This window comes from Nyctibius grandis, chromosome 9, assembly GCF_013368605.1.
Source record: "Nyctibius grandis isolate bNycGra1 chromosome 9, bNycGra1.pri, whole genome shotgun sequence".
NCBI lineage: Eukaryota > Metazoa > Chordata > Aves > Nyctibiiformes > Nyctibiidae > Nyctibius > Nyctibius grandis.
This window is the reverse complement of record NC_090666.1, coordinates 41461006-41605184: the sequence shown is the minus strand read 5'-3', so window position 1 is coordinate 41605184 and position 144179 is coordinate 41461006. Positions and strand designations below refer to the sequence as shown.

General features: G+C 43.3%; 2 protein-coding genes across 2 annotated transcripts in view; both read right to left on the bottom strand.

Annotated features, from left to right (window-relative positions):
* Positions 1-2039, bottom strand: part of LYPD6B (LY6/PLAUR domain containing 6B) — a 5257-nt gene extending 3218 nt beyond the window's left edge. The window contains exons 1-2 of the mRNA XM_068408180.1: positions 2002-2039; positions 694-866 (exon numbers count right to left, since the gene is read on the bottom strand). Coding sequence (XP_068264281.1) covers positions 694-808 — 115 coding nt within the window. The 5' untranslated portion in view covers positions 809-866; positions 2002-2039. The remainder of the gene's footprint in view (positions 1-693; positions 867-2001) is intronic.
* Positions 2040-55906: 53867 nt separating this feature from the next.
* KIF5C (kinesin family member 5C) lies at positions 55907-139051 on the bottom strand. Its single transcript, XM_068407696.1, has 26 exons — positions 138926-139051; positions 111280-111370; positions 104544-104617; positions 99489-99593; positions 96909-96957; positions 96002-96057; positions 95004-95091; positions 93111-93235; positions 91686-91790; positions 91195-91343; positions 86290-86438; positions 83799-83974; positions 81823-81891; positions 77952-78158; positions 76823-76969; positions 74355-74543; positions 71779-71896; positions 70738-70814; positions 69487-69596; positions 68442-68543; positions 67774-67834; positions 65808-65879; positions 64914-65018; positions 62423-62639; positions 61593-61706; positions 55907-55983 (listed from the first exon to the last, which is right to left on the bottom strand). The coding sequence occupies exons 1-25, from the start codon at positions 139049-139051 to the stop codon at positions 61600-61602; spliced, it is 2874 nt and encodes a 957-aa protein (XP_068263797.1). The 3' UTR covers positions 55907-55983; positions 61593-61599.
* Positions 139052-144179: the final 5128 nt, after the last annotated feature.

Genomic DNA, 144179 nt, shown 5'->3' with positions numbered 1-144179 from the left:
AACGCTTTGACAAAGGGATCAAGAGGGCAATTTTAAAATTTTATTTACATTATAGAAATACATAAATTATTTAAGACGCACAGTTCCCTAGATGCACATATATTCCTATTATATCTAGCTGTCTCGACGGTTTTAATGATACATATCATGAAAATCTTCTCCCCTTAAATGAAGGGATAGAGCACTTCTGATGGTAGATAGGCAAAAAAAATGATGCTATTAGTGACAACTGGCTTCACAGGTCTCACAAGGTTTTTAATTACCTTCAGTTTGAATTAATTGCATACAGCACACCTATTCTTTTCCCTTACAAAAACCCCAACAAGATAAAAGACAAAAACATCTGCTCGGTGTTATTTATGAGAAATCCACTGCATAATCTGCTCTGTAGGAAGACCTTTCAGAGACAGAGAAATATAATAAAAGCACTTCAAATGCGAAAACTATTGCCCTCATGCACTCTTTTATTTAGCAATGCGTGCAATTGTTTGCTTTCATTCAGACAACTCATAAAATCTCAGAAAGAAACTCAACTGCTGTAGGTTGAAAAGCAAAACTTTTATTTTAAGCTTTTTATCCTTTACATTTGAAGAAGACAAACACCTAAAAAACAAAGGATTGAAAGAATATGGCAATTACCTAAAATGTTAAGCTACAATTGCATACACAAAAAAAGCATAACTGTCTACTTACGGTCTAGTGGAGGTCTCACATTGTAGAAGTTGATGTTCTCAGCTGAAACCCAATTTCCTGAAAGGATGAGGAACAGAAGAAAGGCTCCGGCCAGCGTGTGATAGAACAACAACATGCTGAGTGTTATTGTACATGAAAAGCAAAACTCCCAGGCCTAGGAAAGAAAGGGAACACATTATTTAGGGGGAATCATAAAGAACTGAGCATGTAGAACACTACATTTCCTATGACCTACTCCTGAAACCTTGCAAATTCAGTCCGTAGATCTATACTGTGAAGATGGCTAATGCAGGCAAGCATGCAGTGATGAGCAATGCAAAGCTGGGCAGTTACTGCCTTCTGCTGGCCAGGATCCTGTACGGAGCACTTACATTTCCACAAACTTAAAACCATTATTTCTTTAATCTATTTGTCCTTCTAAGCAATGTCAACCTTACAGATTCCTCGTAAGCATTCCTAAAAACCAACACCAAAACTGAGCTCCTTTATATCCTCCTTGAAACAGACAGGATTACAATACCACTAAAGAAAGCAAAATGCAGACAAATGTCATTTTTAACACCAACAGCCTAGAACCCAAGACCAATTCCTTATCTGATATAGATCAACGTATGTCTAGTGACTTCAGATAAGCTACATCATCTGAATTGTAAGTGCATTTATGAATCACAGAATCACAGAATCAACCAGGTTGGAAGAGACCTCTGGGATCATCGAGTCCAACCATTGCCCTGACACCACCATGTCAACTAGACCATGGCACTAAGTGCCATGTCCAGTCTTTTCTTAAACCCCTCCAGAGATGGTGACTCCACCACCTCCCTGGGCAGCCCCTTCCAATGGCTAATAACCCTTTCTGGAAAGAAATTCTTCCTAATGTCCAACCTGAACCTCCCCTGGCGAAGCTTGAGGCTGTGTCCTCTTGTCCTATCACTAGTTGCCCGGGAGAAGAGGCCGACTCCCACTGCGCTACAACCTCCCTTCAGGTAGTTGTAGACTGCACTAAGGTCACCTCTGAGCCTCCTCTTCTCCAGGCTAAACACCCCCAGCTCCCTCAGCCGTTCCTCGTAGGTCAGACCCTCCAGACCCTTCACCAGCTTGGTCGCCCTCCTCTGGACTCTCTCCAACACCTCAACATCTTTCTTGATGGCACAGCACTAAAGATCATGAGTGTAAATTAGATTTATTTCTTTTTAAAGTGCATACCAAGGAAACGCTAAGGAAGATGCCTGGTGATGGCACACAAGTTTTGGAGAATTGCAAAGCAGAACGTTCAAAGAGATGAGATACACATTTGGGGAGTGATTTGCACATTTATTTGGGGCCCCCTAGGTACTTTGGTAAGGCTTTATAGAGAAGAACAACAGTCAATGAACATCTTGGTCAATTTGATATGTAGATGCACACACATACATACAGACACACAGGTATGTATGGCAAATTGCAGTGATACTGGAGACCTAGTTCAGCTATTAAAAAGCAGAATCAGCTGAAATGGCACTCTGCCCATGCAAACTCCAGGCAGGAGAAACAAGCTTGAGTGGAGGCTCCCGCCTAACCAGAGACGTTGCTTTGAGCTGCCAAGTGCATTCATTCGGAAATCTCTCTGCACACCCCTATGTCCATGTACACTGTGTCTGCGCAGGAAGCTCTGAATGAACCCAAGCACTGAACTGAAAATGATACTCAAGACCATGGCAGAGACGTCAAAGGACTTCCTTCTATTTCCTGTTGGGTTTTCGTTTTGTTTTTCCAATTGACACAGGAATTATTTGAAAGACTGTTTTGCCAACAAACCAATCAACAGAAAGTTCAACTTTATGCATTGGGAGTTCAGCCATCCTCCTTAAGATTTGTTTTTTAAATCATGGCTTTGTATTTCAGTAGATACCCAGAGAGCCACAGCATACCTCTACTTCAAGTGCACCTTCAAGACTATTTTCTGTGGATGGTCCAGATTTCTTCTGAGTATAGCCCAGGATCTAAAAAAGGATTAAGAAGAATCATCTGTGGAAAACAAACAGCAACTGATCATCATAATTCTGTCCTGAAGGAACTAATTAGCTGAAACACTGGGTGTCCTTGTTTGTATTGAAAATTAAGACAGAAACTAGAAGTGTGGTGGTTTTTATAACAAAATACCCAAAGAAGCACCTGAAGCACATGGCATGGCTCTGCCTTATTGAGTGCTATCCTATTGTAGAAATACAGATTCCCCCAACGTCATAAAAGACAAATGAAAGACAAAAAGTGAAGTGATGACACTACTCAGTCCTTCCAGGAGGATGAGTTTACTTCTCTTGCAAGGGAAAAACATTCAGGCAATTACCTGGGCGGGACCAGACTATACCAGATGAATATATACGTCACACTCTAGAGATATCCAAACTTTCAGCACATACTATGACCAAAATAGAAGCACTAGTCAGCAGCAAGGTAACCTAAAAGAGCGAAGACAATCATCAGCCTCCAGATTAGAGGTTATTAGCAAACTATGAAGTAAACCAGTCCCCCACAGTTCATTCCTTACTGAAACAGCAACACAAAAATGTTGGTCTAACACCTAACATCACTGCGAAATCCAAATTAAATCTAAAACATAGTTACAGCTCTCTCCAATTATGCACATGATATTTGCATAGTGATACTCTGCAGAATTAAAGATGGGCTGTTTATAACGCACTTGACTTGTCTCACTAACACATACTCGAGGTGCCCATTTCAAATGTACACTTAGTTTTAGTGGGGTTTTCTAATTTGTTGAGAGACAAACCTGTGCATCACGACTGGATGCTTTTCTGCTGACAAGCCAACCCACATCATGTTCTGTCACTGAGCTGTTGCCTCCAAAGTCTGTTTCATGACCCTTTAATATTTTTCAAGACAGATCAGCAGGACGTGGCATTATCCAGGATAGGAAAGGGAAAAGAGGAAGCAGTGCTGCTACTAGAGTTCACCAATACTGTCATACAACATGCTATCCAACTTAATTTCTCCTTCCTCAAGCATTCTTAGCTCTACCAGTTTATGGTGGAGACAACAACTCTCCCTCAAGTTCATTTTGTTTTACACAGTTTGTTTTAAGTTAGGGCTTAAAAACTCCGTCCTTTGCCATCTGTATCTAAGAGTCTTCAAATCAATTCTTGCTCACAAAACAACCTTTTATCCCAGTGTCAAGAGGTGACAGAATTTCTATTCCAGCTGACAAATTTCTTCTTTTCTTCATAGACAATAATTCCCCATATTATCCCATCCCACTTGTCTGCTTTAAGGTATTTTGGATCAGGTTTCCATGATCTAACCAAGAGAAGGAAGCACCACAGTGCACCAAACTCCTTCATGAATACCATGACCATTATTCTGAATGAGTTGAAGAGTTAAAGTCAATGTAATAACAAAATATTATAGGTACCAGAAGGAAAATACATTAGCATAATTTCTATAAAATTATAATTTTTTCTCAGATTGGCTATTTTAATGGAAAGTAACAGCTAAAGATGCACGAAGGCCAACTAGAGAGATCTTCTCTGGATGTGTTTAAGAAAAGCCTGGACATGGCACTTAGTGCCATGGTCTAGTTGCCTTGGTGGTGTCAGGGCAATGGTTGGACTCGATGAGCTCAGAGGGCTCTTCCAGCCTGATTGATTCTGTGATTCTGTGATCTTTGTTTCCCACACAGAGGAGAATTTATCTCCTTAACATATATTTTCTGCAGTTTCTACTAGGTTGAGGAAAATTTGCCTTTACGGGGACACTGACCTGTAACTTGATCTGATGCACCTGGATAGCAAATAAAAGCCACAATTACACTTGTGCTTTCTACAAATCCAAGTTCTCTCCTGCTCCCCTCCCTCAAGTTCCTATTGCTTTCCCCAGAGAAGCTCATGCCAAATGGAAAATTTCAGAGAATATAAATACAAAAAAGCTAGGCTTCACTTCGTGTAAAGCACAGTAAATTGACCTCACAATTTGCTGTAGTCAAAGGTGTCCTTGTTTGCTAACCAGGCCAATAAATAATGGATGTTGTTTGACACAGTCTTAGTTACACAGCTGCACCGTCATCCCAAAATAAAATAGGAAAATATTGGCAAAAAAATGGCTTTCATATCTCATCCAAAATCTTTAAAACTCTTATTTTCTTCATAGTCTCTTATCTCTGTTGTGCTTTTCATGTAATATTATCTAGTAGCATGAGTAAATATTTCATTATGCCCAATTAGGAGCTCTCATTAATGAAGGAAAAAACTGTCAGGATAGAGAAGATTAATTTATATAAACAAGAGCAAACATGGAGACGTGGCTTTCCTGGGGTGAGGCAAGAAGACTCAAGAGGGAAGGGCTGTTGATACAGGCTCTGTAAAGAACTTGTAATGAAGGCACATTTCAAGAAAACAATGAGGAATATAATGGCTGAAACAACTAATATGTACCAGAAGGTTTTAAACTTTATCTTGCTGCATGTAATAGAAGAGTAGGAAGCAGTGTGCTTGATTTCTGATTTTAATAAAATTCAAGTCTGTCTACATTGTTTTTCCTGGCAGACTCTGTGGAGGATTAGCAGATTTAACATCAGATACGGAATGCAAATGAAACTTCCTCCTGTCATTTAGTAAGCAATTTTCAGGTGCTATTAGATAATTGCAAATGCTTATGTTAAGCTTGTTAAACACCACTTCAGGACATAAGAGTTAGAAATACACAGACAGAAAGGTATGTATGTGAAGGGCTGAAAAGTTAAACCCAACACCTGACATCATCAGGTGTTCCCTACAACTAATCAGAAAGGCCAAAACTGACACTTCAACTTATCTAAAAGGACAAAAATAGCTCCTTGGCTTCCCCATTTCTTAGACAAATACTGCCATTCTCATGCTTTCCTCCGAAGACCTTTTAATTTGAGCTCTAAGCCACCACTTACCCCACTTCAAAACTCAGGGAGTGAATAAATGGATGGAATGAATAACAGAAAACCTTCATTTTCCTTGGGAAATAGGTGGAGCACATTTAAAAGAAAAAGGGGGAAAAACCAAAATATTTTGAAGGATTAAATAAAAGAAACAAGAAAATACTATTACAGATCTGCAAATCAGAACTATTTGTTACACAAGTTCTACCTTTTCTCACCGACTAAGCTGAAGTTTCTATTTTCTGATTTTTTGCCTTACAGCATGTTATCATTAGCACAGAATAACACAGAGAAACAGATTTTACGTTACACTGACAGACATCCGCAACTAGTAACACTGGCAGAATAAAATTTAAGTTATCAACATTATTTTTAAACACAACACATTTCTTTATCTTCACCCACAGTACACTTAACCATGCCTGGAATTAAATTTGGTCTTAATTACAAGAAATTATAGAGTTCTTTATCTAAGATCTTATAAAACACATACAGATCTGGTAATGGCAACATCATTTAGCTTGGGGTACAATGCTGGCATGGGAAGTTGTGATGCAAATCGACTGCGAGACATGGAGGTGTCTGACTACACAATGCATACAACTGCAATGAGTTTGAAAAAAATTAATGTATGATTAATGTGATAAATCTGAGAAGTACCATGGAAGTGAAGTATTTGCATGTATTTGTTTTTATAAGGTCATACAAAAAAAAAAAGATCCATGGAATGAAAATTGCATTACATGATGCTACACCTCATTCCTTTTATAGCCAAAACTGCTCAGCAAAAACTAGTCTTGAGCACTGACACTTATTTGAAAATTCAGAATCCCTGATCATCTTTGGAAAGGAATTTATTCTATCTAAAAATCCATTAATGAGCGCTAAATTCTCCTATTCCCTCCTGCAAGTATATAATTTCCTCAAGGAACTGCCCTTCGTCAAACCTATGGATGACCAAAAGTTTTACACTTCAGCTTGCAACAGCTTCTACATATCACACATGCAACTAGTTTAAATTTCTCTCTCACACCTGTGCAAGACTGGAAATAGGAACTTAATATTACTCTAGAGAAAAGAGATTATAGGAATAAGCAGTGTTTTTTCTTTCCTTGAGCTCATCAGAGCACTTCTGCAAAAATCAGTTTAACGATATTGATTTTACAGAATATTTTGTTAAATACCTCAGTGTATCAGACCACGATTAACTAGTTAGGCCTCACTACAAACGGTAGGATAGAAGTTAAGCAGACCCACCTCTCTGTACACAAGTTATTGGGACCCCAGTTTACGTTAGTCAGAGGCCCCAGTGAAGACCCAACTAGCTGAAAGTCGAAGACAAAATTCTGATTTTCAGTATCTCTCTGCAAGTTTAGCTCCAGATCACAGTCAATATTTAAAAGACTTCTTTATTCCTGCCAAGCTAAAGTTGGGTCTGAACTACGAGGAATGGCTGAGGGAGCTGGGGGTGTTTAGCCTGGAGAAGAGGAGGCTCAGAGGTGACCTTAGTGCAGTCTACAACTACCTGAAGGGAGGGTGTAGTGGAGTGGGAGTCGGCCTCTTCTCCGAGGCAACTAGCGATAGGACAAGAGGACACAGCCTCACGCTTTGCCAGGGGAGGTTCAGGTTGGCCATTAGGAAGCATTTCTTCTCAGCAAGGGTCATTAGCCATTGGAAGGGGCTGCCCAGGGAGGTGGTGGAGTCACCATCTCTGGAGGGGTTTAAGAAAAGCCTGGACATGGCACTTCGTGCCCTGGTCTAGTTGCCATGGTGGTGTCAGGGCAACGGTTGGACTCGATGATCCCAGAGGGCTCTTCCAACCTGGCTGATTCTGTGATTCTGTGAAAGTTACTCATATTCAGCAAGACTACAAGGTAATCCTACTGCATGTTGCACAAGAATTAAGTTCTTCAAGACCTATTTTAGAACATGAGAAAGGTGGGACAATGGCATTGCTCCAATGAAATCAAGAGATATCTTTATAGGTCCATATACCATCCACTAGTTATTATTAAATGGAAAATGCAGGTCTTCAGCCAGTTCAATTCAGCCTCAGAAATATGCCTTAGTTTTAATGCCCGTTTTTTCCGAGTGAAATCCTATTTCTAACACAAACCATACCCAACATACACAGTTACATATGCCATAAAGTTACATATACCATCCTAGACAATAAAACATAAGATATTCCAGACAACAGAAATGAGAACCTATGTGATTTCCACTTGTGAAATAAATATTTCATTCCCTTTCAAATTACAGTGTCAAATCAAGATTTGCAGAGAAAATATTTGCTAGGAAAGTGTTTGCATGCAGTCCTACTTCAAATCTTAAATTCACCAAAATCTGTTTGAACCGTGGGATCAGACAAATCAGAAGGTACGACTGTTTCTGCATCACAAAGAACATTTTTCACCAGCTTCACATTCAGTTGTATTTTAAAACTCAGATTTAAGCTACGCACCAGTTGAGTTCATAAACTTGAAAAGCGTGTTCTTTTACCCAACGCTGACATCCGGAGTGAATTCACTGACATCAGCCTTCACTTCTTTACTCTTGGTCGTTATCTCAGTACCTTGGGTGCTTTGGGGTTTTGTTTCCTAGCTGCTTGGAAAGAATAAAGGGTCCAAAAAAATCAGTTCCCCTGCCCTTTCCTCCAACCTTAGTTGCAACCTTTTCCCAAGTCACAAAGGGCTCAAGTATCGCATATGTGCTGGTACAAACTCAAATTTTGAACTGAAAGAATACGAAGAAAAGGTAAAGTAACTTTGCCTAGTTTCTACTGTACCAACGGTCAGGGTCCAAGCTCTCATGGCAAATTGCCGGCCTCTTCTCCCGGGCAACTAGCGATAGGACAAGAGGACACAGCCTCAAGCTTCGCCAGGAGAGGGTCAGGTTGGACATTAGGAAGCATTTCTTCTCAGTAAGGGTCATTAGCCATTGGAAGGGGCTGCCCAGGGAGGTGGTGGAGTCACCATCTCTGGAGGGGTTTAAGAAAAGCCTGGACATGGCACTTAGTGCCCTGGTCTAGTTGCCATGGTGGTGTCAGGGCAATGGTTGGACTCGATGATCCCAGAGGGCTCTTCCAGCCTGATTGATTCTGTGTGTGATTCTGTCCTTGCTTCACTTAAACCACAGATACTATGCTTTCTACAGTAACACAGCACCAGAGGGACTATTTTGCCTTCACTTTCCCAGTAATAAGAAAATGGTCAGCAATGCCCTTCTGCCACCAGTTTATACCAGTTTAAGATAGTAGCAGAAACTAATCTCCACTGCAATTGAAAAAAACCACACACAGAGTCAACCACTGGTTTATACTGGCAGCGTTTAATGTGTGAAATTTATAGCGCTGGTACTTGTCTGATACTATCTTTGCCTCATGTTTGTATCAGCTTTTTGCCACTACGCAATCCTCGAAATCATAAACAATATAATCTCCTTGAATGCACCAGGAATGACTGCAAAAGCTTCTGGATAGATACCAGCAGTTCCCAGTTCTGCTATACTATGTTCAGGCAACCACAAGAACAAACTCCTGCTATTGAATAGATTGAGTTTAAAAATCAGTTGTGAAGAACTGTCTTCATGTTGAACTCATTGAGAAGAAGCTGTTGTTCAGAAGCACCTGAACTCATTTCAAGAGCTAGTAAGTCCATTTCTAAGAAACACACGTATCTGAATTAAAAGTCCTATTGAAAATGTAACTTTAAAAGCAGAAATCTTTTGCAGGTTATGTTTCCATGGCCTACATGATGTTTGTGTTTATTAAAATGACCGATTTACATTGCAGATGTGCTGGAGGCAGGGAAAGAGTGAAATTCTGATTACTGTCAAGTCAATACAGAATCTACTACAGGAGTAACTATTCAATTGACATAAAAACTACCTTCCTAGAAATCCTAGACACTGCAGCTCTGTGTCATACATCACATATAACATTATTAGCAGTGTAACATAACGAGTTTTGAGCAGAAAATCAATCATAGTGTCACTGATTACACTTCTCAAAAATGTTTTGTGCACAAAATCCGCCCTCTTCCATGTTACTCTTCTACATTTCTAAGGCACATACTTTCAGTCACGGAAAACTGAGCAAGTATTTGAGTAATTTCATTATTCTGCCTTGCCCTACACAAGCTGACATAACATGTCAAGCAAATAGTCTTGCTGATGTAGTTCTCAATAGATGAACTCAAATTGAGCGTTGCCCCCCAGTTTTCTCTATGAAATCTCAGACTACTCCACTCTGAAGCAATGGATACTTCACATACGGCTTCCTAAATTGTAGATGAAGATTCTTCTACTTGAGATACAACCACTAATAGAGAAGAGATGATGAAAATCCCATTTCCAAGCCAAGGTTCTCTGTTTGCAGTACTCTGGTTTCTACAGCCCCTTCCAGCTGAACTTCCCCCTCCTATTATTTGCCACCACAGAATCACAGAATCAACCAGGTTGGAAGAGCCCTCTGGGATCATCGAGTCCAACCATTGCCCTGACACCACCATGTCAACTAGACCATGGCACTAAGTGCCATGTCCAGTGTTTTCTTAAACACCTCCAGAGGTGACCAAAGGGTGAGCTGAGAAGCTAGCACTGATGAGAGTGCTTTTGATGATGTCTTTTAGGAAAATCTTAATATACATGACAGAATATATCTCCATGCATATTTACAGCATTGTCTTCTTAAAGGAAAGGTTTACTTGGAAGGTATGTCCAGAGGTATGTGAACTCTGCAAAAGCAAGAGATGAAAGCGGGTAAGGAGAAAGAGGCTTTATTTTCCTAAGAGTACTAACAAAGTCTGTTTCAATTCCTTACACAGTTACAAACACAAAAAGGCTTGAGAGTCATTTGTTTTGAAATGCTTTAAATGAACTAGGCTTAATAAATTGCTGACCCATCCAATCTGACCTAGTGTAAGATGGCATTGACTTCCCATCAACACACTAATCCAGGCAGCTGAAACCAGCAAAAAGCAAATTTCAGTTTTTAGTAGCTGAGAACTATTACCCACAAGCAGTATTTGGCACAATTTGCTATTTGAACAGCCTCAGTCAGCTTTCTGTTGCCTTGTGAGAGAAAAGTGATTTGCCCTCATTTCAAGGGGAGGGACAATACAAACATAAAAAGCTCCCTTTCACAGCTTCACAAAAGCTGTGTTGACATATATGCCATATCTTCAACTACAAACCCCAAACACTGCACTGTTTTCTTCCTCTAAGGCTCAAATTTCTGCAGCAGAATTACAAAGCTTCCATGTCTATAGACACCACCTGGTATTAAGCATTAATAATTAAATATAATAATATATAATAAACATCATTTGAAAATAATGAATTTTGTACAGCTTCTCTCATTCCCCTTCACCAGAAACATCCATGCTCTACAACTGGAATCACATCACTATGTATTGCAGCTGAAAGAAAATCACACTTCCATCATCTTGCAGTTACTTGTTTCATTTTGAGGCTGAGCCTTGAATATTATAGTAGTGAAAAAAACATTCACAGGATACAGAAAAAAAACAACATCCATCATTTCTGGTCTTCTCATCATTGTCCAGGACAGATGTGTGGCATTTAATAGGATTTTTTCATAATATTTTTCACTAAAGTGTCATTATCTTTTTTTTTAAAAAAATAAAGATTGAATTGAAACAGTGCAGACGACAGGGAGCAAATCATTTCCAGTGCCAGCCATTTGTGTGGGGACAGCATCCAGCTCATCCCTTCACTTCTTGCAGCTTTACCTCCCTGGCAGTTGCTGGAGTAATTCAATAACAGCACTGGTTATCTTACAAATCTTAACTATTTGGACTGGTCCCATCCTCAACTTAGAAGTATATTGAATATTGGAAGGAAACAGGTAAAAGTCTCTCACATGAAAAAAATCCAATCCCGACACCTGTGTTATTACCACCGAAGGGACAAGGTGCCTCTTCTCCTCATCTCTTCACACTGCAAAAGATACTGTGACCAGGGGTGGGATTCGTGGTCTTTGTTCTAAAGAAAGCAACCAAGCGTCTTGGTTTTGTCTGGAACAAATGTTCCCTTCCCCTGAGACACGCTTCCCATTTCTCAGCTGTTTCTTTCTTTTTCTTATCTCTTTAGTGTGATGCTATCAAGGCAGGGAAATTTTCCCACTTGCTAGAGGAGGTTACGGAAGAGTTTTATAATTAAAGTGACAGAACTTCTACTCAGTACCAACCTAGTTCTTTGCAGTATTTTCCAAGCACAGTAAGGCTATTTACCCTTCAAATAGTCTTTCCCACCTTCACATCTCTGAAGTCCTCTCTGAGGATAAATCATCTTCAGCTTCTGGATATTCCTGCTGAGCAGGGACTGGCTTGCATTTCTCAAAGTCTAATGCTCGATAAAGCCTCATGCCTCACTCCTTTGAGTCAAGTCAATGGAATAATAAAACAAAACATGGGAAGTCATTTATAATCCAAACTAAAAGATAGTTTTCATCCAATTAGAGGAGCAATAGAAAGAGACAAAATGCATGCTCTACCTCTGCACTTGTCTGCCCAAGAAACAATGACATATTCTTAAATAAACTGGCATGCGGTGACAAGTAACGATAAGAATGCCTCTGGGTGGGGAGATTTATTTACTCTACATATCGCCTGCAACGGGCAGGATTTAATTTGACAAATTAAAGTTGGCAAATTTTCTGTTTCCTTCATTTCCTGCTCACAAATCAAGAGTAATGCTAAACAGAAAAGCACTACAAATAGAAACAATAAAATGAAACCGACTTTACTAAAAACAATAAATCCCTGGCAGGTAAGGCAACCTGGAGTGAAAACATAAAAGTGTTGTATTTTAGAAGTGAATGCCAATTTCTGCATCTGAAATATCATCAGCTGTTTTGCAGCAGAATTTCTTCAAAGATTTATGAACTGGCACGAGTGGACTAAGGGCAAACTCAAGAGCCAAATGCTCTATCATCTGCCTTATTTATTTCCCAGCATTAAATAAAATGCATTTCCACACAGCCTGATAACTCTGCCTTTCAGAGAGGAGCAGATACCCAACGCTGCATCCATTTGCAGCAAACTAACTTTGACTATTGATGAAGTTTACCAGCCAGAACACATAAAATACTACGTGCAAACCATGCAGTATTTGCACACTCCATTTCAAAACAGGTGCACAACTCCACATCAAGGGTGAATAAATAGTTTATTGTAGCTGTTTCTCTTTATTGTGCTTTTCATACACCACAGGCCACTTCCAAGAACTATCTGATGCCATTTGAGCAAGCTATCCATATAAATGAACACAGATGAAAACTTGCCTTACTACTATTCCCCTCTAAACAGAAAGCAATTCACTGGGGGAAAGAAGAAATCTTATTCCTTTTGTGTACGGGAGCTCACATTCTAACTGTTCACAATCAAAGGCACCATGTGCTTTTTCCTAAGGTTACTCAGAGCCTTGCAGAAAGCCTTTGTATAACCTTGGGTGTATTTTAGGCAGATAGGTCATTATCAAATTAGTGCCAGGATTAATTGGAAAGAAAGACACGAGAAAAAAAAAAACAAACAGTAATAAAAAGAAAAAAAAAAACATCATTAATAAAAAAAAACCAAAACACTACTAATGGAAAAAAACCTCAAACACCATTAAGAAAAAAAAACCCAAACACTAGTAATGGAAAAAAAACAACCACTAGCAAACACTAGGAAGAAAATAAACACTAGTAAGAAAAACACTGCAGTCTCTCATAACAAAAACTATTGCATACCTTTATTTATTATTATGGTTAGTCTCTTTAGGGCTACATTCTTTCACCAGGCTGTACAGATTTCCCTCAGTGCTTGCAAACATTACATGACAAGGGCAAAAAGAAGAAGTGTAAGGACACACAGCTGTTAGGTCATTTCATTTTGGAGGATTTGTAGGATTTGAGTTGATTTAATTATTGTCTCTCTGGACTGATAATACATAAGTATTTCAATATGTCTTTCAATACTCTCCCTTACTGGATGAGAGCAGATTTTTCACTTGATTTTCTCCCATTAGATAATACATTTTTTAAAGTTTTTTCTATCAAGCTTCCTCCCTGTAATGAAGGAAACGTTGGTTTGGGAGATGGCTCAGCCCTGCGTTATGAAGCAGGAGTTACGAAGCTCTCTTCTCCAAAACTGCCCAGCAACGAGTCGTTTCAAGGAAGAATACACGAATATCTCAGCTTACAGGCATAATTCCTCCTGTATATATTCACTCGCCTTCCTGACAATCTGCAATTCAAGGACTTCCTGGGGCAGAGACAGTGTACATATCTTGGTGTTTAATTGCCTGCCCAAGGCTTGGTTAATTGAACCGTCCATGGGTTATTACTGTCAGTTTTTCAATCCATCTAGAGTTCTGGTAATCACAGCATCCGATGGCAATAAATTGCAAAGTACAAACACGTTCCTTTTGAACAAGTATTTCCTTCTCTTTGTTTTAAACCAGCTGCCTGTTTCATTTTACGGCATCTAGTCCTCGCACTGTGACAAACCATGAATGACCGTTGGCGACTGCCTTTCCCCACACTTGCCGTGACTTAATTGTTGTCTGCCACATCCCTGATTCAGTTATTTCTTTTTCTGAGCTGAAAAATTTAAGCCTTTTTCATAGAAGTTGAAGATCTTTGTTTATCTTTATTGTCCTCTGCACTTTTTTTTTGGTTTATAGTATATATTCTGAAATCAAGGGAAAAGCAGCCACTAAACAAAGCATGGGAACATACTACAAGGGGAGGGGAGAGATACACACACACACATATACATACATAAGCCCTATACTCCAATCTAATAAGACTTCATACCTACAGGAAAATTTCCTTCATACCTACAGGAAAAACTCAATTTTCATTACTGCTAATACTATACTAAATTTCCTTTTGTTAACTATATTAATTTTCATGCAATACACCAATTACCCACAGGTTAGAAATGTACCTTTTTAGAGGTTAAATGACTTTCAGAAACTGTCAGTGGAGAATAAGTCCTACTTGCACATCAAGCAATTCCTCAAAACATATTCTGTGAACATCAACAGATGGATAAAGAGTTTCAGAGGGTAACTTGTAGATTATTACTTTCATTCATCTAACTTGATGCATGGATTATGCAGAAGTTGACACAAACAGAAAATTAATTATCTGCTTCAAGGATTTACAACTGTGTATAAACAAAGTAAGAACATAAATGAAACATTTTCAAACTCAGATCTTCAATTCTAAGTGTCAGCCTGGAGCAAAATTTTATGTCTAAGCTGCAGTATTAAATCCCCCAAACACAGAAAGGTTCAAAAAGAACATCCTTTCAGACTCTATTACTGCACTGAAAACTAGAGGTTAGCACAAAGTCTTCCCTGTGTGGTGACAGGAGGAGGGAAAACAGAGAAAAGAAATGCAGGATGGGCTGCATCAATAAACCTTGCAACACAATTAAATAAAAATATGGACAGAAGTGCCAGGAGAAGTTAATTGGCAGAGACTCTAGGAAGGGAGCTGAATTAGCAAATTTCAGAGCTTTAAGTGTAAGCTGGAGAATTCTACAGAACTAAATTACCCAGCAAGTGGAAGGCTCTCCCTTCCATAATACCAGGCAAATATAGAGGAAGCAATAAACTTTATTGCAGGAAAAGAGAAGTTCAAGAGTCTTTTGAAATAAGAGAACTTTCTTGCGGCAATTCTGTGCTCTCACTTATCTCCCGTGAACGGGCTTCAGCCATTGAAAACCAGCAGCAAGGAGAAGAAAAAAAAGCAACAACATTCCTGAACTGTTCTCAGCTGGTGCTTTAATCATTTGTATTACCAGTATAATGCGATGCTGCACCAGCAAAACCTCCTCAGTGCTTTCAAGAAGTATCTTTACACACTACCAGAAAAACATTGCTCTACCTGTGAAGAAGTGGATGCAGCAGCAGAAGGGAACACAGCTTAGAACACAAGAGAAATGTCTCTAAATCATCACTGCCTGAGGAACAGAAATAATCATAGCGTGCATCTGGTCACTACTTCTGTCTCCGATGGAATAGAATTTCATCTTTTAAAACAATTATATTGATACATGCAGCCATATGCACTACATAAGTATCAAAAGGCAATTGAATATACACACACTACATGGTATTTGCCTGTACTACAGGTATAAATCTGTAACTTAGCTATGTGATCTTAATAAAAATTAAACAGACCGTTTGACCATAGCAACGGAGTCTATAAAAGGTACTTGCATTTGTTTAACAAAATAAATCAGTAGCTAAGGTAAACCATTGAGTGGAAAGGTGCTGAGAGAGGTAAAGAAAACATTCTAGAAAAGACCTAGGTTAGCAGAAGAGAGAAAGACTAAAAGCCAAAGTTCTTTGAATGTAGACCAAGACAGAGCACACCGCAAAAAGAGATACTACTTTCCTCCTGCCCTGTCTCCCTCCCTTCATCCTCTCCCAAAATCCTTGGTCACACTGTTTGTCTCATTAAAGAAACACGCAGGGCACTCATCTGGATAATTATTATGCTCTCTACTTATGATATTGCCCACACATACTCCTTCAGCCAATAAATATTTACCATAAGTGTGCTTAAGTCTAGACTTTTTTTGTTAAAGTTCTGAGGGTTTGATTCCCCAAGAGATTTAAGGGGTCGGAGCAGCACCAACACACAGTTAGTAACGCGCTCAGCCTGCCGGCACAGGCAGTCACCCACCAGAGTTCAAGCGCTTCCCTCATCTGCAGCAGAACAATAAGGAACAGAAAAGGAGAGACCTTTTTCCTCTGTGGTTGCATTCCTGCAAGCCAGAAAGAACAATAAGTTGCATTAAGCTTTGGTGATAATTGCTGCCAGATTTCCCCAGCGCCGTGGGCTTTTTCCCCAAAAACTCCTGCCACCAACATATCAAGAAGATACGGGTTTTTAAAGCAAAACAAAATTAAAGGTTAAATATAAAACAAAACAAAAAAAATCTTTCAGAAAATGTTTAAATGATGATTGACCCTCCAGTCCTCCCAGTTGCAGGGAGGACTGCTGATCCGGTCGGATCTGCTGATGTACACCATGGTGCAAGAAGAGGCTTCAACTGCCAAAGAGCACTACGCTCATTTGCAATTATTATCTAGATGCCACCTCCTGCACTTGCCACACCAGTGTGAATTACCTCTTTGATGTTTCATAGCTTTAAGTCTAGCAGTGCATCACCCCACTCGCTTCATCCTGTAATTCCACCACGAGGAAAGTGCGTGTGTCTGCGCCCGACCTTTAATTTGAACTATTTATTATGGCCTCGAAGAGTGGATTGCAGGTCTGAAATACAGCCGGATGATTTCAAGGATATAGTTAGGAAAACACTTGCAACAGACCTAACCATGTGCACGCATGCAGATGTCAACCCACGGGCCTGGCGACAGAGCTAAGAGAGTTTCCTCCACTAGGTAGGTCTCTAACTTCTCCTGGAAAGGACGTCTGGTTGCTGCTGTTCTCATCACAGGCACAAGGAATTGGCAATACAGTCACACTGCCCGTTGACACACGCTTCTACCATTTCCTACGCAGAAGAAAAATAGCAATTCACAAAATTCCAACACAAAAACACAGCAATGATTACCCCATAGCAAGTAAAGCACGAGCTCCACATCCATCCTTCAGTTCTCCCTACCTACAGTGGAGATAAAATCTAGAGGATCAAGCCCATTTGGGGTCTTTTGCTCATCTATCAGATGCAGAACACAGTCCTTAAAAGAAAAATCCAGTTTAAATACTCATTAGCCGACTCCAAAGAACTCAAAACACAGCAAGCCAACTGCCTCACAACAACAAATAACTACCATAAAAGCACGGTGGAAGTGTTTTTAAGTAAAAAAGAAACTCATTAGCCAAGAAGAGAATATAAAAGATTCCAGTTTTCCACACAGGATAAAGTGTGAATATGGGAGAAAACAATGTAATGCATACTTTGCAGCAATCTAAGTATTTTTTTATTCCTACAAAACAATTTCACATTGAACGCAGTGAAGTGATGCTATAATAGGGGGTCGAATTCCTCCAGCTCTTATCTGACACTCTGTAAACACTATAAAGTGCTGTGGAAAGATAAAGTTCTCCATCTGCTGATGGTTGCTACTGTTAGCCAAAATGGGGTCAGAAGTTAACTCACCCGGGTTATGCATGAGGTTTTATAGCTTAAACCTTCAAGAATGAAGCCACGTTACCGCCCATTTTGAGTAAAAAAAAAGTGACTTTGTACGTAAGAGACTCAGCCAGTCAAAGACAAGAGATAAGGCATGTAAAGGAGCGGGTAAGCTGAACCAAGAACAGCTTACTCAAAGCAATCTGAGTAATCAATAACTAGGGACAAGAAAATTAATTAACTGTTGTACAAGCCTCTCCAGAACGGATTCCAAAGACAAAAGGTCACGAGTAATTATCATTAGTTTTAAAAGTTATTCATAATAAGATTTAAGTACCCTCAAAAAAATCAATTGAGCTTTTAGTAGCATATCAAGTAAGGAATAATGACTTTATTATTACTAGCCTAAGACTTGGAAGATGTGGGCCCAATTTCCCATTCCACTACAAATATCTATCACCTAAGGGAAGTCACTAGCCTTTTCATTTTTCCATCATAAAAAGAGTAACTGCATACCTTAAATATATTTAACACTAACCCATGACATACTGGGAGGTATATGTTGACTGAAGTCTTATAGATATGAATTTTATACTTAATAATCTTGAAGGAAGCAAGTTTGTTGAAACCCCCAGTCAAACCTTAAACAAACATCAGACCATTTCAAAATCTAATATACAATTTAGTGTAATTACTTCTATTCCTTAAAGAACAGAAATAGCCAGGATTTAATCAACCAGCACTGACATACGCTGCATAAAAGGAAAAAGGATTCTTTTGTCCACAGTTTAACTACAGAAAAGTTAAGTACCAAGGGGGCTTCCTACAGAATAGAAATAAAAGCACCCAACTGAGGATCACGGGGACTTCAGTCCAGTTAGGGCTGGGATTTACAGCTACTCAGAGATTAGCACTGGTACTGAACTGGGCCAAAGCCACTATCAGTCTCCTCCTCCATTCTCACAGTTGCTGTGAATAAATAACTTTAAAAAATAAGTGGGTTCTCTCCTAGCTTGCCTCAGCTGTAACACATGGAGGGCATTCGACAGCCTTAATAGAGCACCAAAAGAAAGCTGAAATGCTTACTGTACACTTTCATGCACAAACATTCAAACAATACATCCAGTTCACACATACACATCTCAGGAAGACAGCTCATCCTAGCAATATTTTGGTTCCATCTTCCAGTTTGGAAACTATGGGAGTTTGTCTCTCTGCTGGTGTGATCATCTCATGGTGGCTATTCGATAAAATTCTATAACCTGCCAGAAATCTCTGACACTGGAAGCACTCCAGAAATTGGAGAACTATGACACACACGGCAGATGGCTAGCCTTCCTTCAAAGGCTTGAAAGGGTAGGGAGGGGAAAACAGGGGTGGAGTGAAAAAAAATAATCCTAACTTAATTATAAATACAGCTTAAGAATCCCATCCACGTGAAAGTTCTTCTGCTTTGTATCATGAATACCTCCAGGGCTCAGAAAGCTGCCTTGAACAGAAAACACTTGGAATGATTCTCTTGTGAGTGGCTCTTAAGTGGTAATACACGTGAAGAGGACAAGGGAATACTCCTCAGTAAGCACTCCTTCAACAAACTGGTAGAACCCTTTGTTATTTTGCTCCAGGTTGGAGGGCTGCAGTCCGTACCGACACACGGCCTCCACCGCTGGCAATCTTGGTGAAGGAGAAGGAGTGAGTGACCCATAAAGCATTTTGCAGCTGTGCTCTCCCAGTGTCCAAAAGCTTTCTTCCCTTTTTTCCCTGTCTCTGACACCAAGCTGCCTGTGCTTTTTGGTGTCATTTATCCCTCCCCTATATTCTTCTTGCTCTCCCTCACAGTCAGGTGTTACTATTTGCGGGTTCAACTGTTTTAACCACTCCTGTAATGAACAAGTGAGAAGAAGGAGCAGCAGTCAGGGATGGAAGAGAAAGAAGACACGAGATGACACTCCAGAGACTATAAATCATGGCAGCCTGAGACACATCTTCCAACTGTAACAGTGCTACGAATACTCAGAGCTCACTCCACTTGCTAAACAGAAAGCTCTCGGACTTCTAGGCAACTACAGAAGCCTTTTTGTAACCTATTTCCTTTGTCTATCTTTGTGTAAGCTGCAAAGAAATCTAATTTTATAATTCCCTATTGTCAGCTACTTCAAAATGCATCCCTCAGGTTCAAATCACAGAATCAACCAGGTTGGAAGAGCCCTCTGGGATCATCGAGTCCAACCATTGCCCTGACACCACCATGGCAACTAGACCAGGGCACTAAGTGCCATGTCCAGGCTTTTCTTAAACCCCTCCAGAGATGGGGACTCCACCACCTCCCTGGGCAGCCCCTTCCAATAGCTAATGACCCTTTCTGAGAAGAAATTCTTCCTAATGTCCAACCTGAACCTCCCCTGGTTCCACTGACACCTCAGCTGAAAAAGGAAATGCTAATAAATCTAACATTTAACAAATAACAAGCAAAGATCACCATAGCACTCTGTATCAGACAAGGAAAGAGCCAAGGGTGCTGTACAAAGCTGTATTTACTGAAAACCATATGGAACTAGTCCTTGAAATGTCAACCGCTGCTTCAACATCGAGAATTGTTATAAATTACACTAATATACTACAGAGCCTACCACTAACTGGGATAGAACTGTAAATGAACCCAAAGGAAAGCTTCATTTGATTCTTTTTTTATTGAATTGAGAGCAACTGCTACTTGAGTGAAGACACGGTAACCTTCTAGGAAGTATTTGGACACTTCTGAATCACAAAGTGTAACAATTGGAGTTCTCCATAAATCACAAACGGGATAAGAAAAAGATCACAAGCCTTGGAAACTATTTACTCTACTTCTTCATCTTCCTTTCAACACTTGTCACTATAGAGGCATGCTACCAACATCAACCAACACATCTACTCAGGTGATAAGGGATAGCAAAAGGTCTGAAATAACTCCTTGCCACCTACAAAGGCTGTAGAAGTTCTCAAGGTTTCTAAATAGTTTATTATTTGCAGAGCATCAACATGCGCAAACAGAAAAATGGCATTAATATTCATGTAATCTTTTTAGTGTTACCTTAATAACTTCTGTAGAGACAGCAAATACATCATGCAACCCCACTAAAAGCTGAAAAACAGACCAGGTTTGAATTTTTCATAGTCCTGGTACCATTAGGCCCCGTTGCTCCCCTCCCTACTTGAGGGCACGAAAGCCAAGGAGGGGGCACCACTGGGGCTGGGGCTGGCAGGGCAGAACGGCTGTACCAACGCGTGGTCCTGGCACAGTCAGCACAGCAGGGCTCCCCCAAAGTGCTACACAGCTCATCACTACCACGGCAGCCTGTGCTCAGTCTACAAAGCCACAGCAGGTCACCGTGCACAGCAATAATTGCTTGGTGCTAGACAAGAAATGACCACATTGTACGGTGGAAACACCTTGCCAGAAAGGCCAGCAGATACCCTGGCCTTGCCTGTGCTGAACTTGTGTTCTGGGTTGACAGAATACATCCCAGGCAACTAGCACTAGGACAAGAGGACACAGCCTCAAGCTTCACCAGGGGAGGGTCAGGTTGGACATTAGGAAGCATTTCTTCTCAGAAAGGGTCATTAGACACTGGAAGGGGCTGCCCAGAGAGGTGGTGGAGTCACCATCTCTGGAGGGGTTTAAGAAAAGACTGGACATGGCACTTAGTGCCCTGGTCTAGTTGCCATGGTGGTGTCAGGGCAATGGTTGGACTCGATGATCCCAGAGGGCTCTTCCAACCTGACTGATTCTGTGATTCTGTGATACATGACATATTTTAAGGTCAAAATCTTTTCCTTTTTTTAAATTCATTATACTATCAAAATATTGTACAAGACATAGAAATAGTATTTTCACTTTATTGGGACAATATGGATCTAATTCCTCCAACAACTCACCCGTTTCAACAGCTAGAAATTTCTGCTTAGCAGCTGCTGCCGAACACCAGATGTTGTGAAGGTTTCTTAGAAATGTCTTTTTAGAAACATATCCTACATAACTTCCATTCTAAAAGTCACCCTGAACTTAATCTTGGATATAAAGCATAAAAACTGCCATACCTCATCTGTCTCTGCTTGACAGACAATATAAAAATCAGCATCCAAATGCTTATGTTTCATAATCCCTTTACTGACGAAAGTATGGCTGTTGGCAGAGTTCTCTGCTTTAAGTGTGGTGTTTTGCTTGTAAAAATGCTGAACAGAAGTTTCAGGGCTTTAGCTATCACGGTAACTGTCACAGCTGCTAAGAAACTAACTCTGTGCTGTGTATCTTGTACAACTGCGACATTTTCTCCCATTATGGTGCTGACTGGTTTTTTTTTTCCTGTCTCCAGTATAAAAATCTCTTAGATGTCCTCTACTTCTAAATAACCAGCCTATAAATGTGTTCACACTTTTCTGTTTCGCTTTTTTTTTAATCTGTGTATCTTAATAAATAGCAAATGGTCTAGTTTTGCATAATGTAACAAAACATAAACTCAGGAGAAAATAGAAAGAAAAAAAGATTTCAGAAGTTTATTCTCTGTTCTTACACCCCGTTCTTCGCAGCTGTATGAACACCTATGCAAACAGAGCACAGGAATGAGCAGGAGCAGGCAACGCCGTTACTGGTTTATGCTCTCAGAAAGCTACCTGTGAACTTCACCCCCAAGCAGCCTGCCTTAAAACAAACTCTGCTCTTTCCCTGCCGCTCTGAGCTGGTTCCTGGGCAGCAGGTTTGCATTCCTCACGTGCTTTGGTAATAGATCAATACACAGTCAGCAGGTATGCCCCTATTTAGACACCCAGGTGATAATAAATACTAGACACAGATGAATGCAAATTGCACCGTACAAAAGCCTACGGGGTGACGGCTGCAGATTTATGGCAGGCTGTGTGACTAGGCCCAAAGAGACACTTCTGTGAGGCACAGGCTTGTGATTTTGACCTAATTATACTGTAGACGTTGTTGTTGAGTGTGGTTATTGTCCTTAGTCCATATGCAAGAAGGTCCACAGGCTATTTAGCCAAGACAAAAAGGCAGAAACAAGGAAAGGGCACTGTGGAGGAATGAGACTGCCAGTTTAATAACAATTCAGTAGCTCGAAGATTTGGGAAAGCAACCCATGTGAAAGGACACAAAACCCGGAGAGAAGACACGACGACTCAGAAGAAGGTAATTTAGGAAGAACACGGACCAGGGGGCCTTCAGGAAAGATGGGGAGAGACTCTTTATCAGGGAGTTTAGTGATAGGATGAGGAGTAATGGTTTTAGACTGAAAGAGGGGAGATGTAGATTAGATATTAGGAAGAAATTCTTTCCTGTGAGGGTGGTGAGACACTGGCCCAGGTTGCCCAGAGAAGCTGTGGCTGCCCCCTCCCTGGCAGTGTTCAAGGCCAGCTTGGATGGGGCTTGGAGCAACCTGGTCTGGTGGAAGGTGTCCCTGCCCCTGGCAGGGGGGTTGGAACTGGATGGGCTTTAAGGTCTCTTCCAACCCAAACCAGTCTGTGATTCTATGAAGGACTAAGCGATTAATAAGGCAGGCTGACGTTCACAACCGGCCTACCAAATAGCATCAGCTCGCTGAACCACGCACAGCGAGCACTGTAATGTTTAACCTCGTACCACGCTGCTTTAATCTATTTCTTGTGGGATTAGTCAGGAGACTAAGGAGCAGTTGGATGCTCAGAAGGTGTATGTGTGATCGTGCATTCTAGTCTTCATGCACAATTAAATACACCCAAATAAAAGTGATCCAAAGATTGCTGGCTGCACAGCTAAACCCAGAACCACAGAATCACAGAATCAAGCAGGTTGAAAGAGCCCTCTGGGATCATCGAGTCCAACCATTGCCCTGACACCACCATGGCAACTAGACCATGGCACTAAGTGCCATGTCCAGGCTTTTCTTAAACCCCTCCAGAGATGGTGACTCCACCACCTCCCTGGGCAGCCCCTTCCAATGGCTAATGACCCTTTCTGAAAAGAAATTCTTCCTATGTGAGTGCTGGGCTATCAGCTCCCTTCCTTAGCCGTCATCTTCAGGGGAAGGGATTGCATAGAGAAGCCCTAGTGTAATAAATAAATGAATAAATAATCAATCATGAGTTAAGTAGCTGACTGAACAACATACAGGAACCAAAGGAACCTCATGCCCTCCGTGGCACTGGCTCTGTACCCATCTTACCCCACATTCAGTGCCAAGAGTGAACTTTCTAGCAGATGAGCTTTCTGCCCCATGAAGCATGCTGGAATTGCTTGGCCCAGGTCCAGCAGGCTGCAGACCTAAGACAAAAAGATGGGAAGGCAAGGCATAAAATGGAGGAAAGAAGACTGCACCGCAGAAGTCAATAGTTAAACCAGGCTTAGGCTGCCAGGGAACTGCAGCAAGACTTACTGACTGAGCCCCAGCTGCTGGATGGGCCATCAATTTGTAATAAATCTGCAGTAAAGAAGTAAAATATATTTCCTGGTCTAAATTACTAACTTGAAGACTAGATTATAATCTCCAATGGTGTTTGTTCTGCTGTATTAGCATCTGCCAACATCTACAGTCTGCTCTGTTCCTTTCTGTTTTGTTTAGTCAGCTACTGCACCCAAGGAACAGTCTTCTCACTCTTTTTATAGAGAGAGGATATCTAGAGTGACCTTTTTTTTTAAATGGGACTTGCCTGTGAAGGCCATTAAAAAAGAAATCAAGTACTCAGAGAAAAGTGTAATGACTGTTCAAAGCAATTAATGAAATTTGACTTGGCTCTCTGGGGTGTGTGCATTAAAGATAACACGGACAGAGTAAGCAGGCACGTGCTCCAAGTCTGCTGCTCTCTCTCTCTCTGTAAGGGGAAACATCACTCAAAATGTTTCCTCTTGCACCACAAACTATTTTGAAGTGGTCTTAATCTGACTGAAGAGGCACTTGCTAACTCGTGCTCCAATGCCTGTTACTAACCACGTCACCCTGAGTACTCTTGATTACTCCTGCACCATTTGGGGGGAAAAAAAAACAACAACAGGACAATTTACACATAAATTACCAAAAAGGTAATAATTAAATCACCTTACTGAGGCTGAAGATTATGTCTCCTAATTAGAATAGCCAAGTTGCTGTACTTTGCCCTCTTTGTGCTCCTATTTGGAGCCCATTTCATTTGGGTTTTTTTAAAAAAAAAAATCCTTTAATGACATATTGTTTTCTTTCAATTTTAGAACTAAAATGAAAGCTGAGAAGAAAATTATAAGAACTAAACCCCAGAAAATCACAGAAGAGAGAAGCTGGTGAAAAATATTTTTAAAAAATCTTATTTTTGCTCTACAATAAGAACAACAAAAATATGCAGAGAGTTACAGGGGTTTAAAATAATTTAATTCCTGATCATGGAAAGTAAAAGCAAAATTTCCAATCAACCTCTACAGGACCACAATTTAACTTCAGAAAAAGAAATTTTATAGAATGGAATATGTCTACCTAGATGCCTATACAGACAGTAAGATTAAGTCATTCTGATCACCCCTTTTCTTATTATTACATTAAAAATAATATTTTAAGCTTCATTTTTCTACGTCACTCAATGAAGAGCGTGGGAGACGTATTCCTACAATAGAGGAGAGAAGGCTGTAAGTTACCATCAAAAGGTGATTTAAAGTAGAAAGTTAACTTTAAGCACAGATAAAATTATCAACAGGATTTTCACAATTAGCTTAAAAAATTTCAAATATCCAAGAATGTAACAAGCCTAGTACATTGCAAAAAAAATTTGAAGTGGGAAACAAGCAAGCAAACAGCAAAACTGAAACTGTTTCCCATGGACCAGATTAGCATCTGGGCACAGAAAGAGAGTTGAGATTCCTTTTTGATGATGTCAGCACGTTTCCATAAATTTGGAGTCCAAAGAAAGTGGAAGAAACAATAGAAATGGTCTTAGGCATAATTTTAAACTAAATGAAGATGAATCTCCCTTAATATAAGGGAGATGATATAATTCATCAACAACTTGTAAGACTAAGAGGGAAACAAATGGTGAGGAACCCAAAGCAGCGAGGGCCTGTGAAAGCACAGCTGGAGAGAACAAGTCGGAGCAAGAGACAAGGCAGTATGTTGTGAAAAACGATGCGTTTACATACGGCTGAGCCACACCAGAATCTCGTACATTTGATCATCCAAACGCAGAAATTACTCTTTTCACTTCTGGCCCTCTCACCACAGCAGCTGCTCTTCAGCTCTCCTGCAGGCACGCAGCCGTTAGGACTGAACAGAATCCCAGAATCAACCAGGTTGGAAGAGAACTCTGGGATCATCGAGTCCAACCATTGCCCTGACACCACCATGGCAACTAGACCAGGGCACTAAGTGCCATGTCCAGGCTTTTCTTAAACACCTCCAGAGATGGTGACTCCACCACCTCCCTGGGCAGCCCCTTCCAATGGCTAATGACCCTTGCTGAGAAGAAATGCTTCCTAACGTCCAACCTGAACCTCCCCTGGCCAAGCTTGAGGCTGTGTCCTCTTGTCCTAGCGCTAGCTGCCCGGGAGAAGAGGCCGACTCCCACTTCACTACAACCTCCCTTCAGGTAGCTGTAGACTGCGATAAGGTCACAGAATGCACATCTCATGTCATTTTGGTCGTGTTTGGGGATTTTTTCTTGGATTTGTTTTACTAAATCAGTTCCCTTACCACGTTCATGCCTACATAGCTGGCACAGTGATGTAGAGAAAGCCCACCAGCATTTCCAGAGGCAACATGTCCCTGAACCACACCGCACCTGCGAAACGCAATGCTAATGGTGACAAATCAATACCTGCCACACACAAATGCCTAAAATGCTCAGGACTGAAAAATCGCGTTTAACAAGTGTCCTCCAATATACCAGATGAAACCATTAAAAAAGAGTTAACCTAGGATAAGCTTTTCTCATTTAAAATGACTACTACGAGATGAAAGTCAATAATTGCTAGCAGTTTCTTTACAGCACTGAAGCATCTCTAAAAGAAGGGGGCTCACGACACAGCATCTGATAAAATTCTCGGCAGAGTTTAATGATAAACAATGGGACTCTGTGTGGAAGTCTGCTAGGAATCAATGTCCTGTGAAACTCCTAACTGCCAAGGAGACACAAACCAACGCATTTGCAATTTTCCCAGCAAGCTAAAGAAAGCAGAGTGGCTAATTTGATGGACTAAAGCCAAGTAGAATTGCTGTATATTCAACACCTGTAGGTCGTGTGCTTTGCACTTAAAACACATCAAGCATAAGGACATAAGCAGCTAGCGACAGGACAAGAGGACACAGCCTCAAGCTTCACCAGGGGAGGGTCAGGCTGGACATTAGGAAGAATTTCTTTTCAGAAAGGGTCATTAGCCATTGGAAGGGGCTGCCCAGGGAGGTGGTGGAGTCACCATCTCTGGAGGGGTTTAAGAAAAGCCTGGACATGGCACTTAGTGCCCTGGTCTAGTTGCCATGGTGGTGTCAGGGCAGCGGTTGGACTCGATGATCCCAGAGGGCTCTTCCAACCTGGTTGGTTCTGTGATTCTGTGACCCTCTTTTCCCAGTTACACAAATCCCATTTCATTTGAAGCACACTTTTTAATTGGTTATTATTTTTAACAAGTGCTTCTTTTTCTTTTTTTATTTAGAAACAAGTAGAAAACAATGAGAGTTCAAGAACAATTGTTTCCTTTTGTGCAACGAAGGAGGCTGTGTACTTGTTTCATGCAAAGAAAGACAGGATAGCGAATGCTCACTTAAGGCAAACAACTGCTGAGGCTTGGAGAAAAACCCTACACATTAAAATAAACAACTTATCCATTTCTTTATGACTAGTGAAATGAATACAAAGACAGTAAACCATGTGCTTGTTTATATCAATTCCTGACACTTCGAGAGAGCAGAATCTACAGATTAAAGAATCTGAAAAGTCTTTGCAGGACAACTAATCCCTGGGGAAAGACTGCTTTGTCTTTGTAATCTGGAACCACGTTTTGAAGCAGACAACTGAAGGAAGAAAAGAGAAAAAAGAGCAAAAGAAAAGGCCTTCTTCCCCAAGCAGCACTGCACTCAGTTACCTAGCAAAAGGAATAAATGTTAGCTTGGGTTTTTAAGTGATGAAAGAACAAACTATGTAAAATATGTTGAGATTAACAGAAACCTAAAAGAAAACCTCACCAGATGCAGTAGGATTGTACTGGGTTTGGCTGGGACGGTTCATTTTTTTCTCATAGTAGCTCATACGGTGCTATGCTTTGGATTTGTGACCAAAACAGTGTTGAGAACATACTGATGCTTTCGCTGCTGCTGAGCAGTGCTTACACAGCGTCAAGGTCTTTTCTGTTTCTCACCTTGAGGAGGAAAAGGAGGAAGGGGGGACATTCGGAGTTAAGGTGTTCATCTTCCCAAGTAACCATTACTGGTGATGAAGCTTTGCTTTTCTGGAGATGGCTAAACATCTGCCTGCCGATGGGAAGGAGTGAATGAATTCCTTATTTTGCTTTGTTTGCATTAATAATTCATTAAGTAAAATATGCACTTCATAAATTGAAAAAGATTATTTGCAACACAGGAGTGTGATTATGGATGCGGAGTGCTCTGCAGCACTGATGAATCAGGAAAAGTGCACGTTACATGTAATTTCTCAGAAGCGAGAAGAATCTACTTATGTCCCATGCACGTATATTTTAAGAAACTATAGGGTGCATCAGCAGCTCAACTCTGCAGGCAGATCCCTAGCAAAAGGATTCTCCCCTGCCCTACTTTCTGATCACACCTCGGACTTGGACAACATGCGGCACAGCCTGCCAGACCCAGCTAGCAGCACCTCCTCTTCCCTCCTTCTGTCGGCCACTTGTATGCATTTCCCAGATCACCAAGTTTTTCCACAGTGCTCCACTCTATGTAAGCATCAGTAATTTGGTGCTTCCAGCTGGGGGATGAGATGGTGTTGGAGCGAGTCCAGAGGAGGGCGACCAAGCTGGTGAAGGGTCTGGAGGGTCTGACCTACAAGGAACGGCTGAGGAAGCTGGGGGTGTTTAGCCTGGAGAAGAGGAGGCTCAGAGGTGACCTTAGTGCAGTCTACAACTACCTGAAGGGAGGTTGTAGCAGAGTGGGAGTCGGCCTCTTCTCCCAGGCAACTAGCGATAGGACAAGAGGACACAGCCTCAAGCTGCGCCAGGGGAGGTTCAGGTTGGACATCAGGAAGCATTTCTTCTCAGCAAGGGTCATTAGCCATTGGAAGGGGCTGCCCAGGGAGGTGGTGGAGTCACCATCTCTGGAGGGGTTTAAGAAAAGCCTGGACATGGCACTTAGTGCCATGGTCTAGTTGCCATGGTGGTGTCAGGGCAATGGTTGGACTCCATGATCCCTGAGGTTTCTTCCAACCTGATTGATTCTGTGTTTCGGTGTGATTCTGCATTCCTTGCTGCAAGGCCACACTGCTGACTTGCACTCCACATGCCATCCCCCTTTTGCTATCTATCTCACAGCATAGGAAACACGCAATATTTGCAAAACCCCCCTGTAGTACCTCATCACATTAGTTACATCATCATATTTACAGGTGCTTCTAACTCCCTCCATTACGTAATACCAACACTATAAATGTTTTCACTATTTTAGATCACAGTGAAAGAAAATGCAGGGCAAACACGCTGAAAGGCCGAGTGTGGATTTAAACAATTCAGACCAATGTTCCCTGCTTCATCATGGCTTTAGCAAGCCCCTTGATACACTTCAGAAGAAGCTAAACAAGAACTGTGTACCAGAGACATGAGTTTGGTTTGGTTTTGATTTCTAGTACAGGGCAGTATGTGCAGTTACCCTTCGCTTCTGCTGGGAAAGGCCACAAAATTCTACTTCAACCACGTTCTGAAGTCCTGCCCTCAGTGTAAGCTAATTTAGAAAGAGGGCTTCAGCAAATACTCTCGGATGTCTCTTCTAATTTCACAGTCTCCATCCAGACGCTTGCTGAGGCCCATTCACCCTTGGCAAGCTCCAGTGAAACCTCCTAGTCCCTAGTTCGCACAAAATGAGATTCACTACAAACATGTTGCCTGGTTCCAGACACTGTATTACAACAAAATAAAAATCTAACAGAATTTAATTTGTGGGAAAGATTTGCCATCTTTCAAAACAAAAAGGTTGTTGCTTTGGTTGTTTGGGGTTTTTTTCCACAAAAAAATAAGCAGGCACATATTTAAAAATACTTTAATTGCCCCAATTCACTTCCATGACCATAATACAAATTAAGGCATGGAATACTGAGAGGATTCACAAGCAGCATTCCAACAAGCATGCAAAATACTTTCAACATTACCCCATGAGAGGCCTGGGAAGGTCACAGGGAATGTGGTAACAACTGCAGCAGTTCAGCAGCAGGCAGAATACTATCAAACACTCAGCTATAGAAAACAAGACACGAAGGGCTATAGAAAAAGGCACTTTGGTTTCTTCCAGGATGGGTATAAATATGCAGCAGAAAATCATATTAAAAAAATAAATCAGACATGTAAGAGCCAGGTATTCTAAATATTTCTGAGCAAGTTCAAATAAAGAAAAAAAAACCTCAAATCCCTCCCACTATGCAGTTTATACCTATGCAAAACATTTTTGCCACCACAGGCACCATACAAACGAACAGCTATAGCCTTTTAACAGGCCAAGTGGCTCAGGGGCAACAACCTCTGCCAAATACTGCTCAGAAACTTCCAAAAGCCACCACGGAGAAGGCGCTGGTCTGTGCTGGTGTCCCAGCCTACCTCAACTGCTCTGTTCTACTGGAGGCATGAGGCCTTGCACCGTGTCTGAACCTCTAGGAGGTGAAAATAAATGAAGATTCCCCTTTTTCATATTAAATTTCATCAAATTTCTCAGCTTTGTATTATAAACAGCATTTGAATTGCAGTTACTTGAACTATACAGTTGCTCCCTTATACTTTTTAAAATGAGAAGATATACAAAGTACATGATTTACATCTCCTATACTGTTTCTTCTACCACCTCTTCTCTGTCCCTGCTGTACCAAGGTCTATCATCTTTGTCACTCAACATGAAAACTTAGGTTTACATCAACGACTTTGTTTCTCAAGCACAAACTTCTGTTCCATTTTTCCATACGTTCCTGTCCTGGGCACTTTTTAACAATATGCACTGAGCCACAAAAATATTGTTGGTGTAGGCTAGAAGAACTTAAACTAATTTTCAAAAATTAAGATGAAACCTTGCAAGTAGTCTATTTTATAAATCTTCTGAAGGTATATGGGGTGTTGTACCTCAAAGCAAAGACAAGCACAGAAGAAAAGCATTACTTTCAAATTTTCTTGCTGTTAAAAAACCAAACAGGTTCAGTATATATTACATTACTAGACCTGATGACACACCTAAAAGCTACATCTAATGTCACAGTTCTCAGCCTTTTCAAGTCTGTTTCCATGTCAGGAGCTTAATGAGCAGAAAAACAAACAAGAACTCCAAAGAAGATCAATGTCATTCAACAAAACGCTCTCCTTTTGCCTTTTTTTTTTTTTAAAAAAAAAACATTGCATGCATTCTTGAGAAGACAATGATGACAGACTGAATGTCAAAACCTTTTAGAAAAATTTCTAACCTTTTAATTTCTTTTTAACTTATAAAAATAAGCATTGCTACTTTCAGCTTATGCAATGTGAAAGCCAAAGCCAAAAGGTGCACTTTGTCTTCATCTGAAGCTAATTTAGAGACTATTACTTCTTCCCCAGGTCTAATCATATTTTATCATAGGATATACCTTTCTTGATTATGTTAAGATAAACATTCAGGTGTTTTATTGTGGTAATTTCTTTAAGATAGTGAATATGGTGCTGACATGACTCAAGTCAAGCGTGGGAAGCCAGAACTCTGGAATTCCCTCCCCAGCATCACTCCTGGCTGCTAGTTACTTTTGGAACATCAGAGCCCTAGTCTGAGTCTTGGGCTTCACTCATCTACAAGATATCTCCTTACCTTCAGGGCTGGTGCTGATGTATGTCATACAAACACTGATTAACAAAAACATAATTTCGTCTAAAGAATAAATTTCCAGGTATGTTCTTTAGTCACCCTCACTCAGATCCCAGACCAGCAAAGCTCTCTGCCACAGGCTTTCCCGTTGACTTTAACAGATTTACGCACATAATTAGATGCTTGGCTTAATCAGAGCAATGCAAAGACAAGCTAGATTTAGTTCACAGTGCTATTCCAGATCTAGCAGGGCTATAGCAGAGAGATCCCTGCAGAGATTTGATTGTCACGTATTTTATGTTCCAAAAATCTTTTGAATGAGTTCAAGGGAAAGTTACATGGACTGAAAGTGTGCTGCTACCCTGCACCCCAACCCCGAGCTTCCCAGGTTGCTGCTGTATTGCCTCCAGGACCTCCACTAGTGCATGTCTCTGTCAGCTCACTAATACTACTGCATGGTGTGATCACAGAATCAACCAGGTTGGAAGAGACCTCTGGGATCATCGAGTCCAACCGTTGCCCTGACACCACCATGTCAAGTAGATCATGGCACTAAGTGCCATGTCCAGTCTTTTCTTAAACCCCTCCAGAGATGGTGACTCCACCACCTCCCTGGGCAGCCCCTTCCAATGTCTAATAACCCTTTCTGAGAAGAAAATGTGTGATGTCGAAATTCTCCATGAATTACACTGATTTTACAGAAAAGAGTCATTTCTTCTTATGCAATAATACTCACTGTATTACCGAAGAAAGGAAGAAAACTCCAGGGACAACATCTGCCTCCTACCACCATGGAGAAACACCAGAGAACCCGAACAGAACCCATATTCAAAATATGAATAACTTTGACATTAAAATTACTTCAATAGGGAGACTCTGACGTTCATTGTATTAGTAACACCCTTATCATGAGACACACAGATGTGGGGACCAGCAGGCTTTTGGGGTTGCCTAACTACAACGTGTATCTCTGCCACCTAATACCTGTCCACCTGTCCTTAAAAATTAACCTCCTGAGCAAACACGGATGAATGTCTGTATGCCATTGAAAATGTAACATAATCAAAACAACAATTCCCTGATTTTAAACAGACCCGATTTCTCAAGACTCAAGTCACAGTGGGAAACAGGATCTTAAGTTTTGAGTCATTACAAGTCTGAGCAGTTAAATCTCATAGAAAAACACATTAAGACATGGACTACAAGTTTCTGAGGTGAGGAAAGATTAATAACCCTGGTATTTAACATACTATTATAGCTATAGGCACAAGGAACTTCCCCTGTGTCTGGTACACTATTGAGTATTGCATTGCACGAGGCATATGCACAGCCTCAGGCTTTCCTATTAAAATTCCAGCTTTCTGAACCACCGGCCACTGCACTGAGAGGTCAATCCATCCAGCAGAGAGATGTTTGGGTGATTTATCCATACTCAAAATGTGAAAATGCATCCAAGCACAACCTGCTAATCCTTCAATTTTAAGTCTTTCTTCACCAACGTAGAGACTGGAAAAAACCTAAACCAAACTCTAGTCAAACCATTGCTGTGGTAGAACCGATATTAGCCATGAACTGTATGGCATTCATATACATGAATCCACCATCAGAAATTATTTCTGTGATTGCATTTCAGAGAGTTGAGCTGGTTTTGATGACATGGAATGAGGTGGTACTCTTCTTGCAGAGCTCAAACAACAACTTTTTCAAGCACCCAGGTTTAATCCACAAAAGGAATTCATGTTTCAAAAAAAAAATTTTAGAAATCACAGTATATATTCTCTCAGCTGCTAACCAGGATTCCCCAAGCACCTCCAAGTTTTCCATTCTCTAATCACACGAAATTTTCCTTTCAGGCACACCCAATTTTGGCAGGCCTGAGCAGCTTACCACCCTATCTTGCAGCTTAGTCTCACACTTGTATTCACAAGCCCTTCTTGAGGGCTTCTTCCAAGGGGTTTGATCCAGACGGCGCTCAGATTAGATTCCTTCACTTGTGGGGAGGGAGGCTAATTTTTTTTCTTCTCAGAAAGGGTCATTAGACATTGTAATGGGCTACCCAGGGAGGTGGTGGAGTCACCATCTCTGGAGGTGTTTAAGAGAAGACTGGACGTGGCACTTAGTGCCCTGGTCTAGTTGACAGGGTGGTGTCAGGGCAATGGTTGGACTCAATGATCCCAGAGGGCTCTTCCAACCTCATTGATTCTGTGATTTTGTAAGGGTGGGGAAGTAATTGGAGGTAGGGCTGCTTTGCCCCACTCAGTAGCTCCGTTCAACAGGAGTTAGGTGGCACACTTGCCTCAGATGTGGGAGATCTGCGTTCATTCTTGCTAGGATTCAGACCACCGTTTCTCCAAGAAAGTGTCCTGATCAACAGCCGATCTGTTCATTTCCAGCGGGAAGCTCTTGATCTCTCTTGGTGAAACTGATACACCTTGCAGGGAACATCAAAGGTCCAACCTGCAGACAGAAAGACTACACACACACACACACGGAGCAGAGGATCACCTGGGAGGAGGAGGATCTGCATTCCAGTCTTTGTCTCAGTTATCAACTCTTTTATCCAATGACTTTGGCACATAAAACATCTGAATTTTTAGTGAAGATAAACGCCTCTGGTAAACCAGAATAAACCTCCATATTTCCAAGAGAGGCATGGTTTAAAAACCTGTATTTCCCTCTTCTGCATACCTTCAGGCATCTTCCCACAGGTAGAACCTAGGCCCTTGACAGCTGCCGTGAATTCCCCTGTATTACTAAGGCATACAGAACACTGATGTTACGGGTCTGTGCAGCGTTTCCTTGATTTCAACACCACTTTAAGGACTATTTTTGAAACACACCAGAGTTTTCGTGGATTTAGCCACACGTCAAAGCTGTATAATCGATGTCTGTTATAGCAGACTGTTGAAAACATGCAGCACTTGCTGCTGCAGGGAAAAGGCATTTCACCAGATTAGTTCAGATGCTTCTGAGTATTGTTGATAGTGATTAACAATTAACCCTCTTCCAAGCAGACTCAGAAGTTGATTCACTACTGCATCCTTTATACAGAAAGGAAACAATTCAGTTAAAAAAAAAACCTGAATAAACACAGTTTAAGATTCTCCCAGAAGAAAATCACCCGTTTATAGGAGCACAGTTCTTAGAAGAGTTCTGAAGGGATTTCCCCTTATCTCCTTCTTCAAAGAACAGGTACTATACTCACAATACAAACCAATGTGTTTTACGGGTATCCACATTACAAGCATTTTCCTGCAGTAGTAAAATGAGTAAACCTGAAACTTTCAAAGTCATTTTACTGCTCATTTTATAGCTTTCCCCAGCCCTTTGATGAGCTGCCATTCCAGAAGGCAATCTTCGCTTCATACCCGCGTTGCTGCTGCTCACGTCAACCACACCCATTTCCAGTTGTCGGTGGGAACAGCGTGCGCTGGGAATTAGCCAGGCATCTCCCATCAGGGATCCGCACAGCGCAATGCCAAATCCCACACCGCGTCACAAAGGCTTTCTTCAGCACGTGTTTTAGCACAAAGTCCGTTACGGAGAGAAACAAAATAAAACATGAATAAGACACAGAGACAGAAGCCACCAAGGAAACGGTATTCTAGAAAATTCAGACTCACCAACAGCCATTTTTTAAGTAATCTGAAATAAAGATTGCATTGCTTTATCTCATAATAATAAATAAATAAAGCTTAAGTTAGGCTGTATCTAAGTGCCAGAAGAGCTAAACATCCTCCTTCTAGCAAGGCAGTAGGGAGGTTGTAGTGAAGTGGGAGTCGGCCTCTTCTCCCAGGCAACTAGTGATAGGACAAGAGGACACAGCCTCAAGCTTCACCAGGGGAGGTTCAGGTTGGACATTAGGAAGCATTTCTTCTCAGCAAGGGTCATTAGCCATCGGAAGGGGCTGCCCAGGGAGGTGGTGGAGTCACCATCTCTGGAGGGGTTTAAGAAAAGCCTGGCCATGGCGCTTAGTGCCCTGGTTTAGTTGCCATGGTGGTGTCAGGGCAATGGTTGGACTCGATGATCCCAGAGGGCTCTTTCAACCTGGTTGATTCTGTGATTCTGTGTGATTCTGTGATAAGTGTGTAAATTCTCTGCAGGTGTAAGCCTCTAAGTTCCAGTAGGTCAGATTCCACTGGACATCTTTAAAAATAAAGACAATCATACTCTTATACCCATCACACGGTACTTTATTTCTAGACAGAGTAGAAACAGCTGGACTGGGAGCTGTTCCAAAATCACTGTATACAAAATATTCCCTCCCATGCAGAAGGCTCGTCTTTCACTGACGGCCACATCCTACTCCAACAGAATCACAGACTCAATGAGGTTGGAAGAGCCCTCTGGGATCATCGAGTCCAACCATTGCCCTGACACCACCATGGCAACTAGACCAGGGCACTAAGTGCCATGTCCAGGCGTTTCTTAAACCCCTCCAGAGATGGTGACTCCACTACCTCCCTGGGCAGCCCCTTCCAATGGCTAATGACCCTTGCTGAGAAGAAATGCTTCCTAATGTCCAACCTGAACCTCCCCTGGCGAATGTCCTCTTGTCCCCCTATGTCCTCTTGTCCTATCGCTAGTGTTGACATTAAAATTACTAATCAATAACTACAGAGCCACGAGGCACTCCATGGAACATAGACTGTTCACTGCAGGCAAAGGAGCAGCAGTGCTGAGGCTGACCAACGAAAGGTAAATCTTACACACAGTCCTAATCAAAGCATCTGGCATGGCAAAGTCAAGAAGAGATCAAAAAAAGCTATAACCAAGCAGACAGATGAAAATGAGAGATACTTGCCACAATCCACACAATTCCTGTTCCTACCGTTGTTTTGGGGAATAATCAAATGCTCAAGGTGTTTGTAACAAAATCCTCTATTTAAACGCCCAGTTTCAAGTGGAAATACATAAGAACTGTTCTCCACAAAAGATTACCTAGAAACTTAGCTGCAAAGATTATTATTTTTCAGATTTGTTCTGCAGAACCATTCTCCAGCGGGCTACAGCCTGGTGGAGGACAACCCACTCACCTGCCTACTAATTTGACTGAATGCTATTAATGCATTTCTTAATAGATTTTATACTGTATTTCTATATAAATTTTATACAGATTTATATAGACACATACACACATACATATACACACTGTGATTTCTCTGGTACAATAAGTAGTACTAAAACATGATGACCCTGGTGGCATACCCCAAATACTCCAGCTCAAATATCACTTTTACCTGATAAACTTTAGTAAAAATTGAAGACAACTTATGCTAATAGCTGGTACAAGGCCCCAATTAAGGTAGTACTTGAAATAAATTCTCTTTCCTTTTCCATGATAACTAAGAAACAGGAACAACAGTTAAAGAGATGCACTGAGGCTGCTTTTAGCTATGTTGACTTAAAAGTGTATATACTGCCAAGTTTCAAGTTTCATATCTTGCATGTGCCCAGACATGTGATTTAGCACATATTCAGAGCAGTCTTAACCGCTGAAGCCTCTTCTATAGAAGCACTGCAGGAAAACAGTGTCGTGTAGTATTACGGAAGGCACATTGTTACCTCTCCAGCTACAATGGATTATCCTGAGAAACAGTCACTTAATAAAACTTCTTCCTCCCAGCACAGAAAGCTCCTCTCAAAGCCAAAGACAATAGAAAAAATAAAGCACAAAGCAAAGTAATTTAAATGTGAATTGTATCGTCAATCCCTTACACATTAGCACTCACAATAAGACAGTCCATGATCTTATCTAGTGGTGGTTAACCACAGGCGAGGTTGTAAACATGGATTTAACTAGTTAAGAGTGCATTCTGACAATTCAGAGCAGAGCTCAGTTCCCTTTATTTTGGCAACTAAATACACAAGCGAAGATTTCTTTTGCAATTACACGTTCTTCTTAAAAGAGTTTACCACATAATTACTTCACTACGGTGGTCAAACTACGCTGGCAACTCAGAAAGCCACATACAGAAGTATATCTTTAATAAACATATACCTTCCACCTGTCTGGGTATTACAGGATTAAAAAGTGTTTTATGTGCACACAGAATAAACGAAACTCTCTGTGAGAAGAGTGATACAAATTGGACTTTCTCATCGTCACAGAAGCAACGCTGCATTCTTGGCAATATTAAAGAAGATGGGAATATGGTTTTAAAACCCCCAAACCCTAGCAATAGCTAGAGGATTAACTAATCTATGCTTTAAAAGATCAAAAGTCTTCAAGTGTACACAGAATTCCACAATTCAACATACCCAGGCAGAATAACAACACAATTAATGAAATTAGAATAAAGCAATTTGGAAATACTATGCCAGTAGAACGAGTCTATCAGCGTTATTTATTTTGTTGAGCACACATGCAGAGAAAGCCTGCAATATCCTGGATTCTTACTCTGAACAAGTCTTTGTAGTCTCCTCTGGCCACCAGCCAGAGGAACCACCATGTTCTCATGGCTGTCCGTCACTTTGAGCTACAGGCACTAACTGCCCAGTTTTATGGTTTTTAACAGCCATGTCACTATTTCCCTGATGAGCAACTGAAATGGACCCAGAGTGCATCCTTCGCGAGACCTCCAGCCCTTAAAACCATTCCATGATTCTCCAATTCCGAGGTGGGTCACACCAATGGCAAGCCAAGTCAAAAGGGGGTAAGATCGGAAAAGCTCTGTAGAATGGTGCAAGGCTCCTGCAGGACGTTTTGCCAGCCTTACACGACTAATAACATAGGTGGCCAACTCATTAGGTACCTACAATACCATGAAGTTTAGGTTCCATAGTCTCTCTCGCTGTTCTGTCCTCTTCCTCCTTTAACCTTGTGGTTGATTGACCCAGACAGCAATTAATTAAACACTCACCATGCCAGGCTTGTTCTCTCCCCACCTCAATGGGGTGGGGGTGAGGATTAGAAGAGAAAAAGTGAGAAAAACATTGGGGGTTGAGATAAAGGCAGTTTAATGAGTGCTGCAGAGGCAATCACTCACCCCTCCCACCGGCAGCCCAATGCCCAGCCACTCCTGAGCAACAGCTACCTTGAATACCCTCCAGTTTTTATTGGTGAACATGACATTATAGGGGATGGCAAATCCCTTTGGTCAGTTGGGGTCAGCTGTCCCAGCTGTGTGCCCTCCCAGCCTCTTGCCCAGTCCCAACCAACTTGCTGGTGGGGCAGAGTGAGAAACGGAGAAGGCCTTGATGCTGTACAAGCACTGTTCAGCAGGAGCCAAAACATGGGGGTGTTCTCAACAATGTTTTTGTCCCAAATTAAAAACAGAGCACTATATGGGCTGCTATGAAGTAAATTAACTCAATCCCAGCCAGACTGAGTACAACCCCCCCACCAGCAAGCTCCTATAGGTTGTCAGCATGTAAAGAATTCCTTCCAACAACTACTCAAAACCAACAACCTGACCACAGCATGGTTGAGGTTGGCACAGTCCTCTGGAGGTCATCTTGTCCAATGCCCATGCTCAAGCGTGATCCCAGAGGTCTTTTCCAACCTGATTGATTCTGTGAAGCAGGGCCACCTACAGCTGGTTGTCCAGGACCGTGTCTAGATGGTTTTTGAATATCTTTAAGGAGACACTATCAAAAATTGACAACTAATAACTATCCTTTTTTAAAGCTTGCCCTACTAAGCTGGTGGGCTAAGTTCTAACAGGGAAAAATAACTCCTGTGGCAATGAAGAATGTCAGAAAAGGCCTTTTCTTCCTCTCCTGTTAATTCTTAGAGAAATATTTTCCTATACCTCTGAAATCTGGCTTTGAACTACAGCAAACAATTCTTTCCCATGAGACAGCGATCTATTTGTCAAATCACTAGGGCGTTGCTAAAGTCAATGTTGGTCAGGAAAGGGAGTAAAGTCTACTTCAGCATTCTCCCAGGACATTCACAATAGCTGAGGAATTGCTCTAAGTGAACTGAGGTTCTGAATCCTGGCAAGTAGGTGTAATGTATAAATCTTACGTATCAAGAGTGTTTATACAAAACAGTCAATCCTACAGTCACAACCAGGCATGATTACAGGTGGCAGGTATCACTGAGGAAGGACACATCACGATGAAACACAGGCAGACAGACTCACAATAAAAACAAATCAACAACCAGCACAACAACGACGATCATCTATCTTCAGTATTCACACTGTTCCACACCCTAGCCAAGATGTGCAAGTCTAATTAAAATTATTACCTGGAGAAGCACAAAATCTCACAATCTAACGCAACAATAAATTCAAACTGCATCAGCCTAGAATACGGACCAAGGTGTAATTCTTCCTTCTTGATAGATGCCCAGAGAAGCTGTGGCTGCCCCCTCCCTGGCAGTGTTCAAGGCCAGGTTGGATGGGGCTTGGAGCAACCTGGTCTGGTGGAAGGTGTCCCTGCCCATGGCAGGGGGTTGGAATTAGATGATCTTTAAGGTCCCTTCCAACCCAAACCATTCTATGATTCCATATCCAGAGATTATGGTAGCATAGCAGTCTCGGGAAGTGTTATTAGCTGAAAGTCCTAATACACAATACTTTCAAAAAGCTCATTATTCGCAGTATCGAGGGAGGAAAAATAGAGAACTGTTGTGAGCCTAAACACCAGATGCTCTGAATTCCAATTGGAAATAGCACAGAATTTGTGGTATCTGGAGGCACTCGAGGTAGGCAACGACAGCCCTTAACCTATGCCTCTAAAAGAAAAAAAAGCCATGCAGATTTTAGTTAAATTAGCAGGCTGGTTCAAGCAAAAACTTACTGCTCTAAGTATCTTACAGTACCTGTATTCCAGTGTGCAGTTCACAGAATCAATCAGGTTGGAAGAGCCCTCTGGGATCATCGAGTCCAACCATTGCCCTGACACCACCATGGCAACTAGACCATGGCACTAAGTGCCATGGCCAGGCTTTTCTTAAACCCCTCCAGAGATGGTGACTCCACCACCTCCCTGGGCAGCCCCTTCCAATGGCTAATGACCCTTGCTGAGAAGAAATGCTTCCTAATGTCCAACCTGACCCTCTCCTGGCAAAGCTTGAGGCTGTGTCCTCTTGTCCTATTGCTGGTTGCCTGGGAGAAGAGGCCGACTCCCACTGCACTACAACCTCCCTTCAAGTAGTTGTAGACTGCAATAAGGTCAAACAACACTCTCAGCCCTACACACAGTTCTGTCAGAAAAGGTATGAATCTCCTGCACACCAACTCTCATTTCCTAGAGCTAGTGAAGCAGAAATCCTGCCTCACCTGACACATCTTTCTTCTTGTCTAATTATGCTGTAATTATTAACTTCATTTTGTTGCTTCACAGAAAAGGAGGTATTTTCAAGTCTGTGCAGATTAGCTGTAAATCTGTAGTTCTTCTACACCTCATTAATATTTTAAACACCTATTTTAAGTTCACAGAATCACAGAATCAATGAGGTTGGAAGAGCCCTCTGGGATCATCGAGTCCAACCGTTGCCCTGACACCACCATGGCAACTAGACCAGGGCACTAAGTGCCATGTCCAGGCTTTTCTTAAACCCCTCCAGAGATGGTGACTCCACCACCTCCCTAGTTTTACGTCTAGTTTTTCCACACTAGACATAATTTGTGGCACTGTAACTTCTTTTTAGCCATACTCTCATAAATCTGGTAATCTCTCCAAACGTGAGATTCAATACAGGGAGGGAAAGGACAGGTGGGAATTTTGTTTCTGAATAGGATTATTTTGAACTTGGATCATTTCAACAAACAGCTTGTGAGAGAAGTGTACTGAATCAACAGAGCAGAGGCAGGTGGGAACCACAAAACAGCCTTAGGTATGTGTGCACACCCTCTCTGCCCCAAATCTCACTGGCAAAGGGATGGTCAGACTACTCAGAGTACCACAAGGTAGAGGTAAGCACGTCCTCCTGCACCTAACAGTGATGCTCTTCTAAAGCCAAACACTTCATAATCCTTTTCAGTTTTAATCTTATGAATGAGTGAGAATTTTCAAATCCTGTTCTACTATTTAACAACAACTCCTGTAAAACTGCAGCACATATCTCAATGCATAACATTATACATCATTTGATTTGTGTTTTGGGAATAAGACACACTGGCCCAGGTTGCCCAGAGAAGCTGTGGCTGCCCCCTCCCTGGCAGTGTTCAAGGCCACGTTGGATGGGGCTTGGAGCAACCTGGTCTAGTGGAAGGTGTCCCTGCCCGTGGCAGGGGGTTGGAACTGGATGGTCTTTAAGGTCCCTTCCAACCCAAACCACTCTGTTTCTATGATATTAAAGCAATAAATCCCTCAGATTTATTTTTTTAAACTGAAATAAGTTGATGAGAAATGTAATTATTAAAGCACAGAGCATTTATTTTGTGGCATCTGATCCGGGAAAATTCTTTATTAAAAAGCAAAAAAAATAATAAAAAAAACCTCGGACCAGATTAAATCCAACAGTCATTCATTAAACAAAGGATATTCTCAGAATGTAGCTGCCCAGTGACAAGTAGTCATTACTGTAGTGAGTTTTCAATAAGATGAGAGCCAGACATGGGAGATGGTGGTGTGGAGCAGGGGACAGTGTCAAGCATCCTTGGTAGATGTTCCCAAGGGAGAAAGGACTGTCCAAAAAACCAAACCACCACCACCAAAAATCTCAGGAAGGCTCTTTCCTGAAACTGCCAACTGCAATAATCTTTCCCTTCTGTGCTGTGAATTGTGGATTTTATCAGGCTCGGTTGGCATCAGGCAGTGTCATAATAATCTAATTTTTTTTTACATGTTTGACTCGTAGGCTTAGTTTTAGAGGATGGATACAGGACCTGCCCCTTGAGCAGACTCAAATTATGGAGCAGCCCCATGACCCTGGATAGCTGAGACGAAGGATCTGGTAATGCTCTCTGTCCTGCCACTCTTGGATGAAACGCCGATTAGAGGATTATCCTACACAGTAAAGAGCTGGAAACTACAGAAACAACTGTAATGGTGAGTCTAAGGAAGATGGTACATTACATGAGCCAGGCACAACAGATGGAGCCAGTGGACTTCAAGGCAAAATGATGACCCCAGCCAGAGAACAGTGCCTGGACCTGAACGCTCCAGTGACGCTCTGCAACCACAAAGATATGAGCTAAGGAAAACCTGGCCATAAGAAACTATGGCCAAAATGGATTTTCTTAGTTGGAAGAAGCAACAGCAACACTTAAGCTCACATCTAACGACTACTCCTTACGTAGACACCAAAACTCTTCATATCTGACTTGTTGGAGACCAGCGTAGGGGAAAGGGACCTGGGGGTCCTAGTGGACAGCAGGATGACCATGAGCCAGCAGTGTGCCCTTGTGGCCAAGAAGGCCAGTGGCATCCTGGGGTGTATTAGAAGGGGTGTGGTCAGCAGGTCAAGAGAGGTTCTCCTCCCCCTCTACTCTGCCCTGGTGAGGCCGCATCTGGAATATTGTGTCCAGTTCTGGGCCCCTCAGTTCAAGAAGGACAGGGAACTGCTAGAGAGTGTCCAGCACAGAGCCACGAAGATGATTAAGGGAGTGGAACATCTCCCTTATGAGGAGAGGCTGAGGGAGCTGGGTCTCTTTAGCTTAGAGAAGAGGAGACTGAGGGGTGACCTCATTAATGTTTATAAATATGTAAAGGGCAAGTGTCATGAGGATGGAGCCAGGCTCTTCTCAGTGATATCCCTTGACAGGACAAGGGGCAACGGGTGCAAGCTGGAACACAGGAGGTTCCACAGAAATATGAGGAAAAACTTCTTTACGGTAAGGGTGACTGAACACTGGCACAGGCTGCCCAGAGAGGTTGTGGAGTCTCCTTCTCTGGAGACATTCAAAACCCGCCTGGACGCGTTCCTGTGTGATATGGTCTAGGCAATCCTGCTCCGGCAGGGGGATTGGACTAGATGATCTTTCGAGGTCCCCTCCAATCCCTAACATTCTGTGATTCTGTGATTCTGTGATGTGGCCTTAGATGTAGTTTTAAGTCTAAGGCAAACCCCATACTTTCCAACAAGGTTTTAAGCGCTGAGAGGGTACACAGAATGCCTGCCACGCTCAGTGATACAACACACGTATGCCTGTATTTCCCTCTGTTTCATAAGCTTTTAGCTCCATTTCTCCGTATTAAGTTCAGCTCTGAATTAGTGTAATTTGCCGCAACAGGTTTATTCACATCGAGACAAACCGGGGCAGCATTTTTCAAGGAAAGGATTAGATGACTGCAACTGCTACCATCTGCACTTATGCGTGTTTAGACTCTGAGAAGGGTAATCACCACACTTCAGGGCATGATCTGCAGGGGTCAGAAAGATAATCTTACGCCCATCTTGCTGTTTTTGACATTGCCCAACTGGGTAAGTGCATAATAGAGGATATAAGTCTCCCCTGAAGCGTTAGTTATTCATCACTGCCAGAGGCAGCTTCACAGATCTAAGATTATGAGCCAGTCTAGTATGGCAACCTGTTCTTTCAGACTCTGAAATGCACCCCGCAGTCCAGAGCGTGAACACTACGTTGTATTTCAGATACAAGTAGGAGATAATCTACGAGTACACCACAAGATTCCACGGAGGAATTTTGGAAGGGATTATTACTATTATTATACCAAGGTCCTACACACCACTGAAGATAGTGAGTATCGTACGGAGCTTTTGTTTGTTTGTTAAATTTCCATGTAAATAACAGACTGAAATTATATCTTGCATTTAAACCAAGGGCAAATATATAGATACAAATAAAGTATCGCTCCTACAGCTGGTGTTAGTTTTCAATCTATATTGAGATAGGCCTAAGGATTTCAAGCTTAGCTTCTCTATCCTGTGGAAATACCAGTGTGATCTTAGGCTACAGGGAAGGTAGACACATTTCTTTATAGAGTCACAACAAGGCCACTTTGGCTGACACAGGAAAGAACACGGTTCTCACAGTCACACTAATTTATGAGCAAAACAAATCAAGAGTGTGAAAACAACTATATCTCAAAATGGTTGAAGGAGCAGTGAGTTCAATCTATTTACATGTCTGATTTTTCACCTTCTTATTGCAAGCATCTCCTCCCATTTTGCTTATCAGCATGAACTCCTACTTTTAAAAATGATTGATAAAGACTTGTTTCCATGAAGCTAGCCAGCAGATACCTTCTGCAGGATGGAGTGGACCTTCCTCTGGCTTGAGAGCTGCCAGTGGAAACACCCCCCAGCCCCGGCCAGCCCTCCCAGCAGGAGTAGCAACCTCCTCCTTTCCCCACCTCAGATGGTCCCCTCGGAGATGATGATCTCATCGATCCGTAAGTCCTTATGGTTCAAACGAGTTGGGTTAGCTTAAACACTTAAAGAACAGGTCTTGGCCAACCCAGCACATTTAGATTGCAAGGGTGTAGAGAACTCTTACAAATCAGCCCTGATCTAAGAGTCCACAATTCTCCAGCAAGAGCACTGAGGGCAGGATGGAGTTCAACCAGCAGTGAACGTGTCACGTGTGTAAACTTCGAAGTAACTTTTTGTGACTGCTAGTAAGGTCCCAGTGCACAGTAGAGTGACTTTATGTAACTCACTGATCAATAAACAGCAGTGCTACAGTACAATGGTTTCTTTATATAAGCAGACAATTTTTTCTCACCACACTTGAGGGATGGGATTTGTTATCGAACCATTTTATGGACTGGGAGAAAAAAACAGAAAAGGAAATAGAGTTCAGCTTTTTTTTTTAATGGTCTGGTAACTTAGTTTGAAGCTGGACTACCCAATTCCACCTCTCATGTGTACTGTAGTACATGGTTAGACTGAAACATGGGGAAGCTCAATGATGTGCTTGAATTTCTTGGGGTGAACTGGCACCCTTACTAATGCTATCCCCACAGTGCTGTTTGCACTGAGAATTCTTTACAAACTGATCAATTTTCACAGCAATTCATGGAAGTAGAAGAGTCATCATTATTCCCACTAATGAGACAAGAAATAGGTAGAAAGAAGGTAAATGGCTTGTCTAGAACCATTCAGAAAGTCAGAATATAGCTAAAGCCTAGTTCTTTTAACAAAAAGACCCATGTTTAACCCTTTACTGCTCCATCTCCAGGTCTATAAAGTGATATTAACAACGTCAGTTTATTTCAAACAGGTTTCACACAACAGTTTACATTTGTTTAAATATCAAAGCAAAACCTAAACAAAACCCACCAAATGAACCCGTTTTACCCTAATTTGGTTCCTCGCCAAAGCCCCATCATCAGAAAGCCCCAAGCTTCAGGCAAGAAATCCCGCTCCAGTTCTGTTGGCACAGCTAGAGCAGTGTCATTTCCATGGGAAACAGATCAGAGCTCGTGCCTCGTGCTCTGGCTCCTCGCGGGCACTAGGTTCTGAGCGAGAAAACAAATGCCAACAGTTATAGTGAGCCTTCAGCTCAGCACCTGGCACTCAGAACACCCCGCCCGGTACTCAGACGGCTGCTGAAAGCACATGCAAACTCTAGAAGATGAAGCTTCTCACTTAGACTAAAAGATTCTCACAGCAATTAATGCAAAAATAGCTGCCGACAACAGGGGGGTTGGAACTAGATGACCTTTAAGGTCCCTTCCAACCCAAACCATTCTGTGATTGTATGATAATACAACTCGATTCTTAAGGAAAGCTGCAATCTGAAATTCCTTCTGAAGTTTACTGGTGTGGTACTATCGTACGTACCTTTTCACCACTTCTGAACTGTTAGACGTGCACCTCATCCACCTTTGAGTCACGCACGTGAATAACCGAAGCATTCCTTTCCTTTGTCTCTACAAAATCCAGCTACTGGATATGAGGAGAGCAAAGAAAATATTGAGGAATTTATTTAAAAAAAAAAGAAGGGGAATTTTCTAAAGTATCAGAATTTATGCAGCAAAATTTGTTTTAAGATGGAGGAATTTTGTTCTAAGAACCCTCAATCTAGTAAGGTAGAGGGGAGGGGAGGGGTTTTCTGGTGTAGCTTAGGGCACATTTGGACTGAGAAATGACAGACAGCGCTGGAAAATTCTTCACCCTTCAACTACCTTGCTCTCCTTGAGAGACATTAAGCACCCTTAATAAGCAAGGTGCTGTCATTCCCTTCTTCTCACCTCTGCTGCCGAATTCCTGACCTGCTGCCTGCACTGGAAGTGTCTGGCAGGGAAGGGTGAGATTCGTTGTACTACAGCACACACAACAGTCTGGGTGACTTCTGCTTTGGAACCTGAGTTTGCAACCCCGATTTCAGACAGGGCTCTCCCACATGATTGACACGACGTGTATAAACAGTATAAAAGGAACCATTCCCAATCTCTCCCACAACTGAAGCTTGGGTGAATGGAAAACAAGGCAGGGAGAGATGATAAGGGTGACTGAACACTGGAACAGGCTGCCCAGAGAGGCTGTGGAGTCTCCTTCTCTGGAGACATTCAAAACCCGCCTGGACGCGTTCCTGTGTGATATGGTCTAGGCAATCCTGCCCCGGCAGGGGGATTGGACTAGATGATCTTTCGAGGTCCCTTCCAATCCCTAACATTCTGTGATTCTGTGATTCTGTGATTCTGTGAGAGATGGTGATAAGTTGACTGGGCGGCGTGAATCAGCCTATGAGTTAGCAAGGTACAGGTGTCTTCTACAGAGCTCCCAGGGGCGCAGGAAAAGGCGCCCGTTCTTGTAAGGCAGCTTCTCTCCCCTGCAGCACCTTGCACTTGCCAAGCGCGTGCCTCCCCGACAACGAGACCACATCTGCCCTCACCTTGGCTCTGCTCTCCCTCTTTTCTTTCCGCCAGATAAAGCATCCAGCACCCGGTGCCAGCCAGAGGATGGAATTCATCAGAAGAGTTTCAAGGATCAGCACACGGGATCCATCGTCTATAAGCTGCTTACAGGATTTACCGGACTCCTGACAGTTCACATCACACAGCCAGAATGCCAGATGTCAAGCGCTGGAGATACGGCTCTGATAAAACCAGGCTATGGCAAAAGGCCCCGAGATTATCCCCTCTGCAAGGGATGTCACTGAGAGGATGCGACTGGCTGTGAACAGTGCTGCAGTTACCATGCTGGGAAATGCTGATTGACTGAGAGCAAAGAATGCATGAGGAGGGAAAGACTCTCATCAGCAACACTGGTAGCTAATTGTGGATTGACTAGAAGAGCGACGGTATTACCGTGCAGATTGATGAATCACCACGCCGTGCCCGCTGTAACGAACAGGACAACTCCCTTCACCCATGCTATAAAACATCCATCTGCAATTACCTCTGGAATTCACCTGCAGGACTGTCCTGCTGGTACACGGCCCGGCCACGCTCGGCCAGGTACCCACTGGCACGGGCAACGCGAGACAGACGCACCAAGATGAGGACGCGCTCTCTCAGCTTTGAATTCTCTTTCTCCAAGTTGGTGTATGAGTTCTCAAACACATGGGAGGACTTCATTCTTTGTCATCGTAAACCTTTAATTTTTTTGTCCTTTTCTTAAAAACTCATCTGAGGAGAGGCATAATGCAGTGCCACAATCAGGAGGTTCACAGTTACAGAGGAAACTTGAGAACTTTAAACGTAGAGGTTCAAAACCAACCTGAGAAACAGCAATCTCAGCATTTCATATTTTATTATTTTAAACAAAAACATGTTTATTGAGGGAGGGAAACTTGACTCATTATCTGAGCATCTGGGATTACCAGTACTGTATTTATGAAAGCGGTTGCAGTACATGGCTCTCTGCAATTGCTCTGATCTCTCCATCTGCGGTTCCAGGCTCTTACCCGCATTACCCCCTGACAGACGGGAAATCATATGCACCTATTTTCCTGAGATTGCCCTTAGGAATCAACCAGCTGAGTCTTGCAAACCAGTTCTATCTGTGTGAACCACGTACACTCATCAACCCTGGGACTGTTTTTATTAACCATATTACCAGAGCACCCATAGGCCTCGCACATAACCAAGCCCTTGGTGCCCTTGATACCACACAAACACTGCTGGGTGTTGTTCCAAGGACTTTGCAGCCTAATTCCACACAAAAATATGCATTCGTGTGTAGGAAATACCTACAAGAAGTTCGCATCCATTCTCAGGAGAAAGGCCACGCGAAGGGCAGCACCTCTACAACCTGCCAGCGTGAGCCCAGCACCCGCTTATATACTTTCACGGTGGGTGGCTTGTGTTTTTTACTTACTTGTAGTACTTACTTACTTGAATTTCTTCATTATATATTTTAAATGTTTTGTGAACATGTAAATGGTGGTTTGTTTTTTTTTTTTTACAGGAAAGCTGGAGAGGGACTTTTTACACGGGTGTGGAGTGACAGGACAAGGGGGAACGGTTTTAAACTGAAAGAGGGGAGCTTGAGATGAGATATTGGGAAGAAATTCTTCCCTGTGAGGGTGGTGAGACCCTGGCCCAGGTTGCCCAGAGAAGCTGTGGCTGCCCCCTCCCTGGCAGTGTTCAAGGGCAGGTTGGATGGGGCTGGGAGCAACCTGGTCTGGTGGAAGGTGTCCCTGCCCGTGGCAGGGGGTTGGAACTGGATGGTCTTTAAGGTCCCTTCCCACCCAAACCAGTCTGTGATTTTTGCGAAGTCTAACGCACTTACTTTTAAAAAGAGTGAAAACTTTGCTGACATACCTGTGAGAAATGAAGGGCATTTTTTTTTACACCCATATAATCACCAAGAGCAGCGCTGTAATAACCGCAATTTTACAACATACCCATAAAACACGGTCTGTAGTTTGGATCTGAGGCACTTGACGCTGAACACCCAGCGCTTCCCACAGCCTCACGCTTCCCCGCCCGCGTCACCGCAGCCCGGGCTGACCCTCCCGCTCCCGGCTAACGGCAGGGCCCGGCGGACCGAGGCGGACCGAGGCGGGCCGAGTCGAGCGGCACCCGCAGCGCCCACCGCCCGCCCTTCCCGCCTCTCACCCCCGCGACACGACGCCCTGAGGGGAGACGATGGCGGCGCCGCGCCCCGGCAGCCGCGCTCCGCGGGCCGCTTCCCCTCCGCGCCCCCCGTGGGCACTCACCCTCTGTGCCGGCGGTCCCCGGGCTCGGCGTGAGGCGGCGGCCGGTCCGGGACGGCGGTAGCGGCGCCCCTGGCTCCGCGGGGAGGCGGGCGGTGCCGGCTGCCCGGCGGAGGTGGAGCCGGGGCGGGGAGGGAGCGGTTCGGACACCCCCACGCCCGCCCCCCGGGCGGTGCCGCGGAGCCTCGCCGAGGCGGGTGGGCTTCCCCCGCGGGGCCCGGGCAGCGGCCGCCCCCGGGAGCTGAGGGGAGGGCGGCGGTCCCGCCTTCCCGACAGCGGCAGGAGGGCCCGGCGCGGGGCAGGGGCGGGGGCTGCGGGGCCGCGGCAGGGCCAACCCGGGCGTTAGCGGCCCCCCGCCCTCGGAGGCACACGGCGAAGCGGGTGGGGAGGGTGGCGTGTGCCAGGGGGGAGCGCTCAGCTCAGGCCGGGGAGCGCGGCCAGGCGTTGGGCATCTGCGCTGAGGGGACTGTAAATTACCAAGCGCCGTCTGCAAGCGGTCGCAGGTGAAGGAAGTCTGACACTCCGGGGGCCTGCGGGAGTCAGATGTGCTGCCAACGTTATCCCGAGGAACACCTCTGACCTTGAGCAGCTCCTGAAGCCACCCGCACCTCTGGGGCCCTGCAGGTGCTCCTTGGCATCGCCATCGCCACTGAAACGCTTCTGCCGCGGGGCTGGCGCATGGGGCCAGCCATCACTCAGGAGCGTATAAAGTATGAGCTGATAATGCACGACCATCGGGTATCTTAAGCCCAAACTATGGAATATTCTCACTTTAGGATAAATACAGTCTCCACTAAGTTCAGCTCTGCTGGAAGAGAAATTTAAAGTATTCAAGTTTTAGCTAAGAAGTATTTTCATCAATAGTGACAGATTTGCAGTATTTTTCTAGGGATGCAAACCCTTATCCTTTGTTTTTCACTGTACTCTTGTGTAAGATGAATCTTGGAAATGGATACAAATAATTTGTGATGTTTTGATAGAGTTAATTAACTGATGTAATCCCACATTCTGAAAATGAAATTGTAGGGATACGCTTGGAAACAGTCTGCTCTATAATTGAGTTCATCCTCCAGGCACAAGCTTTATCTAAGAGATCTTAAAGGGTGCATCTTTTTGACTCATGGAAAAAGCTCCACGGTGTGGCACCGTACAGCGTGTGCCTTCGTCTGCAGGACTAGTGGGGAATGCTTGGGGCTCCCCGGATGTTCTCCCTGATATAAACCATTTATGTTGGAAAGCCTCTTAATCTCTGATGGAGCCAAAGCTCTTCATCCCACATAGAATCACAGAATCAATCAGGTTGGAAGAGACCTCTGGGATCATCGAGTCCAACCATTGCCCTGACACCACCATGGCAACTAGACCAGGGCACTAAGTGCCATGGCCAGGCTTTTCTTAAACACCTCCAGAGATGGTGACTCCACCACCTCCCTGGGCAGCCCCTTCCAATGGCTAATGACCCTTCCTGAGAAGAAATGCTTCCTCATGTCCAACCTGAACAAAGCTGGCAAAGCTTTAGGCTGTGTCCTCTTGTCCTATCGCTGGTTGCCTGGGAGAAGAGGCCGACTCCCACTTCACTACAACCTCCCTTCAGGTAGTTGTAGACTGCACTAAGGTCACCTTGGAGCCTCCTCTTCTCCAGGCTAAACACCCCCAGCTCCCTCAGCTGTTCCTCGTAGGTCAGACCCTCCAGACCCTTCACCAGCTTGGTCACCCTCCTCTGGACTCACTCCAGAGCTAGTAGTAGACATGCAGTAGCTTCTCAGACAGCGTGAGGAAGAAGTGCCTCCTATGTACCAAAAGTAGGATGATCAAAGCTCATTCTGATTTAGAAATAATTGACTCCAAATTTTAACGGACTGATTTCTAAGTCTGCTAGAAATGCTAGGAACCCACTGCTTCTGGGTTCCTAGCAGGCCCCACACGAAAGCGGTGTGAGCATACGGAAGTGATGATGGAAAACCACATAATCCTCATTAGAAATCTACTCAGCAGCAAAAACACAGCAATCTATTTCTACAGAAATTCTGGAGCGCCATCACTTTGCACTGCTGAGCAGAAAAGTAACGATATAGTTGAGAAATGCTCAGAGTAATAATTACTGAAAATAAGCTGTTTATAAAGCTCCTGAGCATGACTTCAGGGAGGTGGCAAGGATGCAGAAACTTTTACCCCATTACACTGTATATAAAGTGTTACGTTCCCATGAAAATGGAAATGCACGCAGAGGGTAAGTGGAGGAGTCTCCCTGTCGTCCTCCAGGCTACTGAAAAAGTGTAGGAAGAAGGAAGATTTCCATGGAGAGGTAGTAGAGAAGATGCAATTATTTACCAAAGGAAAAAACCCCAAAACCTGTGTTCCTTTCCCAGCGAGTCTTCCAAGCCTTCTAATTACTTTCCACGCATTTAGAGGCAAAGCTAAAATCCAGTGTCCTCAGATGTGGACTCCAGCACCCTCTCAAACCGGAGGGTCACTGAACAGGTCCCTCCTACACGGGATGGGCACAACGTAACAGAGATGCTGTACGTACGTGTCACACAACATGCACACCGCAAAGTTTAGTTCAATTTTATTTTCCACTGTAACAGTTTTCGAATGATACATCATGCAGTCTGCCAGTGTATCCATCCATCTCTGATAGAATTTTAGAACGAAGATAAAAGACTTATCTCCAGGGGATGGGGGAAGGAGGGTTCAGATCTGCTATCGAGAGTTTAATACATTTCAGCATCGTTTGATGCAATGGCAAAAAATTTCCCCTTGTTACCAGCAAAAACGTGTCCACAATTTATTTTTTCCTAAATTGAACACTACTGTAAAGATACACAGAGCCCAGAGAATACACATCTGCAGTACACGTTACACACTTTACAAACTAGACAGGTATAATTCTACAGAATGCCTCAAGCCCCGTGGTTCTCCCACAACAAAAAGTGTTTCAATGGACAAGGTTGTGAGAGCGAGAGAGGAGCTGGTGGAGCCGTGTTCCATCCTGCACAGCGGATGCTCTCCAGCACGCTTCGCGGTTCATACAGGTCCAGTGAAGGCGAAAATCAAAGCAAGGGTGGATTAAGATTATCCTGCCCATTTATTTTGGGATTCCTTCCATTTCCAACTGAGATGTACACTTCATTCCTGTTTACCCAAAGTCTTTCTCCTCCAATAAGGGAAATTTGTCCTTTTGGACCTACCTGACCATTTGGTTTGAATACCCAGCTAACTCAAATGAAACAATGTTCAGCTTAAAACTCTTTATTTTGTTGATTTCCAAGCATTATTTATCAAAATTTCAGGCAAATGTGCATCTTAGGCTTTATAAAATGAAATTTAAAAGTCACTCCTAGGGTTCTGTAGGCAGAAATTATTGTAGGAAAGGTTTTTGTGACTGATTTTTTAGTTTTCAGTATATTCAGGATAATCCACTCTCACCCTTGTTTTGTTAAATAAAAACTTAAAAACGCACCAGCCAAGATCTTTCCAGGTTTAAAACTTTCCTTGCTTTTGGGAAAACACGTCGATGAAACGTGAACTCAAGGACAAACACAAGATATTTGAACAGATCATTAAGAGAAGCTCAAGTGAGCAGGAAATACTTTTTAATTACGAGCAAAAAGAACAATATGCACTTTAGTTCCACCTGAAATACGTTATCCATTTGTGAACAGTATTTCCACCAAAATTTGTCCCATGCACGACATTTTAGATGTGAAATTTAATTTGCACTGTACAAAGCACAACTTTAAAATTAGCCTAAAATCAAGATAACACAACATTCAAAGAGCAAAGAAAGTCAGATAGCGTCACGTAGTGGGAAGAGCGGGAGACAGGTTTGATCTCTGCAGAGCAGATGTGTGGTTTTCATTTCTATATATAAAATGTGTAAGACTTAAAAATGGTACAAAAGTTGAATATACAACACGCAATACAAACTTAAGTTGCCTAATTAAAATAGGCTTACAAACCAAGAACCTATATATAAGCAGAGTAAGTTCAATTGACAGAATTAGTAATTTCCAATTGAGTAAATACCTTCTGTACTTCTTTTTGAGGATTTTAGCCTAAGGCATCTTTTCAGCATGTCAGTCCCAGAAAGTCCTCCTCCAGCCTTGATGTAAAAGTTAACTTGGAGAACCCTTACATTATTTTAGCTAGGTGAACTGACTGGCTGATCAGCACCAGCATAATTAAGAGATGTCAAAGCTAACTTGGTACTCAAGCTGAAGAAAGCTGTCTGAACCGCCATACATAACTTGTGAGGATGCTGTGAGGAACTTAATACAGTTTGTTAAGCTAATGCTGCATCCACAATACACTTCTACACCGAACTTGGAATTTGAGAGACAGAACAGAAGTTTTACTACAATACAAAACCTTTGACAGCAGTTAAGTTTGGTATCTTTTCCAAGACAACTGTTTTAGAACCAAAACAAGAGGATCATGAGTTCATAGTAGAAATTTCAGCTCTGAACAGCTGATAAGATACCACAGAGTAGTTCTGAATTAGTACTTTTATTAAAGATTGCATATGGCAAGTTCACAGTTCGTTTTTTTCTGGCAGTGCACATGCACATAAAGAAAGAAAATACAAAACTTTGGAAAATACAAAATAAATTAAATACATGCAAATTTGCAACTTCATTAAATAGTTTTAGCAAAATGCTCCCCAAAATAGTGCAACATTAAAAAAAAAAAGTTAAATTAAGTCCAACTTACTTTGCAACAACCTAAATCATTTCAGTACAAAAAAATATCTAAAGTCAATTCACAATCTTTCAAAACGCTCTACGTTAACTAAATAGTTCTACGTCTACTAACAAACACGTTCAGAAATAATCCAAAAAAAAATCAATCTCAAATTAAATAAGAGCAAACGTCTGCAAAACAAGAGCAGAGAGCTATGTTTGGCCGTAACCTTCCCAGAATCCTCGCTGCGTTAAGACGTAACGTCGCATCCGATGCACATCTGCACGAGGAGGACACGTGTGCGCGGCACAGAAGCGGTAGGCAGGGAGGAGGAGCAGCAGCTGCTGCCTGCCAGCGGAACCGTCCCAGAGCCATCCCAGGGCCCCCTTGCTGAGAAGGTGGAAACTTTCTGTCTGGCACGAGAGAGAGGTCCAAGAAAGGCAAGCGGTCTCATCCCGAGCTCCGTGCGCACAAGCCTACCAGCCGTAGGATGACTTGCATGTTGTAACTTACACAGACGTTCTTTTCCCCTTGCAATATCCTCTTCACCTCCTAACTAACGTACTCCCAAATCTGCTCTGCAAAGGACAGCTCGAGTATACAACTCGCATCTCCTTTTGGACTCTCTCTCTAATTTTTTTAAGGTAGGGCCTGGAGTTTGGGGGATTTTTTTTGTTTGTTTCTTTAAGGTAGCGTCTGTTCTGGTATGGGACTGCTCACTCCGGTGTCTGAATTCCGGTGTGAACAGATCGGGGCTTGCCGAAGGCATGCGGGAAGGGGAAAGGGTGGGGGATGCTCGTCGGCTTTTCCCAGACAAGATTTCCACAGCATTCTGAACGCCTTCAAAATTTCATAGAGAACAACGCCTACAAACACATGGCTAGCCATCACACTCCAGGAAAACCCAGCACCGTCGGGAGAACTACAAGCAGATCAGATCTGAATTTCAAGATAGGTCACACAGACATATTCATGTAACTACCAAACTTCAAAACCTAGATCTATACTAACAGATTTCTCTGCATCCCGTTTGATCTTTACCAGGTACTGCAATAAAGGTTATTTTATACAGTCCAAAGATTTTTATCAGGATATTACAAATGGTTCTTTGGGGAAATTTACTTCTGAAAATGTAAGCAGTAAAATTAAACCATATAGCAGCACATTTTCATCCCCTAAAAATATAAAACAATATGTATATTATACAGTAAATCAGTCATGACAGAGCACAATCACCTGCCTTTGATGGCACTTGGTCACTGAATAATTAATTCTTTGATGCCAGAAGTCAGGATTTACTGATGCAACAGAGGACTTCGAAAAAGCATCAATCTGAGTGTAGAAGCCCCAACCTAACCAGCGCCAAGGGGTCAAACGCAGTCAGTGAGAGATTCCGAGTGGCAGACTTCCTATCGTTACCGAGATGGGTATGTTAAATACATTGTACAAGTATCTGTAGAAGAGTTGAGCGGAACACTTCTGTACACGTGGAGATCCTACGAAGCTCAAAATACCTGGGACCAGTGCATTGCAGATGGCTGTAGGAAGCACAGGATGAACAGGACGTGGATCAGGTTGAAGAGGGGGGGAAAAAAGAAACTAGTGACTTAATGACAGTCCTTAACATGCTAAGTGGAAGTGACCTGTCAAAAGAGAGTGAGAAAGGTAACGGTAATTAGTGGGTGTTTGAGATTAGAAAGCAGATACGCAACACAGCAAATCAACCGATACCTACAGCAACCAAAGAGCCACCGTAACAGCGATGGCACAAGAGTCATGGAAAGCCCAATTTTAACAGTTCAGTAAATTAGGGTGTCAGTTACTAAGGCTTGGAAAGGAATTTTGTCAGATCTCTCTCTCCAGCCCACAAATTGGCACAGTCATCATGAAACAATTCTCTTGATGAAATTCATTCTTTGCCACCTGTAGCACAGCGTTATGTCTTGCCTGAGTACATCCTTCAACACTATCTAAAGGTCTGACTTTTTTTTCCCTTTTATTGTTCTTTTAATGGGATTTTTCTCTCCACTGGTTGGCACTTCAATATGCTGAAGAGCAGACGCATGCAAATCTTATACGAGTAAGAAAAGTAGCTGCAATTGAGTTTGAAAACTTACTATAAAATGCAAGGCAGAAGAATACAAATCCCAAACAATCCTTCTGTTTTATATGTCTCCTGACAGAGAGGTGCTTTCCTAATATATATATATATTCACACACACCTATAAGATATGTGTTTACAGAAATATATAAAAAAAAATATAATATCCTGGTAATACATTATAAAAATACACTATAGAATTTGATATAACATATATGCGTATTATACAGGCATCTTTCTCACTAATTTAACAGTAATTCTGTCCAGAAGCAAAGTTCAAGGCACGTTACCAAGTACAAAGGTGATTTAAAGTTGATTATAAAATAGTTGAAATACAGACTTTTAAAAACTCCTGGGTTTGATTTTTTTTCCCCCACATTTCTCATTAGCCATATGGAAAGCACCACATAAGTAACTGGATGTGCCTAGCCCGTTTTTAAATTAGCTGATACAAAATCAGCCTTACAAAGAGAGATGTTTTCCTCAATTAAGCACTTTCTTGCATAGTTATTTAAAAAAAACCTTGTCCATATTCAAGATCAAGTTATAAAAATAAATACATACATAAATAGCGATGCATCAGTGTTTCCAAATTTCCCCTAAATTAACGGTGGGAACTGTAGTTAGCTCCTAATTGGCATCCTTATTAACACCTTAAAGGAAACCTGGATAGTTATTAATTTATGCATCTTATTGGCTAGATTACCTGTGGTCTGGCTAGATTAAATATAGTTATTCATCTTGCTCAAGGATGGGGAGGTGCTGGGAACATACCAGAGACTCCAGGATAAGGGACACACAGACAAGAGCCTGTTTGCACAGCGTATTTCACCAATACAGATCCCAGCACAAGTCGGTGTAATAATTTCAGCAGGCCATGACGGAGCGTCACCGCAATCGTTAGCATATCGTCACGTCAGGCCTTTCCTTCTCGTTTGAAGCGAGGTATCGGACAAGTTTGAGCAAATCTGAGAAGGGCAGGACAGGCAGATAACCAGCTTCCTTCAGATGGGAAATACAAAAGCACACTCATCATCAACACATCTGCTGCTGCTCTGTCTGCCCAAGGTTTCCAGCTCGCTCACAGGCCTCTCAATACCAGGAGAGCATCCTCCCACCTGCAGTTCCGTCATCGAGAAAGGTGTTGCAAAAATGACAGCAAACCTAGAACTTTCCATAGAGCACCTCAGAACCACAGAATCAATGAGGTTGGAAGAGCCCTCTGGGATCATCAAGTCCAACCATTGCCCTGACACCACCATGGCAACTAGACCAGGGCACTAAGTGCCATGTCCAGGCTTTTCTTAAACCCCTCCAGAGATGGTGACTCCACCACCTCCCTGGGCAGCCCCTTCCAATGGCTAATGACCCTTGCTGAGAAGAAATGCTTCCTAATGTGCAACCTGAACCTCCCCTGGCAAAGCTTGAGGCTATGTCCAGACAGGGTGTGGGGGGTTCTGAGCAGGCCCATTTCACGAATTTACAGGCAGAACTTCAGAATGAGCTGATTTGGACTAACATTGATCTGGCCACATATTCTAAGCATGAAAACCAGTTCAACATAAGATTTCTACCACTTAATGCATTTTTCCCCTTATTCACTTCAGTCTGGCAGTTACTAACTAGCACGCTGCAAGGGACATTCAAGTTTGTTCAGACACTGCCTTTACACTTATTTCCATTACTAAAATTTATTATTACTATAGGTTTTCTTTAATGATTTAGAAAAAAAGATACTAAACCAGATTACATAGCGACTTTGATAATTTTGTGCAGTTTTTGATCTAAACTTTGTGGGGCAGCACGAGAAAAAGTCAAAACAATTTGCAGTTTGTTTTTTTTATTTCTATCTAAAGCAAAATACCGTAGTTTTTGCTTTTTTAATTCCTAGTATTATTTGAAAAACGTTAATATTAACCTTTTTTGAAACCTGCACTGTGTTTAGTTATATTTAGAAAGCATTCCCATAGAGAGCTTTAAATATGGCAATATACAACTCAGCTCCGTAGCTGACCAACAGAGAAACTAATACGCAGCCGCACACGTGACACGATTTGCAGCTATTCACATTACAGAATTACATTGAAGAATACATTTCAATCATTGTTATTAAAACAGAAAAGATTAAACTGTAAGAACTGACTCAAAACTGTGCTACAGAAATAAACATTTAGAAATCCCCAAGGCCGTCTCCAGGAAACCCTGGCATAAATCGAGCCATACGACTGCAGCAATTCCAGCGCCACCTTCTTGTAGGAACACACTGCACCCCACTGGATTTCTCACACTGCAGCAGTTATCCAGTTAGCTGCACCAGCGTGAATGCCCTTTTTGATCACTTCCAAAAGCCAGGTTTGAGGTATGCCCCAGGTAATAAATTCATTGCACTTGTATTCTCAAAAACGTCTGCAACGTAGACAAAGCGAGGAATTATCTCGTTGGGATTTGCAGACACTCCTTGGCCTCCTGAGTCTCCTGTTCAAGCCAGCTACCTGCAATTTGCAATTTCAGGACCACATTTTATTAATGCCCACATTTTTTTCTCTCCCATCTGCTACTGTTACTCATCAAATGTTATGCTTCCTGGGGTAGAAATCATCTCCTTACGTCATGCACGTTGCACCTAGGCAACGTGGCCCACACTGAAGTCTGAACGTTGTCCTGAGTAGCCTCAGAGGCTTGCCCAGCTCTGCAGAAAAGAATTTTACCCATGAACTTCATAAAAACGGCAAAAGCAATCCTGGCTGTTACTGAGGGGCAGGCTGCTGGCTTCATAAATCATAATCACTGACCGGTCTAACAGCAATAAGTGTCTATTATCTTTACCGTGAATGATGAATGAACGTAAGATAAATTGCCCCTCATCCTGGTATAAAATTTTCATTCCAGAGATAGGGTATGTTCTTTGACAGCAAACATTTATATAGAAACCCCACCTTTATTTCACTGCTGTTAAATGAATATAAAAGAAAGTGCTGTTCTACTTCTAGCTGTGTAGAACTGCTCCACAAAGCTTGGTGTAGTTCTACAGAGCATAGAAATGTCTCAACGATATTATGGACATAATCTGTATAAAATTTTCCCTGCACAAGTAGTACCTTTACTAACACTCTTACTCAGGCCCTTGGGCTTTCATCCAACAAGCTCAGAATTCAGATTACTCTGATACTCCCAAAATCCTTTGGCAGCCAAACAGTTGCAATTTGCCAATAACCTTCTTAACCGAAGGACCAAAAATGATGAGAACTGACCTTCTTTAGTCACTGCCCAGCCTTGGTTTACTACGTCTTCAAGACATCATTCTAGATGTGTGCAAAAAATCTAGAACTTGTCTGAGTTTAAAAGCCTAAAATATGGTTCTCTGAAGTAGTAATCATAGACTAGAGTCATAGAATATCTTGAGTTGGAAGAAACCCATAAGGATCACCGAGTTCAACTCCCACGACATTTCAAATTGTTGCCTTACATATATATACAATACGTAATACACCCAGGCGTTAGACTCGATCTCGAGCAGTAAGGAAACTAGGCTGATAAAAGCCATAAAAGAGCATTACAGTCAAGAAAAAAACACACATACACACTTCTTTCTAAATGGCTTCATTCCAACCTCTAAGGCTTCCATGTGGTTTTCAGAATTTTTTTTTCTATTTTTTTCAGAAACCATAAATCCCTAAGTTTACCCCATTTCTTCTAAGCTCTTCCATCTTCTTTTTCTCCACCCCTGTTGTCCATGAGCTCCTCTGCAACATGTTCCAAGTGTGGCCTCAATCTAGAATCCTAGAATCCTAGAATAATTTTGGTTGGAAAGGACCTTTAAGATCATCAAGTCCAACCATTAACCCAGCACTGCCAAGGCCACCACTAACCCATGTCCCTCAGCACCACATCTACACAGCTTTTAAATCCCTCCAGGGATGGTGACTCCACCACTGCCCTGGGCAGCCTGTTCCAGTGCTTGACAACCCTTTCAGTGAAGAAATTGTCCCTGATATCCAATCTAAACCTCCCCTGGCACAACTTGAGGCCGTTTGTGAGATGGAAAAGCCAATTTCAGTTCAGAATGAACTAACACACAAAAACACTCAGCAAAGACTTGCCCTAATTCATCCACAGCGAAAATATGTTGCTTACAGCTACAGGGCTCACGGAAAACACAATGAACAGAAATAATCCACCCAACACAATAAGAGCTTGAGTGCAAGGTGATGGATGGTTTGCATGCATGCATGACATGAGATATTCTCAAAAAAAAAGAAAAAGAAAAAGAAAAAACCACCCAAGAATGCCGAGTGCCTAAAGGAAACAACATACTATCAGAAGAGAGTTGTAAGAACGCAATTAATCCTCAGGAGGAGAAAAAAGCCAAACTTGGAGGGACACTATAGCAGTCCACTGGCTGCTTTTTGCAGCCACTCACTACCATCCAGCTCTTAGTATGCCTGTAACATAAAGTTATCACCTAAAATAACAGTAGATGTAAAATATCTCAGAAATAATGAGCATTTAACGAAATAAATGGGCGAGTAGGGTACATGGAGCAGTCTCATGTGAATATGCTGCTCATCTTTCCAGGATGAGATTTTTGCTTAGGAGAAACCCTCAAGCCCTTGCAATTAAAGTAAAATATTTACATTTTTTTCTGAAGGCAGCTGAATAAGAGTGCAAAGCAAAAGAAACAACAGTAAAGTTTGCCAAACTGTGACACTCAAATTTGGAGAGCTCTGGGCTGCTGCCACTTACAGCTGCTCTACCCCTGTCCCAGGCTGGAATATCACAAGATGGAAACATATTCGTGTTACAGAAAGCAGAGAATTATATCAGCAGAAGGAACCTCTGGAACTCTATTTTTACTACATGAGTTTCACACTTCTGTGTGTGAATTTCAGTCTGGATTTACCAGAGCATTTTAGTTTATTAGAAAAGTTTTAAGTGATAAGTCATTAAAATAAAAACTCTCATCAGCAGCTTGCAAAGCATTCTGACAAGGCACAGCTCACTTAAATTACTATTTTTCACAGTTAAATTATCAGCAAACAACTCCTACTCGAATTAGAAAAAAACACTGTGGGTCTTCTAAAAGCAAGACTGAAATATAAGAAAACTGTGTGATCGGTGAAAGAACACATGAGTAAGTTACTTTGGTCTTACTTCTCGTCTATTTGGTGTTGTGATAGTAGCTGGAGTTTGACATCCCTCCCCCTCGGATGGCGTGGACAGCCGTTGGAGAAGACGCTGGGTAATGACCAGGGCGGATGGGCTTGGCTGTAGAGAACAAGTAGGAAACCAAACAAGACATTTAGGTTTCACACAAGGTTTTCCACCTCACCTTCTCCTCTACACAAACCCATACATACAGCAGGAAACACTATGTGCTGCCTAATTCTCTCTCAGGTTTTAAGACACCACTATTAGCATCACCATCCAAAACATTATCCTTCTACTTTAACAATTAAAACAAATAATTGCAAAAATTGCCCCACCTTAAACACCATTTGATTGCATGCACACATTCAGATTGCACCATACAGATATATCAAGCACATGAATTATATAGGAAGATTTTTGACTCTACACAGCCCAAATTAAATCGCAAGGAGGAGCAATCAGGGAAGAAGAGAGGAAGGGACGAGGTCCAGAAAGGTAAGGAAGGAATGAAAGCAGAAGGAGAGTATGTGGGGGAGGAGGAAGAAAGTGAGCGACTGCTTTAAAGAGACAAGTTTTCAGGTCACTAGAAGGTCACACAAGACCCATTATGCCATTTATTTACTGAGTTAAATAGCAGAGGCGCTTTAAACTTTAGGTGGGGCAGATTCTATAAGAAATGAAGTCTTTGAAGATCCCTGTGCAGCAGAGGAGAAGCAGACCCCGTGGTTTGCCCCGGACTGCTGCTTTCAGAGCTCAGTCTATTTAACCATGAGCAAACAGACCAACCATGAAGTATGTGAGCAACCACTAACCCTTTAGCTCCATGTCCTTACCAATTTGAGCAGAGTGGGCTCTCCGGGCCATGTTCTTGGCTCTCACGGCCTCCTTAATGCGATCCACCTCCTGCTGGTACCGTTTGCGGTCCCGCATGGCGTTCTCCTTGGCCTCCTTCAGTGCGCTCTCCAGGGCCTTAACTCTCTCTGCCGTAGCTCTAAGTCGTTTTTCCAGCTTAGGAAGCTCACAACGAAGATCTGCATTATCACGTACCAACTGCAAGAGAAGAAGTTTCAAAAATATCCCATGAGAGACTACAGGAAAGGTCTTCTAACAAGGAGAGACAGAAAGTACCACCGATTCCTCTTCATACCTTGTATACTATGAATGAAAGAAACAAGTTTTGTCCAGAAATGACTGTCAAAAGCTTACGTCAAAGAGAGATTTATTTTTAATCATGCAGTTCATTTGTCTAGCTGAGATATGATATTAATTTAAATTTTCCAGCAAGATCAAAGAACCAATGAGTTTATTCCATTCAACAAAACTTCACAGATGTGATCCTGGAGGGTGAGGGCTCCAGGACAAACCCTGTTACTATGATATCCACTTTTCTAGACTTTAAGAGCAACTGCAGCAGAAACTCTGCATTTCTTCAGAATGCAGAAATGTCCAGCATTTCGCAAATACTTGATCACCTCACTATTTCAAAATGGCAATGCTTAAATACGGCTTAGAGACAGCACTAGGTACCATCAAAAATTCATCATCTCCACTGGTTATGGCATGCTTACCTACTCGTTCCCTGTTCAAGCATCTGGGAAAATCAGAATTATCGATTATCAGAATAACATCTAACTTCACATGCAACAATAGCCAAGAGAGAGGATGGATTTTTTGATAAATAAAAAACTGATGCAAACAGAAAATCCAGTACAATTTCTACTGAACAGATCATACCACTGCTAGCAGTCAACAGAAAACTGTTCCAAAGGAGTGATTCTCCCTTTTCTGGAGTAAAGGGAAGAAAGTGGTTTAACTGCCACATTAATAATACGGTAAAGCAACAGCACGTACTAACATTCACACGCTGTTTGACAATCAAAATGTTTTACACCTGCTAGTCCAGGGCTTAGTGCCAGAAGAAAAAACACAAACAAAGCTAAAAAAAAAAAAGTCAAAATGTGCTTTTTCTGCAAGTGTTGAACCCTTGTTCTACCAAATAGTTATGACATGAAATCAGAGCAGGACGATATCACACCCAGGTCAAGTCCAACGTCATTTTCCCCTTTAAGTTTTTTATGACACATGGTCTCCTAGTTGGTTTTGAGTAAATATATGCTAATGAGAGCTATAAAAATCCATATCTGAAAACTCAGCAGATGCATGAACTGAGTGCAAAAAAGGCAAAACAGTAAAAGGAAAAACACTCTGAACATGTCTCAATTTCCCCATTTAGAAATTAGGTCTTTAAACCATCTGTTCACTGGGAATCTCAAAATACTGCACCTTAGCGGACACTTGTCACGGCCCGGCACTGCTCGGGTTTTTTTGGCACTTCCACAGGAATAAATGAAGCAAATCTCGGAGAACGCCGTGTCTCACTACTAACAGATTCAGAAAACTGCCCTGGAGAACGCGATGTCGCTATTCAAAAGTGAAATCAAAGGCACCCGTACTACTTCGTGCTCCGCACCGGAACAGTGGGACACAGTCCCGAACTACTGACACCTGACAGGAGGGTGGAAGCGTACTTATTGGCAGAAATAATCCAGTTTTATTTAACAAGGTGCTGCCTAGACATATGTACACACCACTGATATACACACTTCTAGTAAGCAGAGCATAAGACTCTTTCCTTGACGTATACCCAAAGCGCTTGCCTGCTACACATCCCCTCCAGCCCCCACTTGCACGGTGGGTACCTAGGGTGAAGGGCTCTCCGTAGCCCTTGTCTCTCTGAAGAGCAGAATTGCAAAGGAAACGGGAACTCCGTGAAAGAGGGAGGAGACAGAGATGGACATGCCCAGAAGTGCCCAACCTCAGCATCCTGGGGAGGCACTGGCCCTTCAGCTGCACAGAAAACCTGTTTCTTTGCTTTCATACTCTGCTGGTTCACTCCACTCAAGTCACCTCCGAGGGTGCCTCTAAGCTGCTTTAGGCCAGGAGTCAATATGGGGGATACACAATCCAGCTAGAAACCAGCTATCAGCACACAAGGTAGTAACAAACACTCTATTCTGGTTTCTATGCATACACCAATACAGTGACAATTAGTCTTTCCCAAACTGCTAGAGTCTATTTTCACAGGAAAAAAATATTTAACACACTCCTAAGAAGTAGGGGTAGTGGGAAGAGCAGCTCTAACACCAACTCCTAATGCCAAGAATGTTAGTCAAGAACTATAGGTACCATTTCCTTGGATAGTACATGTTTTTTTCAAAAATTATCCTTTTAAACATAAAAAAGGTGGGGTTTTTTTGAAGGACGGAAGGAAGGAGAGATGGAGGGAAGGAGGGAAGGAAGAAAGGAAGGAAGGAGAGCCCCTACCTGTTTGTGAACCTTTGTAAGCTGTTCCAGGTTGTTCTCAAGAAAGGAAATTTTCTGCTTCTGCGCAGCGCTCCCACCTCCGTCGTCGCTGTCAAGTTCAACGCTCTGCACAGAGAGTTGCAGCATTCAGCAAAGCCAGGCAGGAACTCAAGAGGAAGCTCAGGTCTTTTGTCAATTTAAGCTTTTCCCAAAGGCAGAAAAGTCTTCCAGAGCCCCAAATTAAAGAGAATTTATTTTACCTGTTCATTTAAGAGCCACATTCCCCGCTACACAAAAAAATAAACTATCCTTACTGAACAATTATGGGGGGATCCTGAATAGGAAAATCATAGATTTTAGTGGGGAAAACCCCTTTTCCCTCTTTTTCCACTCCTAGGAGACATTTTTATGTAATATGGGTTTTCAAGCTTAAAAAAAAAATATAAAAACTCTTCCCAAAACTACTCTATAGGACTGAAAAGCGTTGCAAAGCCTTTGACTATTCATGCAGCTTCTGACTCTTCTTCAACAGTTAAAAATACATTAATTTCTGCCAAACAATAATTTTGCTAGGAAAAGGCTGACTAGTCACAGGCCCATAGAAAGGAAGGGCCGCAGCATTCGGTGTAGCATCAGTTAGTGCAAGTTATATTGAATAATTTCTGGTACCCTTTAATACCATCTTTGAGAATTTTGTAACTGAACTGAATTGAATTAGTTCATTTCACTTCACCACCACGACTTGTCCTGAATGAATTAGGATCAAATAAAAGCTAATAAACATCAGAACAGTTTTAATCTTATTACTTACTATTACTGAAAAAGACAATAAGCCATTTTGTAACAACATGCACTAAAGGCTTCCAGCAAATCACAAAAAAGACAAGACTTTGGTTTAAAAGAGTATAGTCTTACTTTTTTAACACGGGTGGTGAGATCTTGCACAAAGAGTTTGCGTAGGTTGTGAAGAGTCTGAAGTTCTCTTGCCTGGAATGAAAATAATAATAATAAAAAAGCACAAATGAGTAAGACATAGTAGATGCTCTGGTGTAAAAATTCTCCTCAGGTTTGAGTTGATATTATGACTTTATTTTGATTTGCTTATAGAGATGTACCTGCCTGTAGGTAGGCAGTGCCCATGCTGTTCCCCACCGAAGAGCCCCTGCACCTCCCAAGATGTTCACCACATCAAAGCTACTTCGGAAAAATATGCTGGCTCTGTCTTAGGGTGTGGGGAAGCAACAGCAGAAAGCTGAAGTCTCACAACTTGGCCACGGTTGCACACATCTAGCGACCTGAAAGAGCTCTGGATGCGCTCTGTAGCAAACGCGTTGGCCCGCTCTGAATGCTTCCTCACAGGCACTTCAGATGTTTAAGTGCTTTTTAAGTTTTGACAAAAATCCAGGCTTTCCCAGCCTTTTTTTTGTATGAATCAACTTCTCAGGCTCAGTGAAATAATCACCTTACTGGAGGTGTGACACAAGGAACGGCAACCCTGCACCTACTGCCAGGAGGGCGGAAGCGCTAAGCCATTTGCAGGAAAGGAATCTATGTGGATTCACCCCAACCCCATACTGCTCCAAAGCCACGCTGAAGAGAACTGTCTTTCCAAAGCTGGTAAGAGCAACCTTAGCTTTTCCATTTTATGCTTCCCCACTCACAGACTGGAATTTAAATGAATCGCTCAATAAGCTCCACCACGACGACAAGCTTCTGAACTTGAATTTTTTATCTTTATCTCTCAAAAGAAAAAGGCAAAACTGACTAGAAACCAGAAAGAAGCTTCCTTCATGGACTGCTAGAAACAGCTGATTGATGTATGAGCAAAGGGGTACCCCAAAGAGGCACCGTGTGCTGCTCTAAGTCAAACAGAGCTGCAGAGCAGCCCCCTCCCCGAGAGCTCCCGTTCGGGGTGCTGCCCCAGCAGACCACCACCCCATAACCCCCTCCCACGGGCCCCCTTCTTTTGCTTCCTCAGACCAGCACTGGGAAGGAGAACGAGTCAAAGCAGCTGTGGTCCCACCAAAACTGTCCTTCACCCCTTCCTTCTCAAGGTAATCATCCAAGCGACACGCAATGCCCACGGAGCCTGATGCCTCCCCATACCAATGGGCAGGGATGAGCCACCGTTTGGCCTTTGATGGCACGTGTTTTCCTGTAATTCTCTATGCTTGATTTGTAATTCCTGCTGCAGTAATTATTAAAACTCTAACAGAGTGAATAAAATTCTAATGTAAGATAGTTCGAAGATGTTTATTCAAAAATTAAAAAAATACCATCTGGGTTTCTGCAAGCTGATGGCATCACATTGCCTAAACTCTGATTTCCAGCTGCCTCATTCATTCGGCGTACAGGGCAGATCAAGTCTACATGCAAGCTCTAGGAGTATCTGACGAGTACTGTTCATACCAGAAAGGCTGGTTAAATCTCTCTCGCATGAGTTTATAACAAGGCTTATGTCTGGAAAGCCATCAGGAGCCAAAGCTGAAAGGACCTGAATAGTTGTTTCAATTCCAGCTGATCCTTTGGCCACTCTAAGCTTAATTTTTAAAGCATCACACAGAGGAGAAAATCCTGGTTTTGAGTTAATAATCATGTTAACACTAGCAAAAATCACTACATGATACTCCTAAACCAGCTATGGTTTTGACCAGCTTCTGAGATCTTTGAGAAAGCTTGCATGTTTTGCAGATAAAAATGTAGCTTCCAACAAAACTGTGCAGCAAGAGCTTCAAGCCTGAAGCCATCCATCACAGATTTAACCTATTAGGATATAAACTGGTCATTTTCTTGGGCACAGATACAAGTGTTTCGGTAATAAATACATCAGTGATGAAGACTTAGGGGAAAAAAAACTCAATAAAGTGCAATTAAGACATACCACTGTTTCCTCCAGCCCCTTAAGATCTTCTCTTGCTTGTTCCCTTTTATCATTAAGCAGTCTAGAAAGATCATAACATGAAACAAATACAAAATGTTGAAGTCATGTAAGAGAAGAGAAGCAATCAACATTCAGTTTGAGTAGAACATCTGCAGATGTGACAAATTGTACATCTCTGCATCTGTAATTATGCCTTTGACTGTCCCAAATATGCAGCTTTCTCATATGGAGTGGCTGAGCCACCATCCCCACTTTTTGTGTCCACACATGACATTTTTATCTCTCATTTCCAGAAAAGGCTTTTACTCAGATATCTGATTTATTACTTAAAAAACAAAATATAAAACCCCCACCTAAAACCCCCAACTTCTTGTTTGTTTTTACTGTGCACTAAGGCATGAGGGATTTAACACGTACTAAGATATTTCATAAAATCAGAGCTCTAAACCAATCTTTTTTGGCAAGTATTAAATCCACTGTTAAAAACCCTGAGATAAAAATATGGAGTAATTGGTAATCATTTATTGGTACTGCATGTTGGCTTTGTTACTGAAATGATATTTTCAGGGTGAATATCTCTGCACAAATGCTTCTCACTAGGACATTTCCTGTGGACACATTAAGAGACACGATATTCAGGACACCAGGTGAGAAAACGGTTGACTTACATGAGCTTTTCCAGTTTCATTTCTTTTTCCTGGTCCTCAATTTTTAATTTATCATAATCAGCACTCAGTTTCTCTTGTTCCAGTTGCAGCTTCTGATTCATACTGGAATGCAAAAGAAACAGTCAGTACAGCTCAGTCCTGAACCCCATAAACAAGGGTGGATAAACACACAATAAACATGACGAAAGGCTGAACACCACATCAGGACTGCCTAGATTTTATGAACACTGACACAAAGAAGAGTATAAGAGGGAAGAACTCCATTTTTCAAGTGCTGGAGTATCTGACTAACAGGGTTACATTGCTGTGTCAGGAAGAAATATTAAGGGTGTGAAAATGGGACACGTTCAAGTCACCCAGACTCACAGAAAGTCTGTGGCAGGACTAGGAGCTGTAAGAGGCGCTCAAAACCTTCACGTTTCCAAATCTGTTCTCCTCCAAGCTTCTCTTACCTGCAGGTATAACACCTTTCTTTTTCCTCCCTATAATTTTATGGACATGTTAAAGCTCCACAATAAAGAACTAGGCACTATAATCCACCATGCAAAATAATAAGAGGATTGGCTGTTGCAGTCTACAACTGCCTGAAGGGAGGTTGGAGTGGAGTGGGAGTCCGTCTCTTCTCCCAGGCAACCAGAGATAGGACAAGAGGACACAGCCTCAAGCTTCGCCAGGGGAGGTTCAGGTTGGACATCAGGAAGCATTTCTTCTCAGCAAGGGTTATTAGCCATTGGAAGGGGCTGCCCAGGGAGGTGGTGGAGTCACCATCTCTGGAGGGGTTTAACAAAAGCCTGGCCATGGCACTCAGTGCCATGGTCTAGTTGACATGGTGGTGTCAGGGCAATGGTTGGACTCGATGATCCCAGAGGGCTCTTCCAACCTGATTGATTCTGTGATTCTGTGATTCTATGTAAGGACACTACTTTCTGTAAGACACCGAAATACATAGACATCAATTAAAACTAACCAAACCAACCCCAAAACATGCCTACAGTGTCACAGAACAGGACAGGAACAGAGGAAGTGATGGAGCGAGTGAACATACTCTCTGATTTCATCGATTATTTTCTGCTTCTCTTCAATTTCATCCCTCAGCCTGGACAGCTGCTTCTGGTGGGCTTCCCTGTGACTCTCCATCTGCTGCTCCAGTGCCTTCTGCAGAGTGCAAGGATCAGAGCCATGCATGAAACAGAAATCACGTTCCACACAGCTAAGCTCCCTTCTCACGGGTCAGCGGAACCAACCTGTCTTCCCGGATTTGAGTGAAGCTTATCAGATCAGGTTCATGCAGGAATCTGCCTGGGAGATCTTTCTGTGATTACAGAACTACTGTGCATCTACTCATCCAAGCATTTAATTCAGAGAGTTCCTGGCAATGGATGTACACCGATTTCTACTCATTTTCTTGCAAAAACTACTGCATGTGAATGCCAGGGTCTCAGCATATCAAGTGCCAAGAATGTCACTGTTTTTACCAGTCCTCTATTATTTCACATGTTTATTCACCAAGAAAATATGTGTACAGCTATACTGGTGACAGAAGTAATACCCAAAACACCCCCCGCCCCGAGAATTGCTTATCCACAGCCCTGATATTTAAATTCTAGGATTTGATATATCTCATGTAGTAAGAAAAACTCAATGCATCTTTTTAGATTGCTAATAAAATATTTGGTTTTTTCTTCCAACCTTAAGGAGTAACTGTACAACTGTTTTGATAATTTAAATTTTTGTATAATGAGGTAAAAGTACTGAAGCTGATAAACCTCCATCACTATTCTTGTAAAATTATATTTTTCCTTTTATGCAGTTTGCAGCCCCATCAGAAACACAGCTCACACATTATATAAGAAAATACCAGAAAACAGGTTTATATTTCATTGTTATTTCTAGGAGCTCGTCAGAATTCTTGCCAAATGATTTGGCAATGTGGTCTGGCCTCTTTTTTGTAAAATTTTAGTATAATGTAAAATTATATTAACCCCAGTAGCCTCATTCACTACTTAGCAAATTGACTTTCAGCAGGGTTCCAGTGGCAAAAAATCAGAGTAACACAGAGGTGAATTGATATCATTTTTCAGTCATACGTAACAAAACTGTTCTCAACTATGGACGTGGAGGTCACTCAGTTACATGAGGTCAGGTTTTCTAACAGAAGCTGGCAATTCTGCAGAGGCTGCAAGTGTTTTCTAAAAGCACACACTGTGTACAGGAAGACAAAGTTACACCCTAATTATCAGCTTAATGAACGATCTCACTGAGAAATGCCCTCTAAAATTACCACGCGTCATACTACCTTCATCTCCTCTGCGTCCTGAAGCCGGGTCAGATGCTCCTTCTCCTTGTCCTTGAAACTGACTTCGTGCATTTTTTCTGTTCAAAGTTGGAGACAGTTTGAAAAACAGCCACCCAACCTGTGACCACACTGCCCAAACCCCCTTTTCCCTTACTAACAGCCCACATTGTTCTCAGCCCACCCAGCACCTTTCCAACCTACCCTTGTCTCCTCATCACCCTACTTATCGCAACCCTCCTTGCCCCCTTTCACTTTCTGCTGGGAAGTGGCAGCCTCCAGAACCAGGTCATTTCTTATGAGTGGGGTAGGAAGATCAGGAGATGGAATAAAAATTCTATTTTAAAAAATGCAGATGTTAAAAAAAATAATTAAATCTTGTCACCACCTGCTGCTCCCAGAGTGAGAGAAGATCCCTTGTGCAGAAATCCAGAATAATGTTAAGGCTACTAAGTCACATGGTAATTATATGTAAAACAGGAGCTTAGCAATGCTAGAACTGCTTTTGATATACATTTTCTACATTAAATCAGAAGGGGAAAAACCAGCAATTCTTAAAATGAAGTTAGCTGGATCCTACATAGGAGCTAGGGAAGACACACCTTTTACTGGACCCTAAGGGAAGCAGCTTCCTTTTGAATGGGGCAGGGACAAGGAAATTACACAGATATCCAAGAATTTTACAGAATAGAGATTAGCAAAATTGATTGGTGCTGTTTGGCTAAAGTGTTTTGTTTTTTTTTTTATTCCTTATATCATTAAAGCACGAGGTGAAGCGTATCAAAGTTTTTGAATCTTTTGAAAAATTAAGTTTCTCCTTATTTTGTGAATGGACTAGGCTGAAAGGGATTATTCTGGTTTTATCTGAAATGTAATGTGCAATGTGTTAAATATTCTTAATCACAATTTTATGTCTTCACCACAAAATACTAAGCAGACAATAAAATGTTGTAGGACTGATCTAGGTACGACACTTAGCCAATACTGAATTTTCTAAGATATAGTTGGTAACAGAAATGATGACCACAAGACCCAATGTTGTACCTTGAGCACGTAACTTGGCAAGTTCTTCATTGAGAGAGTCCTGTGACTCTTCCAGCTGCCTCCTCTTCTGCTCCATATTTTGCATGTAGTCTGTAAGGGACTTGATCTTCGCCTCATGCTGTAAAGGGAAGGGGAATAGCAATGAGATGAGTACCACAGCTTGTTACCTAGGGATTCAGGTACTGTCCTACATAAAGGAGGAAAAATAGAAGGCTCTCCACATCCAGAGCTTATGGCTAGGAGAAAATACAGCAAAAGATCTGAGAAGGAGCTAACGGACCAAAGCATTTTTAAAGGTCACACTTAGTAGCCCAAGACACATACTGAAGAGCACAGATGGTAATTCCAAAACATCGTGGGAAGCTCATGGCTTGGTGTTAAACAAACAGCAGCAGCTTCCTAAAATCAGCTGAACACCAGGCTTCTGAGGTGGCTTACTGGATGCTTCAACCTGTAGAAGCTCGGATGGACTCTCCTCAGCCATCCTGACAATTTCTTTCTTGCCAACATCCTTTTGAGCTAGAAGGGCTTATGTTTGAGTAGAAAACAGTGGAGAATGTATTGAAAATATCAAAAATAAAATTAAAATTTTCTATTTTGAGGGTGAAATTAAGATACTGTCTGGGAATTACTACATCCTATTAATAAGGCCACTGAAACATTTGTGGTTCACTGGTTTTGAAGTTCACCTCGGCAGAGAAGGGTTGAGACCTCTGGGTTGATGCTACTGTAAAGATGAGACGGCTTTGTCACTGGTAGTAACAGGCCACCAGCTTTGTACTGAGTTTGCAAGGCCTCAGGAGTGAGGCTTGCCAGGCTTGCTCTCTAAGCTCTTCCTGACCTACCTTCCAGCTTTTCTTTTCCTTTTTCAACTTGGTGGCTTTATAGATAAGGTGCATTTGCCCATTAACAAGATTCTGAGCATAACAACACCCAGCTGCTTCCCACAGACGGGCCTCAATATGCACCTAGTTGTAGAACCTCCAAAACGCCAAGGCAAGGTGATCACCCGCTTAAGAGCATCTCTGCTTGGTTTCTTCACCACGTGAACATACAGTACTTGGATAAGTCTCTCAAATCCTAAACCTCCCGCCTCCTGTCTGTAAATAAGCCCTGAGGACAACAGTTAGGTCATGCTTGTGACAAGCTCTGAGCAGGGAAGCTCTCTGTGATTCCTGTGTGACTACGGTGTAGGAGGATGAACACCAACCCCACAGAGGCAGCTGGGCTGCCTTCTGCTCACTCCATCACCGGGTCAGCGTAACCACCACCCTGGCTGAAGAGGCTGTCCCACCGCTCACTGCTGAGACCGTTGTTCCCAGCCCTGTGCTCCTGCTCCCTCCTGCCAGCAGCAGCACACATACAGCTGCTTTGCCAGCCAAGCCTTAATCGGCTTTACTACCGCAAGGTCCCAAGGAAAGGGGGCAGCACAGGCTGGCAGGATGACTGACATCAGTGGCCGTGCCAGCACAGGGTCTGCTTTAAGTCTGGACAAAAAGTATTAGTTTTTACTTAACATTTTTGGACAGCCAACACCCTCGGGACTCCAGCCTCCCTGTAGTACCAAGCAGCACGCTTTATCCAGCTACAGCTTGATTAAGTAGAACTTAATAAGGCATTCTGCTGCAGGGCAAGAGGCTATCCTTGCTCCAGGTTTTCTTAGACTAACTGGTGGCAAATGAAATACAGTAAACTCCAGTTGTCTCCTCCCCTTCACATGTCCACTTCAAAGCAGCTAGCCCCCCCTCCTGCAGCAGGCTGCAGCAAGCACCGCTGCTTGTAACTGCCACCCACTGTGAAGCCCTCCTACCGTCTGGATTTCTCTCTTACATGTTTTCCTGAAGGAAGGTTGTAGTGAAGTGGGAGTTGGCCTCTTCTCCCGGGCAACTAGCGATAGGACAAGAGGACACAGCCTCAAGCTTTGCCAGGGGAGGGTCAGGTTGGACATTAGGAAGCATTTCTTCTCAGCAAGGGTCATTAGCCATTGGAAGGGGCTGCCCAGGGAGGTGGTGGAGTCACCATCTCTGGAGGGGTTTAAGAAAAGCCTGGACATGGCACTTAGTGCCATGGTCTAGTTGACATGGTGGTGTCAGGGCAACAGTTGGACTCAATGATCCCAGAGGGCTCTTCCAACCTGGTTGATTCTGTGATTCTGTGATATATTGCTGCCTAGTTCTCTCGTTAGCACACTAACAGACCAGGTACGGGGGGCTCTCCGAACGTTTTGCTAGTGAACAATACAATCGCTGCTTCCTTTCTCAAGTTGCTTTTAAAATTGAGGTACAAGATACAAACTCGTGCTGAGGAAATCACTCCGCAGAGGATTTTCAGTATTATGCCATAGAACACATTTTGAGATCTATAGCAGGACATGATCTTGCCACAGAATGTGCTAAAAAAAACATTGAGGTGGAGGAATGGGAGAAGAGACACAAAACCAACAAAACAGAGAAGAGAAACACCACTCTGCTCCCTGAAGTCTCATTTCTCGCTCCTAGGACACACATTTCGCGAGGAAGGAGGCTGAGAAAGTCATCAAACCTTGCTGCAAAGGGACAAGGAAGGAACAAACGTACTTGTGAAATGAGGAGCTGGCAAGCTGCGAGCTCCCTCTCGCTGGCGTTCATCTTCCTGTTGGAGTCTATCTGGGCGCTCTCCAGCTGCTTGCTGCGGTTCACCAGAGACTTCACCTCAGACTTCATCTTGCTGATGTAAAGCCGTGCCATGGTGAACTCCTCCTCAATCACCCCGTTCACATCTGCTAACTAAACACACAGAAGATTGCAGTCGTGAAGGTGTGGCTCTCTCAGGTAAGGCAATGCAAAGCAGTCTTCCTGCTGTGAAATGCTTGTCTAGAGCTTGGAAGCCTCTTACACTCTTCACTGATAAGCCTCAAAACTGAGAAATTAAGGCTTGTGCTCACAGTGTGCTTCATCAATTTGGTGGTTCAACACCTAAAGTAATCAAGCCTGCCATCGTGGCAAGAGCATATTTTGGAGAAACCTTCTCATGCCACCAGCACAGGAAATTTTCCTTCTTTCAAGCAGCTGAAAGCTGAGGAGCATTTTCAAAATGCTCCTTAAAGAAGTCTCCTCTTGAAGGGTTGAGCTTCTTCAGCAAGGACCTGCCAGACAGACATGGGTCTGGAAATCTCACCTGGCAAGAGGAAAGTAACCACTCTCATCTCTAAATACTACTATCATTCTATTTATACATCATTTCCTTCCCTGGTTCAACACAGTGCCTTTTATTTGCATGTCTTTCTCTTCATGGTTTTTCTTCAACTACTTAATTCACGTAACCCACTGACGAGCTGTGAAGGTTCTCCTTGAGTGAGCATATGGCTCACAACTTCATCTGCTTTTTGCCTTTTTCCCAGCACCACCAAGGGGAAGGCAACACGCGCTGTATCTTCTCCCAACAGCCTAAAAAATGTGACTGCTTCCAAAACCCTCAGTCTGGTCTGAAATCAGACATATTTCAAGAAGATGCTAATTGCCAACAAAATTGAAATTATTCTTCTAAAAGCTTCTCAATCTGGCCTTATTTACACTGACAGCTGTCCTGTAAAACGCTGACATCTTAGTTACTATAAAAATTTGTATCAAGCAGATTCTGCCTCCATTTTCAAACGTTTCCTCCTACAGTTCCTATTACAACGGCCACCAGAGGCTGCTGTAACATCTACCAAAGTCTGGTCTTGTGGTCCCGGCATCTGCATAACCACATCAGACAACAGGCATCGTGTCCTCTGCAGTAAGAGCAGGCTGGAGCATCTGCTGATCTCAGGGGGCTTTAGCAGGATAGCAACAACTCTGAGAGTCAACTCAAAGCACTCCAGCCACACATGCTCACTTTTAGCTTCGAATGTTCATGAAAGTTCATTGCTCAAAAACTGAGAAGTCAACTAAAAGCAAGAAAATGGAGCGCATTGCAAGGCATTTACATACATCTTGAAAATTTATGTCTTATCTAGTTTTAGCAATTGCTCTTTTTCATGTGGTTTTAAATGGACGGATAAGATGGCATTAACATCACCAGGAAGATTCTTCAGGACATGAAAAGTTTCCATCAGAGATGTGCCATTTAGCAATAACCACACAAAACCTTCTCTGAGGCTTAGCATTTTGCTACTGAAGTGAGACAAAGCGAGCAGCTACCTCCTTTACCAAGTCTGTAAACCCAAGAGGCAGACAGAAGGCAAGTTTCAAAGCAAAGCTGGCCAAAATTTGCACTATCTCCAGGCATGTTCAGATACCACAGTTTCTGCTGCTTCAACCACCTTCACTCCCATTCTTACCTTCCTACCTCAGAGTAAATGATCCTCTCCAATTTTTCCTCTGTAAAGGTTATTAGTTAACACACAAAAGTTAAGCTGGGCCTACTGTCACGTAAATATTTCTGTGGTATCTAGCACAAATTTACCAATGCTGGAAATCAGTACTTTTGAAGCATCTTGTGTTCAGAAACACACATGGAAGTGTGAGCTCTTTGATGAAGCCAGGCACTGTGAAAAGGTAGGAGACAACAGAGTGCAGAAAACACCATTTCCATGCAGACCTTTTCATTCGGGTGCCCTGTGGTACAGACCTCTGGCTTTGAGAACTGGTCACCTTCAGCTACACAACAGTCTTAGGACAAACCTCAAACAAAAAGGTAGCCAACCAGAAGCCAAATCTCACCAATAAATATTCTTCAGATTCTGGGAATACTGGGTCATGCCAGCTAACGAAGGAGTAGGGCTACTTGTGTATTGTTTTGGGGGCAACTCAGATCCTCCATTAATAAATGCATCAACACACAGATGGGCTGCACTAGTCTGGCCCCAAACACTGAGCTGGGCATAAATGTGGTAATTGTGTGCACAGCCACTGACCATCTCTGACCCAGACAAAGGTCTCTTCAGTATTTCACACCGCGCTCTAGCCAGGATTTAAACGGCAGTGTGCTGGGAGAAGGACTGCTGTGTCACACCTATTCCACGTCAGGTATTTTTATATCGCAGGAGGTGTCAGGGGAGAAGCAATAGAGACAGCCAACTTACTGTTTTAACATCGTTAGTACCAATGATTCCTCCAATCTCGCCCAGGTCCTTAAGCAGCAAGTTCAAGATTTCTGTAGCTCTCTTCTTCTGATGGTTACTGAGCTCCTGCAACTGGCCCAGCTCCCTCTGAGTTGTCGTCAGGACACTCTGAAAAGGTTTAAAAGCAAAAGTTACCCTCCCCTCCGCAAAGGGGGCATCAGTTCTTCTCGGATATCTAGGTTACAAGGTCTCGTCTTGTATTTTCCTGAACACGCCTACGAGCTCAACACACTGATGTGTACAATTCCACCTTGCCATAATCCACTTTCACAACTCACTTGCTAACAAGGCTACTTTAGATCTATTAAACGTAGTAAATCCTGTAAGAATCTTATTTGCATAATACATGTCAAAGAAGGTTAATCACAAAGAAACAGGTACAGAAGGATATAAAACTCACATTTGTTTCAAATGGATTTCATAGTAATCTGGAAGTGGGTAACAGTCTGCCATGAAAACAGACTGTTAACAGCAGCTTCCTCAGTTTGTGTAAGGAATTAAGGAACAAAGATGTATTAAGCTAGTAAGCCAATCTTGATTTGTCTCAGATCAGATTTTTTCCTTAAGATCAGTACACATCAGCTGAAAAAGCTGAATTTTTCTGCTTCCTTCCTTGAGATCCCCTGACTCTGTACAAAATCCCTGCTCCACAGCGCAGAGTCCAGAGAAACACAAAATGCTGCTATTTGCATAAAGCAGATTTTCACATCTTTCTTGGCATAATACAGTTTACAAACAACCAAAACACAGACTGGCCAGTTCTCACATTCAGCTCAGTTGCCGCTATGGTGTGCAAAATACAGAGGCTGCAACAGAGCCACAATCTGCCATCAGCTTCCACAGAGCAGTTTCTGAATTATCTTGATTTTATTATTTAATTAAGATAGAAGAGAGAGGGTAGCGTTGGCAAATACGGATCTTTTCACAGCTTCTCTGCTACTCCAGTTTTTAAACTACCTAGTAACATACTCAGCAGCAGTATCTGAAAGATGCCTGCAATGGCATCGGCTAGCAGTCATCTGGGAACCTCTACGGAAACCTTTAGGGGAGGGTGAGGAGGGAATCAGGGCTATAAACCGCTCGCTCTTACACTCTTCTGTGCCAGCTCGTCAGCCAGCTGCTCGTTGGTTCTTGTTTTGTCCTCCACTTCTTGGGATTTCTGGTCATAATTGACAGCTAATTCTTCCAGGGCTTGAAGGACCTCTTTCACTTCATCTTTCGCTGCTTCGTTCTCAATCTGAAGACGGGTCAGCTCCTCTTGAATCTTCTCATAATCTCTCCTAGTGGAGGCCAAAAGCTGGAAACCAGATATCACAGAAGTGTTAAGTCATCCAAGAACTCTTTCAAAAGACAACATTGAAAAGGGCAAAAACAGACAAAGAAAGCAGCAAGCACGAGTATGCAAGTGTGTGTGCAAGAGAGAGAAAGCAGGAGAGGAGAAATCCTGCTGCTCTACCAGAAACAGCATCAGTTCCAGCATAAATATATTTGAAGGAAGCAAAAAAAGGCTCTGAACTTCAATGAAAAGAAAAATCTTAATCAAATCCTATTATGACACAAGACTGAGGCAGAGAAACTTATTTTAAACAGTATCTTGGCTCCAAATAAATTTTCTGCCCTCAATCTGACGCTGCAGCTAGGACCAAAAAGATAGCACGAAGTAAAATGTTCAAACACCAACTCTCAGCTTTGAACTGAGCCAAGTAAAACGGCTCTCTGAGGCAGTCTCAGAGATCTTGTGGCTTTAGAGGAATATTTTGATAAGCAAACCTATCATGATTCTTCTTGGTTATCATCTGAAGCATGATGCTGAAGACAGATTAGCTGCTCATATTTGCTGAGGCAAAATATTAACTGAAGAAGAAAATACAGACTTCACACATGAATATTTCCAATTTTTAACTTATTTGCATGCATCTAGGAGAGATGCTGAGGTTTCAGTGACAGTGCTGATCCTAAGAGGTCAGTTGCATGGTCCTCTCCCCTGCCCATCATTCTTAACTCCATTCACATGTTAAAGCCTCAAAAATTCAGCTGTTCTTAGCACAAAACCAGACTCAACAGCAGTCATATACTGCAGAACGATGTGAAAATAAATAAAAGGTGCCACCTAACATTTATTGCTAAAATTGTACTTTTGAGAATAACAACAAAATCAGGACTTAGCACTGCATAAAAACATAAAATATAGAACAATAACATATAACACTAGAGCATGAGATACAAGAAGGCATCCATGCTCATCCTAACAGCAAAGTCTGGACATTCATTCACAGAACTCACTTATTTCCAAGCCTTCCTATGCATGGATTAGTATAATATTACTGTACTGCAGCTTTCTTGGACAGCAGAACAAAATCTGGACTACTGAAGTGTGCTGGGTGGACTTCTGACCTGTCCCACCACTGCCCACGGGCTCCCAGGCCATGAGGAAGTTGAGTGTGAGACCCCTAGCCAAACAGAAACATCTCTTTAAAACAGACCACTTAAAAGGAGAAATGTCAGAGAAGATACTGCTTTTTTTTTTGGCTCAGAGTGCTAATGGAAAATAGGAAACCAACCAGGCAGCTTCAGACACTGGCATGTGCCCAAAGTGGCGAAGAGAGGATTCAGATGTAAGGGAAATTTATCTCGCTGGTAATGCTGCAGCCTCAGAAGTGCACTCACGTTACAGCAAAACCCACTGAATTGCCAAAGCCAGATGGCATGTAAATATTTAAACAACAAAATAGCTTAAAATAATCTTTCTACTAAACACAGATGGAACTATTATTTACATTTACTTAAGAAATTTTCTCTGTGAATATTACTGTGACTTCAAGCAAAGGGAAGTGTTGCATATCACCTAGAGCATAAACACAGCTCCCCAGAAGATTCTTGTTGATATAATGTGGAAAAAGACAGCAAGATTTTAAAAGGCTATTAATAACACATGATACCCATCAGTTGTAAACAAAGGGAAGGAGATGATGGCCACAGCGCTTCGCAGATCTGGTCACAGCATGCGAGACGCAAGGGTGGGAGATTCAGAATCCCCCCAAAAACCACACACCCTAAGAAGCAGCCAGTGGTGAAAAGGTACCAAAAGACACCAGTATCAGCACAGTGCCATCTGTGGCAGGCCTTGGATTTATAATTAACCTGCTAGCTTAATCAAGCAGAAAAAAGTAGTCTGGTTAATTAGGGGGAAGCAGAGTGAGGCAGCTGCTCTGCAGCTAATATATCACGGAGCTAATCACAGCTCTGAGAGAGAACAGGTACATCACTCCCGCAGCGCAGGTGAAGCTTACGTGTGCAAGACAAAACCTTGAAAAAGTAATTCAACCCTTTTAAAGAAGAAAAATATATGGCATTAGCTTTCAAAGGTAAGAAATGAACAAGCTTGTCAGAGGAACCAGCTAAACCTTCTGAACAAGTGGTGCAACAGCAGCTGCAGAGATTTTGGTAAGTCAGCAAAGCTAGACTAGAACATGTGCAAAAAAGGGGAGAAAGGGGTCTGTAAGGCAAGGATTAGAGGCCACTGAAAAGTTGATTCATCTGCCAGATGTCATATTGAGTATGGAACACAAAGAGGGTGGGGAATAAGCCAGCGTACAGCGTGCTCCCAAATAGCTAACACAAAGAAAGGAATGCACATCAACCAAAAAATAAGACACGAGAAAAACCGTCAGGGAAAAATAAGCTTTAGATGAGAACACTGATGTACAGAAGATGGGAGAAGTGAGACGGCCTAAATAACACAGATCATAAAAATATGTTGCTGAGAATGCACAAAATTCTGTTACATTTGCATACCCACAGACATGGGGAGTGTGTCATCCAGGGGACTCAAAAGAAAGTTGCAGCAAGTGAATGAAGAGCTTAATCATGGAGTAAAATACAGCTGGTAATTCCTTCAATGAGGCTAAGACCCCAAAAGTGGCAGGGAAGTCGTGAGTGATGAGTAACAGACCTTTTCATATGTTCTTCTCTCTCTTTTAAGGAGCTAAACCTTGGAAACCCTTTCTGAGGGCTCAGATAAGGATTGAGACATGGACAGAATTTTTCAATTACAAGAGAGGTTTCACACCCAAAAAAAGCAGCCAGCATAATGCTGCACTCCACGTGCAGTGGCTCGGGCAGCTGGGAGAGGACACTCCTAGAGAGCCACGGCAGTGTTCGTGCAAAGAGACCAACGTTTCAGAACACCAATGAGGGCTGAACCCCCACACCAGGGTTATATTCTTGGTCTGAATGGTCCTCCTCCAGTTTCCTGCAGCTGAAAACCACCATACAACCTTCTTCGCAGCAACACTGGGGGAACTTGGTGATTTGGTGTTATTGCCAGATTTTACATCTTCAAAACCTCTTGTAAACAAGTGACAGAGAAGGAAGGGACTTGACTGTAAGTTTAGTGATCATATTTCCCCGTCTTAAAAACCACATTAATTTTACAGACAGAAACAATGACATAAAATGTTAAAGTCAGCAATCCAAGATTTTAAAGCAAATCTGTGTCCGCACCAATAATCAATTTTTCAGTCTCACAGATTTCTCATGGTACCGTCTCTAATTGCCAAAATAATGAACATCAGTAATTTATTACCAGGAATGATTTTTACACTGTCAAACTAGGAAATCTTTTAACCACCTACAGTCCATAGTGTCTGGCTACCTGAAAGGATACAGACATATTGAAAAACACACTTGAAGTGAAAAATACTGGCCCTGCTCCTACCTTGGAACCTCCAGCACCACTTCCCAGCAGGACGGTATGCTGTTACAAGGAGTTATCAAGGCTTAATGCTCTTCTGAGGATATTATGAAATTTGAAGTTTAAACCTAGCTGTCACACAGGTTTCTCTTACCTGTTGGATTTTAGCCAGTTAATATGAATATCTAGCCAACAACTGTGACAGAATCACTAAACGAGGGGCTCATAAGCAACATGTAAGTGTTTTTTGATTTGTTTAGTTTTTTACCTCCTCTTGATCCAACATTTGTTGCTTTAGTTTCTCTGCCAGCTGGCTCTGCTGGTTGATTTCATCATCCTGCAATGAAATAAGGTTGGAGATTTTTAGTTTCTTTTCACAGTTCTCATTTGGTCACTTTTATTTCCCCTTTCTAGAAAAGAAGCAAGAGTAATGTCATAGCAAACCTCGTGCACGTTTGAGTGGTACGAGAGGAGAGAAAAATGTACATACACAGAGCTACATAGTAAAAGCAACACATACATGGAGCTGTCTCTAGTATATACCTAAGCAGAGGTGTCCGTGATGGTCAGTAAGACACCGATGTGGTCAGAGTTGCACCTTAGAACTTGTAGGAGACTTTGCCAACATGTCATGTTTTATAGGTGTACAAATACTCTCTCTCTCTTACTCTGTCCCCAAATTTCAGCTGAAGAGAGATCATTAGAGACAGATTTATTAACCATCTACAATTTACAGCTAGCCCTGAACTGCATTAATGGAAGGGGAAGCTCAAACCACAACACAGGAGTCAGACCCCCCAACTGCAGAATTTGTATTTTCCTACTCCATCACAGCCCCTGAAGAAAATACTGCCAGGTAATGCCCAGCCAGGCATCCTTTTACTGGCCTTTCCTCTTCCTTGTTAAGACAGCATCCAGCATGGGTAGGAACTGATATTAGATCTAAAAGAGAAATGATGATGGACTTTGCTGTACGAGCTATCAAGTAGAATATATCAAATCATTTGCCAATATAAAAATAGTCCCAGACATAAGATAAAAATGTTCTACACTGTAACAAGTTACAAATGGCGATATTTTGGTTTTGTTTTGGGCATCAAATACCTTCGTGTTTCCCATAGTACTGCAGTAGTGCACCAAATTATGCTTCCCATGTTTTCTAGGGTAAAATTCAAACCTGCTGCCAGCTCCCTGAAGAACAATTCAATAGGCTTTGCTATTTTTTATAAGGGAAAGTGACTGACTGACTGACTTTTTTTCTTTTTCTAATCAATACGTAAAAGCTAGAGACTCCTACTGGGAACGTATCCTCCATCACAGAAAAGCTGTAATTTCTTAAAGACCTTAACTGTTCTTTTGAATGCCATCAACACACTGCTGTGTGCAACCAGACTGTGCAGAGACCTCACGCACATCAGAGTTAAGGCTTAAACACAACAATCCTCTCCCTCCCTCTGTATTCAGAAGCAGACAACTTTAATATTATCGTACAAGGGAACAGTGGGCTTTTTTTCTGATATCTTCCTGCTAATTACAACTGAAACTTAAAATCAAGTTTTGATTTATGATTAAAGCTATCCTGAAAACTTTCGCTAGATACCCTTTTAAGCTGTTCTCATCCATAATGGTCAATGGTTTTAGTATGCCTTTTTTTACCCCCCACTTCTTATCCTCACACAAGCCAAAGCTATTAATGGCAAGTGCTCAGTAAATGTACTGCTGATAGCTTGAAGTGCCAATGATGTATTTCAAGCTGTGCAAATAAATAAATAAAAAAGCCACCTGCACTCCAGGCAGTGTTCACAGCTAGAACAACATGAACAAAAGAGACCCAAGGGATGGTTATAGATTTTCCTTAAAATTCTAATATACACTAAATACATTAAAATATTAAGATACAGTCTCCTTTTTTTCTTCCTCCTGTAACTCCAAGATGATGTTACAGTTTGCTGAAGGAGCACAGTATTTACAAAAATCAATGAAGAAAAGGAGTGCTGAAAAGCCTGTATCGAGCCCTTAAAGTACAGGTAAACTTGGCTCCAATTTCCTGGAGAATGCCCCCAAACACTGTCTGTGGAGGGAACAGAAGCAGGTATCTGACAAGACCTGTTTTTACACAGTGCTAGTGTTTTGAACTTTGGGACATTTTCCACTTCATGGTGCTCAAGAAATACAGACACCCACCCATTTTGGCTTAATTTTCCATTTACACCCAGAGAACGGAGTCAAACCAAATGTCCACACCTTATCATCCAGCTGTCTGTAGAGACTGGCAATCTCCTCATCGTATTTCTGTTTCTCCTCTGTCGAGATGGTGGCAACAACCGGTGTGATGTTGTCAATAATCGGGGTGTTATCACAAGGCTCCAGGTTCTTCTGGTCCTTTGCGCTGATCTGTTCATCTTCAGGCACAGCTTCTCCTGCAAGCACATAATCCACGGTCATTACAATCCAAGAGAGAGGGTTGCCCCAAACCATGGACATCCTAGGATGGTCCTTCACAGCTGCCAAGAGGGACTCAGCGAAGGAAAGAAGGGTCATATCCAGCTATGCAGGCAACTGCCATGCACACAGATGACAGGCCAGGCTAGGTGTGGAAGGATGGCCACGCGTCCTCCTCGGTCAGAAACACGAAGACACCAAAGGCAGCAGCAGTTTGAATGGCTGCCGTTAAAAGCACTGAACTCCTGGCTCCCCCTTCACTCAAGCCCTCTATAGATGGGATTAAGCTCCATGGATTAATAGAAGTGTAAATAAGGAGGAAAAAAATCCAACTGTCAACCTAAAGCCTACTGGCAATTAAATATCTCTTCCTCTCCAGGTTGCCAACTGCCTCATCAGCTCTCCCTTCCCCATAATGAACTGGTAGAGCATCAGGACAACAAGCAAGACCGCTGCATTTAAAACGACATTCACCTTCTGCCTTGTCACATCTAAAATCAAAGAGCACAGACCAATTTTGCCCTGCTTCTAATAGCTTGATAATATTTTACACTGTTAATGAGAAAAACATAAATTGATTTTTCATTGTGGCACTTCACTGGAGCAGACGAGGAAAGGTGGGCTCGGTCAGGCCGTGGGACCTTGCACACCCAGCAACGCTCCTCAGGCTGTGGAGGATCCATCAGGAGCCTCCCAAAATGAATCTTCAGATTTTCATTTCGTTGTGGTGTTTCACTTAACTCGGAAGCTTTGTACGGCAGGTCACCACAGGGGAAAGGAGGAAGGGAGCCTAAGTTTGATAGAGGTGCTTGGATGAGAACAACCTCCTACCTGTAAAACACAGACCAGATCGTGCATGTGGAGACAAGGCTGCTGAAATCCTGCTTCCCTGAGAACTGGGCACACTCATTTTCTGCTACAATTGTATTTTGTGTATTATTTTTGAAATTTATAGAACAAGCTACACAGAGTGAATATTTATGCATCTACCTTGCATTTTATATTCAAGATGCAATTTCTGCGACACTTCCATTTGTAAAGAGCCTCCTTTGACAAAACATCCTTCCAAATGATGCTGTTTCAGAAGGTCAGACAAGAAATCAATAGTATTTTGAATGCATTGAATGTATTGCTGGGTAACACCGATGAGAAAAGCAGGACAGATGGAGGGGAAGAGGAGGTGTGTATATCATTAGGTAACGATCCCCTCTGAAAGGCACATAAACAGCACGGGGAGCTGAAGGGAGGAAGCCATTTTTTGCACCCATAAAGGTTGGGTGTTACCTTTTAGGCAGTGATTTCACCCAGGATGTTCAAAACCAGACCTGACTGTGCAAAACAAATTGTGACTCAGAATTAAATCACAGATTTGTTCTCACTTCGGGTACTTCACGCTTGCAAGAGTTATGTACTATTGAACTGCGAGACACATCAACACGTAGGACCTGAATGACCAAATAAAACTGACTCCAAAGCAGCAGTGTTTTACTGTTGGGGGTTGGTTGGTATTTCAGGGATACAAGGAGGATGCAGGGTTGGTTTCTTTGGGTTGGGGGTTGTTTGTTGGTTTGGAGTTTGGGGTTTGATTTTTTTTTTAATACGTGGAATAAAAAATTAAAAGTAAGGATGGTTTGCTAAAATTATTTGTCAACATTCCAGATAAAATAAAAATTCTTTAATTTGTATACACGCATAAAAATGTTCTTCCTCCTCTACCATCCTACACTTGATCTTACAACCTACCCTGAACAGCAATTCCCTGTGTTTCTAAACAGAAAATTGGCTGTTTTCAACATAAATTTATCTTAGAAGCCACAGGAGGAGACAAGTGGTGATCCTTCTAATAGATGACACTCCTAATCATTGTTCTAAAGGACTAATTATTCTAATGTTAAACTCAATTATAAAAAAAACCCCAAGATCTAGTTATCTTAAAGCATAACGGAACTGATTCTCATGCCTGAGGGCAGAGTTCTTTTAAAAAAACCCCAACCATAATGACATTTTACCTTTTCTTTATTAATATTACTAACATTATTGAAAATTATTGATGCCTTCCTGTATTCTCTACATCTGATTTCACGCTGGTTTTGCCATTTAAAATGGTACCTTCTGCAAATGGCTGCTGGTTTCCCTGGTTTTCGCTTCTTCACCTTTCAGTTATGAAGCGTGAGCTACAACTCGGGATGGTGGGCTTAGAATTAGTGTGACTCTTGTGATTTAAGGCAAGATTTGAACATACATAACTTAAAAATACCAAGACACGTACCCATTTCCATCTTCTGGTACGTACCGTTTCTCCACCTGTTCAGTTCCAGCTCGAGATGCTGGATAACATTCTTTAGACTCTTGTTTTTGTCTTTCTCCTTCTCGTACTTTTTCTTCCACTCCTCCGCGGTCAGCTCCAGATTCACAGAGACCGTGTTCTTAATCGTCTTAGCTCTGCACAACAAAACCAGGTGTCACTTGCTCTGCAGCTTATACCTCAACACAACAGTAAGGATTCAGAAATTTTTCCATAACACAAAGGGAAACTACTAAATATTTGTAATTTATTTTCTGAAGTGCAATGAATGCCACAACTCTGTTTTCTCTCCAACCCCCAGTACCATTAGTACCTGGAAGCTTCAACAGAAATTTTTCTCTATCAAAATCCAGCAGACAGTGACCTGGAGCAGACATGGATCTGCCTCTTCATATTCCTCCAAAAAGAGAAGCTCTGGAAACTGTTCTTGGATCAAGGACAAACCCAAGTCCTGTCATTACTGCTCTGCTAGGTAAGCTGTCACCCCGCAGCTTCTCCTGGCCTGGGACCCACCGTAGAGCACCCCACACCAGCGTCTGACCACAGCCTTGCCCCATCTCTCAACAACCATCCCTTAAACTCCACCAACAAAACTCAGCTGTATTTCGAGCGTGAAGGATGTCAACACCGTGAAGCACAGATATGGAAAGTTATCCTTCCTGAAAGCCAACCAGTGCTTTCAGATACAGCTTTATTTGGGGGTGGAAGGCAGTGAAGGAGGAGAACCGCTGGTCCCCGCCAGGTAACTGGGTTACTGCTGGGCTGAGGAGGGCTCTCAGTGGGAAGGGAGCCTGGACTCATGCCTGGGCCACTGTGGACAGGCTCACGAGTTACTGCCTCTCCAGGCAAAAATCACAACGTTTAAACCCTTCTAACAACAAGCATCACCGCTGTACTATTGTGAAAGTGCTTAGCTCCAACCGAACCTCACCAATTGCACCAGAAAGTGCCAAGCAAGCAGAAAATAATGCACAGCACCGACCCTAGCAAATCCACGTTTAAAAAGAAAACCCAAACAAATCAGTATGAATTAAGAAAGCTTCAGATCTTTGCCCTTCACTGCTCAGAGTCCCTCCAAATGACTCCAGTGTTACTGAATAAGAGAGAGGCCAAGTAAAGGAGTGACAGATAAACCTCCCACCAGTTTGTAAAGCGTGGGCTGAAACATCAATACAAGAAACTGTGCCTAGGAATGGGCTACAGATACACGGGCTAACTCCTTTGGGGAGAGCACATGATGTCCAATATCTGCTTCGCTGCTCCACTGACTGATTCTAAAGCATCCTTTAAATGTGGCCAGTCACTAAAAATGTGGAAACTTTGTTTTATCAGCAAGAAAACACTCCCATACCTGTGCCTCATACGCCACTCTGCACTCCAGTGATCTGCACTGTGGCAAGCAGGAGTTTTATCACCTTGGAAACATTTTTAAATAACCCCATACTTCTAAAATACGCAGACGCCTAATGGTTAACCTTTACATGTTGTCGCTGCCAAAAGCATGGCTCAAGTTTCCACTCATTTAACTGCACTAGGGGAAAAAAATGCCGCACCATAGAGCTTATCGACTGCGTTACCCTAATGATGGATGAAGTACTTACTAGCAACTAAAATTAAAAACAATATAAAAACACAAGAAAAGACAGAGCAGAAGGAGAAGAAACCAGCTCACTACTAAGAGAGGAGCACATGCACTTGTTGGTTAGACTCAGGGGGCCTGTGAAGATGAATTTTACTCCTAATACTTATTTTAATGGTGATACAATTCTTCCTTGCTCGGAAAGATGGAGGAACCAGTAATCGCCCATGACTCTCATACCTTCCCTTTAATGTTACTCAGGCCCTAACACTGTCACATCAGAAAAACGAAACGCCACCACCCAAGAGCCTGTAAAAGAATCCATTTCCCACAGACAGCAATATTCCTGTCCAAAATGCTGACAAAGAACACCCTGTATACACAGCATGTGCACTGCTCTGCAGATATATCACCAGCCCTCCTACTTGTATTCCCTTCCTTATTCCAGCCCAGTTCTATAGCTGTCAAGCAAACAAATAAAAACCCTCCAGTAAATCCCACCCAAGCTCTCCCACAAAGCATTTAGCTATTTTCCCAGTTCTTTCAGCTGACATCCTAGTCCTCAGCAAGGAACATCTTAAAAATGCTCCTCTTCCCAGAAGAGTGTTCGTCATGTCACATCACTCCAAGCTCTGCCAGACACGATGCGCAGAGTTGGTTTGAAAATTATTGTGCTGCAAATAGAAAGGCAAGTTTTACCAGTTATTGAAAAGAAAAATAAAACCAAGAGAAACGTACACTGAAATAATGTGGAAACTGGACTTCCTCTACTCACACTTCCTTAAGTACCCAAGCACACAACTTCCTAGAGATCCTGGAGCACTGTTACACATTACAGAGCAAAAGCAAACCCCTTTTAATCTAGATTTTTAAAAAACCCACAATTTTTAAAAAAGCTACACTACCTTTTAATGCCCTTAATGTGGACTATTACATTTTACTGCTTACACTTCTTTTGACTTCAAAGTGTACCTGCAGAGCGTTCAGCAGGCTGAAACCTAAGGCATTACCTACTCAGCTATTCAAAATGAAATGCCCCTGCAGCTGCGTTACTGCCCTGGAGCCTTATCCTGAATGAATTAGCAGGACCTTTGGGACTGCTCTTCAGGTCTACAGAGATTCACCCTCGTCTGAATTATCCTGCAGTCAGAAAATGGTACGCGGGAAGGGTTAAACTGTGAACCACCAAACCACTGAAACTTTTACCATCAACAAAAACCGTGCAACTCATTATACTTCAGAATTGTTAAGACTCTTTATTTAGTTATTGCATCTTAATATTGCATTTACTTAACATTTCTGTGACATTATAATATATGGGATTTCAGTAGAAGCTTACATCTTCAATAACTTAAACTTATATTCATGGAATCATAGAATGGGTTGGGTTGGACCTTAAAGATTCATCATACAATGGTGAATTATAACTGCATAGCAACCCTTAACCCTCTGTACGTTAACGACCACCTCCTCCTTTTCTAGTCCTTTTCCATAAAAACTTACTGCAGCGACCTGTGAAGTTCCCTTTGGGGAGTTTTTCCTGCATGCTGTTATTTAAGTGAGTATTTTATACGAAGGACATGCTATAGGAAGCAGAGATCAGAGGAACTGGTGCTTTTTGCAGCTACCTGGCTTGCAGCACGTGGGTCCCTCCCCACCTTCCACAAATCCCAGCAGCAGACGACAAGTTAATACTGGTCCTGGCAAGGCCAGATGGGGAGCGTGTTGCAGCACTGCCCGCCAGCCCTAACCTGCAGCTGTCCCTTAGGAGGGACTGCACCCAACGGCAGCTCTTCGTCCTTCACTGCCCATCCCACACTCCTATATGAATACACTAAAGGGATCATCTTCCCTCACTGAAATCTAAGGAAAGCTCACATTAAAGGATAAAAGTGGGGCAAGGAATCAATAGAAGATTGTCACATTAATCTTTTATACATTATTTTACTTTCCAATATAAAATGCTCCTTAGGGTGGGCCTTGATACAAAAACTATGCATGCTGGAAAACAACCCACTTTCAGACAAAGACAAATTTATTGTATTGTACAAACTGCTAAATAAATTATATTTCAGCCAATCACAACTTGCTAGTATTTTTTCTTTCTGCTGTTACACAAATAAACATACACGAAACAAAGTGAGCAATTTTCCAAAGCATCAGACTTCTCCTCAACTGCAACAAAAGCTGTAATCATGTAATGAGCCTGACCTATTTTTGCAAACTTTCCAAATGTATTTCATATGACTATTGCCAACGAACACATATGGAGAAGACGTTTTCTCTCGGAACACTTCCACACTTATTTTATCCTTGCTTGTTTCTGAGGACTTGTTCCTAAATTTTTAAGATCCTTCAGTCATGTAAAAATGTCTGTGAGCTATCCTGGTAATCTATGAATATGACAAAGCTGTCAATATTCATCACAGGATGGTTTGGGTTGGAAGGGACCTTAAAGACCATCCAGTTCCAATCCCCTGCCATGGGCAGGGACACCTTCCACCAGACCAGGCTGCTCCCAGCCCCATCCAACCTGGCCTTGAACACTGCCAGGGAGGGGGCAGCCACAGCTTCTCTGGGCAACCTGGGCCAGGGTCTCACCACCCTCACAGCAAAGAATTTCTTCCTAATATCTCATCTCAATCTCCCCTCTTTCAGTTTAAAACCGTTCCCCCTTGTCCCACCACTCCATGCCCTTGTAAAAAGCCCCTCTCCTGTTTTCCTGTAGCCCCTTCAGGTACCAGAAGGTGCTAGAAGGTCTCCCCGGAGCCTTCTCTTCTCCAGGCTGAACAAGCCCAATGTTCTCAGCCTGTCTTCATAGGAGAAATATTACACTGTGTCCACATTCTTCATTTTTCTAACAGTTAAAAAATGTTTTTTGCAACCCTAGCAATGATTCCTGAGAAGCCATTCAAGGAGAAGACACATTCTTAAAAGCATCAAGAGCAGTATGAGATAAAGCAAAACTGAACATTCTCCACTGAGTTAGCCAACAGAAAACTGCCCAATACCATTATCTTCCCCATAAAATTTCAAAGAACTACGATAACACTTTGTACTTTCTGCAGGAAAAATTATCAGAGCTTCTAAGTAGTGCAGCTGCTGGCCAACATTAACATTTATTTTTCTGGTACCACAGGGAACGAAGAGACAGTTTTCCCAAGTTCTCCAGTGCTATTTTTGAACAGCTCCAGAAACCATAAGCTCCATATTTTAAAATGCCTACTCATCTCGCTCCCCTCGGCACAGCTGGCTCGGAACACGTGGAAGAGCCTGAGTAAGTGTCATCCAGCCTCATGCCGAGCAGGACTCACCGCTGGCCGAACATCAGGGTCGACTTTGTTTCTGCTTCGTTGAAGACAGAAGGAGAACAGCATATCACGATGGTGGTTCTGCAGTTCCCACCCAGGGAATCCTGAAGTATTCGGGTCATTTTGCTGTCTCGGTAGGGAACATGGGTTTTCTAATCAAAATATAAATCAGAGACAAGAACAATTTTTTTAAATAATGGTATCGTAATGAGAGAGAACATGAGTCAACAGTGACAGGTTTAATGGATTCGAAGCGTACAGTCCTGAAGAGTAATTGTTTTGATTGTGCTAAGATTGGATAATCACTCAAGTGAAATCACTGAGAATTAGTTTCTTATCTTTAGTAGGATCGCAAGAGTGTCACTGGTTTGTGGTTGGAAAGCTAATATTTTCTTCTTTCTGAATTGAAATGCTAGCTGATTTTTTTACGTGCGTGGCAAAGAAACAGACAGATAAAAAGCCATTCTTCAACAACACAAAACAGGATTACTTACAGTTCCTTCTGCCAAGGCGGATATCACATTGCCTAAAGCAGACAAAGACTTATTGATATTTTTAGCTTCATCAAGAACAGCGCCCTCCGCTCCGGTTTTGCTGACCTACCAAAGAGAGCAGGCAGCAGTCAGGCTCAGCTATCAGCAAGCGGCCGTACAAACACAGCTACGATGCAGGTAGTGCAACAGTTAAAGATGCTCTTGGAAGGAAAACAAAGCAAGCTTACCCTCAGCACGAAGGAGGAGAATTTTATATGTGCTTTTTTGTTAGTGGAAGCCTGTAATACTTCCACCTTTCTTGCAGTGTAAGAGCAAGTTGACCCTTACTTTGTTCAGAGAAAAGCTGGTAAGTCCGTGCCCTCCTGAGGACCCTTGGGGACCACTTCCAAGACCAGGCTGCCCATACAGATAGGGAACACCACAGGTATATTCTCAGGGCACACTCAGTGGCACAGCATATGCCACAAACGAGTATCTTGGCTTTGTGTTTTGCTTGCATGGACCAAGAATATCAGGACAGAAAAAGCGTGTTCTCACTCATCCTGAATGCAAGGTTTGCTGGTCCACAAATTGGATCCCAAGGTGGCCCAGGCGAGAAGCTTGGTGGCCTGGGACCAGCACTCCTTTAGACAGCAACACAGCTGTATAGTGTTTTCTGTCTCTCTTTTTTGGGGGGGTGGGCAAGGGCACAGAAATGTAGGATAAAGCCATATATTTTTCTCTACATTAAAACTACAGCATCTGTACTTTCCTCTAAAAATGACATATGACATAAAAGGAAACACAATTGTATCTTTTAAGAAGACATGCACAGTAGTTACCAAGGATCCAGCTTCAATAAAGAATTCCATAGCATTGCAAAATGCCGAGGTTTATAATTTATTTATTTCCTTTACAGCTAAACAATTTTGAACACTCTAGAACATGTTAGAAAGAGAACTGGGAAAACAATGACATTTTCCCACCGCAGCACTGTTCTAGACCATTACTCTTTTGGTAAACAGATACAAGTTCTTTTCTGGTCAGTATTTCTTCTATATTGGAAAGCAAAATAGTCCCCACAATGAAGAGAGTCATACAGGGAGCTTCAAATAGACTTCAGCTGTATAACTGCATTAACTGCTGTTATTTCATTGAACTAATATGTGAAATAATTACAGAAAACCTAGAAATAGGACATGTATGAATATAAGCAAATTAATATAGCTAATTTGACAAATTACATTAAAAATTACATTGCTTTCTTCAAATACCCATGAACAAATGTGAAGCTCTATAAAAGTACATTGGTTCAATCCACTTCATTATAAATGAAGATAAGAGTTCTGCAAAACCTCGCTTAGTTTTGCACTCACACCCATTCACATGGTCAGTTTAGTGATCCCACCAGCATAATTCAGCAGTTTAGGAAGAAGGAAAGATCACCTTCTCGCTTCCAGCCAAGTCCACCAGGTAAAGCTTTCCACTGAGCTTCTTCTCAGTTTCCACGTTCTCTTGTTTAATATTAATGAGGAAGATACTGTGGCTCCTAGAGCTGTGTTCATTCATATCTGCAGAAGAATCACATTGGAAAGGGTTTGTCTAAACGGCTTTAAAACCTGACAAGAAATTATATTTCATCAGAACTCCTCTACGGCTAACAAATTCCAAAGCACGAGGCCATTCACTGCAGACCCCAGACCACCGTACTGACAGCAGCGTCTACGCCAAGAGCTGCAACAAAAGCTCATGGACTACAGAAGGAGCTCCTGCTTTCTCCCAACATGACCAAATTAACCAGATTAATGGTAAATAACAGCCTCGGGAAAAAAGCTTATTTTTTTTTCTTTCTTTTTTCAAAGTTTTTTTTCCCTGTGAAGCAATAAAATTGACCAGAAATAGTTAAAAAAATTAAAAAAAAAATCATAGCATAAGTGTAATAAAATAACATTTCACAGATACAGTAAGAAATAAAGGTTTTCTCCGTTTGTGCTTCTTCATGAGTATTGAGATCACACACAAAACCACTCTGTGATATAACAGACACTATTTAGATGTAGAACTACAACAAGGAGGTATGGTCAGCATCCTGGAGAGAGGAAGAATTTTGAGCTGAGCAAGAGAATTTAAAGAGAATTACAAAAAATAATAATTGCAATAAAAGGCAGCTGGGCAGGTCTCAGTGCAATTGTGTGAGGAGATCTCCCAACGTTCTAGCAAAAGTTTTCATTAAAAACATAATATTTAAATTCAAATTTCAGAGTGATTTTTATTGCTTATGTAGTTAAAAATCCCCCTTCACCCAGGTAAAACAGGCAGCTACACTTTCAGCTTCCACTTATTCTAAGTTTGATTATAACCATGTTATGCTTGAAGTTTCATAAAGAAAGAAAATATTAACAATCAGTAAACCACCTTCTCATCTGTTTTCTCTATTACCATAAACCCCACCTTTCCCCATTCCCAGCAATGTTTATATTTCTCCAAACTCCTTTTTTCTCCTCCATCTCCAAACTCATTTTTTTTCAGTAACACTTCCAAATTTGCTTCTCACCATTTCAGACTAGGTAAATTGATTCTCTGTCAACTTTTGTCAGAACTTTTCTGTGTGAAAAGAAAAAGTTCACAGCAAAAGGTGTACATGGATATTTTTTGTTAAAGAGGATAGCAGAAACAACGGGAGAAAACTCAGAAAAAACAGGATACATTTCTATTAGTGTGATGAGAAAGGCATGGGGAAGCTAAAGCAACACAGTATTTACCAAAGCAAGAAGGTAGAGACATGGAGGAGAAAGAAGTTACCCAATGCATCATAAAAAAATAAAATAATTTAAAAAAAAAAAAAAACAAACACCCAGAAAACCCACCCCCACCACCAAGATTTGAGTTACAAGCTGAGGTTCTGCCAAGCTCACTGCTTGGATCAAAGACATCTTACAGAGTAAATTGGGAACAGGCCCTTTTTACCACCATCATGCCAGTAGGCCGCACGCAACACAACATCAACAAATTTGGCACAGGCTGAAGCGATTATTATGGGGTTTAATTCAGGAAGATTTGTTTGCTTTGCCACCATTGGAAGTCAGTCCAAGTCACTGCTTCACTGGGATAACTCGCAAGAGAGAAACAGGCAGAGTCTGGTAATTGCTCTGCTGCCTTTGCCTGACATTTGACCAGTGCAGTCAGCTCTATTAATTTTAAAGGTTTATAATTTGTGCATCGTTACATCGTTCACAGAAGTAACTCAAAGTACTTTGTGAACGTGATGGATCAATACATCACTAGGAAGCCACAACCACTCACGCTTTATAGCTAGAGACGCCTCCCCAGAATACTTACTTGTAACAGCTACGTGACGGTTAGCTTTCCCTTCATCAATGACATCCAAAACTTCTTCAGGACTAGATACAAATCTTTCTGTACAACCCTAGAAATAAGCAAGGTGAATACAGAAAAGCTTAGGAAGTGCCCTAATACTCCAAATGCCGTCAGGAAGAATATTTAGCGCTGATGAACAAAATAATTAGAAGAGCCATCAACATCCAACACGATCATTAGCAAGGCAATGGACCAAAACATGTCTTTGTATGACTTTCATGAGGAGTCCACGGGATAACTTGAGAGACAATTTTCTTTCACAAGATTAAAGACTCTGTCAAATCCAAACATGCAGCAGAAGAGAGTTTCTATACTTAGCACACATGGAATGATATGGCGTATGTTCCTGTTACTAATTTGGGTTAGATTACATATCCAAATCAGTTTTTCTCTTTCAAACTACAAGACAAGATGCATAGTCCTTGTTCTCTGCTTAATGCAGTATTACTGAAGGAATTATTTTATCAAATTTTCTTTTTCCCTCCCCAGGATGTCAATAAACAAAACAATATTATATGTTATTATTAAGACTCATATATGTTCATAAGAAGCATGCTACATTTAAGTGAGGGCCCAGGAAGTCATAAATTCCTAACCCAACAAATCTGTTCTAAAGTATTGCGAGATTACAGTATCTATGCAACAAAATAGTAAAGAACAGAATTCTTCAAGATGTTCTCTTTCATATCCAACATGAAATGGGAATATGAATACTTAAAATTTAACACCATACTAACAAAATGTAAATGTTTAAAGTCAGGAAAATAAATCAAACATGATTCCAGCCCATTAATATTTGAGGAAACTGTTTAAATGCAGGTACCAATATAACTTGAACATTCAAGACTCTGAACACGAGTTGAATCATCTCAGCAAATGCACCAGGATGCAAATGAAATGTGTAAATAAATGCATATCTGAGAAAGAAGGAAAAAATGAGCATCAAGTTTTCCTTGTACCTTAACATACGGGACTCTGTTTTTATCTTCATGTACAGCGAGGTTTGTCTTTGACACTAGAAAAAAAGATGGAGATCATTAGGAATATTCCACGCTAATAATGTGCCAACTATAGGCACGACAGACACATACCATGAATATTTACATTTGTAAATGAGAACTGCAGTCACTTCTCATGCCTTATTAACTACCTCCATTTCTGTGACATAAATCTTGTTTCTTGTTCTGTAAATCTTGTACCTGTTTCTTCAAAGTTAACTTTATGGCACAAGAGCTTTTGTTTATTGCTTGGATTAATAAAATAAACACAGACCAAGCTGGATTTTGCCAGAGCTGCGAGAACTCCTCACCAGAATTCATAAAAGCTCAAATACTGGCTCAAAGCTGGGTTTGTGTTACCATTAGGATACATTTCTCTGTCTTCAGACGGATTGAACACACACAACTGACACTTTCATTAACATACAGCATGCATATACAGACACACAAATTCTAAGAGAGACACATAACTCCCAACAAACCCTACCTAACAGAAGCAAAGAAAAGAGTAAGTTGGATCGAATGTATTCTATATTTAGCAAAAAAACCCTCAACAGAACACTACATACATTTTTAAATTAGTTTTTCTTTAACAATATACATTGCTAGTGAGGCTCAGACATGCCTTGAAGTCTGTAAAATTCTCTGTGCTCACTGATTCATAATCAAGCTATGTAGCACTGCAGAGGGAGATGCACAAGAGTCAGAGACCAGATGACTTAAACTGCAAAATTCTCTTTCACAAACCCAGTCATACAGCTTAAATTTAAACACTCTCAAAGAACATAACTGTTTCCCCTCAGGCCTTGATTCGAAGCACTGTACCAAGCCAAACACCACGTAGTCACACAAGAAATGCAGAACTTACCATCAAGTAGGTCCCTTATTTTGTCCAAATATATCTCAAAGTAGGAAACCTAATTGAGCAATCATAAACATTACAGATTTAAACTTCAGCGATTTAAAAATCTTTGTACCTGTATTTCTGTATCTGTCAAAATAAAAAGCATCAAGGTAAAAATAAAAGCCACCTCCCACACAGTTTGAACTATCTCTTTCATGTGATCACGCTTGTACTTTGAATGATTTACAAGTCATTGATCTTTCTCCATTTATCAATGATTCATCAGGAAAATATACAAAAAAACCTTCAGACAAATCTTATCTTCATCTTTTTTTTTTTTTTACATAAGCAAAATTGACAAAAATATTGAACAGCATCAAATCGATTCAGCTGGTATCACATCAGTACAGCTGCATTACAAGGAGGGTAAATTCTGACAGCTGTAAGAGGCACATTGGTATTCCCCAGCACAAAAGCAGACAGCACCTTCAGGGGTGTAACATACATGTCACATAAGCCTAGGTAATATTGATATTAAATTAAACTTTTAAATGAAGCATATGCAAAAGTTCTATCTTGAATCAAGTCCCAAAGAAGAAACTGAAAATGAGCTGTTCTGTAACAGAGAGAGGGACAATTGTCCTCAGAGAAAAAAAAAAAGACAAAAAAAAAGATTAAGGCGAGGGAGAATGAATGAACAACTCTCTAAATAAAAGGGCATTTGACTCACAGAAGCAAACAGCAATATGTTAGGGGTGTGGTGCCTAACCATGCCCTAAATAACCTTTATCCAGGGATTATTTAGCTACAACACTAGATGGCTAAATTCTAGATATCAGTAAACTCTACCCATTTGTTAAAGTATCATTTTCTTTTATGTAAAAAATCAATTATATCTATTTTTTTTAGAGTGATGAGTTGATCTTCCTACCTGACAACTGCTATTAAATGCAGATGTGTTTTGCTTTTGTGCATTTCCTCCACCTGTGTCCCATTTAAAGCCATTCCCTGGACCAGCTCATTTCAGCAGTCTGGTTTGCCCAGACCCATTTCATGTGCTTTCTATTATCCTATTAATACACCGCTGAGGACCAGCACACAACAGCAAGTTCCCCTCCCTCTTCTAAACAAGTCTCTACTAAAGAAGGAGAGAAAAAAAATGATATTAATTTTCAGTGTTGGCTCCGTTATTAAAAGAGTGTGACAGTTTGGTTAAGTTCTTGCTCCCAGTGCCAGAACATGCATTTCTCTCCCTGACAGCTCCTCGTACACTCACTCACTCATTCATTGCTACTTAGGCAGCTTTTCTGTTAAGATATTCATAAATGTCAACCAATGTCACTCCTGTGGAAGCCATTTCTGTGACAATTCAGAGGTGTCTCTTCTGAAGGAGCTCAATATTTTACAATTAAAATATTATTTTTATATATATTAAAATATTTAGATACTTTGTATGTCTTCTTCTTCTGTCTGTACTTCATGGGCACACCCACGAACAGGCACTGCTGTAAGAAGGTTCTCAATACAACATGGCCTAGTCCTTCCAGAAGACCAGTAACTGGTTCAGAGGCACTCTGCTAGATTACTGGGGAAAAAAATATATAGATACCCCCAGAAATGATTCAAGGGCTTTAATACAAGCAGCACTAAGAAGTCACTCATCTCCAACTTTTAGGCACAAGAGGGACAGAGGAGGAGGGCTGCGTTCTCCAAGAGCATCACCTGGTCACAGCATGAGAAGGGACAGGGCCTTCACACCCTCCCTGTGCTCAGCTACTTGACTTCGCTGAAGCTGTCTAGGGATATTTTGTGTGTTTTGGGGGAGGGATGACACAGAGGACATTTTTCTTGCAAGCCATAGGGTGATTTTACCGATGTCCACTTAAAAGAAAGCCGTACCCTGACCCCAGCTCTGCCAGACAGACTGATTCCCCACCATGGCTGAGAGCCCCCAGCAGACCAGATGAACAGCAGGAATTAAAGGTCACTCAAAAATATCTGAGAGATCATACGGTTGGGATCATGATAGGGACCATGGAAAAACATCGTAGCTGTCCAAATAGAGACTTAGTCCACCATCTCAAGGAACCCATACCCAAGCGTTTGAGCTACAAAGTACTTCTAAAGATCCTTTGTAAGTTGCCCAAAGCCATCATTCCTCCATTTCAAACCCACATATTAAGGAGGGTTGTTTATATCACTGAGACCATACACCATATCAGTATTCTCTCAAACATCATGCAGATCAATGGTATTTATGGTCATGACTAGAGGGGCTGAGGTACAGTCTGGAGAAGCTTCAGTGAAACAAGTGTGTTCTTTCTTTCCAAGCTGCCCAACCTATCAGCTGTAGTGAGAGACAAGGCAATCAACGGAGGAGCAAACCTGAGCTGAAAACACACTCAAAAAGAATTTATATCAAAGGCTTGTAACTGTATTGGATTATTTCCAGTAAATGTCCTCAGTAAAGTAATGTTTCTCTGAGTTATAAAAGGGAGAAAGGAACAACTCTGCAGCACAGCACTGTAACATGAAGGCAGATTTCCCATCCAGCTCAACGTTCTTCCACCCGACCCATTACGCAACGCGTCATTCCGCATTTACCTTTATATGAAACTCCAGGTTTTCATCCATGGAATAGATGTGATCAAAGATGTCATGTGCAATTCTTGGAATGATTCCCATGAGCTGAGGGTCATGCAGCTTCCCCTGCGGACACAAAACCAACCCGTAACTTAGAAAGCCTCGCTCAGGCACAAGGGAGGAGAAAGCCTTGTCCAAACACACCTTCCCCCAGTGTGCCCCTACGAACGTGTCTGCTGCTCTGGGGGGGATTTGCTTGATGTAAGGGCACAGAAAAGGTGGCAGAACAACTCGACACGTTCGCACTCTTCACCTGACGGAGCCCCTATTTGTTTTGTCAGCTCCTGCCATTTGCCCAGCGTGCTGTCCTGCCCCTATCACACTGCCGCTCGCCGACTGAAGACACACAAATAAACACAAGCACACACACAAATCACAGCCCAGTTCTCCCAGTTAGATCAGATATTTGGAAACATGTCAGAAACCAGAAGTATGAAAGCATTTTGTTTCTCTTTCACCACTATGCTAGAAAGCTAAAGGGAAAAGAGGTTCAGGTTGGACATTAGGAAGCATTTCTTCTCAGCAAGGGTCATTAGACTTTGGAAGGGGCTGCCCAGGGAGGTGGTGGAGTCACCATCTCTGGAGGGGTTTAAGAAAAGCCTGGACATGGCACTTAGTGCCATGGTCTAGTTGCCATGGTGGTGTCAGGGCAATGGTTGGACTCGATGATCCCAGAGGGCTCTTCCAACCTCATTGATTCTGTGATTCTGTGAAAACTGGGTTGCAGGGATTTGGGGATTAAGAGTAATATATTCTGATTTGAGCTTGCTGGGCCTATTGCCAGAGAACTGTGCCTTACAAACACTACTGTTCTCCATGTTAATTTGCACAACTACCTTCCTCTGTTCTTTCAAGAACTGAATATTAAATAAAACCAACAATTTCCCTGGCTGCATGGCTCCTTTATTCGCTCTTTTTGAAAAAGCTGGACGCTTACAGGAAAGCTAACACCACTTGAAAACTAAACAGAAATATAAACTCAAAATAAAAACCTTTTCTGACTGCGGCGTCCACTGTATTGGTATTTCCAAATGTTTTATGAAACTGCTTAAATATGCAATAACAAGTCAGTAGTCATAAGACTCCATCAGAACATGGTGTCTAGAAACTCTAATGGACCTTTTGAATATCTCTTTGTCCAAGTATTACTGCCCATATCAGCACAACAAAGCATCTTACTCCAAATACTGGCAGGGAATCTTTTTCTTTTAAATATAGTTGGTAATCGTACAATTCCAAATTATGGGAAGTCAGATTTGATCTGTAATTGCTAACAATTATTAAACACCAAAAATTTCCGGCAAAATAGGAAGAAAATCATACAGGCATGCATGAGTTTCTCAATATTACACGTTTGTGAATGACTAGTGGGTCACATTGACCTGTTTTCCAAGTTTCTCAGCCTTTATTATATACTGAAATATAGTCTTTCTAGACATCGCTTCCTTTCTGCTAAAGCTGGTGAAGTGACAGTCAACTTCTAAGCATCAACCTAGGATGCAGGAATTTTAACACAACGAACTGACACAACCTCTCCCTCAAAGCTTGTATTTGAGCAGTTACTAGGTTTCTGCCCTTGAATTATAATCTTGAGGAAAAGAATGGGGGGAATATAAATAAAACAGTTACATTGCTGACTGCCTTCCCTATAAAGCAGCACTCAGCTGTATCTAAACTGTGAATATTTTATTTATATTACACAAATAATATTACCTTCTGCAACAGAAGCAGTTAAATGCTATATCATATCCAACATCCTATTCAGCTTCTCAAAAACTAAAAAGTCCTTGTCGTATGATACACCATCTTATTTCAGACTATGAGAATGAAAAAGAGGGTGATTAAATAAACTAAATCCCTGATGGAGGGGAAAAACTCGTGTGCACAAACACACACTTAAAGCAAACCCCAACACTTTGTTTTACCTCGCCAGCACGGCGCTCGGTTCCATCACACAGTGCCATGACTGAGCAGGGACCGCAATACCATCTTCACACTACCATAGAATCCTAGAATAATTTTGGTTGGAAAGGACCTTTAAGATCATCAAGTCCAACCGTTAACCCAGCACTGCCAAGCCCACCACTAAACCATGTCTTTCAGCACCACATTTACTCATCTTTTAAATCCCTCCAGGGATGGTGACTCCACCACTGCCCTGGGCAGCCTGTTCCAGTGCTTGACAACCCTTTCGGGGAAGAAATTGTCCCTGATCTCCAATCTAAACCTCCCCTGGTGCAACTTGAGGCCGTTTCCTCTCGTCCTATCACTTGTTACCTGGGAAAAGAGACTATCCATCCCTTCTCCCTGAAGAAGTCCCTGAAAAGTTCCCTGAAACCAACTGACTACCTTGTATTACTGCACAGAGGGAGTTTTCCCACAGAGGGGAAAGGAATTTTTCCTAAACTAGAGTAACAGAGATTTGCTGGTATTTCTTCAGCGCACACGGATGCAACCCAAGTGTGTCCACGCTATATAGCACTGCAAGATGCACGATTCCTAAGGCAGCAGAGGCAAAGGCAGCTACAGCCCCAGAAATGGTGGGGCTCTGCAGTTCCATGGTAGCTTTGATGGAGCTGGGTCGTTAGCTCAGCCAAAGGACAGTTCGAATTCCAAGTGCTGTTGCCAGGACTTCTGTCTGCACAGAGGTGCATCAGCTTCGGGATCGCTGCACTGGGTAAACCTTTCCTCTAATAATTGCTTGGGCTCTGCGTAAGTGGCAACTTATAAAAGTATTTAATTAAACATTCTCCTCGCCTCAACAAGCCCTGTAACAATTATGCTTTCCTTTACACAGCTTTCTCTAGCTCGGAAGAGAAAGCAATCTGTAAAACATGACTAAGTGTGCACGTAACTCAATCACTGCATCTACAGCTTCTTGGGCTTTCTCACTATTTAAGTCAGTGGAAACTTCAGTGAAGCGAGATCACATTCACCGCTTGGCAAATAAAGAGTTAAGATCTTTAAAACACTTTAACACCAGCACTCTCTGATGTATTTTAAAAAAAATCATTTTTACTTTACTATCGATGGTTTTTTATTAAAACAAGAGATTATTGAAGTTGGTCCCACTATAATTTATAGAGACCATAAACTGGAAGGGAAGAGAAAGGTAAAGGTAGGCTATGCACTGGGAAGCTGAAGTCAAAAAAAAAAACAACCCACCACCACTCTCATGGATTTAGCTGTAACCTCAGAAAGAGTTTGGAGAAACGTGCTGCTGCCATGCTGCCATTGAAGTTAGCAAACTCCCCAAAAGCACCAGGACAAAGAGTTCTCTACTCATTAAAGCCTCCCATTTTAATAAGAACATTAATTTCCACATTTAAACATAGCAGGCAGGAGCTAGTGAAGTGTAACGTTTGAGACAGTGCTGTTTTATTTCAGGATGTTAACATAGTAACTGCAATCTATAGGGACCCACTATTGGAAATGCTATTATAAGGTCAAAGCCCATCAATATAATCTTACGGGCAAAAATACATAAGTTTTAAGAAGGTTTTGGTTATAGCCTGCTGTACAGGTTGGCAAATGTTTTATCTAGCACAGGAGAAAGCCCTGTGTATGTCTGAAAGCCTGTCCTGGCTGTATTATGCTACCGTGTCCTGTTTAAGCTGAACACTAACACTATGAAGCATTTCACGTTTCACAGAAAATCCTCCATAACAGCTTTACCAAGAGGATTTACTATTTCTTCAACTTCAGATTATTTTCTTCTTCCACAAAATACTTTAGCAACTTTACAAGACGACGTTAGGTTAAAAGGAGGATTAAAACTGAAGTAGATTTGATTCCACTTTAAAATGACAGCTTTTTCTTTATTAAAGAAGTAAACCAGCCATTTTTCTAGTCATTTTCTTTATCACAGCTTGTAATTCTGAATATAAATTGGCTTTAAGAGATCTTTCCCTATGCCATGTGGAAGCACCAGCTCAAGCCCCGCAGACATTTTGATTTAATTACATTCAGAGCTGGTGGATTACTCAGCCATTGTGCCATCTGTGAGGGCTGAGCTAGTGATTTCCCCCATCCTCACAAGGACAGACTTAATTAGATGTGAGGCGTCCGTTATTGCATCCTCCAGGAAAGGAGCAACTGTGGCAATCGAACAGCAATTTCACCAGGGCCAAATGTTGCTTTCCTTCTCCTTTAACCTTCAGGTTAGGTAGGTCACCTGTGTTAATCGTGTAGCAAAACCATGTGATGCTGTTAAACAAATGAAAGCTCATTTTTTCCTCTCATTTAGCAAAAGTTTGCTGCAGACCTCCTGTTTAAAGTTCACAGCTGAACTGAAACGCTCCAAGACATATACACCCAGCTTGTGCAGCGTTGTGACAGAACAATCCCATGAGCGGATTAAACGCTTGAATGATCCTCATTTTTTAGCAAGAAACTAAAATACCTAAATGTCTTCTAACTGAACAATTAAAAAAGAAAACAGCACAGGGAAAAAAACTACACTGTCACACTTTATGTAGCAGAAATATGAACAGACTTGGGACTTCAGCCACTGGAATTTGGTATAATTTGGTATTTTTCTCCTCTAAAGCAACAATTCTCAAATCCATCCATCCGTGCTGCAGCATGCAGGAGTGGTATTCCCAGAAGGGGAGTGCAAATGAGAAAACCAATAACCAAGGTATGAATTTTCATAATCCTGCATGCAAGGGAACTCTGCAGACCCTTATTACTGTTTTCATCTGTGGATTAACAAATCTCACTCAAATCCTTTAAAATATACACACACCTGAACTGTTATGACAAGCACGGAGAAGTTACACTTGGTATTTTTCACTCACCATTTGTTAGTTTAGCTGGGTATCTGCAGACAGCTCTTGAAAAAACCTCCACATTGAAAGAAATACTACAGCTTAAAAGGCTGAGGAAGCTAAACATAACCAGATCTCTTTTTATATGTCACTCACAGCTGGGCGCCCCAGATAGCTGCCTTGTTCAGGTAATTGGTACATGTAATTCTACTGCTGCTACCAAACTGATTTAATTTTGCCACTGTACCTCCATAGTATGCGTTTTTCCTGACGATGTCTGTCCATAAGCAAAGATTGTGCCATTGTAGCCTTCAAGAACATCTGCAAGGAGAAGCAAAACAATTAAAACTCATATTGACGACTTAAAACTAGATTATCAGCATTTTGTAAATGTTCCACAACATTGAAGCTCAATTAGAAAATAGTTTGTGCAATAAAGAATGGATAAAGAATTTTTTTCTTCTCGGAAAGGGTTATTAGCCATTGGAAGGGGCTGCCCAGGGAGGTGGTGGAGTCACCATCTCTGGAGGGGTTTAAGAAAAGCCTGGACATGGCACTTAGTGCCATGGTCTAGTTGACATGGTGGTGTCAGGGCAATGGTTGGACTTGATGATCCCAGAGGGCTCTTCCAACCTGGGTGATTCTGTGAGAAAATATGACGTAACTAGCTATCTTTAGGCAAAAAAAGAAAATTCATAACAAAATCTAAATTAGAGAATTACAGAATTATCGACGTCTCTCTCACTTTCCCGGGGAAAAAAAACTCTCTCTGGACACTAGATATTATCCAATATACTTGTGCAACACGGGAAAGAGAAAACAACTGCCTGCATTTTAAACCATCCTGCGCCGTAGAGAAAATTAAACAAACTCATACTGTATATTTCTACTACTATAACACCCTCAACAGTTCACGGCCTCATTAATTTCCAAGCTTGTCTGCAAAGCAGGAGAGCAAAGAAAAAGAAAGTCAGACGAACAGGAATTTGCTTTATTGAAAACATACTTCTCTCAAGGCAGAATGAATAACTTTATATTGCATTAAGATATAAAAATATCCATTTTTCACTTTGCAGTGGTTAATGTCTGCAGCAGCTTTCAGAAATCCGTGAGGGCTGTAAAGCAGCTGGTTCTTAGGCACAGTCCCACATCCATGGGTTGCCGCTGAAAGGATTACTGGGCTGGACTGGCTCCAGGCAAGTGCATTTAAAGCCTTAAGTAGGGCCACCCATTTGTGCAGCTTTCATGTGAAAAAGAGCAATATTTACTCTAGTTGCTAATAAAGAACGAAGAAAACCTTCAGTCTAAAACCCACTGGTGATAACCCCGTGGTGCTCCCCATGTATATATATATGTACACATATTTACAGTAAATACATACACATGTCTATATTATATATTGTTGTATATAACATCATATTATTACATACACATAAACACACACACATATAATCCCCTTATTTGTGTCTCCATTGTATGTATGTAGATGGTCCAGCTAGGAAGGAGAATTAAATAAGAAAAATATAAAAAGAATTAAGAAGAAACAAGTGTGAAAAAAATTGAGATAAAACCACAGAAAGATGATTTCAAACAAAAGAAATGGATAAAAAAGAAAGGGAAAAAGATCTTTTTCCAAGACAACCACGACACAGACCCACATTGCCTATAAAGCACCACTGAGTAAGGATGAAACTGGAATGAAGCCATTTAAAAATATATATTATAATTAAACCCAGAGTGTAACTGTTTAAATTGTGGCAGAACTGTTTTGGAGAGCCGGAGAGGAGAGACTGTGGAGCTACATGCCAGAGGTTGTACAGACCTCCACAGAGTAAGGTTTTGAACCTTAAAATCTAGGAGAAAGACAAAGTTAGAGACTAATTACTGTCATTCTGGTATCAACATTTTGTACGAACCCTCATCTATTTATAAAAATAGAGACACTGCTTATCCTTGCTTTAAGGAAACAAGGTTTAAAATAAGTAACTACAAATAATTGCATAGATAAATCCACAGATGTCCAGCCATAGATGCAGTGCTATCCTGAGCTCATGCCTTCGACCCATCATTTCCCCAACGGGCTTCAACACAGGGTCACATTTTGTGTTACTGGTATTTCAAAACATTCATTCACCAGTTCTGAGGGGAACATCTCATTGATTTTCAGTTCAACACGGAATGAACTTCAGCGGAAGGGAAGGGCTACAACAGCAGAAGGGAACGCAGGAGAAGGCAGCTGGCGAGCCTCACTGCTGGCCCTCACCACGTTCAAGGCCCATTCATTTGAACCTTCATGGGTGCAATTTTAATGGCATTTTTTCCAATAAATGCTCAATAAATATTAAGCATTGCCTTTGGAAGACATTCAAATATTAACAAGAGGAAATTAGCTGCTTGGCAAATTCCCGAAGATTGTTGATGATTAAAACTTTAAACCAAATTCTGCTGGGAACTCCACTGAACTCACATCAGTGGGTCTAACTGGGGTGAACCAGCAAAAACATGAAGTGCAGGACCAGGGGAGGCAGAGACAGAATCACAGAATCAATCACAGAATCAACCAGGTTGGAAGAGACCTCTGGGATCATCGAGTCCAACCATTGCCCTGACACCACCATGGCAACTAGACCAGGGCACTAAGTGCCATGGCCAGGCTTTTCTTAAACCCCTCCAGAGATGGTGACTCCACCACCTCCCTGGGCAGCCCCTTCCAATGGCTAACGACCCTTGCTGAGAAGAAATGCTTCCTAATGTCTAACCTGAACCTCCCCTGGCGAAGCTTGAGGCTGTGTCCTCTTGTCCTATCGCTGGTTGCCTGGGAGAAGAGGCCGACTCCCACTGCGCTACAACCGCCCTTCAGGTAGTTGTAGACTGCACTAAGGAAACAGAGATGCAGCCAGGGATCTGCAGAGTAAGAGGGGTGGCAGCAGCTCACAGGAGATAAAAGTTATATCTAGTTATCTAATACAAAAATATTATTTCCTTTTAAAAAGTTAACCAGATTACTACTGAATTTCAAAATAGGAAAAGCAATATTTAATGCAACTGTATATGAAATGTTTTAAATAAAAAGCTTACTTGACACTTTTCCTGTTAAACACACACACACACATATATAAGCACAACAAGGAAGCGGTCACATTTAACTCTGGAGGCTACACCCAGTTGTAAGTACTCCGTATCTATTGTGTATAGAAGGGTCCATCTGTGTTAGCCAGCAAGGAAAGAAAATATTTGTATTTTTTATACTAAAATCTACCTGGAAGTTTTATACTAAAATCTACGGACTTTTTTATACTAAAATCTACCTGGAAGTTGGAAAAGAAGGAAGGTTCATTTTCCTTTTTAGATGAAAACCAGCACATGAGAAAGATGAGCTAAAGTGTCTGGAGGCTGTACAGAACTAGAGTTTCAAAGGTGTTTAGGCATCAAAAATATAAATAATTGTCCGGGGGGGGTGGTTCAGAAATCCTTCAGCAAACATGTGCATCTCCTCTTTGTTGCCAAAATAACTTGATTTCTGACATAACTGTTATGTCAGAAAATTGCTTAGAATTTGCACCAATGTATACAAAGTTCGTTCTGCTTGAGGAAGCAGAGATAAGTAATTTACCTCCCCAATTAGCAAAAAAATACCTTATTCTATAAAAAAAAAAAAGTCCTTCGCATCACCTGCAATTAAAAAAAAGTGAGTAGTCTCAGTATTAGAAGAGGTTATTTTTGTTGGAAGGCTTTCCACCTTGAGATACTTGATATACCATCTGTCAACCGAGTAAGAGAGAAGTCAGTCCCTGATAGAAACAGACTGCACAAAACTTAAGAGCGAGGGAGAGGGAGGGGGAAAAAACAGATGAACCCTGAAGGGGCTACAGAAAAGCTGGAGAGGGGCTTTTCACAAGGGCATGGAGTGATAGAATGAGGGGGAATGGTTTTAAACTGAAAGAGGGGAGATTTAGATTAGATATTAGGAAGAAATTCTTTGCTGTGAAGGTGGTGAGACCCTGGCCCAGGTTGCCCAGAGAAGCTGTGGCTGCCCCCTCCCTGGCAGGGTTCAAGGCCAGGTTGGATGGGGCTGGGAGCAACCTGGTCTGGTGGAAGGTGTCCCTGCCCATAGCAGGGGGGTTAGAACTAGATGATCTTTAAGGTCCCTTCCAACCCAAACCAGTCTGTGATTCTCTGAAGAAAGACCAAATGGCTTTACACAAGTACTTTCAGCCTCATTTCCACAACCAAATTTTTAGCTCTATATTACTGCATCTCTAAACTTTCTCGTTCTGTAACTCAGCATTCGAGGCCCGTACTTGTAACCAGAATAGAAGGTCAATAAGCTACCCAGTGAGAGCAATGCCACCACCCAAAAAATCATTAAAGCAATTTTCTCCTCCTCCCGGGACACACGAATGTGCAGATGTTCACATGTGCATTAACGTGCTCACAGCTCCAGTGCTCAGCAGTAGCTTGGGCCATTATATACTCTCCCCTCAATGTAATTGTAGGACAGATGCAAAATCTGGATACAGACATCCAGCTGCGTAGGTTGAGAAGACAAAGCTGTTTCCTGGCAATAGAGAGCAATGAGAAACAAAGCAAAAGCGGTGGCAATCACACACTGTTGTTCCCTTTCAGATTTAGTGATATTTCTCAGTTTGGTTAAAAAAAATGCAAACACCAGTTCCCAAACTGTGGTCATACGCACCAGTGATGACTCCCCACACACTTCCACTACTGGTACTCCTGCCCTTGGGAGTACCTTGAGCAAACACCATCCCAGCGCCCACCCCGATGCAAATCGCTGTAACACACAGATTGCTTCTCCTCCTCTAAAAAAATTCCTTATTTCTCACGTTTCTCACGTATGGACTGTGAAATACTTTGACTTAGTCATTGAGCTGTTTACTTAAACCTAATCCCATTTCTCCTTTAGTGAAAAAAAACTTCATTTAGATCATTCTTTTTCTCAACATAGTTATTATAACCATTGTTTCAGAGACTGTTAGGCCAGCTGGCATTTTCTGTAATAACATTAATCACAATGAAACCATCAGCCATTTCATGGGACTATAATGAAATCTGATAACAAATGGTAACCTTGAAAAGTGCTCCAAGTTGTAAGGCACTCAGCACGTACTTCCATGTAGTAAATTACATGGCTCCAGTCTACCAGAAACAGCCCAGTCCGTTTCACATGCTTCACTTTATTAGGCTTTAAACTGGAAATTAAATGTAAGGAAGTATAAGCCCGGAGCTCAAGAACATCACTCCAGTAATGCTCTGCTCTCCCTCCCTCCCTGTCTTACACTCTCCTTCTCTCCCCCCTCTCCCTTTCGCTCCCTCCCCATTGCTCTCCTCACTTTCTCTCCTCTTTTTTTCCCCATTTCTTTCTCTTTTCCTTTCTTCTACACCCTCCCCCCCATCAAACTTGCCTTTCAAGTTATCTATAAGGTCCAAGTTAACACACATGCAGAAGTATGTTTGAACTCTTATTTTCCAATAGGACTTTGGAAAGTATTTTTCTTTCTATTTGGTTAATGATGAAGAGTTATTCACTTATTTAGGTCTCCCAAATTGCTCTTAAACAGGATTTTATTTCTCTCACCGTTTTCAGGGGAAAACAGCTTCCACAGAGGATATAAATACCCCAACAGTGATGTGCTGCTTCTGTTAGCACACACCGTAGTACTGAAACAGTCCCCCAAACTTCCAAAAGTTGAGTGGTGTGTCAGTAACCCAAGCCCATGATTTCTAAGCTCTGTAACTCCAGTCCCACTGGTTTTTATTAAAGGCTTACCCGTCTGAAGTCAGAATTGCTGTAATTAGGCTCCCCGCTGAGAAGAGGCAACTGAAGTCTTCTGACTCATTTCCTCTCTCCAACATCAAATAATTTCGCTTCTGGTCCCCCCCTCCCCAACCATCTAGACTACAGCATGTTGGTTTGCTCAAGGCTGTCCAAGAGAGCCAACCCATTTCCTCCAGAAAGGAGCCCAGGGTCTGCAGCAGGGCTGCTCACCCCAGGGACCTCTCCCCACCAGCAGGCACGCAAGCTCTCAGCCGATCCAGCTCCGCGCTGGTGAGTCCTTCAACGCTGCTTCAGTAGCTCCTGCACCTCTGAGCAACCCCAAATCTCTCATGCCACATAAATTCCACCGTGTTCAACATGCAGCCTCGTGTTGCTATACAAGCACAGCTCTGACATCAGTCCCACCATCTACACACTTTGATTTAAAAACAAAAACCGAGGACCAAACCTTGGGGACACAGGGGCACCACACAAGGCCAGGGGACAACTAGACCAGGTCCTACTCGTAACCCCTGAGATGCTGTAGCAGCTGTAATACCATCATGTATGGACTATCCAGCACCAGAACCAAGTGGGAGGTCTGAGGGTGGTTTGGGAGGTGGGGGGAGTATGGCAGACAATTAAAATGCACCCAGAAATTTTGATTCGCAAGTTAAAATCTTGAATTTCAACAGTTTATGAAGGTTTTGTTTTAAACTAATTGGGTGCTATCCAATAGATACTTGTGTTCTCATTTCATTTTTAAATGCAAGCTATCTGCATGCAAAGCAGCTACAGAACCAGTGGCTTCAACATTTTCCTTTAATGGTCCATCCTTCCATTCACAGACACAGCTATTCCACGCTCATCCCGTACTGAACAGTCTCACGCTGCATGAAGAACATGCTTTGTGTTGCTTATATCACAAAAAGCAAGTATTTGTGTGGAATAAGAGTCATGCACAAGGAGAAAGTAAGGAACCACCACTGCAATTCCTTCAGCTCTTTTTATTTGTTTGTTTTGTTGTTTGGTTTGGGGTTTTTTTACACAGACAAGTCCTTAAAAAAGGAAATGCCTGGAATTACTAATTACTAAACTCCCATACAGACACCTAAACATCTATTATCCTGTCATTAAATAGCTTGAGGGGACAGGGAGACATCTTTTTCCCTCCTCCCAAGCAGGAAGAAACAAAGATAACACCTACCTTTAACAATCTGCTTGGCACAGGCATTATAAACTTGTTCCTGGGTTGTATTAGGAGGTAACACTCTATCAAAGACATATGGCTTCCCTTGCTGCAAACAAAAGAGAAACTCTGTAAGATAAAAAAACCATTTAAAACAGTTTACAGACCCAATTTAACAGGCATCCTGAAATGCAGCATTCACAAAGGAAGCCATTCAGTGCAATGCAGACGACAATATTTTGTTGACTAAACAGATGTGACATCTCGCGTGCTCCAAACCCATCTTTTCTATAGCTGGCGAATAAACCACGGCGTATGTTTTCTGTGTGCTCACACTGGGGTCAGCAGCCACAGTTGCAGGAAACAATAAGCTGAAATATCAGCCATTGAAAGTCGATGATTTTCTCGCTCTCCTAGGAGTTAAGGGGGAACAGCCACATAAATATTTGGCCAAAGTTTGCTGTTCAGCACTGCAAACTAGTGAAAGCTGTGGTGGGAGAAACAACGGGCAGGCCTGAGAGCAGCAGAAGTTTGCAGGTCCCGAGAGCCCAGGCCCAGTCCTGTGGCCCAGCACGGCCCAGGCGTGGTCCCAGCACACCACGCGTTCCTTCAGCTGCAACAGCCTGGTGTCATGTCTATGCTAAACACGTGTCGGTAAAACCACAGGGTAGACCCAACACAGGCAGCCCACGCTGTTATGTCACCCTAAGCTTGTATTTTATTCAGAAATTGTTATGATTTTTATCCTTAGCACCAACAAATAACAAGTTGCCATGCGGAAAGAACTCCAAAGTGATGTTTTGAATGGGATCGGTGCCGTTTCCAGGCTGTGAACCACCACAGCCTCACCGCAGGCACTGAGCTGCCCTAATTCCCAGGTGACACCACGACACTTATTTATACATATATATGGTATAACACAACCCACACATACACTTCCAGAAAATTTTGATTCCTCTTTGTAGCGAGTGTAATTGGTTACAAGAGAAACACATATTAGCAACCCTAAAAAGAGGTCTGCATGACACTTCAAAGGCAAATCAATTCTTAAGACAGCAGTTCAGCTCCTTACAACTCAAAACCAAGCGAGACATTCGCATTTAAAATACAAATCCTTTATTTAAAGTTACACTAAGCGGATGTGTAACATCTTTCTCATCTTCCATCAAAGCCTGTAGTATTTCCCTTCGAAGATGTGACGCCTGCTCTGAGAACAGCATAACGAGGGCTTCAAAGCTGACTGCGAGGTGGCTGGGTACCTGATGTAGGAGCCTTGTTCCGTGGAGCTGACGTGCCAGCTCTGCCACCTGCAGCCAGCTGTTCAAGCGCTGCGCTCAATTAGCCGCCTTTGTCACACTTTGATTTTACCTCGAGCAGATCGTACACTTACGCTTGCCTGTTCCTTAAACTCGGGTACTTAACAGCCACGGAGGAAAAAGAAGACAGAGAGGTGTTTGCCTGAGATGTGTGTTCTTCATGTTTCATCCCAGAATTTCGTATCTCAAGGATAAGAAGGGAATTTATAAATCGTTTAGTAAATAATTCATGGTCTCGTGCTGGCATGGGGTGAACACTGGCCCATCCAAGCACCCTACTCCATAAAACACAAGCCCAAGAAGGGCACTCAGACTGACATCACCAATGCAGCCCCAGACCCCAATGCTCACCCGTGACAGCCCCAGCTCCCAGGAGAGGGGCGGCACTGCTGGGAGCACCCACCTGGCTCCTGCACCGAACTCCATCTCTCCACGGACAACGCACTCGCTGAGAGCCAGACCAAGCTCTCCGTTCCCAGGAGAAGGGCTGCCCAGCCCTGCTATAACTATTCTGCAACAATTTCTCAAATGGACTTTTTACCTACTTACCCCCATTTTGCTTATGCCAAGCACTACACAAATAAGTCCTAATGCAAGAGGCCAAAGACCACATGGGCACACACCCCCGGCCATCCACTTATCCCGTTTATTTCCATCATGCCTGAGTTGAGGCTCGTTAGCTAAGCAATGTGAGAGAGTAGCAGCGAGCGATGCCAGTACATCATCCTACCACGGCAAACAGCACTCCAGGCAAGCATTGCTCTGGTGCAATCAACCCAGCTCTTCTACTGAGCTCTCAGCAACTATAATGTCAGAGAGCTCCAAAAAACAATTCCACCATAATTGTGCTTCATGCAGCTGAAAGAGGCACTGGCTGCAAATGTCACTTACCTGCCAAACTGAAAAGCTACAAATGTAAAGCAGCAATTCAGGAACGTGCTACACAGGTCAAGTTTCTTCCTCGGGATTTTTGTTTTGGGAAGCTAAAAGACTGGAATACCCATCACTGATACCTGAGGAAAATAAATGAGTGTGAAGGATCACAAAGCATCTCTCACCAACTGCAAAATGAGAGTGCTCCATCAGCCAAGCAGCACTTACGGGTTTTTGGGCTTCATCTCCGCATTGATCTTGGACAAAGACAACCCAAGGCTCACGCTCCAGTACAATGAGCTGGCACAGACCCTTCTGCCTGCCCTCAGTTTGACAGTCTATACCACTTTTGCCCTACTACTGCTTCTCCTCTGCCCTAAATCCTCTCAGTGCTGCTCAGCCCTCTTCTCCTCACCTACACCACCAGCTCCACTCCCCGCTCCTCAGGCTCCTCATCCTCCTCACACTTTCTTTGTTCAAAAGTTCCTGATTGTGTCTCTGGTGTTGGAGGAACGTTGGGTACCTCCCACGTCACCCCACTCACCTTGTTCAGCTTCCTGACCCTTCCGTCCCACCAGCTCTCCTTGGAGTCCTCCTCACCGCCATCTCCACCCAGCTCCAGGCTCTCGGTGGCAGGCTGTGACCTTCACCGCCTCTCCCACTGGGTTGTCCCTCACCCCTTCCACATCCCAGCTGGGCAGCCCACAGACTCACTCTGCACATGTCCCACAGGAGCTCACCCTCACCTTATGGGGCCGGAGGAGACCACACCACCTTAGACAGGGAGAAGATGCCCAGCCTGAAGGAAAGCTGTGGCAATTCAGCTGCCAAGATACTGTTAAGACAGAAGGGTTTTCTCTGGAGCAAATTGTAAGGTTTTGGGTTCATGTTTTTGTTTTGGTGTGGTTTTGCTTTGGGGGACGTGTTATAAGCTCCTAATTTTTGACAGACTTTCCTCAAAGGTAACAAAAGCCATATCCATCCGACAAAGGGAACGTGCTGGCAGATCCAAAGGTTTTGCTCCAAAACAGAGAGCGAAGGTGACCAAGCACGAACATCACCTTATTTTTAGCATATTCCCAAGCAGTGCTTTTCCCCCTATTGTCATCCTCAACACAACTGCTTTTATTTTTTTTCAAATGTAACTCAGCTTGAATTAAATACCAAAATCAGGAAGATTTCAGCCTTATTAGAGCTTATTCAAGAAAGTAACAAGCAGCTAGAAATAAAGTGTCATTTTCCGAGTTGATGCTCACAGCTTTATCTGTGCGCCTCCTCCATACATTATTTTTCAAACTTTCTCATTATATGCAGTGTATTATCTCTCATACATAAATCACATCTTCCTTCCTATGCCATTACTTCCTACGGTCCCCCTGACAATCTGTTCCATTAACTTATGTCGCTGCTGCATAATGGCTGGGGTAAGTGCTCCGATCCACCCACACAATGCCTGTGCAGTTGTATTGACAGCAAGATGATTCTGTTCTGGCCCTTCGACAGCACAGAGAACGCTGTTCCTATATATTGCCAATTATTATTTCACCAGCTTTATGTTTAGAGTTTACTACCGAGTTTACAGACTTGGCATTTAAAACAAACCCTGAGGATTTCACAAGCACGAAAAGGATCTTAACCAGCAATGCATGTGCTACCCAACCCATCGTTTTACAAGCAACATCACCGAGCAGTACTAGCACTAGAAGCTAATACAGTCTCAATTAAAGATAACCAATTACATTTGCTGTTTCAAAAAGAAATCTCAACTCCCCTTAGTTCCCCACCATCAGGAAATGAGAAGTGCTCAGTGCTTGGAGCTGCACGCGAGGAATTAGGAGCCTTAATGCAATTTCATGATTAATTCCCTGTGATCTTCAGACAGACGTTCAGGCTTGACTCCACCAGTCTACCTGCAGGTTATGATGCTAAGCAAGACATCACCTGACTTCCAGACATCTGAGCTCGGAGGCAAAATCCACAGTTCAAGGTCCATCCCCAAAGCGCCTTATGAAAACCACAGGCAAGGTGAGATGGTTTAGAACAGCATTTCCAACAGCCAGCACCCAGCTCAGATACTGCTCAAGTAGAAAGGAAGAAGAGAGCACACAAAACGCCGTGTTTCACTCCTTTTTGGCAGCTGTAAGGAGACATCTGAGTCTGATGAGGAGTTACAGCCTGAAACCATCCCCTAGAATTAGAGATACCACCCAGATTTCTCCTGGGACAGATGCAAGTTGGTTCTGCCTGAGCAGACCACAGCTGTGAACAAGTTACATGACAACTGGCAGTTGTGAATATGCCCAACGCAGTTCTGACCCCAAACATAGAAGCTCTGCTGATGGTGGAGGCAAAGCCCATTCATACTTGACTGCCATGCCAGTACATCCTCAAGGAGGACGTTGTTTTGAACGAGACTCAAGAAGAGATCGCGCATTCATTTTTAAAAGACAGAAAAACATCCATCAGTCCATCCAAGGCTCATCTCCACATGTCCCAAGGAGCGCAGGAGCACAGAGGCAGGCGGGGGACCCAAATGGCAGACTCCAGGAAGAGGCATCCTGACAGGGTTCCTGCCAAGGCTGGCCCTGGAGAGCATCTGCCCCACAGTCCAGGTGTGAAAGGCGTCAGGATGGCTCTCAGGATCACCCTTCAGACTGCTCAAGGGTACAGCACACATAATGGGATGTAGGAGAAGAACATTTTAGGGTTGTAGAAGAGTTAGGGCATGATTAGGGGAAGAAAGGGAGAGATGCAGGTGATTTGGGGAGGAACAAACATGGGATGAAGGGACAAAAGCACCAGCCATGTAAGCAGGCTGCTGGTGACTATGCTTGTCCGGCCATGCCCCACACCCCATCAGCACAGTCCTATCTCCTTACTAAATTCCTTTCTAACTCTCTTTCTGGGTGAGGGAGTTCATTCTGTGTGCAGACGTGTATGGGGGTCTAAGCACCAGAAACTGAAGTGAGACCACAGGTCACGAGGTCCATGTGTCCGTGCTGCCAGCTGCATCTCTGTGCAAGGAGATCTGGAGAGGGGCTCAGCCCCACCTCCGCCAGGCTGACGGATTCGGTTCCTCCTGATGGCCGACAGTTAGGGCACTCAGCTGAAATGGGCAGATAGGTCATGCCCACAGGGTCACAGAATCACAGAATCAATCAGGTTGGAAGAGACCTCTGGGATCATCAAGTCCAACCGTTGCCCTGACACCACCATGGCAACTAGACCATGGCACTAAGTGCCATGGCCAGTCTTTTTTTAAACCCCTCCAGAGATGGTGACTCCACCACCTCCCTGGGCAGCCCATTCCAATGGCTAATGACCCGTGCTGAGAAGAAATGCTTCCTAATGTCCAACCTGAACCTCCCCTGGTGAAGCTTGAGGCTGTGTCCTCTTGTCCTATCGCTGGTTGCCTGGGAGAAGAGGCCGACTCCCACTGCACTACAACCTCCCTTCAGGTAGTTGTAGACTGCACTAAGGTCACCTCTGAGCCTCCTCTTCTCCAGGCTAAACACCCCCAGCTCCCTCAGCCGTTCCTCGGACGTCAGACCCTCCAGACCCTTCACCAGCTTGGTCGCCCTCCTCTGCACTCGCTCCAACACCTCAATATCTTTCTTGAAGTGCGGGGCCCAGAACTGGCCACAGTATTCAAGGTGCGGCCTCACCAGTGCCGAGTACAGAGGGATGAATGAGGGTCCCTCTCATTCATCTCAGTCCTCTGGCCCCTCAGAAGGCAGGAATGTTCTTTTCTCCACAACCTGGTCAAATAAAGGCATCCCCTTTACCCTCGTAAGAGGGGTGCATTGGTCCTGCAATCATCAGCCGATAGCTCGGGAAAACTTTTGGTCCCTGCGGAAACAAACCAGTGCCAAATCACACGGGTCCATTTATCAGATGAATCGTTTGGCAAACCGTGACTCTGCTGAAACGCTGTCAGTATTATTCTGGCTCTCTATTCAAGTCAAAGAGTTTTACTGATGCCGTTGGAATGAATGATCTCTGAGCGGGTTTAACACACCATACAAGATGCCACTGCCAGTGCATACAACGGATGAGTACGCAAGTAACAGAATCATGTGATACGGAGGAGCTTAATTAATGGGAAATTATTTCCCAGCTAGTTTTCACTACCACAAGTGCTCTTGTAGGAGAGGTTTTATAAATAGAAGATACATAATTGCAGGCCTGGAAGGCAGAATTTTTCAAAGAGCAGAAAGCAAACTACTACCAGTAGCAATTCAGTTTTTCAGTTCAGGCACATCCCTCGTGCAGGAAGGAGTTTCCCCCTTAGAAGGTGCCACAAAGCACATTTCTTCCCTCTAGGAGTAGGAATTAAAGTCTTTACTCCCTTTGCAAACGTAGAGGCCACATTTACTGAAAACGCTGCATCAAACTTGCTCCGTTTGCACGTGGGATAAATAGCTGGCCCTGCAAATTTCCCCTGGAATTAGATAAAACTCATTAGATAGAAGGACTTCTTCTTCCTCATAAGTTATAGAGATTCTGCAACTACAAGGTTGTTTCTGTTTTGCTGATAAGAAAATAAAAACAGGATCTATCCCACTCTCCTGAAGCCATCTACCTCTAGTGAGGATTGAAAACATGAGGACTAAAGATCGAGGGAGAAAATAAATGCATGTTAGCAAACCAGTTTCATTTAGTTATTATGCTTTCCCTTTATTCAGTTGTACTGACTAAGGAAATGCTGCTGCCATCCTCTCCATTTTCTCGGTGAGCTTGCCCTTTAAAAGCACGGGGGCAGCAGCAATTCACCGAGTGGATGAGAATTCAGAACCCTCGGGATTAAAAAAATAAAGGAAATTTATTCAGAATAACCTGACTACACTACACAGTCAAATCAAGTTCTCCAAAAGAAATTCTTAAATCTTGGTAAAACTCCTCAATCTCAGACGGAAAATAAATTAAAACAAGCAGTCATGTATGAACAGGCACTGCAGAGCAATTCTAGTCGAACACATTACTTTTGCATAGCGGGCTTAATTATTGATCTGCCTTATGAATATTTCTGTGGAGCTGATGGAATTTGGCTCACGGCCAGAGATCCACTTTTAGCTTTCACTCTTGGCAGAAAGAACCTTTAACTCCTTGCAACAAATCCTGTTTTTGGAAGGCAATATTTTATTTTAGTATAGAGGTGTAATTTAGGAAGCTAAGCCTTAGAAATTATTTTAAAGCTTTTCTTCTACCTAGATGCATGATCTGGAAAATATACCCTTTAAGAAACCTTGAATGAATTTTAAATATAAGGATCTCCCAATACAAAACCAACTATTAAATAATACCCTTTTGCAACATCTTTTCATACTTCTGACACAGCGGTACTCAGAGTCACAGCTCTCCATGATTATTTACTTGTACTGGTGCAAGCTGGAGCTCTGGAGTCCAGAGGAGGGCGAGCAAGCTGGTGAAGGGTCTGGAGGGTCTGACCTACGAGGAATGGCTGAGGGAGCTGGGGGTGTTTAGCCTGGAGAAGAGGAGGCTCAGAGGTGACCTTAGTGCAGTCTACAACTACCTGAAGGGAGGCTGTAGTGAAGTGGGAGTCGGCCTCTTCTCCCAGGCAACTAGCGATAGGACAAGAGGACACAGCCTCAAGCTTCAGCAGGGGAGGGTCAGGTTGGACATTAGGAAGCATTTCTTCTCAGCAAGGGTCATTAGCCATTGGAAGGGGCTGCCCAGGGAGGTGGTGGAGTCACCATCTCTGGAGGGGTTTAAGAAAAGACTGGACATGGCACTTAGTGCCCTGGTCTAGTTGACATGGTGGTGTCAGGGCAATGGTTGGACTCGATGATCCCAGAGGGCTCTTCCAACCTGGTTGATTCTGTGATTCTGTGAACTGCTTATGCAATGGCACGAAACCAGGTATTTGGAGAGCGATGTTCTCCTCCCGCAGTTAAATTTCAGCTCTGAAAAGATGAAGCTATGTTAACGAGCATGGGAAAAAGGATTTCATCTGGTGCTCTGTACAGCACCAGCTCAAGCTGTGCATCATTCTCCCTTTCCTGGGTCTTTCACCCCACATTAAGAAATTAAGATAACTTTTTCACACCTGCGTTTCTTTCACAAAAATGTTTCTTCCACCTTTTCTCACAAAACTAAGTTTTAAGCAGATACAAGATTGTAAGTTCAGCAAAGACAAACCTCTTTGCTTTGTCATAGGTATAAAACCATCAGAGCAAGGAATTAGATACCGGCTGCACTAACAGTCCTGGGGGAAACAGGAGAGCACTGTCCCCAGCACCATCCCGCGGGCTTTCAGGTGGCTTCCACCACTGTATTATGTGTAACAGGTAACTACTGGTTTAATTTAATGTGCTCTAACTAATTTAATAGACCTTTCCAGGCCTATGCGAAGCTACCTTCATAATCTACTCATTTTACTTCAGCAAAGCACAGACAAGCTTAATTAAATCAACTTTAAAATGCTGTCACTCGCATTTCAGATAATGATCCTCTGGACATCAGAGGTTCTTAAGTAAACAGAAATCTTGGGAGGATATTTACCACAGCCAGCACTCAGTGTCCTGGTCTAACCTGCTTTTGATAGCTTCCACCTTCCAAACCCTTCTAGAAAAAAAGCACTCAATGAGCTCTGAGGTAAGACAGACTCCAAATTATCCAAAATTTCTCCAGTTTCACCAGGCTCTAGAATTTCAGCTAACCTACCCTACTCCCTTACACCAACAGGGTAAGAGAACTTGATAATTTCTTTTGTATATAAAACTATGCAAACTAGCAGTTTAGAAAGAAAAGACAGAGAAATATTCTTTGTAGAAGAAAAAAGAAAGGTACCATAATTATAGAAGCCTGAGACTCCTCTAACTAAAGGTCTTGTGGTTTTAGCAGCAGTTGAGAATGAAAAGAGAACAATTTATTAATTGTCTGCTTTGTAAAAATGCAATACTTCAAAATTGGGTTTACATTACTGGGTTTTTTTTTGTTATTTAAAGAACACTATGATTTTCTTTTAACAAAAATTAAAACCTCATAGCCAGAAAATAACGTAGTAAAACCTGTCCTCAGGCAGCTCCCTGCAGCAGCAACGGCAGAGGAGTCAGACGAGGCCACCTCATGGTGGGGAGCCATGGGGATACGTTACACGTGGAGCAGCATCTCTGCTTACTGTCAGCGTCTACAATATTCCAACAAAAAGCAAAAAAAGCGAGGTGGGTGTTTCAAAACACGAAGCAAAGCAGTTTTGGTGAAGTAAAAGTCCCAAGTAAGATGCTGACCTTCAGCTCCACCTACAGAAGAGAAGTGCTACGCAAACCCGCCCCGGTTCAAGACATAACTACATCTTAATTCTGCCGTGGCAGTGTTGTGTTAATCTCCACTTTGTTCAACGTATCACTTACAGATTTATGGGGCAACTGGGTGGCTCAGGAGATTAGTAATGGGATACTGAGCACTGTCAGTTGTAGATTCAAATCCACCTCGGGTCAGGAGAGGTCAGAATGAAATGAGAAGGCATCACTGGGCTGTGGAGCAGCTTTCTTTTCAGCATGCTCCGCAAAACCAAGGACTGAAGGGGATCAGAGAACACTACACCACTGGTCACGGAGTGTCCCATCAGGCTGGATATATATTGGCAAAAAGAAACAAGTGAGATGCTTGCACCCCACTGCCTGCATTGTACGGTGTTTGTTCTGCAGAGAAAGCATTTCACAAGCATAAACTGTCACATTTGCAGCTGGGCCTCACACTCATTCAGTCTCCCGGGGATTAATCCAGAGCCACTAATTTATTGTGTGACTGAACCCCGAGGGAGGAGTTCCTGGAGGGTCTCAGTCGCAACAGCAGCGAGCCCAGACCCCAACAGTCAGTGTACGCAGCGAGTCCAGGCACATCGCTGCTCCCCAAACCGACCCCCTTCACGCTGACCCGTGCGGAGCCAAAATGCCGTCTGCGCGGTGGCACACCATGGTGAGAACGTGGTTCTCCACCGGGGACACGCTCCACCAGACCGTATTGAATTGTTCTCATCCCATTATCACCGATAGCAAACTGTAGGACCAACAGCAACACCAGTACATGTAGATTACTTCCCTCTGCCCTCAAGAACTGAAAGATCTCAAGAGCTCGAAAGCCCAGACTAGTAGTACCCAAGAGAGGTGAGAGAGGAAGATACCACTGTCCATAATCCAATGGAGTAACTGTACTCCCAGAGATCAGGAGACAGCCCTCACCCTTGATACCTTGCTGGTTGAGTGTGTTCCTGGTTCACTGGGAGACCAGTAACAACTTAAGACTTTCTTCCTCATTTACAAACCAAGATACTAAACGCCAGATGTGCTGGGAGCTTGAATGTTTACTGACCTGATGTTGTAGCAGGAATTTAAAAGCAAACAATGTAACAGAAACATTATCACCCGCCTGCCCCAGCCTCCTCTCGTGCAATGTAATTAAAAACACACGCACTGAAAACAGAGAATTAAGGAAGGAGGATGACGGCACCGCTACTTCTGCACTTCCCTCTACCTTTTCCATTGAAAAGCGACGCTCAAAAGAAGAACCGAAAGGGCAGCGCTCAGGGCAGCGCTGTGTCTAGTTTTATCTATAGATATACGTGATGCACAGCTGCCCTAGCGTTGCCTCCTGATTTGTAGTGTCCCTGTAGCCTGGACTCGTGGTGTATAGTGGAAATATTCAGCTCTGCAGCTCAACGACTACAGCAACAGCCACCATGGGAGCATGGAAGAGCCTTCACAGAAGCTCAGATGTTGAGGCAGGCAGAGCAATTACCCTGTCGCTGAGTAATGCAGACAAGTTGCTCCTGGCAACAAACCTCTTCAAACGTGGACGGAGAAGAGCGTTCACAGAACAGACCCCTGCACGAGGGCGGCCATTTTGACGAGCTTCTGCGCACCCAACGTTTGTTCTGGTACCATGGGCTCCCCAGCACCCGGGGCAGACACATTACCACGAGGTCCATGCTTCACACGTGAAATGCACATCTAAAAGCTTTTTAGTAAGAACACAGAGTGAGATCAGATCTTCCAGGACAGGACACGCAGGAACTGCAGCGTTTCATACGGCCTTGGATTGCCATTGCAAAATCGCTGACCTCCTTTCACTCCGGCAACACTTCTGTTGATTCCTTTTACCTTTTCTTCTGATTCTTACCTCAGTTTGCCCAGTTTCCTCTCCCCCTGCCATGACACCCAATCTAAGACAGGCAGGGGTGGAGGAGAGAGGCAGCAGCTCCCCTTTGGGAGGAACAAAGCCACCCGGCACTGGCCAAGCACAAGCCCGGTCACTTGGAGCCTCAGCTCCAGCCTGCAAGAGCACCGGTTCCTGCCACCCCCACATACCCTCTAGAAAGAGGAACCTGCTCACTCCCATCCATCACATTATAACCACAATCTTCTGCTTCTTGGCTTGTTGCACTATTTCCTTATATATCTTATTTCATTATCTGAAGGAAAAAAAAACACAGAACTCGCAGTTTTACTTGATATGTCCAGATCTCATGATTTTAGTACCAATCATCCAGTATTCCTCAAGCTAAAGCATTTGGGGCCAGGTAATTATACAAAAATCAGTGCTTTTAATAATATTTAAAAAATAAGGGCTCCGTCTCTGATGTAGTGGGGGCTGGGAAAGCTTTAATAAGAAACTTAAACAGAGACCCCAATGCTATTTGTAAAATTCATACATTTATGGGAGCAGGGTCATGATACTGCAGTGCTTGGTTTGGTAATACTCAGCAATCCTGTTCCAGTACAGGCATTCTTATTTGTAGCTCTGCTTTGTAAAAATCACATTAGGTAATTGGACAAGTAGAGACAAAAAAATCATCCTTGCAAAATACTGAAACCCACTGCAAGCTAGATCTGCTTCCTCCATTTTTGCATTGGTTATCAGGAGGAAAACAGAGTATTTAAGAATCTGGTTTTTGCATTTCTGATAAGTTAAGCCATCACTGATAAATCAAGTCAAAGATCAACAAATTCAGAGTTGTTTAAATCTCTTTCAGCACTCAAGTGGAACTGGTCCCAAACAGCTTCGCGTTTGGTAGCGAGAACGTCTGTGCCAACTTGTCCCATACTGAGAAATCTGTGGTGACAAGTTGTGCTCTCCTGGACAGCTGGCAAAGGGGTTCTGATTGTGTTACTACACAGAATATAGCTCAAACTGTTACACAAATGTAATGAAGAGGAGGCTCAGAGGTGACCTTAGTGCAGTCTACAACTACTTGAAGGGAGGTTGTAGCAGAGTGGGAGTCGGCCTCTTCTACCGGGCAACTTGCGATAGGACAAGAGGACACAGCCTCAAGCTTGGCCAGGGGAGGTTCAGGTTGGCCATTAGGAAGCATTTCTTCTCAGCAAGGGTCATTAGACATTGGAAGGGGCTGCCCATGGAGGTGGTGGAGTCACCATCTCTGGAGGGGTTTAAGAAAAGACTGGACATGGCACTTAGTGCCCTGGTCTAGTTGACAGGGTGGTGTCAGGGCAATGGTTGGACTCGATGATCCCAGAGGGCTCTTCCAACCTCATTGATTCTGTGATTCTGTGATCTCTTCTTACAGCACAGCACGAGATCAGCAGACCAGCCCCACTTTCTGCTAAATTATCCAGAAACAGGCAATGCTGGCTGGAATTATCTGACAGTAATTCTGTTATCAGATTTAGCCATACTGATACATTCCTCCTGCATTTTCCAGATCTTCAAAGCAGGGTACCAGCTGGCCTGCCACACTCCGTTCCCTTACAGTGTCAGGAGGCACAAAAAGTGATCACGTTAAAGGCTTACACACGTGAGCGAAAGCCCTTGTACTGTTTCTTGACCCACTGTGGCGAGGAAAATGAAGAAAAGACCACGACCTATAAAATGACCTGTCTCTTGTGTAAACCATGATTCACATTCCTATTTCTCTCTAGCAGAAACAAACAAAACCTGCAAGACACAGGACTGCCAACCAGCAGAAAACAAGGAGGATAAGGAGAGTGCAAACAATCATTAAGACCTTTTATTTGCATCAGCTTAAGCACTTACTCCTCCTGTTAAGTCACAAGCCGTTCTGCTGACAGACCTCCAGCTATCCTGCTTACCTTTAAACTCCTCGTTTGGCACCATTTCCAAAAAAATCCTCAAACTCTTTCGTTCTGAAGCCACAGAGGTCTCTTGCATTCCCCATCCTTGACGTTTATCCCATTTACAATTCCTAGATCTCAAAGCCTCTCAAACCCAGGCCACTCCAAAGGGCAGGTTTTAACAATAATGAAAAGCAAGCAGTTCTTGTGACACAAACCAGCTCAGCCTTGGAGATAACTGGTCAATGAACACCGTCTCCTCTCCACGTGGCCCTTCTCCCCGTTACCCCCCGAAGAGGAGAGGTAACTTCTCCCAGACACATTAGGAGTATGGTGGCAGCGAAAAGGAGGTACCTCTCTCCAGGGCAGAATAACTGCTCTGAATTCCCACGTACACCAGCAAGACTACACAGACATGCAGCTGCTTCAGCTGCCAGGTTCTTGCTTTTCAAACAATGAGTCTCAAATGACTATCTCAAAATGAAACTGAAGTGTGTACTGGCAGCTACCATAGCACCAAAAATCAGAAAACCCTGAGATTTAAACCACCAAACACCATAACAGGTAAGAGAAAAGGAAGGATTATTTCCATTGTACAAACAGGAGACCAAAGAGCTGATGAGCCTAAGGTCAACTCAAGGTTTGTTCAGTTCCAGCACAAAGTCTGAACCCAAAACAGACCAAAAGCAAGCTCTACTAAGGTTAAGAGATTAAGAGTTGCATCAAGCCAGAATAGTGGATGTGTTTAAGAAAAGACTCGACATGGCACTTAGTGCCATGGTCTAGTTGACAGGGTGGTGTCAGGGCAATGGTTGGACTCGATGATCCCAGAGGGCTCTTTCAACCTGGTTGATTCTGTGATTCTGTGATTCATGTACTCAGCTCAGTAAATATTATGCATTTATATAGCACGGCTGTTGCTGAAATAGCACATGTATATATCATAAAACATAACAAGAGTTTACTTAATTTTAAGAAAAACACAAGTCCCATATTAAGTGACACACTATTGACCAATTCCAACACAAGTGAATTTAAAAAAATACTTAAAAAACGGGGCAATAGTTCAGTCTGCTTCTAGAAAACAACGCCACGAACCAGCCTCTCGCCCAGCTCTGCACACAGCAGCCTTGTAAAGCCCCGTGGCAGCTCCCGTCCCTCTGCCCAGGGTGACCGGCCGGGAGGGCTGCTGACGGCAGCGCTTCCCACCGCGCTGACCCAGGCACCCAGTGCTGCACTTACACGTACTCGCAGCCCTCTCAAACAAGCAGCCCTGCAAACACCTTGATCAGAGGATGGAGATAGCAGTGACCCACCTCAGCATTTTTCTTCCCAGCTCTGGCACTGGCTCACGCAACACACCTGGTATGAAACCGCCTTAGTGCTTCCATTTCCCTTCAGCTCTTAGCAGCAGAGTCCCACCTTCCTCCCACACAGAAGGAGGGAAGGCAGCTCTCACACGGCACTTCACAGCTCAACAATCACGTGTGGTACGATTGAAATAAATTATTTATGCTGGCAACAGTTTTATTTGAAGTTTATGGCTAAGGTTATTTTATAATACTAAAGCAAGCAATGGACAGTCTCCCGCACTTCAAGAAAGATGTTGAGGTGTTGGAGCGAGTCCAGAGGAGGGCGACCAAGCTGGGGAAGGGTCTGGAGGGTCTGACCTACGAGGAACGGCTGAGGGAGCTGGGGGTGTTCAGCTTGGAGAAGAGGAGGCTCAGAGGTGACCTTAGTGCAGTCTACAACTACCTGAAGGGAGGTTGTAGCGGAGTGGGAGTCGGCCTCTTCTCCCAGGCAACTAGTGATAGGACAAGAGGACACAGCCTCAAGCTTCGCCAGGGGAGGGTCAGGTTGGCCATTAGGAAGCATTTCTTCTCAGCAAGGGTCATTAGCCATTGGAAGGGGATGCCCAGGGAGGTGGTGGAGTCACCATCTCTGGAGGGGTTTAAGAAAAGCCTGGACATGGCACTTAGTGCCCTGGTCTAGTTGCCATGGTGGTGTCAGGGCAATGGTTGGACTCGATGATCCCAGAGGGCTCTTCCAACCTGATTGATTCTGTGATTCTGTGACAGGATAAATCCTCTATCACCAATACAAGCAAACATTTTTCTCAGATATAAAGAAACACGTGCTTCTGTGTAGCGAGATTAACTTTGCTTTAAGATTTGTGTGCATCACTGAACTACTTTGCTTTGAAGTTAAATTGTAAAAGATTCCATAAAGTGAAAAATAATCAAGCCAATGTGTTTCTCATGACAGCAGAGTTTTCCACTGGGTATTTATGGTTGACCCAGAAAGCGGTAAGAAAATAAAGCAGCATACAGATAGGTTTTAAGAGGAGAAAAACCAAACAACATTTAATATAAAAGAGGCGAGTAAAAAAAAAAAAAGTAATATAAAAGGGGAGGGAAGTAGAGGATGGATATGACATGGAGGTGGCAGTTCGAGACTAACAGGTCAATCTTCAGTAGTGGCATTTTGTGTGATTTATATGGTGACAAAAATCAGTGTTGGGCTGTTAGAGAGGAATTAACTGCTGCAGCTGGAGAAGACGGAGCTGTATGGGTACAGACAACTGCGTGTGTGGTGTAACTGAAACGGCTGCCAAGAGCATCAGCAGTAAAACCGAGGAGCAGCGTGGCTGCCCAGGGTCAGAGGAGTCACAGAATCACAGAATCAACCAGGTTGGAAGAGCCCTCTGGGATCATTGAGTCCAACCATTGCCCTGACACCACCATGGCAACTAGACCAGGGCACTAAGTGCCATGTCCAGGCTTTTCTTAAACCCCTCCAGAGATGGTGACTCCACCACCTCCCTGGGCAGCCCCTTCCAATGGCTAATGACCCTTGCTGAGAAGAAATGCTTCCTAATGTCCAACCTGAACCTCTCCTGGCCAAGCTTGAGGCTGTGTCCTCTTGTCCTATCGCTGGCTGCCTGGGAGAAGAGGCCAACTCCCACCCCGCTACAACCTCCCTTCAGGTAGTTGTAGACTGCACTAAGGTCACCTCTGAGCCTCCTCTTCTCCAGGCTAAACACCCCCAGCTCCCTCAGCCGTTCCTCATAGGTCAGACCCTCCAGACCCTTCACCAGCTTGGTCGCCCTCCTCTGGACTCGCTCCAACACTCGACCAACAGTCGCAGCGCTTTAAAAGGGCACGCGGCATCGATCAAGCCATCAGCAAACCCTGCCGGGCACACAGCGAACCAGGCAAGACATACACGGCTGCTGTACCTGCTCCAGCTCAACTAGCCACACACGCCTCTTGATGGAACACCACAGCACGTTATGAGCTAGTCCAATATACACAGAGATACACACCTAGATGTGTACAGCCTCCACCTGCCTCTGGGCTTGCTGCCCTGGGCTCTAGTGCCTCAAGTACAGCTGCTCAGCTATTTGTACTACAGAGCAATGTATTAAAAAAAAAGCCAGATGACTTTCCTTAGTAGATTTTTGGAACAGATTATTACTAAGTGAGCAATATAAAATCTCAAAGCTGTGTGAGAAGTTGCGGCATTATCCACATCTCACTGTTGGCCTAAATACAGAGATCCAAGCAGTTCAGGAGAACTGTACACTCAAGGAAAGAGATTACAACTGCAGAAAAATCTGACTTCTCTTAACAGCTTTGCTAAAAATATTCGCTAACCCAGTTACCCCAATTCCGACAGCGGCCTCCTGCACACCCTTTGCTAAGTGAGAGAATAATTTAGCGGTCAGAACCATACTCGTGTATCAGAGACTCAACTTCCTTGTAGGTTCCCAACCTGACTTTAAAAGTCAACATTCACCTCCCAAAATAAGAGGTCTTCTTTACCTCACAGGGCACCCCGAGGACAATTAAATAGAAAAGACTGAGTCATAGCAACAATAGTAAAATCAGGAATATTTTGCTCAGGAGTACAGCAAAAATTACTGCAAGCCTTTGGGCCATTTGACATATAAGAAAATGTGGTTTTCAGTATCACATCCTCCTCACACAACAGAAACGTTTTACAACAGCTTCAAAACAGCCACAGTTTGCCAAGAATCCTGCTGCTCCCTGACCCAGAAGAGAGACTCTTACACCAACCAAGAGCATCTCCTATCCATCGTTATAACAAGGTAGCAGAGCAACATTTCTTTTAGCAGAGAGCGAAGCACTGAAAAAATGAATCACTTTTAGCAAAGACATCTAAGAGGACGACTATTAAATATTTAAGTTCTTATCCCTGAATACTCATTTCTCATGGGGAAAAAATCCAACCTTCTCGGTTTCAATTAGACTCTATCTCATAATTTGAAAACATGCATTTTCTGAAGCTGTCATGGGACCAATTATTGATATTATAATGGGAATCTGATAACAATCACATGCATTTCCAGGACATCCCATAAAAAGTCAAGAACCAAAGAGGCCATAAATGTATAGAAATGGCTTGGCTCTCCCCAGTAGATGAATAAAACCAGGAATCCATCAGAAATACCATGCCTGTGACTCCACACCTTTAAGATTCTGAAGGATCCCATTCTGGATATTTTGAGGTTGAGGTTTATTTGCTGTTGTGTTGGGTTTGGTTTGGGTTTTTTTAAGTATGCAATATTTTCCCACCCCAATATCCACTAAAAGTGTGTAAAGGTTATCTTCCCAGTTCACAAAGCCATCACACAGACCAGCACCATTACCCAATGCACCCCTTCCAGTGGAGCTGGAAAAACAACCAGTGGCAACACCACAGTCAAGTCAAAAGTGTCAAGCAGTTACCGAGCAGCTCTACATCACTGTTCCTCTTCTACACCCGCAGCGTCAGCTGAAGCACAGATCACCCCATACTGCACCCCCAGGCTGTTGTCTCAAATGACTTGAATCCAGCGTCCCTTCGTTTTTGTGCCCGCTGCCAAAGCAGAGCTCTGCAGCCTCACCCTGCAGCATCCAAGAAAGATGTTGAGGTGTTGGAGCGAGTGCAGAGGAGGGCGACCAAGCTGGGGAAGGGTCTGGAGGGTCTGACCTACGAGGAACGGCTGAGGGAGCTGGGGGTGTTTAGCCTGGAGAAGAGGAGGCTCAGAGGTGACCTTAGTGCAGTCTACAACTACCTGAAGGGAGGTTGTAGCGCAGTGGGAGTCGGCCTCTTCTCCCAGGCAACCAGCGATAGGACAAGAGGACACAGCCTCAAGCTTGGCCAGGGGAGGTTCAGGTTGGACATTAGGAAGCATTTCTTCTCAGCAAGGGTCATTAGGCATTGGAAGGGGCTGCCCAGGGAGGTGGTGGAGTCACCATCTCTGGAGGGGTTTAAGAAAAGCCTGGGCAAGGCACTTAGTGCCATGGTCTAGTTGCCATGGTGGTGTCAGGGCAACGGTTGGACACGATGATCCCAGAGGGCTCTTCCAACCTGAGTGATTCTGTGATCCTGTGATTCTGTGATCCTGGTTCTCAACAACAGGGAGAACTCAGAGCAGACCCTGAACCAAGGCTCATTCCCACACAGATACATGTTTTTTCACTCATCTGAGTAACTTAGTAAGTATCTTTTCAGATTGAGTCTTACCTTGGTGTGACCTCTGAGTTTTAAAAGGCTGCAGCAACACAAAAGCAAACAAAACAGGGAAAGTAAAGGGTCTGTGTTTGGTTTTGTTGGGCTACATTAAGACAAAACATGTCACCCAACAAAAACAGACACAAAACATCCTGTGCACAGGACTGCTGTCTGCGTTAAGAAAAAAAGAAAAATTAAGAAAAAAAAGCCAGAATTTCACAAGAAATGCATCAGCAACCAGACCGTCCCAAGCCATGGAACCTAATAGGTGGAAACTGGATTATGCGTGTCCCTTCTCCAAGCAGAGAACAGATCACCCCGTTCATCTGTTCCTCCTCTGCCACTGCCCCCTTTTTGAACACCGTCCACAACTCCCCTTTTCCCTACACACAGGGTATTACTGACAAACACCACGGCTCAATTCATGCACACTGAGCTATTCAAACAAAGGAACAGACAAATACTGATGACATGAGATATTTAACTCTCATTTAACACTGTCGTCAGCGGAAGGGAAAGCCCACCTTTAAGAAAACACAGTTGTGAAGTCTGCAGGTGTTGCAGCTCTGCGACTTGCTCTTATATGCTGGTTACAGACCTGGAAATGTATGTTAGTGATTTCAGAACCAGTAAATCTGGAAGAAAACGAATCCTAAGGGGAGTCATTTTAATGGTAACGGGAAGGTAATACCAAGGGTGTCAGCAGTCTAGTTAAAAACTGTCAAGAAAAACTAAACCAAATCATCTCTCCTCCTAAGTATTTGTTTTTACAGAAGCATCCCCCCCAACCCAATCCTTAAAAATCTACTACAGAGAAAAGCACATTAATATTAAAGACTTATAAGTGGTATCTCATCCTTCATTTTATCTTTTGTAACAGGTTTTATTCTTCTGGCACAGTTTGAAACACTGAAGCGGTATGTGGAGATGTAAGTACACATCGCTCCCCAGCAGCTGCCTCACTGCACGTTAAGCGTTCGTTCGGGGCAGGAAGCTTCAGGAGGAATCATCTCCAATGATGCAGAAAAAACAAAAGTACTCCCAAACTTCCCCAAATACCGATAAATCTGACTGTACCAGACCAAGCAGCCATTTGCAAAAACGAATCCAAACACCAGTGACTAACTACAGCATCTCAGGGGAAGGAAACAAAGACTGCAACAAGCCGGGACGAGGCACGCGAGTACAGATGCTGAATGGTCCAAACCTTCTGGTCTAAACCGAAGGCATCACAGAATCACAGAATCAATCAGGTTGGAAGAGACCTCTGGGATCATCGAGTCCAACCATTGCCCTGACACCACCATGGCAACTAGACCAGGGCACTAAGTGCCATGTCCAGTCTTCTCTTAAACCCCTCCAGAGATGGTGACTCCACCACCTCCCTGGGCAGCCCCTTCCAATGGCTAATGACCCTTGCTGAGAAGAAATGCTTCCTAATGTCCAACCTGAACCTCCCCTGGCGAAGCTTGAGGCTGTGTCCTCTTGTCCTATCGCTAGTTGCCTGGGAGAAGAGGCCGACTCCCACTGCGCTACAACCTCCCTTCAGGTAGTTGTAGACTGCAATAAGGTCACCTCTGAGCCTCCTCTTCTCCAGGCTAAACACCCCCAGCTCCCTCAGCCGTTCCTCGGAGGTCAGACCCTCCAGACCCTTCGCCAGCTTGGTCGCCCTCCTCTGGACTCGCTCCAACAACCAGCATCTTTCTTGAAGTGTGGGGCCCAGAACTGGACATCCTGCGAGGGCTTCCAGGAGAAAAAAGACAACATTGAGACTGTTTTCCAGTTGTTTCACAATCTATCTTGTTGAAATAGATCATCTATATTTTAAGTTTCAAAGCTTTAAGTAGAAATACATGGTTTTGACAGGGTAGATAAGCAGGATGAAGGTATTTCTAGAGAAAGATATCCAAATGGGACCAGAAAAAGATAAAAAAAAAAAAGCCTTCAATGCCCTGAGGAAACACAAAAGGGAAATTGCTCTGGTGTAAAAATAATAAGCTTTGTAGTTTGAGTGAATCACCTTTCTAGCACCATCACCAATAAATAGAAGCTATTTTCACACGTTATTTCTCGCCACATTTTTTAGAAATCAGAAAAGCACATACAAGTACATCTTCACCCAAGAAGGACCCATTGATCCGTGTTGAATAATTTTCCCCCAGTTCAGCACTTACAGACAAGCTTGAAAGAATATCCCTTCCAGAAGAGAAACAGCAGAGGATTCAGAAAAGAAATAAACAGAACCCCCCAAAACCACACTGTCCCCACACAAGTGACTATCTATGCTTAAAAACAGCGAAAACGTGCCAAGTGTTTAACCAGCTGAGGATTTTGCTTCAAACCTTAACTGGGAGGGAAGTATCTCTGTCTCAGGAGCATCTTAGAAAACTGGTTTGGTGCCAGCAGAGTCCTGGGAGACGAATCAGCTGCTGCTCATCCCGATACCTGGGGTGCAGCCCGGGGGAACCCCCAGAGCATCACTACCCACGGGGCTCGGGCAGACACCCGGGCGCTGCTCATACACTCACCACCCTCTAAACAACAGAATCACAGAATCAACCATGTTGGAAGAGCTCTCTGGGATCACCGAGTCCAACCATTGCCCTGACACCACCATGGCAACTAGACCAGGGCACTAAGTGCCATGGCCAGGCTTTTCTTAAACCCCTCCAGAGATGGTGACTCCACCACCTCCCTGGGCAGCCCCTTCCAATGGCTAATGACCCTTGCTGAGAAGAAATGCTTCCTAATGTCCAACCTGAACCTCCCCTGGCCAAGCTTGAGGCTGTGTCCTCTTGTCCTATCGCTAGTTGCCTGGGAGAAGAGGCCGACTCCCACTTCACTACAACCTCCCTTCAGGTAGTTGTAGACTGCAAGAAGGTCACCTCTGAGCCTCCTCTTCTCCAGGCTAAACACCCCCAGCTCCCTCAGCTGTTCTTCGTAGGTCAGACCCTCCAGGCCCTTCACCAGCTTGGTCGCCCTCCTCTGCACTCGCTCCAACACCTCAACATCTTTCTTGAAGTGCGGGGCCCACAACTGGACACAGGATTCAAGGTGCGGCCTCACCAGTGCCGAGTACAGAGGGACGATCACTTCCCTACACCGGCTGGCTACACTATTCCTACTAGAGGCCAGGATGCCATTGGCCTTCTTGGCCACCTGGGCACACTGCTGGCTCACGTGTAGCCAGCTGTCGATCAGCACCCCCAAACAACACCACGCTCTGCCCCTGGGCGACGTTTCAAAGCTCTGCATGGCCCAAATCACCACGCAAACCTGCAGCGTTTCCTTAGGAAAGCTTGCTCCCCATCCCGTACCCACACAGGCTGGGTTGCCTGGGACAGAGGTAAAGGCTGGTGGTGAAGGAGAAGGTCCAGGGTTTGCAGAAGCTCGGAGACTTTTTTTTGCAAGCCCTTCTCAAGACAGATTTTTTCTACTGACTTACATTACGGGAGAGTAAGTAACACTGTACAACACATTCGCTTTGCTGCTTTATGGAAGTGTCGCTGTGTCAAGAAATAAATGTCTTTCTTGATAATTAGATCCAGAACAGTTTCATTCTTTAGCCAACACATTGTAAAAACAGACCCAAAAAACTACTCTGCTGGTCACCTCATCCGTCCCGTGATTTAACCTTCTACACAAGCTTCTGAAAGTAAGTGTGAGGCACAGCAGTATGCCTTAGGAAGACAACTGCTTCTTTAGAAATCAAGCACACGAGCAGCTCCCTGCATGGCTACCACAGCAGCTCTTCAGGAATGAAATAGTTTCTTCTGCAAGGCACAGAAAAGTCACCAGGACCCACTGGAATCATCCTGTATTTGTTCTTTCCCAAGTGCTCAGCAACGTGCTATGCTCTACAGGCTTCCGCTTCTTCCCGAAGTACCTACTGGCTTAAGCTATTGAGAGAAATCACCCCAAAAAAAAAACAAGTGCCAGATCTGTCAGTCTTGTGCTGCTGCTGCTGCTCTGGAAATAGTGTGACCTGAAAGCAACATAGCCCAAAGCCACAGGGGAATGAGCAGAGCACATCATGGTTCATCTCATCCACAAAACAGGAAAATGCAGCAGGTTAAAGAGGTTCACAGCTCATGCCAGGGTACAGGAAAATCTTGGGGTGTAGCAGGATTAGCAACACTTTTGAAAGAAACAGCTCCCACAAAGGTATTTGTCAGCTCTTGGTGGCTTCAGATACCATCGATTCCACGTTAATGTCATGCTTGGCTGTGCCAGCTACTTGTATCTCACCCCAGTCCTTCACAAAAGCTTTCCTACAAAACTTGCTGAGTCTTCACTGGAACAGAAGAGCTGAGCAGAGCTGGAAAACACACCAAAGCTGCTGGGAGACAAAGCAAGCATTAGCTTCCCAGATAAAGCCTTCTGCTAGGAAAATGGCACGCTACGTATCCACTGACATATTTTACACTAAGGCAGGAGCCCCATCTCACTTGACATCCTACATCGAACCAGTAGGAGCTTTTTAGAAAAGGCATTTATAGATATGTTGTGAACAAACCAGATCTGCTGTGCGTTTTGAGGGAGAGAGGGATGCTTGGCTTTTGTTAGAAGCACAACATACTACCACATCCCATGAAAAAAGCCATGCAATGAAGCACAGGGCAGATTTTTAATTTATTTTTTTTAACTAGTCATTTATCTTCTGTCCCTGGAGGTTTTTTTAGGTCTGTCTTAACCACAGAGTGACAACCACTTAACAGCCTATAGAGATATCTCTACAGGAGGGAACTAAGGACATGTCTTCTTTTCATTAGTACAAACTCTGCTGACTTCACTGACATACACAAAATAAAAGGTAAAACGTATCCAAATATTCTAGGGATGGAAATAAGCGTGAACCTCTCCACAAGACATTCCAAACAGTACTCATAGCAGGAAGTATTAAAAAAAAAAACCACTACCCTGCTCAGATGCCACCCCACCCGTTGCAAAGGAATCAGCCACCAATTTTTGGGTTTTTTTCCTTCATGGAATACGGCACTGCAGAACAGCAATGACCATCGCACAGCAGCAGAGTGATGGTGGGTTTGTTTGGTTTTAGGCACAATAGTTACGTGGAATGTTTTGTGGATGAAACAACAGAATTTTCCCCTGTGTAAGTAAAGCACAACCCTGCAGGGACCCTCCCGTTCACCCCATTGGTTTCCCCAGGGGCAGCTCTCTGTGGGAGCTGGCAGGGTTCGGGTGAAGCCCCCCGGGGCAGGCAGGGCAGGGCAGGGGCCGAGGAAGGCTCCGCGCCGCCCGCCTGACACCGAGCGCGCAGCAGAGAACCGCAGCGCTCAGCAGCTCCTGCTAAGCTGGGCTTTACACGTGCCCTCACGCTGCAGCTCAAAAAGCAGCTGACAACCAGAATGAAGAGTCTTTTATCCCCTTTCTGGTAATATCAACACGAGGTTTCCGAGCTGGCTAGAAAGATTTGGTTTAGATGTTCTTTCTAAACATATTTGCCTGAAAAATCAGTTTCAGCGCAGCCTTGCACTTAAAGGGAAGCCATCACTCTAGTCCTAACAGAGAAAGGAAATGAAAACGCTCCTCCACAAACCTAAACGAGAAAAGTATCCTCATGGGGAGCATCCCACCGGGTGCCGAGCCTCTGCGCACCCTTCCTTTGCAGATGCTCAGGAATAAAAGCACTTGGAGGAACGGGGGAAGCGTGAAGAAACCCCACACCAGAAGGCTGCCTCAGCTGCTTACTACAGCAAACGGCTCCACGCTCTCCGACAAGACCATAAGAAGCAAAAAAAATACATTTTTAGGTATGTCAGCCAACACAATCAATCTGAGAGTCACCTTGAGGCTGCAGAGGAGCAGAAACATAAAATGAAGCTGCAGTCTGTTGAGACTCTGGGGTAGGAAACCACAAAAGAAAGCGATGGATTTACCACTGTCGCCTTCTCCTGCCATGGTTAAAGATGAGGCACTTCTAAAAGGCTTTTATACCTAAAACTTTAAAGTAGAAACAAAATACAGTGGGTTTTCTCTGCTTTAACCAAAGGAAAATTTAAGGTAAGACATTTTAGTCTTCCATACTTCGCTGCGTTGCATGTGCAAAGTGCATGAAGACAAAACTCAAGCCTCAGCTGTTAAACTTCCTTCATTGCTGTTTGTTTTCGAGAAATCTCGAGTCATGATCTTTAATTTTTGATGAAAAATCAAGCATTTTCCCCATAATTGTTTGTTGAGAAGGAGAAGTAAATTTATTCAGACTTACTAGTCAGAAAAAATAGACATTTCCCTTAAAACATTTATATTTTAGTTTTTCCTACGTGAAGGCAGAATTCTGCTGGCCATTTTTTGGTGGCTTTGTTTGGTTGTGGTTTTTTAATTTTAACAGAACTCCTTTCTTTCCAATATTTTACGGAACAAAAATAAAAGCTGCATTGCAGTGTTTTTCAAACGCTATAGTAAAACATATAAAAAAAAAAATGTTTGGTTCTGGTTTATTTTTGCTTTATGTAAAATTTCTAAGAGCTTTTGGAGACTAAAAGCCTGTTTTTCTAGACGGAAGTCTGCTCTGGTAGTGCCTTCCCCCAGAATGAGGATTCCTTCCCCCCGCCAGGCATTTTGTGTCTAAGCACTCACTCTAACCCAGCAGATGATAACGACTGCTTTCCACTAACACACTGCAGTGGCTCCCGCCGTAGATCCAAGTCTCCCCAGAGCTCAGCGAGCTCAGTGCTGCGAATAAAGAAGAATATGGAAAGATTTTCATGTTCATTTACACTTATAAAGCTACAAATACCCTCATGGAACTCCAGCCGGATGGTTTCTCTTTGAAAAAAAATAAGCAGTATTTGAGCACATATTTTACTAGTTAAAGGACTAAAACGTGCACCTAAAAAAGAGCTGTGTTTTGTCCTGGGAAGGGAAAGGCAGGGCATACTCTGAGCTTCTGACTAGATTTTCACGATTACAAATAATCCCCTCAATGATCCTGCCAAATTGAGTATATATATATAAATAAACATTTATATATCTTTATATAAATAAACAAACACATGCACTTTTCTTGTTTCTATTTTTTTAAACTTCCACGGTAGGAAATTGACAGTTGTTGTTTTTCCTTTTTACCTTTACTAAAGGAATTCTCTCCCGTCTGCAAGACACAAATACCTTTTTCAAAGCACCACACTTACCCTTTTCCCACACAACAGATACTTTGTACACAAAGATGCGTTACACACTTGCATATTCACTTAGGTGGGAAAAAAAGGATTCTAAATTCTGCTTCTCTTAAAAAGACAACATTGTTAAGGGATTTACAGGAGATGTATTATAATCTACTTTTAATAGGTCTGATGGTTTATTTATTTAAGGGGGGAGGGGAATTTGCTGACATTTGTTTCTTACACATCCAAATGACTGCGCTAGTTGGGCTTTCATTCCAAATACCGGCTGGCCAAAGCCAGCCGTCCCTTGCTGGCTAAGATTGATAACCAATTTGATTATTCTATTGTTAACAGACTGTTATGGGTGTTGCGACTTCAAATAAAATTAATTTAATTATAGAGAAAGGATTTAATAAAAACAAATGAAGAAAAGCAAGTTAGCCATTCATGGCCAGGATTGACTAATTTTTTTTCCTCGTTTTTTTGTAACTGTTTTGCAACTGTCATGAAAACAGTTTCCAATAAACTTGAGGTTTTAATAAGAATCCTGACAAATCACACAAGCAATTACTCATTCCTTGTATTACCAATTAGCTTTAGGATCTCTTTATCATAGTACAGCATGGATCGTGTCATTGGCGCACCCACAGTAGACCAACATATAAAACAAAGCACCACGGGCTGGTTAGAGAGCAAACCAAAAATGTAACTCAGGTCCAGGCGCCCTACGTGCACCCACCCCACCCAGCACCAGCAGCCGCCTGAACGCAACCCCAGCCGAGCCACCCGCTCGGGAAAGCTCCAGCTCCGGGAGCGAAAACCAACGACCATGTCCCACGCCATGTCCCACGCTCAGCAAAACCCACGGAGGGCCCAGACACGCGTGTGCTTTGTGCATCTTCCAGCCTTTGCCACCGTGAGCAGCCCGCACCTTACAGAGCGCGGGGAAAACGCACAGTCTGGATGCGTTGCTGCTGCAAGCGTGTGGTGACTTGATGTTTAAACACATTTTTTTAAATGAGAAGAAAAAAAACTTCACCTCGCGTGGGTCATTTTAACTAACGGCGCTGATTGCAGTCCCTCGGTTGTTCTGCAGGGACCCGCCGGCACCCACCGGCCGCCACCCGGGACGGGCACAGCCCATCACCCCGCCTCTGGGCGCTCAGGCACCGTGCGCCCCGGCGAGCAGCCCCCGCATTTCGGAGCCGGCTCGGCTTTGTCTCTCCTCGCAGAGCTCCGCGCCCGCGGGGGATGCTGCGGGCGATGCTGCGCGGGGGCGGGGGATGCTGCGCGGCGCCGGCGATCCCACCGCAGCCCCCCGCGCACCGGGAAAAAACTTTCTCCCCGCGCTGCCGCAGGGGCGCGGCGGAGGGGCGGACGGCCGCCCCCGCGGAGCGCCGGCGAGCATGCCCAGTCACCGGCATGACATCAGCGCCGGCAGCGGCGGCCGCCCCCGCGCCCCCACCCCTCCGCGGGCCCGGCCGGCGACCCCCGGGGGGAGCCCAGACCCCTCGCCCGCGGTGGTGGTGGCGGGGGGGGAGGTCCCAGCCCCGCCGGAGGGGAGCGGGCCCCGCGGGGAGCGCCGCCGCCCCTCCCTCGCTCCGCTGCAGCGGGAACAATGGGCGCGGGGCCCGACGGCGGCGGGAGGTGGGGGGGGGGATGCGGGCGACGGGACCGCGGGGAAGGATGCTCGCCCCGGGGGATGCTCGCCCCGGGGAGGAGGATGCTCGCCCCGTCACGGCACCGCGCAGGCGGGAGAGGGATGCGGCAGACTCACCCCGATGACCACCGTCTCCTCGCCCTTGAATTTGGGGATGAATTTGTCCCCGCGGAGGATCTCCGCCTCGTTGAGGGGCCGGAACCGGCACATCACCTTGATGCTACACTCGGCGGGATCCGCCATCGCGGCGGGGCGGGCGGGCGGGCGGCGGCCGCAGGGAGCGAGCGCTCCGCCGGGGCAGGTGCCGCAGACGCCGAGCGGGCGGGGCGAGGCGAGGCGAGGCGCGGAGCCGCTCCGCTCCCCGCCGGCACCGCCGCGCAGCCCGGCTCGCCCCCCGCCCAGGCGCGGCTGCGCGGGGAGGGAGGGCGGGAGGGAGGGGAGGGCTGGCGGCGCGGAGCACGCGCCCCCTCCGCGCCCCCGGGCTCCGCAGCGCGCGCGGCCTGCCGGGAGGCGTAGTCCGCGCGGCGGGGGGCGGTGGCAGCGGCCCCCGGGACTCCCCTCAGGGCGCCCGCCACGGCCGTGAGGGAGGGACGGGTTCCCGCCGCCCGCCCTCCCCTCAGCGCAGCCCTTCCTCCTTAGTAATTTATAGTGATTAACGGTAAATTTATAGAAATTTACTATAAATTTATTAAATCACTCTGCGTATGCTCGCCCTCGGGGGTGCATCACACAGAAATGCACCGCGGGGAGCAGGTGCTGCGTTCCCCCCCCGCTCCATTTTTAAGGGCAGCTGCTCTCAGGGAAAATAATACAGGAACAAGGAGAGGACTTTGCCTCCGACACAAGCCTGATCTGGAACCAGGTTAAAGGATATTTATGCCCAGGACATCACACCAGTGCTTCCCTTCGTTACCTTACCCTGCAGCAGCAGTGGTGTCTCTGGGTGATGTTTTGACCTTGTTAAATTTGCAAGAAGTCTGTCACAAGGCAGTCGGTGAATCAGCATCTGGGAAAAGCAGCATCTGGAGCCTGTTCCTGCACTTAGGGTGCTGTCCTCCTCCTTCCCCTTCACTCTCAGACCATGTTTCTTCCTCACCTGCTAAAAATACCTGCAACTTACCCTCCTGCCCCCAACCCTGGGCCAAGGCTGGTTCATTTCACCTGATTAAAGCTATTTGAAATAGTCCAATGTATCACAACATGTAACCTCTTCCATCATTTTCTCCCTGCAAGAATGAATGATGAATGCAACAACTGTTGAGGTCTTCTGGGAAGCTGCAGACATTCCCTGGACTCCAGCAACTCCAAGCAACTCCTGAACCTGGTCTCCTCCAAAGAACAGAGGACCAGTTTCCTTATAGTCACCCCAGTCATACAATTAAGGTGACAGTGGTCAGTTCTGCAGCATTTCCACCGAGATTTGTTGGAATCGTTAGGAACAATTAGCTTGTCCTCATTACCTGACGTGGACGCGAGGAGAGCAGGCTAGGTCCAAAGGCTCTCATGCCCTTCCTAAAAGCAATTACATCAGGCAGAGTTAGCAATGTGCAGCATGTGATAAGACATTATTATATAATGTGATTTATTCCCGTGGATTATCAATTATCTAGCTCCTTTTATTTCTCTCATGTTTCAAGCTTTTACCCTGAATAGCAAATTCGTTAGTCATGACACACAGGGGATTAAGTCATAAAAGACAACCGTTTCGATGAATTAATCCTTATTTTTCCCCATTATCAAGAGCTCATTTTGGAGCAAGACAGGCAAAGCTCTCTTTCCCTCTTAGAGCAGGTATAATCTGCCATCAGTAAGAATGCACTGCGGAGCTATCTTTTCTTAGCAATTTTGTCACAACAATATTACATTGTCTGTATTGCAGACAATACTGTACTGTCACAAAGCTGCTATTTTTACTACTTACGACCAGATTACTGGGTTAAGCAGCCTCGTAGGAACATTAGTTTTCAGCCACATTCAGGAGCGAGCAGAAACTTGAGCCTGTGAGCTTCTTCCAGGCTGCTCTGGCTGCCCGATGGAAGGTATGATTTACAGTTTATTGGGAAACTGCTTCACATAAAACATGTCATAAAGCAGTCATGCTCCACTGCTGGAATCTGAAGCATTATCTTATTAATTTCTTTAATTTCTGAAACCATGCTTTTTTTTTCAGATTGTGTACTTACAAGAAACACCACTATAGCTATAGCTCGCTCAGCTGGGACAGTTCACTAAACAGCTCCAGCTGTCACATATCTCCAAAAGATATGAGTACAAGTTGGGGACAGACCTGTTGGAGAGCAGCGGAGGGGAAAGGGACCTGGGGGTCCTAGTGGACAGCAGGATGGCCATGAGCCAGCAGTGTGCCCTTGTGGCCAAGAAGGCCAATGGCATCCTGGGGTGTATTAGAAGGGGTGTGGTCAGCAGGTCGAGAGAGGTTCTCCTCCCCCTCTACTCTGCCCTGGTGAGGCCGCATCTGGAATATTGTGTCCAGTTCTGGGCCCCTCAGTTCAAGAAGGACAGGGAACTGCTAGAGAGAGTCCAGCGCAGAGCCACGAAGATGATTAAGGGAGTGGAACATCTCCCTTATGAGGAGAGGCTGAGGGAGCTGGGTCTCTTGAGCTTAGAGAAGAGGAGACTGAGGGGTGACCTCATTAATGTTTATAAATATGTAAAGGGCAAGTGTCATGAGGATGGAGCCAGGCTCTTCTCAGTGACATCCCTTGACAGGACAAGGGGCAATGGGTGCAAGCTGGAACACAGGAGGTTCCACATAAATATGAGGAAAAACTTCTTTACGGTGAGGGTGACCGAACACTGGCGCAGGCTGCCCAGAGAGGTTGTGGAGTCTCCTTCTCTGGAGACATTCAAAACCCGCCTGGACGCGTTCCTGTGTGACATGGTCTAGGCAATCCTGCTCCAGCAGGGGGATTGGACTGGATGATCTTTCAAGGTCCCTTCCAATCCCTAACATTCTGTGATTCTGTAAAAGCAATAACAAACCCCCTCCTCGAAGACTGGGGTGAAGGGGGACGGCCATAAGAGAACAACAAGCTCCCCTTTCTCTGTCCGTGAGTTGCCAATACAGTCAAGCTGTTCGGGCTGCAGGGGAACCAAGAACGGGGCACGTGATAGAGGTTCTGAACCGCAGCAGAATGTGGATTCTGATGGATGTGGTCCCACAGAAACAAGGGAATAGATGCCTGGGCATTTCAGAAGTGAGAAACCAATTTCCTATCCACAGAGCTGAAGAATATTGCTTCCTTTCATTGCTTCTGGGCTCCAGGAATGAGCTTTGGAGTTGGGAAGGAGCTTCAGGAGGAAAAAGAGCAAGGTTGAATTTCTGCTGTCTTCAACAATTCAGTGCAATCAACAGCCACCAGTACTGGCCAGGGGCCTAACTTATCAGCAGGGAGAGCGGCTTTAATGTAGGTTCCATTGATCCTGGTGTCTCAGCAATGGCCATCAAAATGAAATTTGATGATATGCTTGTGTCATCAGTGCTGAGATACATCTGTGGGTAAAGGGGCGGTAAAGGATTTCTTCCAGGAGATACCAAAAGGGTTGGGATCCCCATGACAAAAAGCAATTTTAAATGTCAAGGATAGTTAATGTCACACAGACACCAGACGACGCTCCTAGCAAAGTGCATCAGGGAAAGTGTTTACAAAGCAAGAACACGAAGTGTTGTAACAGGAATAAAAATAAATAAATAAAGGAAAGCCAAAGACTGAAGAATGGGCAACAAAATGAGCTGAAGAGTGCCGAGAAGGCAGCTGGGAGGAACGGAGATGCAGAAACAACCTAATCTGCATACCCCTGCATCACCAAAGGCAAGGAGACACGTCTGTAATTCAGGAAAGACCAGGCTACCAGACCATCTGTCCAGGCAAAGGAAAAATTTAATAGCAAAATATAATGGATCTGCATAACTGACACCCTCTGTCACCCAAGATTATTATCCCAGCAGCAACATTTCCTTTGACCAGACAGATAATGGTTTCTTTGGTGACCAGGGGCCACAGGGGTTCCTTTCTCACACCTCCACAGAAAGGTCTGATTTGGAAATAGAGTACGGCCAGCCAAAGGATACTCCACCAGAAAGTGTCCAGGCTATGCTAGCAGGGGATTTAAGAGCAGTCATTGTTTCTGATTTGCAAAGCACTTCAATATATGCTTGCTTTAAAGTATATACACCAGTATAGGAATTACACACATAAATCCCAATCTTCCTATAAATTATTCACATTCTGCATAGTGCACAGTCATGTAATCACGTTAACCCACCTATAAAAAATGGGTTTGCTAAGAATAAATCAATCCATTTTTACCACTTTGTATAAAACAGCAAAATGTTTTAGTTGATTATTAAATACTCAAAATATTTTTCCAAGTTACAATCTTTTAACTTGGGGGGGAAAAAAAAAAAACCCAAACATTTGGTCTTCTTTAACTACAGCAACCTATAAAGCAATCATAAAAATCCCAGCCAACCAAAGAACCCCAACCCACTAAAAAATACACAGCCCCAGAACACAAAGCCTCCACGCTGGATTTCATTGTTGCCAAATCCCCCCCACCTTTACGCCCGAAGATCCAGAAGGAGTTAAGCAGCACTGTAGGCTGCTGATGCCACCTTCTGGTGTCACTTACAGCTGTCGATTCAAAACCAGGATGAAAGTCTAGTCAGATCATCGTCAGGAAGATGGGGGACGATGCTATTTTCAGCATCACGTTATCCCCAGGGCAGGGTTCAATGAAATAACATTAATTCAGTAAGAGTCAGTGAAGCATTAACAGTGACAGAGGGAAAGCCAGCACCAGGCTGCCATCAGTTCACAGCCAGCTGCCACCAGCCCGTCCCCGGGGGGTGAAGTGGGGGCACACGGGGCTGCAGCACAGCTGGCTGAGGCAGGGCCTTGCATCTCCTCATGAAACAGTCTGAACCTACTGAGGTTTTGGAAGTGTAACTATTAATTGTGCCTAACCTGGGTCAGGCGGTCATCTTCTGCCCCCTTAACTTCTTCCTGCTATCCTTAGGAGAGTTCAGCAGCTGACAGGCACAGGACTAGTTTATTTTTACAGACATTCCTGAATAGATAAGATCTTGCCAGAATACAGTCAGATACCTGCGGGGCTGGGGTCAGATTCTTTTCATTTCATCTATCAGAACTCTAAGGAAGTGGTTGTGTACTCACAGAATCAATCAGGTTGGAAGAGACCTCTAGGATCATCCTGTCAGACAAAAGGATTTAGGCCAATATACCTGATTCTGTTACAAATTTTGTCTTCTCATTTGTAATTGCCTCCCTCCTTCATTTGCCCCTTGCTCTCTAATTGATCTTCCTACACTATCCTCCCTGTGTAATTGCAC

Bases quoted from the DNA above. Each gene is read 5' to 3' on its own strand.
- KIF5C (XM_068407696.1), bottom strand. From the start codon at position 139,051: ATGGCGGATCCCGCCGAGTGTAGCATCAAGGTGATGTGCCGGTTCCGG. The intron at 91,791-93,110 runs GTGATCTTTCCT...TCTCTTTGGTAG, and splicing joins ACTTGGCTGGAAGCGAGAAG to GTCAGCAAAACCGGAGCGGA. The intron at 78,159-81,822 runs GTAAAAAACTAA...TCTGGTTTCCAG, and splicing joins AAATGTTGGATCAAGAGGAG to CTTTTGGCCTCCACTAGGAG.